Source organism: Leptosomus discolor, chromosome 16, assembly GCF_034619465.1.
Source record: "Leptosomus discolor isolate bLepDis1 chromosome 16, bLepDis1.hap2, whole genome shotgun sequence".
NCBI classification, from domain to species: domain Eukaryota; kingdom Metazoa; phylum Chordata; class Aves; order Leptosomiformes; family Leptosomidae; genus Leptosomus; species Leptosomus discolor.
In genome coordinates this window covers 8,008,013-8,141,609 of record NC_141406.1, presented here as the reverse complement: position 1 = coordinate 8,141,609, position 133,597 = coordinate 8,008,013, and the positions used below count along the sequence as shown (strand labels likewise).

The 133,597-nt window shown below is 40.7% G+C and overlaps 1 protein-coding gene across 3 annotated transcripts; it reads right to left on the bottom strand.

Annotated features, from left to right (window-relative positions):
* Nucleotides 1-19,492: 19,492 nt before the first annotated feature.
* ZDHHC8 (zDHHC palmitoyltransferase 8) lies at nucleotides 19,493-132,892 on the bottom strand. 3 transcript variants are annotated; one of them, XM_086474256.1, is made up of 11 exons: nucleotides 132,789-132,892; nucleotides 42,880-43,001; nucleotides 38,390-38,553; nucleotides 35,039-35,211; nucleotides 34,247-34,349; nucleotides 30,785-30,876; nucleotides 28,351-28,483; nucleotides 27,328-27,445; nucleotides 26,519-26,628; nucleotides 22,515-23,551; nucleotides 19,493-19,664 (listed from the first exon to the last, which is right to left on the bottom strand). In XM_086474256.1, exons 1-11 carry the CDS (start codon nucleotides 132,890-132,892, stop codon nucleotides 19,493-19,495), a joined length of 2,328 nt encoding a protein of 775 aa, XP_086330382.1. The 3 variants fall into 3 exon arrangements, with proteins under 3 accessions (XP_086330382.1, XP_086330383.1, XP_009957441.2); XM_086474257.1 differs by having other exon boundaries at nucleotides 22,515-23,523; nucleotides 26,497-26,628; nucleotides 38,396-38,553; XM_009959139.2 differs by having other exon boundaries at nucleotides 38,396-38,553.
* Nucleotides 132,893-133,597: the final 705 nt, after the last annotated feature.

The window sequence follows — 133,597 nt, the reverse complement described above, 5'->3', positions numbered from 1 at the left end:
CGGCCGGTTCACTGGGACCCCGGGCAGGGAAATCACCTCCGGCCCTGCCTGGTGTGAACGACCTAATGCAGGTGCCAGTGTGAGCGCTCCCGGCATGAATGGGAGGTTGCAATGGGTAAAGGGTGCGTCATATTTAGTTACAAGCTGTGAGCTGACTTATGTAGGAACCAGTCTCTTATAATAAGTCGGCACTGGGTTCCTGGCATTGGAAACCGGGAACCTGGGTTTTGGGAATACCAGTGGTCACCAGGCAGCTGGTCTCAGCAGAGCTGAGTTGGCTACGCCAGGGCTGGGCATTCCCATTCCCTACTCGGTACAAAGGAGCAGCGTTGGTTGTGCCCTTTCTTGCCTGGACGCTGCTCCTCGCTTCACAAAGAGGCTGCTTTCGGAAGCAAGACCTCAGTTTGGCTCCACCAGCATTGCGCTGTGTAGAAGAAACTACGTGGTCAAACTGGAACATTCGTTATCTATAGATCAGCAATGTCTTAATAACCTCACAACAGAAGCATTGGGGAAAGAGAAGCAGAGCAGAGCCCCCTTTTTTCGGAGCTGACACCCAAAATTCAGCACTGATCGCTACCCGTTAAATTCAGCAGTTTGCGGAGGTGACAGAAATGCTATTGAATGTGGATCTCAGGATGCTGGCAGATTTTAGATTCCATTACTCAGCCTTTGTGTATTTAATTATGCATTCTTCTAATTCCCGTCCACCTGCTCAAGCCTTGCCTCCTTACCACATTCCCCACACTGCAAACTGCACTATTGCACTATTCATGTTGTTCCACTCATGTGCCAGCTGGGTAGGCAGTTTCCAACAGCCAGGTCTCAATCAGCGTGAGTGACTCCAGAACAACCGAATATAGAGTCTGTTCCCTCCTCCAAGCACACAGAGATCTCTTCTGCTTAGTTGTGGTGCCAACAGGCTCCCTCGTCAGAACTACAAGGACGCTGTGCCTGCCCGAAAGAAAATGGTCTTTCTGCTAAAGGAATTAAACCTCTTCCCAGCTTTCCTAGCTGAGTGTCTTTCCCCTGTCCACCACTTTGTGTCTCTGTCTCACACACAGATAGTGCAGACACAGAAACAGATCTGACTGTAGCACAGGTCCTTTGGCTCTTGGACATCGTACAGATCAACAGTGGCCCCCAGGGCTCAGACAAACATCAGAGACCCTGATGAAAATTTGCTACAGACTAGATGGTTTTTCCGCTCCTTTATCCTTCTTGCCTGCCTCATTCTCTATATTTAAGGTACTCAGCTTTCTATTTCTTCTCCTATAGCTTTAACATTTTAATTTGATTCTTTTTCTTTAGTTTATCTTGGAAGTATTAGCCCTTATCATAGAGGCAGGCTTCTGAATTTATACTGTATATGTTCTTTCTTATCAAGGGCCCAGATAGAAAAAAAATAGTTTTAAAACCTCACAGATAGCACAGTTCTTTTTCCCATTCTCAGTCTCCTAGCTTCCTGCAAATGACTTCTTTTCCCCCCTGTAATGGCTTTTCTCTTTTATCCCTCATACCGTTCGTTCTCCATTAATTGAACCACTTGTATCCTATCTCTTCCCCTGCAGCCTGCCCTCTAACCTGAATCGCAGGTGCTATATTTGACCTCCAACAACTCACAAAAGAAAGAAAAAACTGCACCAGGTACCATCATCCATTTGGGGACAGGGACAGGCTGAAGCTGGATGAGACAAATAGTGCAATTCCTGATAAATCTCTCAACTGCTTGAAATGAATTCTAAAATCATATGGTTCAGTTTGAAACTGCAGTGCTATTAAAGGCGCATCGATTGCACAAATATCCAACGCTTGAGGTCAAAATCCCAGTGCAGACAGAGGCAAGCACCAAGTGCTCGACAGTGGCACCAACTTACAGCAGGGCTGAACTCAGTCCACCACCAGAAACGTTTGAACTGCTGTTAAGCAGTAATAAAAATTGTTTCCTCAGCAAAAATGTATTGCTGAACATCTGGGCAACCTCATTGTGCTAGAAAATGGAAATGGGCAATATTGATTGTTTGCCTCAGCGCTGCATTTTGGATGCATTCTTCTGTGATAACACTTCACAATCAGAAATCTCCTGTGCATATGCTCACATTCTGCAGTTTATTTTTGTTTGCTGTAGGTACCAAAGTACTTACACACTTTATGTGCAAAAGTCCTTTGAGATTTGTCTTAGATTTTGCCCAGTAAGTACCAAATGTTATTTTTAATTATGTTTACCATTTTGTAAAACTTGCAATTCAATTAGGTTAAAAAAACCCTCTAAAAATAATTTGTTGAAGTGTTACCACTAGCTTGAATATACAACCCTGCATTACATTAATAACGACTTCATTTCTTGCTGTTTGGTTTTTTTACATATATTGCTACTATTCTAATTCAGTTTTATTGTATTGTATTTAATCTGTGAGCAGAAAATCCTTCTAAAAGGATAACAACCTACTGATGGTGCCCACTAATGGAATTACTCTGTTAGCTAAAACAGTGAATGCCTGTGCTATGATGCCACAGGTCCAACACTCGGCGATGATTCCCGGGGCATTATCCCATTTCTATGCCTAGATGCAGAGATACCTTCAAGCAAGGAGCCCAAGGTTAGGGTGGCCTCTTAACTATGCTGTGACCAGAAGAAAGGAAAACAGAAGTCAGAGGGCCAGGACGGTTGGCAGAAAAGTCAGTACAGCTGTGGCCTGACAAAAGGTGCTCTCCTCTGGCACACAGAAAAACCTTGTGGCAACAGCAGGAGCAACGGCAGCCCTCGGGGTTAACTTCACTACCCGAGGAATACGAAGGTTTTCTTTATGGGACCTGGATCACTACAGGGATGCGTCAGCGTTTGGATGTTTTACCATTAGTTACAGGGAGAGCAAGGGCAGATCTCTAGCCTACAGTTGGCAAGCAAAATTTATGAACTTTCAGACTTTTTTTTTTTTAAACAAAACAATTAAAGTAATAAAAGGACATTTTAAATTAGGAAAATGTGGTTTTGAAAGGCCTTTTCCAGGACCCCAAACACATTTACTCACCATGTACCATCCTCCCAATGTAAAAAAATTTCAAAATTTATTCTCGAAAGAGAGAGAGAAAAAGGAAACATTATGTCATTTGATCCAAATGTATTCAGACATATACTGTGGATTTACTGCTGGCCTTCTTAAAGGAAATATTGATGTCATCCTGGCCTGCTTCAGACCCAGCAAAATGTAAATGATAACACTAGTTTAAACTTTTGGGTTATAAAGTGATGCTGCTTAAGCTCACTTAATACATTTTTTATAGAGCAAGAGAGAATACTGCTTTTAAGCAACTTTGGTTTGTATGACTTGACCACTTAAAAAAATGTTGAAGCAGTTACTGGCTTCCTGACCATGTCTTGACCACATCACTGAGGGGTAAGCACAACCACGCAAGTACTGTGTTGGTTAAATACAACACAAAATCTAGCGAGGTTTTGGCATAAAAGAAAGTCTATAATATATATGTTAGCAGTGATTCAGATCTTGAGTTTAATCTAGGTGCTGTGAATCACCTGCTAAAGGATCCTTCTGATCTTTGACCAGAAAAAAAACGAGAGAGAAGCTCATTTAGGATGAAAGACTTGTCCTCTTCCCAGACATACTCTCTATAAGCTTATTTAAAACTCGGCTTCGCCTTATCTAAAGCATGGAAAGTCTTTATATCATGAAAGATTATTCCATTTCTTAATTTTACACTCACAGTCACCAACTTTCTAACTGAAGTAGATTGACAGAAATTTCTTTAGTAACACTGGATATCACTGGTAAACTGAAGTATCTCAAGGAAGTATCTCTAACGAACTGCTCTTCTTTCCTGTGACTGAATCTCTTTCCTTACTCCTTCAGTAAGGAATAAGCCTCTTTAGTACACTGTAACTAAAGTCTCATTAACACTGAGAATTGAAAAAAAAATCTCCTCACAAGGTGTTGTAGTTCTTAAATTGTCTCCAAGTGGTTGAGACTGCAATGAGAGGACAGCTCTAGTCTGCCTCCTGCGTACTGGTGTTAGGAAGCCTTGCCTCTGACGGAAAGCATGAGAAAAGAGTTGCCACAGAGGGCAAGAATAAAAACTTTTAGAAAACTCCTTTGGGGTGGGGGGGGCGTTACCTGCCAGATCTTCAGTTGCTCTAGAATCACATGGGTGTGTGCCTTGAATGCTACAGGGCATTGCAGATTTATGAAAATGGATGTCACCCCATCATGTATAGGGTATTGTTTTCACCTTTAGGTGTTTATTATCAACAAGTCCTCAGTATCTTAGCTTTCAGTCATTTACAATGAGAAGGTTTCACTCCACCAAGCACAAACATTCAGTTACAAATCAAAAGATACACTAAAAAAATATATTTTTATATATATTTAGATTTGTATTTATTATGTATCCTTTTTTATATGAAAGGAAAGACCTAAAAAAAAAAATCATTTCTGGACTGGTAAGCTTGTTTTATTAACACAGTCTCAGGCCCTTTCATTAAGTAAACACATCCAGTTCTGCCCCTGAAGTCATACTCATGAAACTGAGGGTTTATAACAAAAATACTAACACTACATTATCTAATGTAACGCTCTAATAAATAATGATGTATCACACCAGAAGGGTTTAATTTGAAACAGATGGTCTAAGGAATGGAAACATAAGCAAAGTATTTTACTGTAATCACAATCCAGGAAACAAAAGGGGATTTCAGATTATTGCCTCAAGGACTGCGCGCCCCCCCCTTTTTGTCTCAGGTAAGAGTAAACTTTTATTTGGATAACGAAGCGCAGGTGCTGCTGATAGCTCACAACAATGAAACAGAACTCAGGCATTTTTCCTAATCCTGGTTAGCAAGTGATAATTTGCTTTTGCAACAGCATTTGTTGCTTTTGCAAAGTTCAGCTGATCTCTATGCTGTTTACACTTAAGGACTTGACAGCATTGGCTTCTTTTGCATTTGATAGTAACAGTCACTACTAGGCACTTAACATTTAGGCACCGCAGTCTATGCCCTAAACCCAGCTCTGCTTTTAGGTGCCCTGGCAAACGATTAAAAGACCTGATCTGCAAAATTCACTTAGCAGGAAAAAGAGCACTCTGCTTGCAAAATCATAATTACACAGTTTAGGTGATTTCTAGTTTTAACGTTCCATTTAACGCTTGACAAGAAATATAAAGGCAAAATTCTAGTTCCCCCCAAATGGATATCCTTTCCTATCACTCTGCCAGGAGCTGTTTCAGATATTCCCTGCTTTATTTCAGAAAAATCACCCTAGGGATGAGCTTAGCACAGCCTGTCTCAAACCCGCTGTTCCTTTTTTTGGAAACAAGCATTTATATGCAGTGTTTTCACATACAAGCTGCATTGAGGCTTGTATGCGTGTAGGCAAAACCTGGGATGAAACAGTTTTTGGGGAAGTGATGCTAACTGTAGGTCTGAAGAACCTGCAAGATAGTCAGCCACGTACATGACATTCTCTGCTGGGGACATGGCAGAAATAGCAGCTGCAGCTCCAGTTTAGCTGGACGGGCTTTCCAAACAGCACCCCAGTTTCAGAGAGACTGAGGCCCAGACCAAGCAGAACACTTGCTTAGACTGCACCCACCTTAAAATACATGAATAATCTTTCTGAAGTCAGTAGACCTTGTCAGTATTGTGCCAGTGTTTAAGAATCTCACATTTTTCAGGAGAAATAATGAGCTTGGCACTTACTTTTCTGAGGTTTGGGGGGTTTGGAGAGGTAGCATTTTTGTATTTCAAGCTTTTCTCTGCAATGCTGAAGTAATTTTTTTCCCCCCACCTCTACTGAAAAACTCAAAAACCCCCATAAGCAAGTGTTTACTTGAGACTGTAGGAGCTTGGGACCTTAAAAATCTCAAGCATTGTGAGATCAGTCCAAATGTCTTGAGAAGTAAGAAAAGTTAATGGGATATTCAACTGTTTAAACACAGATGTGTGCTTAAGTTCTCATTATACATTTAGTCACACTATCTAGTAAGCTTGGTATAAAGCCAGGAGCTAAGAATTCTTTAATATTAATTGCTATTCTCTTGACTTACTGTGTAACAAACACTTCAGTAAGAAATGGCCGGTGAGCATTGTCCTGGGTGCTCTAGAGTGACTGTGTGAGCACAGGCTCCTTTCAGACCCTGTGTGGATGAATGTCACGCTGCGTTTATACCTCTAGGGAGAATACCAGTGAAAAGATGAATTTGTCCCAGAGACAGTATTTCTCAAGAAAAAAGGGATGTAACGTACATCTACATGACTGATGAGACAGAAATAACCTTGCCTCTGCTGACGATGATGATAAGCAGAGCATCAGGCTGAGCAGTGTCGTCGAGAGCCATTGCTTCCAAATAAGAGGAGTTACTACAGTTCCTATGTCTGTTCAGAGTTTATTTTTTGCCTGAACACAAAATGCAAAGTTCAGGTCTGAGGAAACAGAGTCTAACATCGGTTATAACAATCAGCACCTGGATCCTGTGGAAGTGTTCCAGACTTCCATTAGTGTAACTGAGACCTGTCGTACAGCATCACACACACACTCCCACAGTCTGAATCTCCTAGCTGGGAGCAGCACATAATGATGTTATTTCACCGGAGACTTTTTTTTTTTTAATTTCAATCAACAAGTAGAAAATCATGGAGAGCATCTTCTCATATTACAATACTCATTACTACACATGTAGTTTTTCTGTCTGATTCCCAACACTAATAAGCACAGGACCTAATTATACCCATTTATAAATAACTTTCTTCATCCCATCTCTGTCCAACAACGTTTTGGCAGGCATCCTCAGCAGAAGATTTTAAATTATGTCCCTGCCAAAAACTATTGCTGCTGATGAATCACAGCACACACAATTGAAAGGCTGTGGTTGCTTTTATAAATACCTGCGCACATATATATGTAAATAGATGTATATATATATATGCATGTGTGTGTGTGTGTATATATGCATGTGTGTGTGTGTAGCAACTTGGAAATTGCTATATATATAGATCAGGCAAAATGGCACGGTGGCTTTTTCTCTCTTCCAAGTGATGTGACTGAGCTCGTTCAATCAAACTTCTGCTAATGTATTAATGCATTTCCTAGGGAAATTTTAAGGACCCTCAGGTGAAAATCAGCCCTCTGCATTGAGCTAGTCAGACCACCACACTAGTTTAAGTTATCAAAATCACCAGTTGTAGGACTCAAGTGATGAATTTATTCTGGAGCATGAAATTAGGCAGTCATGGAGCATCCAAGGAACTAGGCTTCAAAAATTGACTAATGTCAACCTGGACTAAAGAGAGCATTGCTGTCACATCCCCATGCAGGGGATTGCTAGTAACAGTAGCAGAGCTAATGCTGCGCCAAAGGACACCTTTGTTGCTTTTCTCTTAGTCCAGTGATATGGCTTTCACAACATCCTGTGGCAATTTAATCTGCTTTCTTGAAAAAGTTCTGCCTTGTGTTTTCATTCTGCTTTTTGGTAATTTCATTTAGTGCTCACTGTTTCTTGTACCGTGGGAAGCAGAGATACTCACTACTTGTTTGCTTTCTCCATGGCATTAATTATGTCATTTATCAGCTTTAAACCAACTGGGTTCAAAAGAGAGTTCTTGATGGGAGTTGCTCCAAAGAGAAACTCTTTGAATTGTTTTTTTACCCTAACTGATTTGCCACTAGCACTTTATTGTTATAATCTGGTGTGATTTACCAGTGACTTGGCTTCAAAAAGAAAGAATGTATGAATATTACTTAGCTGAAATGAACTACAGGTTCATTAGCTAAAGTAATTGTTGCTTTTAGTAGGAATTGATGCAGAATTCTTTTTAAAATATTAGCAAAATCCACATTCAGCAGTTATTGCTGTAGCTAAAATACATAGTATACATTTTATGCAAGTTTTTGGAATCTGTGTTTCAGATCTTCTGTAACAGTTTATATCTGCAAAATGAAGAGTGATAAGCAATTTATTGTTGCTCCAGATTGAATTTATGTTTGGTAATTAATGTAATATGTCATATAAAACATAACTTGGAACTGTAAACTGGCCTGGAAAAAAATTACAAATGTTTTCTTCTTACTGACTTCAACCGTTTGTGGAGGGGAGTTACTTTTACAATGCTTCACTCTGCCTTTTTACAGTGCATTTGACAGACACATGGCATTGAAAGACTGGTTGCTGCTTAAAATTAAAAAATACATTTTATACTAAAAGTGTCCCTCCAGGATATGTGCAGAGGACTGTGGAATTGCCAAAAACTAACGGCTACCCTGTGAGGACAGAGATCCATTTGAACTTTTCACTGCCAGTCTGCTTTCTGTTCTCAGCCAAACCTGTGATAAGGCTCTGAAGATTTATGTTATTACTCTGCCTTATACCCCAGCCCTCAACAAGGCCCTGCCTACATTATAACCTTCTGTTGTTCGGCAAAATAACGATGGAAATCCATCTGGAGCAGGAAGAAGAGATCTAGGTACTTAATGGTGTGCTGCCTGACCCAGCCAGTCAATCCTTCATGCTGATGGAAACCTGAGGAAATTTATCTTGCCAGCAATAAACCCAACTGCCCTTTGGTCTCTTTTGACACTGCCTATTCCTTTTAATGTCAGTTGAAGATACTTCTTTTCCCTTTTTCATTACCTCTGTTTTCTCTCTGACCTGAGCTAGGGACTGTAAGAATGCCCTCTGAAGACCCACACTTTTCCACAAGGCATAGTGTCCATATGGTCACCATATAGCCTCTACCAAGCAATGCCCGGTTGCCAACAGACTTCACTCAGATCTGGCCACATGACCCAACACTGCAAGTCACTTGGCAATTTAAATCCAGAGGATCTCACCTTCTGTGTCATACTGGAATAACAGCTGCCAAGTGTGACATGGCTTTCCCAGGATCAAAGAGTAAGTCAGTGACACAGCTGCCAACACAACCCGTGTCATCGTTCCCAGGCCTGTGCCTCACCCGCACTGGGTGGCAGGCAGCACGTCCTGATCGCCAAAGAAAAAGAGCACAGAAGAGCTCACTGCCTAAAACTGCCCAGTGTTCGAGCTAGGAGGGAGCACAGACACACTGTACCTGCAAAGACATTTCACAGGTCCCTGCTTCAGACAGGCAAAGCACTTCTGGATGCAGGGGTGCTGTAATGATTCCATCCAACAGCAGGATGCTTAGACTCCTTCTGGCGATCAGGCTCTGTGGGTATATATATAAACACACCAAAACCAAGGATAGCACATCCCAAGTCTCTTGTACCCAAGAAGGACTGTCTCCATCATTTGTGACACTGTGCTAAAATGCATTTCTGCAGCATCCTGGGCTTTAGATATACATGAAGAGAGTCTCTACAGATATCTCTAGAATTTGTTTAAATAATATAAAAAAAAGTTATTTTCAAAATTAAATTAAAATACTCATAAAGAATATTATAAATTCTGTAAAAATGAGGGATACATACAGTAAATTACTATGGTATATTTTCTTATGAAGGTTTTACAGGTCTTGAAAAATGTAGATATCCTGTGCTTCAATAGAAGTGGAAATAAATATACTTATTTTGCCTTCACAGTTAAACTCATGCAGCTTCTGTTTACACAGGCACACACCTAATCTTCCTATCCCTTAAAGCAGGATGTGCTTTCCTGTGTTAAACGTCACAGTGATTAATAATTTCTAGCGCTTTCCTGGCCCTTTATTAGAAAGGCAGTATTGAATAAAAGACTATACTAGCAAAGGAACTATTTTGTGCACTAAAACATTATTCCTTCTTTGATAATATTCATATGTTATGAATATGGTATTGTAGATAAATACATATGTATTTCTGCACAACATTAAGACAGCCACAAAAAAGAAAGGAATTAGTAACAGTTTTCTCATGGCAACACAGCAGCTTGGTCCTTGCTCTCAAGAAAAAAATGCAAAAGGCTGTATTTCCTCAGCAGCCCACAGCACGTCAATGGCAGCAACAGCACACTGCAGCGTCCCCCCTTTTTGAGGTCACTCCCAACCTACAGCTATTTCTTTTACTGTGTTTCTGCTCAGTAATTTTAGTTATTATTACATATATGTACAACTATTCCAATAAGCAGGCAGGGAAGAAGGGAACTGCTTAAGGCAATAAAGCATATGGTCTCTTGGAATGAGGATAGTGCTGTGTGGGTATTATGCAGAGGGTTTGGATTGTACGGAAATATGCAGGAGGTCAAGGGAAGGATCAAGGCAGAAATGCCTTTCATATATTTACTAAAACATCTTTCCAAAGTCAGTGTGAAAGACCAAGACTACCGTCAGCGCCACCCATCACACAAACACCCAAAACTTCCTCCCCAAGAACATGACCTGGAGTGATGCTTTCATTTGAGTTAAATACACCCCAAATTTGCTCTATTGCTCCTGGATGCCTATGGGATGTGTCTGCTTGGCTCCAGCTACACAGCTGCAGAATGATAGGGTTTGAGCCTCTCACAAACACATTACATTTGTGAGGTCAGGAAGTCGCATCTGACATGGAGCGAAGAGGCAAAGACAGACGTACGAGTCAGCAGTAATTTGTAGTGGAGCCAGGAACTGGTGCCAGAATGCCTGAAGCCCATTCCTATGCCTTAAGTGCCGTCCATGTTTCCAGCTGAACCTCTAACTGGTACATCTCTTACTGCGAGTCATGGCTTAACACTGGGAAACTGCCACAAGACAGCAGCGCAAAGCATGTGCATTTTGATATAGAAGATTGTGGCCAACAACACAGCAGTTTGTCTCCATTATGTCTTAGTGTGTCTGAAAAATTAGTCATAACCAAGTACTGCCTATTTATAACTACTTACTTCCCTGTTTTTAAGTCTGTTATTTTAGATATCTGTCGATGAGACAATAAGGGCTGATCCCAAGGCCAGATGGATTCATAATATTCAGGCTGCAAAAACAGAATCATGCTGTTACTCACAGAATTTACTCAGACACTGCAGTTTCTACAAGGTGAGCTTTTCTTACGAAAAAAGTAGCATTGGTTTGTATTTATAAAAAAGAAACAACAACAAAAACCCTTTCACCATCTGTTCAAATGACTGTACAAGAGAAAAAGCTGTCAGTAAATCTGTATTCTGCTAAACCACCTGGGCCCAGGACTAGAACCAGATTATAATGCATCTTTTTGAGCTTCCACAGTCATCTTTGATCCAAAGATCCCCAGGTGCTCTGCACCTACATAACTGAAAGAGGCTTTGCCACTGGCGCACACAGGAGCCATCCACCTCATATCCATTAAGCCAGTGAATGCAGGAAGAAACCACCATCCAGGAGCCACTTACCTGCATGCTGCATGAAAGGACAAGCCCGAAAGCAGAAAAGCACCACGTTGCTGCTTCACTAGTAAACCCAAACACCCCCTTGCTGACTGGCACTCAAAAATGCCTATATGAAGACTATTTATCTAAGTTCCCTGTAGTAGGGACAGAAGCTCTATTAAAAGTAGAGTTGGCCCAAAAATGGGATGTGTTTATGAAATTCCACTTTCCCCTTTGTCCTGTTGTGGGGAAAAAAGATGACAAGTATTTGATTTGCTCCAAGTTAGAGGCTTGAAGAAGTCTCAATGTCAATGAACTATAGCAGTGAGCTAGTTCCTATGGGTGCCACTCCCAATGGCATGTTGAGTACATTGAGGCTCCATTAATATTAAAGGATAAACTACCATTGATTGCAGGGGAGCTAAGATTTCAATGTGAGCTAGGCATGGCATTCATGAGCTTAATGTGTTATTGTGCCACTCTGAAAACAGGAATTCTCATTTTAGGTGTTCATCTTGAGTATTCAAGGCTTGTGATTTTGGTGTTGAAAGCCCTACATTGAGTCCTCATTGCTGACTGTGTGTAACAACATGATTTATTGAACCTAAACTCACGGGCATGCTTGGTTCCAAAACAACAGTGCTAACTGAGCAATGGTTCTTCATTAGAAGGCTACTTTTTCCCTTAAAGTGCTGCAGGCATTGCCCTTTCTCCAGCTAATCAGACATATCCTCCCCATCATTTCTTTCAGTTTGAGTTCAATGGGAGGGTTTCACACACAGAAACAATGCTCAAATACATCCTTGAAAATCCTGTTCTTACCTCATATTGAAGAAACAGATGGATGTACAAGCCCCACATGGAGGCTTAGAGTCTAAAAGTGTGAAATAAACTTTAGGAGGCAGTATATGGCCCTCATGGTTTTTACATGGCAGATATTTCAAAAAGCCTGCTGAAAGAAAGGTTTTTGAATTACTTATATTTGTAATATTGTTTTATTTCAGAAAGAGCATATTTTTTAAAATACAAGACTTAGTTGTGGTACACCTATTATTCTAAAATGCAACTAAACTCCTAGAAAAGCTCATGAACTGGCAGAATCTGCTGCATAAGTTCTGTTGCACACTTCTGCCCTATAGTCTGATCAAACTGGTCAATGCCTATGAATGCAGAAATTACTTTGATTAATGAGGAGTGAATAGACAGAATATCTTACGACAGCCCAGAAATATTGGTAAACGTCAACATTGCCCACAGTGCTCTCATAGTCTCGTATGCTGTCTATCTCAGGCCAGATATATTCTAGATCTAATGCCATATGGATAGGCTATGTCTGTGCTTTATATTCCTTGCAAATAAATGACAAAATTACTGTCTGAAAAATCCACACAAGGGATGCATGTGTAAAAGGTGAATAGGATGGCAACAGAGCATGAAATAATTTGTAAGGGAAAGAAAACATGAATAATCTTTCCTTACATTCAGGAGATGAGAGTCTCTTCCACAGAAGCCACTTTCCTCTCTCTAGATAAGATCCAGTCTGAAGCTTTGCGAAAATCCCTGTTCCATATCTAGCCAGAGCCAAGAATACTGTATCCCTGTTGGCAGAAAAAAAAGCCACTTGGGGTGAAAGAATCAGTTTGCCCGTTTGAAAGAATTGATGAAATATCGTCAATGCCAGTGGGGCTGAAGGTTTCTTGTTGTCACGGACAACAGCGAGTTTTCCCAAGGCCACTTGTTTGAGGAGATTTCTGATGGTTTGTCTAAGGCCTCAGCTTCCCCTGAAAGACAGCCCGTCCCCTCCTCCTGCACCTCTCCTTTACAGGTCTGAGCACTGGGGTGCTCTCAGGCATCCCTCATGCTCTTATATATTCTCCGCTTTCTCCAAGCTTCCACTACTGCCTTCCCTTCTCTCTGAACATCCCTTAAAACAGTGGGTCTACGAACCAGTCTTCCATGGCCTGGAACATAACCACTGGTAGAAACACCGTTTCCAGTCTATTTTATTTGCTTACGTTTTAGTAAGTATTTTTGGTTTCGTATTTTGCTGCTGATACAACCTTTTTTTTTCTGTCAACACATATCAGTTACATTTAAAATACATCAGTTAGGGACACCTGTAACTAGTTTTACTCGAATATATGTACAGAGTTATGTATACATTATATACATATAGGCATTATATATATACATATATATATATACACATATATATAAGGCACTGTAAAATGTACCATCACTTCTCTAGGACTGTTCTTAATCTGTAAAAGTAGATCGTATATCTTTATATAATTTGAAATGTCTAACCAAGACATTTTTTAAGTGGTTCAGGGTTACAGAGATATCAGCTGTGAAATAAGCCTTACTTTAAAATTCAAGTTATTTGACAAGATGAACAAACCCTATTTTGACAGTAATTCTAATCTATTTATTATATAACTGCTCCTCTCTTAAAAGATACATTCACCTGTATAAACAGATTCCTTTATCTCTCCTTATTACGTTCCAAAACGTGAACTGAAACTTGTCCTGTAGAATAAAAAATAACAATAATGGAGAAATGAATACAAACTTGGATAATTTATCCATTAAAACCAAGAGTGCTGTAAGCCAAGATGTCATTAAATAAGATGTACTAAAACAGATCATGAGCTTATATAATTCTGTTCGATGTAGCCAATATTGACGGAGCCTGGTGATTACATTTTTGGCCATTTTATATATAAAGTAATCTCTGCCATGTGATGACAAGACAGCACACAAATATGACTGGCATTTATAATGAACATGCTTGAATGGATCCTTGCTTAATGTAATTAGCCTATATATGCAAATTATGGCATCAGAAATCCTGGAGCAGCTGCTGTAAGGAGGGCTTGGCAACTGTGTGTGTTACAAGCCAGTCTTACAGATCAAACGGACATAATTTCAAAGACTAGAAACAGACAGACAGATGAAGATAGATTAAAAATGGTAATCTTTGGGATGTATAAATCCAGGTATCCTGGATGGAACATTTCAACAAATACCAACATAACATTTTTTCCGCAGTTACTCTGTAGCAGTGATTCACAATCGTGCTGGACCACAGGACCCTTAAGAACCCCACAACTTTAATAAAAAACAGTACAGAAAACATCATTTAGTGTTGTTTCATGGACCACTTACTGTGGCCTCATTAGCATGATCCATTGGTCACAACTAGGAGACAATCATTTAAAGACTAAGCATATTTCCTACTCTATCGTAAGCACCTTGAAAATAAGACTTAAACTGCAATCACTTGTTTTGCATATTTTGCACGGGAAATTGCCTTTCCAGTTCTACTGTTTCAGTTCATGTTTTGCACAAGTGGAAGTGAAAAAGGGCAGTACACCATGAACCACCTCGGCAAACAAGTGCATCTCAGGAGTAACTCGTCAGGGTAAACCGGACACTTAAAAATACTGAAGTGACTCAAAGGTTTAAAAAATATATATGTATTACGAGAGCCACAAAAAAGGTTACAGACAGAGCTCCACAAAGCCTGCACAGATACATTCCAACAATTCAAGGTGGCAGAACAGGTGAAATACAGACCATAAAAACGGTTCAACATTAACTTTCCAGACTGTCGGAGACAGCAACCTTGACCCCATCTTTCCCACACACAAAAAAAATATTGAATATATATATCTATATATCTATATATCTATATCTCTAGTCTGGACCACAGATATAGTCCAAAGAAAACCACATTGCAATTTCCACATTAGGCTTACAGGAGAATAGGCATCATCTGAGGAACGTCCATTATAACGCCCACGAGGTGATTATCTTAGGCCAAGTTGACATAACATTATGCTTGGTTAGCAATTTTAGACAGCAACACAACACAGTTCATTTGCTGCACATGGCTACTAACACATAGCTCTGTGCAACCCTTAGAGCCAACTTCAACCAAACTAAGTCATTACATTTGTTTTGTTTTGTTTAATTTAAAAAGAAAATGCAAATGTAAGATATTAGGGCAGTTCCTGCTATCACCTTTCTTAAAAATTCAAGACTTGAAGACTTCTTTAATGTACTTGCCTACAGACACATTTTGAGACTGTATTAATGATCTTCAGGAAAATATGCCACCCTGAGGCTTTTTCCTTTGTTCACTTCGGGTTATGTCTGCATCCAGTTTTGACATAGGCGGCCAAATGCTGGTTGTATATCAGTGCAGTATTTGGCCCAGAGTTTCAAAGTCTTTGCTATTCAGACTTTCCTATGAGGTCAACAAACAAAGTAGTAAAAAAAGAAAATATTAAGGCTTCAAGTAAAAATATTTCCTCTCTCTCCCACCCATGTAGTAAGGTACATTTAATTTCATAACACTTAATATATTATACAATTAAAGAGACAGAGATCCAACTTTTCAAGGCAGATTGTACTACAATGAAAACCTGGAGGCTAAATGGGAGTGTATGAACAGGGAAAAAATGGCTAATAAAATGCAATATGCAATGAAAATTGATGCATAAACTAAACAAAAACTATTGCTGTTTTTTAAATAAGTAATACAATCCACAGCTAAAAATAAAAACATGTTGAAAAGATTTAAGACTTCTGAAACATGAAATAAACAAGACAAAAATAAAGAAGCTACTTTACAAGATGTGTTAACTTGTGCTGGATTTTCATGGCTGATCCCCACCTACTGTAAATTAGCATCACGTAAATGAGCTTTGATGGAGCCACACCAATTTACACCAGCTGAAGATTTCGCCTGCAGTGTCTGTAAAAACTGAGACTATCTGGGCAGAAGAACCTTACTGCTAATCTGTAAACTGCTTGAAGAACTACACTTTAACATGGCTGGATTCTGCTCCAAAATTAGACCTAATAAATAGGTCCTCAGTCCCAAAACAGGAGCTATGGAAACAGACACTTACATTTATGAGAAAATAGCTGCAGGTTCAGTGCCTTGGATGGAAATGAGGCTGGATTTGCTGCATGCAATCTCCTGTTAACAGTTCTGCTCGGATTATTCTTGCAGAAGATTTGAATAATTTACTCCAGGCTATGTGCACTGAGTTATATGCAAACCGCAAAAGGAAAAAAACCCAACTACTTTGGTACCATTGTAAATCTATTAACAAGTCGAATGTCTCTCCAATTGTGGGCAAAACTACTCACAAAATATATAATCCTTACATCTGAACCTGTAATGACACAGTGCATTCATTCTTTCCTCCCTTACCCCTTGTGAACTATGTCAAAACAACCCTGGATATTAGTGCCTTATACACACAATACTGTGTTTAGTCTTACTGAGAAATTCTCACGTGAACTAATGTAGTTAACTTCAAAGGCTCTTTGGCCCTTCAAGTTCCTCAGTAGCTTTTTAGTTTATAAATGCCGGAGAAAGAACGATCAAAGTGGAGCATCACTGGGATGCAAATCTCAAATATTACACTGGTGCAAATTTTCAGCCTTGCTTGCATGAATTTCATGTACGTATTCAAAGATACATGATAAAATGTGCCCTTGTACAGCTCCCTAGCCCAAATTCAGTGTGCCGCATAACCCCTCTTTTTCAGGGCTTACATATGGCATACATGATACTTTAAAAACAAGTAAGTCTTGTGGTATTCTATGCACCAGAGTGAATTCCAGTCCTTGCGGAAGTACTGCATCTTCCTGAGGAGTTAACATCAGGGTAGAGTAGCAGATTAGTAACAGTTAAACATGGAAGAAATCTGTAAGGCCATCTGGTCTAGCCCCTTGCCCCTGCAGGCTCACCTCTTGCTGAATTTTTTTTAATGATTTGTCCAAATATACTTTGACTGTTTTAAATAAGTCTCCAATACTCTGCCTGGGAAGACTATTCCACTGCCTCTTCCCCTCCATCTTTTCTGCCCCCTTCCAAATGTAGACCATCGGTTACCAGTGACAACCCTTTGATTTACCTTTGGTTTTACATCTTCTAACTTATGTGTTTATAAAATTATAATACTCAATTTCCACTTCATTGCTTAGCCAGTGACATGGGTTTAGCCCTTTAAATTTTCTCATCAGCCAGCCCATCCAGTCTTTCAATATATATTGTGCCATCTCTACCCGATCCAGTTTGCCAGCACCTTTCTGGTACTGTGGTGCCTCCAACTAAAGACAATATTCTATATGCCAATGAACAAATCTGCATAGAAAGACTATTGCTTCTCTGCTCTGCAATGTCCCTACAGTAGGCATTTAAAATATCGACAAGGCAATAAAACACACACTGATTTCTAGTTCACTCTCTCATAACTTTGACCTATTGCAGCTGCATTGCTTTCCAGGTTTCTCCCTTCAGGCAAAATAGAGCATTACACAGAGAGACGATTAACTTTCTTATGTTGTCTTCAACCTTCCTCTCCAAAAAATGATGTGATATACCAGGGACATAATAAACATGTATTGCAGCAGATGTCAAGATTTATCAAATCAAAAGATAAATTTTAACCAGATAAAATGGAGGTCAATATTTGCCTTCTGGAATAATTAATCTCAACATACATGAAAACAAGATGCTATCAACACATTCTGAATTGCTACCAAACATCTGAAGAGCTCTCCATTATAGTCAAGGACGAAAAGGGATTCAACCCCTTGAAACAAATACCCTGAAAAACGATGAATTTAGCTCTCTAGTCAAAACTATTCACCAGGAGAATCAGGTGGTAAGTTGAGGTTTTGTATGCTGACTGGCTCAGTGATAAATAATAATTTTTAGTGACTTTGGCAACAGTTGCTCAGGATATTCTTAATTGCACACATGATCTGGTTAGTTGGCATTGGTCCAGATCTCAGTACTTTTGATGTCTGAGGTGGTAACTGAATGGGAAGGAAAAGGAGATAAGGAATGGAGAAAAGAAAAAAAGTTCCATTTGTCCCAAAATTAGCTTTGCCAGAGTCCTCATATTTGTGACAAAACTAACACACCCCTTTCTTGTTTTTTATAGTTGTATTTAAATACAACAAAATAAATGTAGTTTTATGGAGACGGGAAAATGAAACCTCAGAGTGTTAAATAGATTTGATTGATATTTTCTTAAAAAGGTGTTCCTTAGGGGTAAAGAACCCCACATGGAAAAATCCTTTGTCTAACAGTATTGAAGACCAAAGGGAATGTGCTAGTAATTAGGCAGACAGAAAATTTATATCCTTTAGATGTATGCTTGGCTCAGGTACACACACTGTAAATTCAACAGATCATGATAACCTTGCTGCAGGATTACACCGACGGCACCAGGGCAAGGCAGTAAACCATGTTATTGCCTAAATCCAACAGGTAATAAGGAGGGTGCAGGGAAAGCAGCTGACGGCTGTTTAAAATATGTTCCCATCCAAACATTTCCATTCTTATCTGCTTGGTTTTGTTTCTGAGTCAGAGAAGCCTTTAAAAACCAGACGGAGCAAGAGGTCAGAGTGGAAGATCCTCACTGGTGTTGCGGTCCTTTTCCACGAGAGACGAACACGCGCGCGCGCGCACACACACACACACACAATTTCACACACAAGGAGGCAAATGGCAGACAGTGAGAAGCTGTTGCTATCCTTTCTCCTGCTCCCATCCAGGACCAGGGAGCAGGGAGGCTTTTATAGACGATATGGCGTTCGTGGCCCAAGTGCCCTTGCTTTGCTCCTTCCCAGGAGGAGGAACCCAACCTGCCATGCCTGGGGAACACAGAGCAGTTCTCACACACGCAGACTGCCCAGCACAGGAAGCCTGCTTTCCATGTCGGCAGGAAAACAGCAGTCGGGCATCTGACTCCTGCTGGACACATTGCTGGCCAGAAGAACTGCGAAGGGACATGGGAAAAACTGGATGATCCTGGACTGACCGTACTTTTTCACAGCACAACTGATACACAACAGGTTTGTTGGACAGACACACGCACAATGGCTTTAGCACTCTCTTGCATGAAAGAAATCCGCTGTGGCTGTGGTGTTAGGTCATAGCCAGTTCCCGCCTGTCGGTTCACGAAGAGTCTGATGGACTGTACAATTTTATTCCCTCAGGAATAAAGCTGCAGCTGGTTTTTGGCCAAAAGAGAAAGATGAAAACAGAACAAACTCAAAACAAGAAAAGGAGAGTGGCCGGCTGCTGCTGCTCCTTCTTTGTTGTTATTTGAGTCTTCACAGTGCTCCTAGCTTCATGGCTGGCTGAGTGGATGGCTCTTTATTTTTAATTAATTTTATTTTACACTGAAATTTCGTAAGTTGTTCCACCAACTCCAGACACCTTCTTAACATTTGAGTGTCTAGCAGGGCTGACAGGCGTCCCCTGGGAACTTGATGTTGAACCCAGCCTGGATATTCCTTTTGGCTGTCCATTTATTTTACTGTGAGGTGTCTTCAACTGCATGTCATCCCTGCATCAAAAGAAATATTGAAAGATGAAATGTTAGTGACCAAAGTGTGAGAACAAAATGGCTTCACTCAGGATAAAAAATTATCCCTGTTACCCTGAGTCCCAGTGTTGCAAAATATTCAAGCATGGGAGCAATCTGGTTGAAGCCAATATGCTTGATGAAAAGCCATTGAAACGAGAGAATTCATCTGGTCATTAGGTTCATGGATCAGACCCCAGTAATATTTGTTCATTTAATTACCTGCTTAAATGCTTTGCTGAACCAAACTAATTGCATAAGCACTTGTAGGATGCAGAGGTGTTCAACTGTCACCACCGCTGACCTTAAGCCAAACTGTGTCTTACAAAAATACTCAGAAAAAAACACTTCCCAGTTAAACAGTCAGTTAAACAAAATTATGTTGCTCATCTCTGAAAGACGTAAGAGAGGTGAAGCATAAGACTTCTTTATAACAGAAGACACAAACTGAATCAAGTCAGGGAGCACTCTAGAAAGGCTGTAATTAAAGACCACATTCCGGATGGACTCTTTAAAATAACTTTCTTTTTTATGACCTACTTCCAGGGAGCACGGACAACAAGATTTCCTCAAAAGATCTTTTAAATCTAGGCCACTAGACACTAAAGCTTAATGTCTCATTCCCAAGACTCACGAAGTGATTAGGTAAAAGCCTACCAAAGAACTTGTGTATGTTCTGGAAGTGCCAGCATAACTGGAGCCTGCTGTATTCTTACATCTTATTTCTCCACAGTGGACGTCTGCTTGGGTTTGCGTCAGTCTGAAGTTTAAGACTGGCTCCTGCCAGCAGCACTGACTGGGAGCTGAAATATCTTCCAGAAGGGAACACTTTCTGTCTCCCTGCAAACCGAGGCAGCCTGAGCTATTTCTGACCACCCTGACTTTTTCTGGAGGCCAGAGGGTTTGATGGATTAACTGTATTCAAAAGGCTATTTCTTTCTTTACGTGAAAGAGTAGCATGGTCTGTCAGCTCACACCAGCCCAGCTGCTCCTATGTGTTTAAGCTGTGCTTGTACTAGAGAATGGAGTTGTGGGTATCTGAACCAGCAAAACACACACACACATAAATATAAAAAAAAAATTTGTGTGGTTTCATAAAATGCTGCTGTATCCCCAAACAGCCAAAATATGCAGGGAACTAATTCTACATTTGTCTCACCGAAGTATTATAAAAGCCCTAATTCAGCGCTGAAATTCTCCTGAAGAACACAGTCTGTCTCCTGAAACCAGGCAGAAAGGAGCTGGGGAGCGTTAGGGGAAAGGAGAGAAGGGAAAGTAATTTGTATTGTTACTGACAGAGAAAACACGGTAGGTTTACAAAGCACAGAGTGCCTGTGGGAACTTTATTTCACTAGGTAAAATACTTGAAGTTTATTAAGCTATTTATTTATTAATCTAGGAATTTGACTTGACTTTAGGAACCTCAGTAAAAAAGATCCTCTGCAATGGTATCATGTGTCTGCAACTTTCTTTAACATCTGATGGGATCTGTAGCTATTTTAATAGCTAGACCACTTTTGCCAAACACTGTATTTTTCATTACTTCGAAGAGCTGAACTGAAGTGAATTTACAGGCTCTACATTTTAAAGAAGCACAATGTAAAAGCAGTGGGACCAACAGGCTGACAGCATAACCAAGAATCAGAGATCTAAGAAAAGGCAAACAGCTTTTCATTAGAATCTTTGCTACAGCAGCAGCTGACACATCCAGGTCTCAAAGAGAGGGCAGAGAGGCAAAAGAAAGTCCATAGGTCTTCTTTCACTGAAACAGACTAATTTCTTTAATACATACGAAGAGGAAAAAATGGCTGCCTACCTCCTCGAAGTTAGATCTTCCATCAGTAGACAAATCATCTTAACAACTACAATTTATCTGAAAACCTTGAGAAAAACTTGCTGGCACTAAACTTCATTAGACCTACAACAATGGTTCTCCCACATTGCAATAACTTTCCCCAAAATGTTGGATAATATTGGAGCGAGAAACCTGGGATCTTAACCAGAGGACAGCATAGTGCAGTAAGTGCCAGATGCAAAGAAAACCTAGATATTTCTGATTAGCACTCCAGACCCCGCCTTGGCTGAAATACTGCATCCTCAGTGGGACCATATAGCTCTTTCCAGACCTTCCAGGCCTTATAGTCTCCAGAAGGAAGAGAAAGAAAGATAAGCACAAGCAGATGCTGCAGCTGAGGATCTTGCTCAGATACCACTTACTCAAGCTCTCAGCACAGCAAATCCTCTCTCTCCCCATGCTTTCTCACAGAAAGGAAGGAGGCAGTGAGGCCCTAAGGTAATGGCAAGATGGTCTGTGCTTTTATCACCAGTTCTGTACTACTGGGCACTCAACACAGCTAAATACACAGCTCTTTATGCCACGCACAATTTCCAGGACTGGTCTCAGCCCCTGTTTCCCTTAGTGCAGGGTATGCTTGCACACACTGTAATCCCAGCTTTGCCTCTGAGTCCAAACAACGGCTGGGTCCAGCCTCCCATTAGGCTGCAAGCTAAAACAGCTCCACCACCTTGTGCCTAATGGGAGGGATAAGCTGCCTCGTATCTTGCAAATTACCTGATTCAGGTAAGACACTGAATCGCAATGACTTTTACAACTTAATTGACCGCCTGCAGTTCAAGTTACAGCAAACCTGCAAACATTTTGTCATGATGAGTTTGCTATGAGGGTGTTGGAGAATTGACGAGCACCCACAAACCTCCCACCCTCGCTAGCCTGCAGCAAACAGGTAATCTGGGTCATGCCTCCAGCAGAGCCCTCCGCACTTGCTTGCAAACAGATTCGCATTGCTAAGCGGCACCTACAGCAGTACATACCTTTGTGCTCCCACTGATTGCACCTCTGTAATTTCCACAGTGTTTACAAATGAGACAGCCTTCGGGCCTCCGTAAGAGGGTGACCTAGGCATCCCTGTGGGGGACGACGGGACCTGGTGGCCTGGGGATTTGTAGGAGCCATTGCTCACCCTGCCCTGTAGTGCTTGGTGGGACTGGACATTATTATTGGCTAAATCAGCTTGCAGAGAGGTTGTGGAAGTCCTTGGTGCTCTTGTCATTGCACTTGAGAGTGAAGATACTGAGGACTGCAGTATAGGGTTCCTTGTGCTAAAACTGGTAGCAGCCATCAGATTGTCTCTAGATCCATATCTCACTGCCATGCTGCGTGGGTCTTCAGAGAGCGTGCTGACTTGCTGAAGGCTGTAAGAGCTAGGGGTGTCATAGACACCTGAGTCTGCAAACACTGAATCAGGGTGTGAGTGGAGAAGCTTCTCCCTCTCTTCCATCTCCTTCCTCTCCTGGATGGATGCCATGATGGTTTTGGAAAGGTTATCATAGCGGACTGGGGAGGGGTCTCGCTGATGTGGAGCTGGATCCCCCAGCACTGGGCTGAAGCTCTGCGGTGGCTGGCGTTGCAGCTCGCTCCCCCGTAGATGGCACATTTTGGCTGATAAATACGGGGAGTGGTACCCAACGGAGCTGACTGCAGAATGGGCAATGCACTTCCTCCCCGAGGGCGACATGGGGTTTAGCAAACTGTCATACGAAAGACTCCCATTTCTGTTTGACAGGGAATTGGGAGAGAAGATGCTTTTGTAAGGGGTGGAAGCTGCCCCTTCAGACTTCATTGGATGAAGGGGCACTTTGTCTGTCCCTCTCCTGCCAGCAGATTTCAGGCTCAGGGATCGTGAATTGATGGCAAAGGAATCTATCTGGAGTGGGGAAGACTGATAGGTCTTGTGGAGGGAGCTCTTCCGGTAGCTGGGGATGTCCAAGCTGGGTTCGGACTGGTAATCAAGGCTCCTGCCATCCTCTTCTATCAGAGCCCCTTGACTGTGTCCTTCCTGCATGGTGATCTAAAACAGAGGTGAATATGAGAATCAGAAGTAAACGATATGTAAATAGAGGTTTCCTCTCCATGGTGAGTGCATGGGAAGAAAAGAGCTGGAGGTCTTCTCTCAGACTCTCAGCCCAGCTATGACACAGGTTCATTACAAGGAATCTCCTAACTTCTGTTCAGCATATGGATAAGCACTTTAGAAGCAAGAAGGAGTTATTCATAGTAAGTGATAAATAATATTGACACTAATAGACATGTCAATACATGGACACTGAAAACACAGAATGAGAGACCTTCTAAACTGAGACTCATGTCTCAGTCAAGGTATATCAGGTTGTAATCTGATAATACTGCCCTTGGAAAAAGCACTTCAAGTTTTCTACAAATAGCTCTCGAGTTGAGGGATGTCTGGTTTTGCGTGCTGAGTCAGAAATACTTTAGGCTTTATTTCAACACATTAGGGACCAGCAAACTCTTATCCGCTTTACTCAGAGCTACGAATATTCAGTAATTCCGAATTTCTGGTCATAGGTCTTCAAAATTAAGCACCTAAGCTTAATTAAAGCAGAGAGGCTCCTTCCCACCATTTAAACAAAAAAATGAAGCAATTTTCTCTTTTTTATTGCCTGAGTAGGAGAGAATGGCCACATCAGAGAAGGAAACATAGGTCATAATTTATTTATGTGCATTGAAAACAGATAGGACTTCACTTTGGTTTACTCTATGAAAGATTAGTTACAGATCTGTGCACTTAAAATGCCATTCTGTGCTAAGCAAATTATTTTGCTGTTATTTTTAAGGAAGAGTTTGCCATGTGCACAATAAACTGGCTACATTGTCTCTGCAAACAAAGAATTATTATCAGTCACATATTTAATCAGAAATGCAGTCAACGCAGTTGGTTCTTTATCTAATTTCTTTTAAAGGAAAATTATCCAAAAAAGCCTAACTGGCAAAAACGTGTTTTATTTTGAGTTCTTCTTCAAGTTTTTTTCTTTGAGCTAGAAGGTAGAGAAATATGCAAACCAGCTCACTATCTTCTAGAGCATGGTGCTAAATTGGCCTTCTCTGGAAAAAGGAGACCAAGTGACAGCCTGTAAAGGACGAAAAGAGAGCAATGATGTAGCTTGCATTTGTGCTACTTATCCTTGTGCCCCAATCCCTCTTTCCTAACAGCTTTCACTGCTCAAAAGCAGAATTACATTGGCAGGCTGAAGAACTGATACAGAAGAGACAATATGATATTCCTCACACCAGCTAGTCTCTTTCCCTCTGTACCTTATACTTAGATATGGCTTGGCAAACAAATACATGCTATCCTATCAGCTTGCCAAGTGAACTAATTTTTATAATATTCCCACTCAACTACTAGAAAGCTGAGACTAATATAAAGTCGAACAAGTCCACAAAGCTGATTGTATGCACACCAGTCAGCCTATAGAAACAACATCTTTTAGGTTAGGATTGAAACAGGAAGCCTCAGAGTAAAGGTGCTGTACCCTGTTATCATTTCATAGCACTGCCCAGTCTCCTGGCCTAATCAGAACCCATGCCTTATCTATATTGCATCTATGAATATGTACTGAACGAATAGAATCAGCTTGCCTTCCATGGCGCTCTGACTTTTGGCGTCATGACCCAAAATACTGTTGCTTACACAGCTCAAAATTGCTAGCTAATGCCTGTAAATAGAATATTTTGAATTGGATGTCAAGCCATTTTTCATGTAATAAAGCGAAGATGATAGGATATTAAACTTTTTGGATTCAGTGAGCACACTGTTGTTCTTATGTTCCCTTTCCTAAGCCAATCTTTTCTTCACTAAGTGGACAAATCCAGAGAATAAGATTTACAATTATTGCACTAAGGCTAAACCCCAAACTTGGTGGCAGCTGGAATTCCACCATCTATCACCATCTTTCTTTTTGAAATGAGAAGGATACTAGAAAAGTTTTCTTCACCATTTAAGGAACATTCTGCCTTATTCCAGTGTTGCTGCAGTCAATTATATATCTCTACCATATTTTCCTTTCCTCACTTATATTACCCCCTTCTTGTTATTGCAGGGGTGACACTGGAGGACCTGATGAAATCAATTGTAAGAAAACTGCATTGTGTGTGGTATGTGTGTTTGAAGGGTATCTCCACTGGTGTGTGAAGACTTGCAAACATACTGCAAATACACAAGTCAGACCAGTGACTTTGAAACTGCTGTTCTCAGGTCCTGGGAGACCAAAGAATATTTGCAACAAATCCGTGACAAGTGAGAAAAACAAGCCTGTTGGCACCAGGGTTAGTTTTGCACTCTGCTTCCAAAGGAAACAGTGTAAACTTTTTCAAAACTCGTAAGCAAAAGAGAAAACAGTCAAAATTCCAGAGCAAGTCTCTCTAATTATTTGGACCTCAGTTTTCTTGATAGGAGGAAATGGTGCCAAGTGTTAGGAAGGGGTTTTTTCCATATAACTCAAATGCACTGAGAAGGTGCTAAGGAAGGTCAAATATGAGGAATCTTCCATTAATTTTAACTAAAATATCTCTTGGGGTGCTTTAAAAGTTTTTTCTGTTTTGCAAGCTGACATCTTAAGGAATCACTGAGCATGTTGTCTGTTGGCCAAAGGGTCTGATCCAGAAAAGCACTAAGTGTGCCCAGCTCTCTCTGAAATGAATGTGAGCTGGCACCTATGTCAGGAGAAGCCAATGGGAGGTGACACTTCTCAGCACCTCAGGATCAGGCCAAGACACTGGTAAAGCAGCAGTGCATGCCTGTCAGCAGGACAGATGTGTCAAACTCAACAGGGGAAAACTGCAAAAGCAGACATGTTTTCATAAGGAGCATAGTGAAAATATCCACTATTGCACAACAACACCAAGTGTTGTTATTTACTTTTACACTCTTGACGTTCACTAGAGCCCTGTGGTGAATTTATCGTCAGCTCCATGTTGCCCAGTGTAGCTGAGAGCAGATTCTCCCCGGCTCGCTCACCTGCTCAGCTGTAGCATGGTAGTGGACTTTGGGATTGTTGCTGAAAGCTGGTCGATACTTGTACATGGCAGGTGTAGGAGGGCTGATAAGTTTGGGTGAAAGGCCATCTTCTGTAAAAGAAAAAAAAAAAACACTTTCTATTAAAATCTGTAAATAAAAAGCTATCATCCCTAATTCCTTGCTATCCATGGTCCTCTGCAATGTGTTCTGGAAAGAATAAAACTTGGTACTTTTGTGCAGAATTCCACCAAAATCAATGGGGCCCCTGTGGAAACAACAGTATATTGCTGCCAGATCAGCAGTCTAAAGAGAAGAAACAAAGTAGAATTTATTAAGTGATGTGACATATTTTGCCATAATTTGAAATACTAGATGGGTTGAATTCAGCTACTAGTTTTGTCTGAAAAAAAGAGCTTTTTTCATAGTATCAAAGATTTCATTTAACATTTTCATAAATGAAATAATTCAGTTTGTAATGCCTAAGCATTTCATGCTAATATTTCTGATTCCTTAGTTCAAAATGACAGTTTTCATTTCAAAACTGATCAAAAATTTAAGAGGGGGTTTAAAAGGGTTTTAAAACTCTGCGGAACTGATATGAAATACACAACTTACGCTTGAGTGAACCACTTCAATCTGACTTTTCTCTCCCTTTCCTGCTCTTTATTCCCCTAGCTCAGAACTCCTATAAATAGAAAAAAACCCTTCACCCAGATCCCTTACTGTTTTGAAAGAATACCAGAAGCCTTTTAAAGAGGCTGAAATATTTTCTTTTTAAGAAAAATAAAACACTGAACATGCAACGATACCTTCACTGGTTCCCAATTGCCCTTTTAGCTCAGAGTACTTGCTTGGATCTCCTTTAGGTGGGAGAGGTGGTTGCACATCGATACTTTTATCCTCCAGACCTTCCAGGCTAATTTTAGACTGAAAATGAACAAAGAATCAATCGTTACCCACAACTTGGTTAAGAAACAGCACGCGTCAGAGTGCTGGAGGTACCACAGAACAAGAACTACCTATACCTATAATGGCAAACATGATTTAGCATCCACAGCAGACAAGGACAGTCAGGTGTAAAATTAGCATTGTCGTAACAAGCCAGTATAATTTTAAATGCAGTATACTAGTCTACTTGGCATGCTAAATAACATTATCAACACGCTAGTTAATATGTGGTAGAAGACAACGGTGTTTTCTAGCATTTTTCAGCAACTTTTGAGGCAGTTCTCAGCAAGTAACTATGCTGAGTGTAACAAGTAACTATCCACAAAAATCCTGCAAGGTGGCTTCTTGTGAATCCATTGCTTTTTATATCACTAAACAAACCCTTCTGTCTATTTCAAGCCAGGAGAAATTGAAAAAAGTAGAGAAGAGAACTCAGTTTCTGAGACAATATTCCTTTCACTGGACCACAAGCCTTCCTGCAGTCTGGAAGCTCAAAACCTCTGAAGTAGAACAGCTGACTTGGTGGTATAAGAGTTCCCGCACACTGCGGGTTCATTAAAATTAATTTGAACACCACAAGGTGGCAACTCTTGGGACAGAAAGTAACTACTACAAAGAACAGTCACCTCTTCCAAAAGATGCCCAGAGGCATTCTATTATAGAGCTGCAGAAAGGGCTGTAGGGCTGTTACTGAATCAAGAGCTGCTGTTACTGAACCTGGGTTACTTTCAGAGGATGAATTATGTTACAAGGACTTGACCTCTATAATTTTCTCCAAAAAATTAATCATCTCAATGAGATTTTCAATGACAAACTCATTCCCAGGCTCGATAAAGCTCAATCCATGCTCTTCAAAAGCAGCACTTGAAGGCTGCCTTCCTTACCTTGCTCCGGTTGAGGTTGGCTTGGATCCCGTTGTCACTGATCTTCACTGTGATCTGTCGCTCAGATAAATCAGGTCTGAGGAAAGGAGGCTTCACACTCACAGCTTGCTTTTTCTTGGGCTCAACTATGTACCTGATTAATTGTTCAACAGCCATCATTAAAATAAACAATAACCTAAGAACAAGGCATAGAGACAAGAAAATCTTCCTCCATTTACAGAATCACAGAATGTTAGGCGTTGGAAGGGACCTCAAAAGATCATCTAGTCCAACCCCCCTGCCAGAGTAGGACCACCTAGAGTAGATCACACAGGAATGCATCCAGATGGGTTTTGAATGTCTCCAGGGAAGGAGACTCCACCACCTCTCTGGGCAGCCTGTTCCAGTGCTCTGTCATCCTCTCAGTGAAAAATTTTTTCCTTACGTTAATGTGGAACCTCCTATGCTCCAGTTTGCACGTGTTGCCCCTTGTCCTGTCATTGGCCATCACCGAGAAGAGCCCGGCTCCATCCTCCTGACACTCGCCCTTTATGTATTTATAAACATTAATGGGGTCATCTTTCAGTCTCCTCTTCTCCAAGCTCAAGAGACCCAGCTCCCTCAGCCTTTCATCAGAAGGGAGATGTTCCACCCCCTTCATCATCTCTGGGGCTCTGCGCTGGGCTCTTTCCAGCAGCTCCCCGTCCTTCTTGAACTGAGGGGCCCAGAACTGGACACACTATTCCAGGTGCGGTCTCACCAGGGCAGAGGAGAGGGGGAGGAGAACCTCTCTCGACCTACTGACCACACCCCTTCTAATCCACCCCAGGATGCCATTGGCCTTCTTGGCCACGAGGGCACATTGCTGGCTCATGGTCATCCTGCTGTTCACCAGGACCCCCAGGTCCCTTTCCCTTACGCTACTCTCTAACAGATCATTTATTTAAATGGATGTAATAATTAAAAAGCAGTAAAAAAGACCAATGGGGTTTTTTTAGTGAGCAAAAAGGAGAGGATACATTAAAAAACCCAAGCAATTTTTGAAGCACTGATGGACAACAACACAGTTCACATGAGGAGAGCAAGAGAGGCCTACCACCAATGGAAGTGATCTACTAGCTCTTACCTAGCTGATATGAAAGAGCTTCCCTGCAGTGGAAGATGGTGACTGGGGGAATAAGACCCAGCACATGGGGAATTAACATGGAGAAGATGATGTGCAGTCAGTTCTAGCTTACCATACGGTGACTTGTTTCTGTACCATGTTTAGAGTGATCAGATAAATGGAGGTAAAAGAAACAGACAGGTCCATAGGAAGCAACAAGTTTAAAAGGAAAGGGCTGACTTTAGATATCTAATTTTTTCCAGTGGACTAGGATTCTGTAAGCACAACTATGCAGTGGCTGTACAATGCATAAATATCAATAAACACACAACCTTTCTCGGTTTTATCTAGCAAATATGGCATTCTAGTAGTGATGGCTCAGTGACTTCCAATATACAGGACAACTTGAACAGGTCTTCACAAAACACAAACATTCTGCTTGCTGAAAGTCTGAGAATAGCCATGATGATAGTATTCACACCCTTCTCTTAACAGGAGTGTCTCCCAGCTTCTTGTATCCTGCTCTCTTAAAGAATCTTGACCTGTCACGTTTTGGTAATTTTGAGAAGCAGCTGTTCCAGTGTCTTCACTTTAACACATGTAACAGTCTTTTAGGACTTATTTGTTGCATAGTGAAGAGGAAAAAAAAAAGGCAGATAATAGTGTCAGGGTCTGGAATTGCTCAACGCCCTGAAAAGGCTCAAATAAGTCATCTTGTAGTATGATTATTAACATGTTTGTAGGCTGGACAGCTCAGCACTCCATCTGATCTATTGCATTAAAATCCTGATTTCAAAATGTGAAACGATAAATCCATTTCCCCAAAAATAGAAAGCCATAAATAAAATCCCAAGTTCCATGATGTAGACTTCATTGAAAATCTGTTTTATGATAATGAAAGTGCCAGTGAGATTGAAAACCATAGAAGCCTTAAATTAGCTTTAAGTCTTAAGGAGAAAGGCTGATTTTAGATTCCTTCCTTTTCTCCAGCAGACTAGAACACCTGGACATTGACTGTACAGTGCAAAAAGCTGTGTTGGGAATATGATAACATATGGAAACTTAACTTGTTACTGAAATCCACTGGATAAACAAGTTGGTGAAGTCAAGGGTATCAGCTCTTGATATAATTTGACACGCTCATTCCAAATAAAGGTTTCTGGGATGAGGGTTATGAACCATGGAACAGTGAAGCAGCTATCACAGAGCTCTGTCTTCAGGAGTGTTTTGCTTTACTTCCCTGTTATTTCATCAGTGGTCTTCACTTGTGAGCCCAACCAAGTACATTTTCTTCCTCTGTCCCAACAACTACTCCACCTCCCTCATTCTCAGTTAAGTGCATTTCTTTACCTGGGAGCCAAGGGGCTGCAAAGCACATGTTCCACGTTTCCGCAGCATCCTCGGGTAAAAGGATTCACTCCCCCACGGAATTTACCTGTCACCTGGAAACATATTCAGGACAGTCCTCAAACCTCTGGTTATATAAAAGTCATTATCCAACCCTCAGAAAGCCAAGAGTAAGTATGCCTTGCTCTGACCCTACTGTCCTTCCCAAACAGATCATTGTTCTTTGAATGCTGTACTTCCTCTTTCCTGCTCTAATGCACCACCCCCATCAGCTACTTCTAGCCAGGAGGCACATCAGCTAAATACCCTTTCCCAAAAGGGCAGTGAGCTCAATGTGACTGGGTTTCAAAGCGGCCAGGTTCACCTCTGCATGCTGCACCTGCATTAGATTTGTGCCTGCTGTCAGCCAGACAACCTGTTTTGGTCCTTTGATTCCCCTGTCACTTCCACTCCTCTGCCTTGGCAGGTCCCCTCCAAACAAACAGGAATGTCAATTCAACATTCGTAATGTTGGATGAGAGCAAAGTTTCCTTTCTGTCAGCATCCCATCCCTGGCGGCAACCAGTACGAACCACTGCCTTATGCAGGAGGGTGCCAGGAACTCCCTGGTGATTACAATGTTTGCTTGGAAATGAGCTAGTTTAATAAAAGCCAAGCCTCATTAGACTGGTGGGATCCATTCAAAGCTTCATAAGCATTATAAAGGGTTTGTACTCTACAGGCAGATACTTGAAAGTAACCATATGGGGATAAATACCAACAAAGCCAGAGAGATTAATAGTGGTTGCCATTAAAAGCATTTCTGTTGCTGTTTGCAAGTAACGCAGTTTAATCAACTCACAGTTCTGATCTAGCAACAAGTTTATGGAGTATCAGAAATACTTTAATTACTTGCACATAAAATAACAACGATTAAATGATTTTGCAATATATTATGCTGGCCTCTTTGATATAACATAAAACTCTTTAAAAGGCCAAGAGAGAAATGTTGGAAGTTCTGAGTGTTGGAAGAGTAACCTGATGACTAAAACATGGGCCTGGGACATTTGGCACATCTGCATTCAATCCTGGGCTTAAGCTGACTTGTGCCAGATGCTGGCAAAGCACTTCATATCTCTGTGCCCATTTTCTCAAACACAATACGAAATAAAATTTCTCTAACTCACAGATTACATTACTAATTATATCAATTTGGTTTCTAAAGCAGTTTGAAATCCACTGATACATAGTCTCAGAAGGAAGGATATTTATTTACTCTATTCAGAAACTAAAAATACCAGGATATGAGCAGATGTTGAGCTATGGGTTATTTTGATTCCATAAAAGACTTTCAGAGGCATTCAGAAAGCTCACAAACATCTAAACTCAGCCACTATGCACTCCTAAATCACAGTCTGCCTACTATGAATGCTCAAACCCAATGAATTCTGGAATGAACAAATACCAAAAATATACAGTAAAACACCAAAAATGTCTGTACCACTGGCCTATAAAACGTACTGGGAAAAGAGGACAAGTGTAGCTGAGCATATTGTAACTAGAAAGCTGACAGCAGATAACTAACAATGTAACAAAAGAGAATCAATACTGAGACTGCAGGAGGAAATTGAATGTTTTAAAACAGTGACAGAGCTAGAAGCAGATCTCATATCCATCACTCCTGGTCTGGTGCTCTAATTACTTAGATATGCTTCCTTTGAAAGGGACCTGAAGGCTGGGAACATCCATCCTCCAGTTAAAGACAGGCAGTACATATGACTAAACAGAAATTAAGACCAGCTTATACTTAATTTTCAGAAAATGGCATGGGAAGATAAATTAATCTCAAAATTAATCTCAAGTGGTTTGGTAGCTCAGGAAACCAAACCAAGCTAGGATGCATTTTCCAATAATTTCAATTAAGTTAAATGCAAAATTCTCAGCCTTTCTAAATGTTAGCATAGCCACAAACACCAGAAGTTAAATTTTACTCTTTTTTTAATTTAAATTTTTCCTTCCTCCTCAGCCTAAAATATTCATGCACAGTTTTCATCACTGCACAAAGACAAGCCTAAAGCAGACCATGATTTGGGCTATGAGACTGAAATGCCCTGGGTTTCATGCTACCATCGTTAGCACCATCAAACCAAATACTTGGCCAAAATCAATTTTAAAATGAAAAGCAGCTGATTCCAAGCAGGACAGAGAAAAGTATTTAAAGATCTACAGTTATGGTAAGACTGCTTTGTTCAAAGGCCGTGTTAGGCAACAATTCAGGATGACTTCAGATTCTTTGCTTATGTAAACCTCCCATGCCATTCTGGATAAAAGTTTTTATTGTCTCTTGTGGGATAGGAGACTCATCCCAGTTTACGAAAGCCTGGCTTCAGACAGACGTCTTCAACTCTTACAGTCTGAACAGCAGCCATACAAGCTACATAAATACGAAGCCATCAGCCTGCAGGACAGCCAGAACAGTACACTGCTCAGCAGGAGCTAGAAAGCGCCCATAGACGCAAGAGTAGTAAAAATGCATTTGGAAAAAAAAAAAAAAAGAAAAAGAAGTATGACGTGGAAAAAGAAGCAAAACAACCCCCGGATGTGTTAGGGGCGCTTTGGAGCTGGAACTGTGAAAGGGTAAAACACTGGAATGCACACAATTAATTAGCCTTGGGCAGAAAGCTGAAAACGCTGTGTGCAGCAGACTGGCACACTGAGTAACCCAGTGTCAAGCTTTCTAACTGAGCTACCCCTTACGAATGGCAGGGGCATGCTGTCAATCCCATGACTAGATCTCTATCACCCGTACCATGCTGTTGATGTGCACATGCATATAGGTCTGGATCGCCCACACAGGCACTGTGGATTATATACATTTGAGTAACTGCAGGGGAACCAAAGATTTACAGGCTTTTTGGCACAAGATGTCACGTTGGCACTTGGTTTGGAGAAGTAAAACAAGTTAGGTCCAATAGCCTCTCTGCGTGCGTGTGCACATACGCAGGAGAACAATAGAGAGATAGAGAGAGACAAAAAGCTAGCTCAGACCTTATTATGTGCAGTGTGGTTTAGCTGGGGGAGTTCAAAATATCAAGAGAAAGGGCAAAAGCATGATTTAATCTTTTCCTTTCTTTCTTTCATTCAATCTCATGGTTTGTTCAGTCTGAGTCATAAAGTTTGAACTTCTAGGGTTGACGGTACTCACCACATAAAATCTATTTCAAGGCCAGGAGTAGATTTTAAATGGTAAGTAAGCCTGGGATGATCCTTTGTGGTTAGAAGGGGAAAATCTTTGCTTGTAATGCATTCAAGAAAAAAATCTGAAAATAAAAAACTAGGCTATCTTCCTAGATCTTCACAAAAGCTCCGGTAAGAGTGTTACTGCTAAGATTTGGATCATTTTTTTGCTTTATCCAAGCTGACTTGCTGACTTTCCTTCCCAACTCAACATCTTAGCCGCAAACACAGAGAAGGATTGCTTCTTACCTGTTCATTCGTTGTGCGCCCTCGGGCCACTAGAACAATATGGAAGCCAGTGAGACCAATGACAGGAATAAAAAATAACCCAGCCACACACATGACAGCCATTCTGTATCCAGGAGTTAAAGAAACTGGGATGAGTGAATGGAAAAAGAGGCTGTGAAGGAGAGGGAGAGAAAAAGAAGAAAAAAAAAACCTTGGAAATAGGGAAGGTGTCCTTCACCTTTAATTAAGTCTAACTAAATTTTATTTCAAATACTTTGAAAGAAGGTCCACCTTCTCCTAGCCTGGATCCTTATCCTCAAGATGGTTAAAAAATAATGTGAACTCATTGATTCTGGCTCTAACCACCTTGTAAAGACTGTTCTGTGCTAATCTATCAACAAGGGTAGCACCCCTTACAGCCAGCAGTCCGTGTGTTATGCTAGCATGCAAGGAGATTGCTTCCAGGGCAAACTCTGCTTTAAAATACAGTAACAGAGTTTTAAAAACAACGAATAGTACCCAGCAGTTTAGTCACGCCCAATTGGAATTCAGGGAGGCAGCATACCCTTCTTCTGGGTTGTCATGGCAAAAACTGAGATAGACAACAGGCCAGCTATGGTTTTGGGTGTAATCGATGGTTACACAGGTCAGATGGGTACAGAGGAAAACCTGCACTAAGCATTTCCAGGGGAAGAGCAATGGGGGATCACGAGAGGAGTAGATCTCCACCAGTTCCAGGAAGACAAATCTTCAGATTCATTCACATTTTCCTCAAGGCCACCTTTAGTCTTGAAAGACCAAAAAGAAGGATACGTAATGGTAGTATGAGCTGCTCCCAGCTTTTCCATATGGTTTAGTACAAAGATGAGTCCAAAGGTGAATACTCCAACCATGTGCGTACTTAAGGACAGCAAGAAGAGAAAAAAATAGCGGTAGTTCCTCCGTCCTATGCAATTGTTGACCCATGGGCAGTGATGGTCAAAATCCTTGTAAAGAAAGGGAGAGATAGGGAACAATATCCAAACGGTGAAAGCAAACACACTGTCTTAGAGATAAAACTGAACCACTGTCATGGAAAATTACATCAGGCTAGTTCTGCAGCTTTACAATGTGCTAGACTCTCTTTATAAGGCTCTTCTTAGGATCAAGTGGTTTCTGTATCTATGGATGGAGAGGTACTTGAGTGTTTACAGGGTTTGGAGAGAGGATATAAAAAAATAAAAGACAGCGATTTATCTGCTAGCAGCAGAAGCACTAATTTTTTATCATCCTTAGCATGAGTTAATTACAATGAAGTACTTATAACCTTGAATGTTTTGAAGATGCAATACTGCTGCAGAATTCTCTGCCCCATGTTTCTGTGTTCATACGTAGCTGAATGAACCCACTTTAAACAATGGACATCACAAAAGATTCTTTTTTACCAAGCAGGTCCCCAAAGAAAAGCAACAGCTGGGTAAGACACAGGCAAAGTTCTGCACAAGTTCATTAATAGTTATGAACCCAAGCCTAACTGTTTGTCTCAGTCAAAAGCTCAAAGTCCCTCATAAAGTCAGATCCCTTTTAACAGGAGATTTAATAATGAGGGCAAGCCACAAACAGCTTTCAAGTGCCTTTACACAGTTTTATAAGCATGTAAATCCACTGTCTTCAATGTGATTATTCTTGACGTGAAGACAAGATCAGGTGCAAGAAATAAACCTTTCTTATTTCTGAGTTCTTCAGAACAGATATTACACACTCACTGCATGAAGAAAGGAATTGTTTATTCTTTGTTTTGTGACAATGCTATTTTTAAATATTCCTCAATGATGACAAAAGAGGTTTTGTATTTTTAAGTTTGGCACAATGTATTTTCTAAAAATTTACAAAATACAAGAAAATGGATTAGAGCTTTCTCAAAGCACATTAGAAAATGACAGGGGCAACTTAATAAAGATTGGCTACATCTGAAATGCTGACAGAGCATATGTCTGTTATGCAAATCTGGTTGTATGCAGCCCAAAATATCTACGGATTATTAAACTATATAAGTACCCACTGCAAACACTTCAGTAAAGAAAACAAAAATCTGACTACTTTTGTTACAGATTCATTTTTAGGTCCATCTGCTCACAGCAGGCTTTAGGTTTTAACTGATTTTATTTCTGCAAGTGTTGTTGGCTTTTGTTGTTTGTTCTTTTTTATCAAATTAGCTCAAAAGTTTGGGAAAATAATTTTTATTGCACATTCTAGACTGAAAGTGAAAAGATGTGAATTATGACCCTGAATGGGTTCCAACGGAAAAGCCAGTAGAGTCGCTCCTATCACTGTTTCCAAGCTCTTCTACAATACACAGGTGAGTGGGAAATAAGCATCACAAGAATCAATAAAGCATGCTGTTTAAGACCATGATTTATTGATTCAGAAGTCATTAATGCTTTTTGCCTACATTCCTCCACAGCAGTCATAATTTAATTATACAAGTAGAGCTTCTTACTTGCCCACCAGAATAGGAAGGAACATTCAACTGATCTGACCATCAATAAAACTTCTATGTAGAGTCACCTTGCATTCTGCTATTTTATTTAGCTTTCTTTTGGATTCTCTCCCATTTTCATTTCTGCTGCAGAACTGACTCCCTTGGAGGCCTTATGGCAGCATGAAATCACAAGTGTTTATACTAGTGAGTTTTGAGCAATCTTTTTTCTGAGAAAACTTCATTTGTTGAAAATGAATTTTCATGTTGAGCCACTGGGGAGAGCAGAAGAAAGAAATTCCATAGGACAACTGAGAATTTACCATCATCTAAACAATATTCAGGGTCTAGAATTAGTGAAAACATTTATGGTTTAAAACTAGGAATATATGACTCAGGTTTTCTATTAAAAAATCTAGCTCTATTCAACAATTCACAACAGTCTAAAGAAATTGTGTGACACAACTTATGAATAGCTGTGGCTATTCCCCTCTATCCAGGGACGTTGGCAGCTCCTTTCTCTCCATCTTCTCAAATCCCACATCCTTCTAAGGCCTTCCACAACAGGACAGCCTTGTTCTATTTGTTGATGGTTACTAGGCACAGCACTGCTTCCAGATTAACTATAACTTAGATATATATTGCCCTGAAGGAGGAAATGACTGACACAAGATAAACCCAAGCAGTCTGTCCCTCACACGTAACTGTGATGCTTTCTTTGGGACTATTCCCCTGCTTATGGCAAAGAGGATTAGGACAAAGATGGTGTATACAGCATTCCAGCTGACTCTGGTATTTTTTCCTTTTCTGATTAGTAATTCCTTTCATTCTAATGGCACAGCTGAATATATTGTAGATATAGTAAAGATTTCATCTTTCTATTGGAAAAAAAAAAAGACCTTGCAGCAGAAGTGATCCTTAAGAAGTGGAATTTTTAGCTCAGCAATAAAAAATCCCCCCTGGCAATTTAACTGCTGTGGATACAGCACTCTGTACTCACAAGTTTGGGAGATGTTTATAGCCCAAAAGCACATCTTACTGTTTGGGGGTTATTTTTTTAAAAATCCTGTGTGCTTCACCAAGACTCTAGGTCAATCAAGAAACATGAAAGTCCCATAATTCAGAGCAACCAACATTAGAAACATCAATGAGTTCATGCTCCCGAGTTGGGGTGTTGAAACAAACATGGGGTCCTTCCACTGACTGAAGAACCACTCGCTGAATTCTGAGTTCGGTTTTCCTAAAGCTCACACACAATTTCTGCTTCTCTGCTTGTCCACTAATGTAGGCACCAGTTTATTCCAAATTAAATGATGAGCCCTAAGCTTACACATGACAAGCTACAATGGTTCACCCTGAATTTCCTGCTCTGCTGCACTTTTACTCTGCATCAACTTTTCCATTCATGCCTTTTTTACATTCATAATTCCTTAACTACTTCAAGGAAGACATAGCCAGCACTATAAACTTTTATTCTAATTATCACTGGCAACAAAGCTGACATCAAAATTACTGTATATGCAACACACATCATAACTAACAGCCGTGTTTCAAATGGTAATAATTAGGAGGAATCCAACAGCAAGGCTACAGCTGGGAACTTGCAAGAACTGAAACACTGGGGGAAGGACCCAACTGCATGTTTCTAGTAGTATGTGCAACCCCATCACTGAGGCAAAAACAACAGATCACGTAATCAACAAAACTTTTACCTCAACACAGTTGTCACAGACGCTGCAGTGAGAGCAGCGTGGAGGACGGTAGAAGTGGCAGGTGGCACACCATTTCATCCGTACTTGGATTCCTTTAATCTCCACATTCTTGTAGAGTGGAGCTCGGAAGTCGTCGTCTTTATCTTCATCTTCATCTGCTGCTCAATGCAAAACTAAAAGTTAGTGAAAATAACAGAGGGTAAAAATATAAGAGCTAATCCAGTCAGTGCCTTGGATACAGGTGCACTGCACATGCTCTTGGGCTTGTCAGAGAAATAACAGAGTGGTGGAAGTGATGGGCTGTCAGAACAGGTTGTTCGGGCTGCAGAACACTTCAGTGATCAGGACTCATTTTAGCACCTCCCATAGGAGTGCTGTGCAGCCTTACTCACCAGCCCCTGGACAAAGAGAGGTGTTTGAGTCTTAGCCAGCATTTACAACCCGAATGAATGAGATGAGCTGCAGACTAGAGTCAGAGGGGATGGAAATCACCCAAGCCCTCGTCGTGAGAAGTTCTGCTGCATGCACTTGGGATTAATTGAATGCTAGCCTACCAGCACATAAAGTGAAAGAGATTACATCGACAAATATTAGAAGAAGGTTGTGCTAACTCAAACCCCAAAAATCAACCCAGATGACCCTAAGTGATGACAACTTGTTCAGCACTCTAGCGTCAGCCCACAATCATTCCAAAGACCTGTTGCTCCAGGGATTCGGATGCCACAGTGAGATATACCATTCTGAAGCAATTTGTGTGCCCGTGAAAAGTCCTTGCATCAGTGCTTACTTCTCTATAGCATACCCCGTGCTCACCTCTTCATAGCATACCCAGAATGCTCTTGTTTTAGTAACGGTACATAACTGGGAAGATCTCACCTCTCTCAAAGGCAGCATGGTCTACTGATCTGAGCACAGGACTGTGAGTCAGGAAGTCCTGTATTCTAATTTTCTCACTCTGTGGCCTTGAGCTAGTCATTTAGCCTCTCTTTGCCATTAGTAAGATGAGGATGACAGTATCGCAGTCATCTTATTAGGGACAACGTGGAGGGCAGATGGTTTATCATCTCAGCTAAGCGCTGCCCTGTTTAAGAAAAGATGCCATTTAAAAATAAATGCACAAAATGAAAGCCAGTCTATAATAGACAAATATGTATTTGGAAGAAAAGGGAAAAAATTGGAATGATGTTCATGAAAGTTCATCTTTTTTTCTGGATTCCTGTGATCTTTATTTGTTTCCTTTTGACAGAGAAAATCTAAGAAGTTCATATCTATTTTACAGCTGATTAAACATTATAGTGCAGTTGGCATTGGTTGACTGGCTACAAATTAGGTGGAATTTGATTATATTGTCCCAGTGGGGCATCAATCACTGTCATTTAGTTCTATATTAAATCCTCTCTAGATGTGTTACCATGATCCAGTTTCCATTGACTTCAGAGGGAGTTTCTCCCTTCACTTAGATGAGCTTGTGATCTGGCTCAGCTACAGTATTTATCTTGCAAGAGTATTCTCTGCATTAACATTTGTGTGTGGAAGCAGAGTTCTCTACTGGCACCATTCTCTGTAATTTTCCTTCATAACTAGTCAGTGGGACTCTTGGCGAGTGCTAGACTCTAAATCTAAATCCCTTAGGCACTTCTATAAATACAATCTGTAGGTTCTTCAATACTATTATAAACTAGCCCATTTGTATAATACATGTGGCCATATGAAAACAAGATGCTAGAACAGTCAAACCTTTCAAGCTCTTGTAAAAAAAATGACTATGCAGACAAAAAGTCTGGACATAGTATATACCTACATGCATATAAACACATTAGTCTTGCAGAACTGACACACACTTGAAGAGTTTGTATAAAATAGATTCACATCAAAAATACCAGAAGCCAGTTTGCAGTTGGTATCTATAATTAGTCAGCAACGAACATTGCCAGTCTCAACCCAGACTGTAAATCAGATTTGTCAGGGTAGCCCCAATTTCAGTGACTTAATACTTCCTTTCCTTCTCATTCATTTTGGTGTATTACTGGCAACTCACTGACACAGAGCCAATCCCGATTCATACCAGAAATATTCAGAGAGCCAAGAAATTAAAAATGGACTCAAAAATGAGTAATGGCTCTGGGAGTTTGATTCAGGCCCTCTTCAACAATACAAGAGTGAGCTGGGTTTACTTCCCCCCATAGCCCAAGTTTTATCTCCAGAGAACCTGTAAGCTCATACAATATAGGTAGAAATGTGTTTATTTCCAGATTTCAGTGATCTGAAAATACATTGGCAGGGGAATGTATCTTACTACACAGATTCTCATACTCTGATCCATAGACACAGGGCAGCCAAGTCTCTTGGTTTTATATATATAAATACATATATATATATATATTTATAACATCTTACGATCTATAGTGGCTTCCTTACAGGAATCACGTGATTTCATTAGAATCTCAGCTTTTGTATTGCTTATTTGTTGTTTTAGATTGAAGTAAATTTGTAATTATCAGAAATGTGCTAAGAAGCTTGAAAAACAAGAAGATTAAACCTTATTTCAATAACAGAAAGCAAACAGATCTATTGTATATTCATTTTAAATCACTCCTACAAATTTTGAACTCCTTGCGCTGGCAGCTCTGCGGGTGGCGTGGGGTGGTGATAGCTTTTTTTCACTTGCTAACTTGTGATCTGAAATAACATCTGCTCCTTTTTCCTCCCAGCACTGGTATTTATAGTCTTTTCCATCTTTTCTTTTCCTTATTAGTATGCTTCCTTCACACATATAAACTCCTACTCCATCACTTTATTCCAGGATGACTTCCACCCCTTTTCTCGTCCTTTCCCTCCTCCCCTTGCTGCCAGCCTCTTCCAGACCAAGCACACACACAGCACAGAGATATAAGGCCAAGCCCACAAATTAAGAGACAGAAGAATGGCGAGCTGTAAGAACTCCTCCTCTTCCTACTTTGTTCATGATTCCCTTGTGTCAAGGGAGATGGAAAAGGAGGTAAGGTGAGAAGAAAGCGTCAAAGTTTCTATTTGATCACCCTGTGTGTTTCTCCTTCAAATGCAAAGTCCAAAATAAAGAACTTGTTTGCAAAAGGAAGTTAGAGAAGTGCAAAGGAAGGTATGAATTTACAATACACTCAGTACTGATCACTCACAGGGCATGGTGAGCACCCAGCTGCAGGCTCTGGTCTGAGGGAACTACATTGCACAAAGATATCAGATTCCCAGACAGGGCTTTTCAAAACTGAACAACTTTATTCCAGTTCTCCTCCTACCACAGGCAGAGCATGGATGCTTTCAATAACCTCACACCCAAAGCATGTTTAACCACTGTTATCTCTGCTGAGATGAACTAAAAAGTCCAGGAAATTCATTAAAGGCTGTAAGTACTTATGCTCTTTTGAAAACCTCACTAGCACCTATTTGTAACTTTAAGCACCTAAACACTACATCACTTAATCTTGCGCAAATGACTGAATCTTGCCTTTGCCTTAGTTTGCCATTACACACAATTATTTCCTTAACTGCAGCACTGCAACACTTAATCAGGGGTTCAAAAGCTTCAGCTGAAAGGAATGGCAGACAGATGCTCATCACTAGACCCTGCTGCCTGGAAAAACCTGGCAGTTGCTATTCAGAAAAGCCAGCAGGACAGGCACCTTCTTCTTGTCTGGTAGCAATTCAAAATAGATATTGAATTCAGTGAATAGAGGTGAGAAAGCACAGCTTGCAGAGAGCACAGATCCATTGGTTTAGCAAGACTGCCTTGAGCAGTCTCTGCTGCAAACTGCATGTGAATAATTATTTGAATATAGACAAAATGAGGTAATAATTCTCTCATTAAGATGTGTTAAAAGTGATAGCTACACTGTGGTTCCCGTTAGGAAAGCTGAAGGATCTTTATTCTATTTAATCAGTGGTGAATCAGTACAATTTAAGCAGGCATATCTTTCTAAATGTATACATTTTTAGACACTCTAAGGCAAGCCTTAATCATTATCTTTTTTAGCATTCAGTGCTTTTGCATTTGTTTTAAGGCTTTCTGGAAGGTCTTCTTTGATGAGGCTGTTTCAGAAAGTTTAGCCTCTCCCCTCCACCATGCTCTGCTACCTATTGTGAAGACAGTGACTTAAATCCAATGTGCCAGCATGACACAGGGGATGGCAATCGCAATCACATCAGTCAGAAGAGCTACTCAAGGAGAATCATTCTACGCAACCCTGTGCCCTCGACTGCCAGTCTGAGCAAGTGCAAAGACAACTGACACCTCCAAGCTCAGAAGAGAGATGGAGGGTATCCAACATTTCACTATCATCCTGCCCCTACTCCTAGATGAGTATAATAAATAAGTAAATAAATAAACTCTACAAGAAAGAATACCAGAAAAAAGGAGATTAGTCAGCAAACAGTGTATTTGGATATCTGACACCTCCTTTGGCTTGGGTTCCCCCCCCCCCGCCCCCAACAGTCCCACTCTCTGTTACCTCGTGGGAAAACTCCAGGATCCATGAAAGTTGCCATGCTGAAGTTTGCCAGTACAAACAAGAACACGAGCCCATTGTACACTGGGATGGCTGGGGAGATGGCTTTTGTCAACCAGGGGCACCTGTGGAGAAGAAAAGATCTAGGTAAGGGTTCTTTTGGCTGTAACACGTCGTTTCTTCCCATTTACCATCATCACATAGAGAAGCAGTCTTGTCCCCCCCCCGCCAGCCATGCAGCAAGGCTGAATTTGCAATTTAACAACAGAAATTTCCATAGAGCCAGTTTCAGTGTTCTAAAGCACACTGCAGTCACCCTCTGTAAAGCTGCATTGTTTCATAGCACAGAAAGCACCAATTGTTCACATGGCTCATAGAGCTTTGCCACCCTATTGCCTTATTTGCAACCTGGCATTTCGCTTCTCTGGGTAAAAGCTTCGTCCCATTGTCACATTTCTGTTTACCTTCTATACAGCCTTGTTGCAGTTGGTGTTACTTCCTATTTTCACTGGTATAAAGCAGAACAGAATTCTTAAACCTCTGATCTCCACAGCATGTACAAAGAGAAGCACACCTACTTGTGTGCTTCAATCAGCCTGGCCTGGAGTGAGTAAAAAATGGACAAATCCTACCCAGGGTGAATGAACTGTAAAGCCAAGAGTAAGATACATCTGTGGCCAGGGCTAAATCTTCAGGTTGACTAGGGGAGAAGAAAAAAAATAATTCTCACTTGAGTAAGGATGCTTTGCTGTAGCCCACAGAAGGGGAGCAGAAGCATGGGGTTTCTCCTGGTACTGGTCTTAGCAGGGAAAGGCCCAGGAAATTAACACCTATTAGAAGACCAGGAAAGAGCTGAATTTCTCTGTGTTTCTCTTGCATCTGGGATCTCATCCAGGTGGTCACGGAGCTTGGGTAAAGAAGCAGGTCTTGTAGAAGAGAAAGCTGATGGAGATGAACTAGCTCAGATAGACACAGATGAAGACAGCTTGACTCCGTGAGGTACCCTAAGACCCTTCTGTTTGCCAGGAGGTGGAATTTCAACATGCAGCAAGGTCATACTGACTTGCTGCCATGCTCAGTTTTCTTCAAAGCAGCTGCTGATGACTGAAAACTAAGGCAAGGCAGAAGTTTCTCACCTGACATGAAATGTGCTGCAGTGACCTTGCCAAGCAAGCTGCAGGCCTGTCACTAGTAACTGTTTTTGCCAGATCTTTTGGAGTAAAGCAAAAGAAATCCTGAAATAAGTTGTTATAGTATGAATTCTACCAAGGGAAGGGTTCTTCCCGCTAAATTATAGTAAAATTAGATCCAGTAATGGGCATGACTGACTTAATTTCTTCCCATGAAGAAATTGCCTACACAGAGAAAGATTATGAAGTTACCCATTGCTTGTCAAGCATGGAGGAGAGAATTCCTTGGCAGTAAAGTCAAGTGAGTTGGCAAATCAAGGGACAGGAAACCCTTTCTTACAGATAACTAGCTACTCAGAACAAGATTATAATGAGAAAGGCTGTCTCAAATGATTAATGTAAGCATTTGTTAACATTTTCATTTGTGATTTACTTTGTCATGTTCTCAACAAATACATCAAAACACTAGGAAAAACTTTAGCCATAAGCTAAACTGAACAGCTCATTTAATGGGTAAATAGTGTATCTGCAAACACTTCACGGAAGTTGAAATAAAGGATAGAGTGAGTCATTGTACATACTAGCCAGAAGGTCTGTTCATAATCCTTCCGTTTTTTCTTCCCAGAATCTTTATTCAGCATCACAGATTACATAAAATTAGATGGGACAAAAGGGGCCTTATTTGTAATCTAAACTGACCGATAAAAACAGATGTGGAGATCAAGTCCTGGCTCTTAACTGTAAGAAAGTCTGAAAAAGAAAATAAAACTGCTACTAGGACTCCCAAAAAATGACGCATCCTCCCTATCCCTTTCCCCTAATGCACACATAATTTCAGGCAAAGTAACAGAAATTCTAGTCCAAGTCTGGCAGGTTGTTTTATCACTAATCCATCATGCAAGACTGGCTTCTGACTCTGCCTTGAGAAGGAAGCTGCAGAAATGTTTGAGCAGGACCTGTAGTGAGTTTCTTTTTACTTTATGCATATCCTTTCTCCAGGAGATCTGCCTCCAGTGGCAATAACGCCCATCTATGAGACAAACCTAGCTAAACTTTTCAGTTGTTTTTTCTAACATAAGTTGTTACGAATCTAGATAAACAACACATGGATTCAAAGCTTTCTTTGGCTGGTGAACCCAAAATTTCAAGAGGCTAGAGTCTTGTGTCTTCAACCCACCTCACAGTGGAATTATATAGCATGAAGGATACCACAAATTTTATAGAGCCATATAAATTAAGTAGAGCCAAGAGCAGTGTATGGTCCCCTAATGGAGAACCACACCAGATTTTTCTGAGAGAAAAACTAAATCCCAGTATTTCTGATGTGCACTGACATCTGAGAGCAAAACCACCAAGTCCTAAACCAGAGCTTTTCTATTACAGCTTAATTATTGCAAAAGAAAGCTGTACCCTTTGTTTGCTGAGCACCTGCAGAATCACAGTCATTGCAGAGATCAAAGGCAACATCCTTGGACCACTGAAAAGTTGAGTGATCGAACACAGCATCTGATGTGCTATGACTTGCTTTTTGCATAAGCAGCTAGACACGCCTCACCTGGCATATCTACAGCTAAGAAGATTCTCTGTTCCCCATGGCCATTATTCCTCACTGCACATTCAACCTTTAAGTTCAAGGTAGATGAGAAAATGAATGTACAATGGGTGCTGTATTCCAGGTCAGTTTGGATCCCTCACTTGAACCAGGAGACCTGAAGGGATGATATTGCTACTGTCGAGGGTACCAGCCATGCTACATCAAGAACTGCTCAGGACAGAAACCTTCAATGGTTTTGTTTACTGCAGAAATTAAGAGCCAGCACACGCCACCGTGGCATACTAGAGATAATTACGGATCTCAAATTCTTCTGAATGAAGCACACAATTACACAGGCAGCATTTTCCTCATAATTATACTTCTCCGACATAGAATGATTCTGCTTATAACTCAGAGGAGAGTAATTCAGGGTGACAGATTTAATCTTATTTATTCTATTTGCTCTTGAAACCCTATTCTAATAAAATGGAAAGTTAAAAAGATTAACAAATAGGATTGCACGACTTGCTAGGTGTCAGATAGACTTACGTATCATCAGCTGCCTTCCTCCGCTAAATTAAACAACAAATAATCCTTTCTGCTTTTTTGCTTGGTGCTTCATAGCAAGACATGTTTGTGTCTTATAGTTCACCTATAATTAAGTAATTGAATAAGACATTTTTCTTGAATCCTGCTCTAAATTAAGATTTGCTGTTTTTCTTTAAAACCTTACTGCCTTAGAAAGGCAGTAGGCCATAAAGGATGGAGCCTGGGATTTCAGGAACCAGGTTTTAGTCTTGGCTCTGACATCATCTTGCAGAGTGACTGAAAGCCATCTGCTTCCCCCCCTCTGCCCCAATTAGGCCTTTTGCAAATGAGACAGGAACTACTGACAGACCATCTTCCCCATGCAGGACAGAGAAGGGATCACCTTTGATTTTGCAAATCTCAAAGCGTCTCTGTTAGGGCCAGGCTGGTGGCCCTGGTGTTCGCTCCAGGCACCCATCACCCTCTCCTTAACTGGGCAAGGTGAGGCACACCACTCCTGCTGATGGGCTGCTGTGTGAGGCGCGTTACCTAGTAAACAAGGCCAGTGGTTTGTTTTACACTCTGCTTGGAGCAAAAAAAGCATGTGTGCGCACAGGCTCCCTCGGGGTTCTGGGTGCCTGGAGGCCAGACATGAGGAGCAGAAATGGAGCAGGAGGCTACAACCCTTCTAACAGAAAGACAGTGAAATCCTCTTGTATATTGCACAGAGAAAATGTGGGAACCTCACAAGTACAGCCAGGCACCCAAACTTTGGATACTTACCACACCTAATAAGAAGACCCCGAGGAATGTCTATTTGGCTGCTTAGCTGCACCTAATATTTTATCTGAGATTACCACACATCCTTCCCCTCAGTCTCAAACAGATGGTTGATACGCAACAAAACAATTTATTTCCACACAAATCACAAGGCATGGGTTTATAACACAGAAAAGAAAGCACCCCTTCACTTGAATCAACTTCTTCCACCATTAGAGTGGTGAAACAGTAATATGAAATAGCTGATTCAGTGCATCAAGTAGAAGCAGCTCAGTGAAGTAGGGATTAATTAGATAAGAGGGGTCAACAAGCAAACATAATTTGGCTACGCACTGGTACTAATTTCACTGAAAACTTTCTAACTATGTCCTTAAATCTGTAGCAGACTGTCCTGGTCTGATTCCTCTTCGAGAGTTTCTAGCCAAACCCTGACTGTTAAGAACATGTACCGATGTGTGTACTATAAAATCCACATAAAAAATTTCTAATCATCACCAGATCCGATCAAAGATTTAATATTTCTTACATTACCCCGATATACAGTAATGCTGGGAGCTGGACACAGCATCCTGGGCTGCCTGAAAGCTGTCCTACCCTGAAAGGCACAACAGTCTGGATGGCTGAGGTGAGACAGGTACACAGAGGTGAAAGTCCTCCTAATCCAGCACTGTACCAGCTGGACCATAAATGAAAGGGCTATCAACTGACTGATTCTGAACACCCACATTTTAGAAGAATTTGGAATTAGATGTAAACATTATACCTTAAAGTCCATTCCACCAGTGTGTATGTAGGACAGAGAAAGTGCAAGACAGCACCCTGAAAGCTGTCCATCGCCCAGTCTGAACTACAGAGCAGAGAAGGGCAGAGCTCTCTTAGTCTTTAGCAGTGAAAATCTAACACATTTCTCACATATACCAGCCTGGGTGAGATTTTTCCATTTATATCCTCTTTCCTACCCTGAAATCACAGGAAAGTACCTTTCTGGAATAGTAACAGAAGAAAAAAAAAAAATCATTTTCCATTTTTTGTCACTACCAAAGATAGCTTGGAGATTATTGTACATCTAAAAATATTTCCCAAGGTGCTAAGACATCTGTAGGTTTAACAAGGCATCACTGGAGACTGTCAGGAGAGAGTGCGTCTGAGCTCAAACCAGGACACCAACATGAAACAGAATGGCAGGTCTTGTGAATATAGCAGGAGGTTCAGGACAGCTGGGTCCTTTGCTCAGCTCTGCCACATCAGATTTTGATAAATGAACTAATTTCTGCACCATATCTTACTCATTGGCAAGACTGTAGATAATATATAATTGCCATAGCACTACCTCCTCTCTGTGAGTACAACAGTTGTACTGACAGAAAGTGATCTAAAGTAAAGGATAACAAATCAGAATGTTACATAAAAAAGTGAAAAGGAGAAGTAAATACTGGAGAATTTACTAGTGAGAAACAGAAATGGATGAGAGCTGAGTGCCACATGGAACACCTCATGCTGGTGGCGGGTGGGAGATACCAAAACATCTACCCTAGTTTTCTAGGTGCAGTTAACCATCACAAGAGGCAAAAAATCTCCCCAAATCCCACCACCAAAACCCTCAGGAATTTCATCAGCCCCTTCCTAATTGAAATATAGCTGAACACTAGAGACAGAGGTTCAAATCCATCACCTGCTTAACCATGTTTAATTATTCACAAGAAATGTGCTGCACTGAAATTCATTCAGGTTTAATTCAGAGCTGATGGGGTTTCAGTGAACTTTCCATTACACCCTGGACTCCATCCAAAGGCTAGTGGTTCATGTCTGGCAATGTACAGATCAGAGGAGCTAAATCAATTTAAAAGTCAACTTGAGATATAATGGTCCTTGGTGAAAAGTCTTATCTGGGCTATACATCACCCCCAAAGTAAAATACACTCTACCCTTTTCACAAAGCTGCTTGAAAGCTCAGGAGCATGTTCCTTTCCTCCCTTTTAAAATAGTCTCCAGATATCTGAGAAAAGACTATTGTTGTGTGAATTGATGTGGGAGAAATACAGAGAAGGAACAATACCAGTAACCAACTCTGAGTGAGACAACCACATCGGTAAACATATCCATCATCATCCTTAAGTTCAGAAGCCATCCAGCCATCCCAGACCTATTGCACAGGCACAGATTGGCCCTGCAGCCAGTGGGCAGGACATACTCTTACGAGCTACACACACAATGTGATTTCACCTCGTGTACATGGTGAGCAGACAGGACTGGATTGTGCTCGACTCAATGCACATGCTTTGCAGAGATGCTCTCTGCAAATTCAGTAGCTGCTGGGAGCCCAGAAACCTGGTAGAACACCCATAAAAGTAGCAAAGAGATCAGTTACTGCTGGGAGCTGCATTTATTTGTTCGCAGCAGCAGGCGGGGGCTGGGCTCATTTGCAAATACAGATCAGATGAGCAAAATCCTTCTCTACACAGTGCTTTGACTTTTGTGTTGTCCTGCAGTGGATTAAGTACCTACACAGAGCCAGTTAGCACTTACTGACATCTATGAAAGCCCAGGACAGTTTTTGTTTTGATATACTTGTAAAGGAATATGCTGTAATAGTGTAGCATCACTTGAAATGCCCAGCTTTTTATTTGCACCTCAAATTGAAGTCATTCATTGCACATTGATTCTAGGGTATATATAGGCTGTATTTCAGAGAACACAATAACATTTTTATATTAGGAGAAGGGTAAAGCTCACATAAAAGTGAGACAGTAGGTCTTCATGGCACTTCAAGCACCTAATGGGCTGCAAGCAGAGTCACCCTGAGTAGCAGTAAACCCTCTGGTGCCTCATGGAAAGGAGCCGATTGCTAGTGCATGGGCAAATCGGAGCAGACTCTTGAGTGCAGGTTACAGAGTGAGCACACTGATCCCAGGGACAAACACCCTTATGTAAAGCTACTGGGTTTGCTTTCTCAGCCCTGGACTTTGCAAAGCTGAAAATGCCATGCAAGCTGGAAGAGGCAACGAGAAGTGTAATCCAGGGCTTCTCAAACATGCGTCAACCTTTTATCAGTACCATGCTGAGCAGCTGGAAACAAGTTCCACTTTTTCCAGCAGCTAATAACATACCTGAGTGTATGGGTGGTCTTTGGGTCGTGACAGAAGAGGAGGACAGTAAGGAGTCATGGCAAAATAACCACAGAAGGGGAGACACTAGTTGCCCTGTCACACTGAAAGTTTTAAATCCATTTGGTCAGAAAAAGAAGGAACTGCTGCCCAGTAACATTCCTTTGCAGTTCTGTCTGCATATGGCTGGCCACCAGCATCTCTGTGCTGCAACAGCTGAATGACTTCCAGCCTGTTCCAAAATTCACATAAGGGAATTATCAAGCTGCAGAAACCTTGTTAAATGGGAAATCAGAGCATTATCTCGAAAAGATGCTGTATGAACCAGTAACTCATAACACAGCCAAGCTCTCAGTGCATGTGGCTGCATTGCCCTCAATCTATGCTCCTGTTTGCACCACTTTCAGCCATAATCACGGTCCAGTTGCCCAGCACGGTGTCCAGGGAGGTTGAAAGATAATCCACAGTGTCTGAAAGGGAGACACTCACTACGCGAGCTGAGTTTTTCTGAGCATTTTCGAAGACGCCATGTGGAATGCGAACTTGTGATTCTAATTTGTAAACATCAGAACTATTAAATCAATGCCACATCTACTACAGCACTGCTAAAAAGAGACAGCCCCTCATCTTGAGTCCACCAGAGTACCATTTCCTTCCGTGATGAAGAACACAGTTTATTTGCATTTTACACCACTAGTGACCCTCATGATCTTCCAGACCTCTCAGCAATCTGTAACCCAAGTTTTTGTTGGATAGATGGAATTGCACTTGCCAGATCCCACACACACCTCTCTGATGGAAGAAAGGCACAGGATAGCTCCTCCTTGACTGAAGGCTGTTCTCCAGTGGTTTCCCTATTGTCCTCTTCCTTGTCAATAGACACATGAACCCACTAGCCATGCAGAAAGGTGAGGTGGTCTGCTCCTACAGAGTTGCTTTTAAAATAAGTTCAAATTGTTAGCAGCCTAATTCAGACACACTTGAGGTGATCCCAGCTAGTGGCACAGAAGGATTTTTACAGACTTTGCTCACTGTATTCCCCAGCTACATACTGGCAGAAGACATCTAGTACACATTCTACACATTCAGTGTTTGAACTCCCAAGATAGTGGTGTAGTGGAAGCAAGGTAGCTCATTATAAGTATGCTACGATGAGACAGAGAAACAAGTAAAGAAATATTATGAGATTAAGGGCAGGGGTGGTGACATCAGTGAAAAGATACAGTCTATATTACCCTTGTTGAAAAGTTAATTTGACTTTCGAGATATAATTTTCCACATGAGCTGAGTAGAAAGAAATTAAATTTCACAAGACACCATCCCTTTACAGCTACTGGAGAAATTACTTAACTAAAAGACATCTATTAGATTAAAGTATGTGCCACTTAAATTAACAATGAGCCAATATGCATAAGAAATATTCAATAGGAGCTCTGAACTCTGTGATCAAGTCTCTGTGGATTAGCAGAGAATGGGGTAGCATAATGTGCTTTCCAAGATGCAGGGAACAAGAAGAAAAGCAGAGGACACCAGCAGACAGTGCAGGTGTCTGAGCTTAATCCTGGACAGCCTGGGTGTCAGGGTGCCCGTCACGGGTCTGCATCAGAGAGCAAGATGCCTTGTTCAAACTCTGCATTGAAAGAGCTGCAGGGGCTGCTTGGGGTAATGGATACTAACTAGTAAGGAATATCTTACTGGAGGACCTTATCTCTCTACCATGCATGCCACTGGCTTCATGAACTGGCAGTGAGACGCCAGCTGGCCCTGTCAGGGGTGGCCTGAGCTGAAAGGACATGAAGGACCACCCAGCTGCAGGAGAGGTCTGACATTGCCACCACAATTCAGGTGTTTAGGGAGGAGGGCACAAACCCCAATATCCAGCCGGCTCTGACAAATCTGCCAGCTGCTCTTTGCAGTGCTGGGACAGCTAGAGAGACCTGTACAAAGGAGGGGAAGGAAAATCCTGTGAGGGTGGTAATAGCAGTTAAATTTCTTCCATGACTTGTGAGAGCTGTTCAGGAAATTTACAACTAATTAAGATGAGAGGCTCTTGCAGATTTGTCTGGATCATGTATTGCCTTTGAAATTGTGGAAACAATACCTGTCCATGGCCTGAATAACATGCTTCAGAGCTGCTATGCAAGTTCTTTTATCAAGAAGCCAGTCCTAATCTGAACTCTCTTGTTTGAAGATTTCTAGACACATATGCAGCAAAATTACTGCAGTTATTGCAAGGTTTCCCTGCATGAACCAGAAAGATTAGGGACTTCATATTTTACAGATGAGATAAACGAAACAAAGAGATAGAGGTACCTTTATTGCAAATAGATAAAGAAGATAGGGTAGAAAGTGTAAACATTCTCATACATCAAGTACTGGAGCAAATATACAATAATAAAACAAAAGCCTCTCTTAGAATCTCATCTTTAATTTCCCTCTGGAATATCCTCCCAAAGGGGTTTTATGGAAACCTGAACTGGCAACATGACATTTCTATGCTTTATTCTCACTACACTGAAAAAGAACACTTGCATGGCTGGTATAAGGGGGCCCTAATATATTAAAGATTTTAAGTGGGGGGGGGGGAAATATCAAAATTGCTTTAGCTGAGATCTAAGAAAAGAAAAATACAAGAGTCCTTCATGTTTCAACCTATAAAACAAACTTTGCATTTGGGAAGAACATGGCCCTGTGGCCACCAGCTTTGGGACGTTATACCCCTTCTCAAGCCAGCAGCTGGTACCAGCCACCTCTCAAGACAGGCCATCAGAGGAGAATCATCAGTGATTCAGTCTGTTTTGGCAACACCTTTAATGATAAACCGGAACAGACCTAACAACTATGACCAAGGTAACAGAACAAACTAGGACAGTCATCCAGTTCAGCACCCTGCAATCACAGACCCTATGTGCACCACCTCACCCGGCCATGCACCGTTCTGAAACCAAGCAACACTTTATAGACCAGGTCTTTCCTCTGTAGGATGGATGCCAGCAACAGCAGGGTAGAATTGAGGTCCTCCCAAGCCAGTTCACAGCCTGTTTCTGCTGGAAGACTGTGACTGCTTTGGGGCACAAGGACACAGCTGAAAAATCCTCATTTCTTCCAGCAGAGGGTAGTGGGACACACAAGCCAGCAAGCAAACGTGCAGGATTATGTTGCAAGCAAGAGATGTATGCAGTTCAAAACAAAAGTAAGGGTGCAATAATAACAAAACAACACTGCTTAGTCCAGTGGAAATGTTACAAAACTAAATGCATTCCTCTATTTGCATTCATCAAATTAAGAAACACATCAAACTTCAGCTCGTTTTCATTATCACCATCCTTCCTCAGTAACACCACCATCTTCATTCCCCTTTCTAGTTGTGGGAAGGCACACCCCCAGGCAGCAGCAGGGTCAGAACAGCCTTTTTCTGAACATCTCTACTAGAAGTCTGCCTTCTCTTTCCCTCTGTGGAGCCATTCCCCTTTCCTTGAGTCTCCCAGAGAAATCACTGAATAACTTTCAGGCTCTGTTTCCATTTTTCTCCCTCCCATTGCCCTGTTGCTAAATTAAACGACAGAGCAGCAACATACATGTCCTCATGCAGCAGAGGAACATGGTGCTATTGCTGCTTTAATTTGGGTGTGTGGCAATGCAAAGGCATTCTCAGGTGCCTCCACAGGTCTCACATCCCATGGGCAGATCTGCAAATAGATGTCCCTGGCTCAGAGGCAAAGGTGACACACGCAGGAGATTCATGGCTGTTGCCATGCACCCTCTCAACAGATACCAAAAAGAGCCACTGAGGTAGAAGCACAGCCACTGTCTTCTCAAACTGTTAAATAACTGTGACCCCCTGTCTTAGATTAAGCATCCAATTTTAACAGCACAAACCAAACCCAAGTCCCAAGCCTCCCCTGTCTGCACATCGACGACTGCAACATCTCTGCTCGCCATCTAACAGGATTAGGTCTGGCTTCTGGAGGCAGATTCTACTGCAGGTAAAATCTTATTACCTGTCAAAAACAAAAATGCTTTCGGGGAGCAATAAAAACCTAAAACAATCCACAGTGACTGTCACATTAACAGTTGTGGGGTTTTTTATTATTTAAATGATGAGGCACAGCATCACCATCTTAAGTCTAAATGTTTCTGTCAGCTTGGACAAAATATAAAGGGAGTCTTCCAATATTTGTTTTTGTGCACAGGTATTCAATTCAGGTTGACAGAAAACAAAATTACTTCGCTTAGAAAGCATCCTAAGAGACGATAGCATCTTAATTACAGAGACAGGGAAACGGGATTCAGCCTCGTATATGCAGTCGTTTCTCACCAATTCCACTCTAAAGTGGAACAAGATGGGGATCTCACCAGCAGCCACAATGGCAGGGGGAAGTGTCATTGCTTTACTCGTGTATTATTTGCTCTACCCCAAACCCCATCGTTTTTAAACACAGAAGAGTAGCTTGCTCACGTACTGCAGTGGACATAAAGTAGCTGTTTTCCCTACTAATACCTCAGTATTCACTAAAAGCCTATAGGTTTTGTGATTTTGGGGGGTGTTTTGTTGGAAGAACCACAAAGTTACCAGAAAAGGTACAATTGTGCCCTGGGCCTGATGAACTGAAAAGTGTTCCAACTCTGTTGCCGTAATTCAGGAACACAAGCTAGGATTACAATTATCCGAGATGCATTAACAAAGCTTAATACACTCCCGAGTCAAAATGTGACAATTAGCATCTCCTATACCAAAATAGAAGACTATGGATATGGCATATGTGTGACCATCTGCTAACAATATGCAATAGGCAAACCAATCCAGGAAAAAAAAAAAAGAAAAATAAAAAAGAAACAGTTTCTTGATGAAACTTGTTCCCGTTTCCAAGAATCAAAGTGAATATTCAGCTTAAGCATTACACTTTCCAGATTCCCAGCTGGGACCAGAATGAGACGCATCAAGCATCTTATGATTTAACTGTTGAGAAATTTCCAGGCCAAACTTTCAAGCAAGAGGTTTGGACAGAGATCTGAACTGTGGCATGTTTTGTCTGTGGAGTTCTACCACTGCTTCCAATAGCAACAGTTATGCGTACTTTTTAAATACCCAGTTACTCCTGAACTTTGCTGAAGTTCATAATTCATGCTTTTTTTCCCCTTGATTCAATTTAAAGAGTAGGTACCATCATCCTGCTTTGCAGAAAAATATGAACATTTACTTCTTGCTGAACAGCTGTAATGAAAATAATTTACTGTTCTGTTTTTCTGAATGAACGCCTTATCCCTCCTGCCCTTCCCCCTTGAATATTTGCTGAAAATGATATGCCACAAGCAAACTAGCTTTGGCTTATACTAGAAAATGTCTTAAACTCCGGGATACCTTACTTTCCTTTACATTCCTCTTCAACATCTGACAGTCTACCACAACGGTTATGGGAACTGTGGAGCTGCACATCACAGACCAGCCACAGAGACATAAGCAAAGCTTGCAAAGTTAGAACTGTGCTTTCACCTCCTTTGATCTGAGGGGGGAAAAATAAAATTAAAAATTAAAAAAACCCACAAACCCAGAATATCCCTGTCCTTTTCTGAAGCTGTTTTATAAATTTGTTACATAACAGAAACTGCTCCAATACGTCACTGTCAAAATTTTTGGTATAGATTTTTTTTTTTTTTTTACATGACTACTGGAAAATCCAAGCACAGAGCTACGATTCGTATTCTGAAGAAAACTTCAAAGGAAACTCATAACTTCTCAAAATGTAGTACACTCTACCTGACTCCAAAGGGCAATAACATGGTAAAAATGAACCATGTTCTCGGAAGTTAAATCCCTGAAGTACCCTTTGGTGAATATAAAAAGCAATTTCTTTTTCAGAGCCAAAAAAGTCCCTTTTTCATGTCTTAATTCCAGGATGCACATTTGAATCCTAAAAAAATTATTTTTTTCATTCACCTGCTGGACCAAAAAAAGGCTCTTTTTTATTTACCTGAATAAGTATAGTCAAGTAGTTATAGTAAGTGACCTGGTTGAGGGTTATTTTTTTCACCAGTTTGCCTACATATTCCTCATTCCAACAAATTTTTTACTCTGGGAACACCTCATCTTTAACTGCCCTTCCTCAGCAATGTTGGGAAGTTTTCCTTTTAAAAGAATACACAGATACGTCAATAAAATTTAACTGAAAAGCCAGTCTCAAGAGAAGTTCACCAACTAGGAATAGACACAGATTTACTGAAAGAATGGCTGAAATCAGTGGTTATCAGCAACAGACTAATAAGTCCTTAAAACAAGAGATTTACACTGCTGCAAGGCAGGCATGGAGATGCAGATGTGGAACGGGGCCCATCTTCTTCCTCATCTTCTATGAAGGCAGCCCTCCCAAAGCTTCTCACTTGAGATGTTTATACCTAATTTTCTGATGTGCTTATAGACCTGTTTCCATACACTACAGTTGGGAAAAGAGCCTTTTACATCGTTTGTTCCTCAGGCATGAGTCGCATGCTCGTTTTATCAGCTCTTCATCATTTTCTGTTCAATATTAAACACAGTTATCAGCAGGGTTGTTTGGGTTTTTTTTTACAATATCAGATCAATCAAGTAATTGACAAGTTAACAAATCTGTTCGCTTTTCATGGTGCTTTGCTTTGATTTTTTGTAATTAAACAAAAGACAGCTTGGATCCTGCCTTTTCCCTCAAAATGGAGTGCTGCCCATACAGGCACTTTAACTCTGCATTTACTTTCTAAACCATTGTATTCTCTCTTCTCCCTCCCCATGACAGCTCAAGGCAAACCACAGTCCCTGGGACATCTGGAGGTTGTGGTCTGAATGAATCTTTTCCAGACACGAACAAAAGCAATCATCATTGCTGAATTAAATACTTAAGACTTGTTAGTATTTCTGAATTGCAAAACTCCATGCTTGCAAAGGCTATACAGAAAATAGTCCTCCTTCAAAAGATTACTGAAAAGAAAAGCAAAAGCTCCAAGTTAGTTGTCTTAACTGCACAAGATGAGAAAACGCGTCTGCCTTGTGTTTTTAATTGATAGACAGCAGCGCCTCTAGTATTTCTTGCTTCTCTTGAATTCACATAACCACAGCTTTGGTTTCCCAGGGACTTTCTGTGAATGTTAGGGGGAAAAAAAGGCTAAGAGAGAATCATGATATGGTTATGCTAAAGATACAGTGAACACAGCCAGCACAAAAACGCAAGTATCCTCATTCTGAGTAATAACAGATGCCAAGGCAGCAGAACCCAGCCTTAAACCGGAAATGTTTTAAATTATTCACAATTTGTGCCAACAAGACAAGGAAGGGGTTAAAGTGAATCCAGAAAATCCTTAATAGATCTAGAAAAAGCAAAGAGTCTGTCCAGAGAATGTGCGCCCACCAGAGCCTCTGTACCACCCCTTCCTACGAGGTGCGGGACAGCACGGCACCTGTGTAGTTAAACCATTTCAACAAAGCTGTGCCCTTCTTAAAAGTCAATCTGGGTGTGCACTTCTGGCAGAAAGGCCGCTTGGGCAGCAGAGGGGAGGAGCAGGCAAGGAGAAACAGATTCACTTTCTACCAGGATTTTGTTTCCTACATGTTCAACTTGACTCCAAGTGCTTGCCTTCACAAACACCAGGCGTTGAATTGTTCAAATTACATACAATCTTGTGTTGCTCATTTGTGACAGCACAACCAGCGACAAAGAAAAGAACTTAAAGTGCTCAGCTGCCTTCAAACAGGAAGAAAACCCGTGGTGACAGGATAGAGAACGCGTGACTTGTTTTTCCACCACCCCATGATGCACACATACCACACTGAGTTCAGGAAACTCCAGCAAACTCTGCACAAGGCTCTGAGCAGTTGTCTGCAACGGAGTTAAACCTCCAGCTCCCCCTTCCTGAGTTAGGAGTACAAATCATGAAAAGCAGAATCTCTCTGGAACATCTCTCTTGCAAATTGTTGTAATTTCCCATCCATCTTCAGCTTGGATGACTTCGCTGGGTCCACAGGGGATGATTTACAGCATTCGTTTTGGATTAAGGGTTCCTAAACTGTGACTCAGGAGACAGAGTAAATGATCTGCAGCTGCCTCACAGAGCCACGTTAAATGGTGAAAGTGCCAAACCCATGTGGCTGTGCTAGTGGGTCCTAAACGAGTTTTGAGTCCAGTAGTTACCACCTGATCTAAAATTTTAGGAATCAATGACTGTGTCAAGTTGATTTGCAGACTGACAAAAATGTGAAAGATTTATTGGACAACCTTTATTGAAAAGGACATGGTTTGTTCAGGCTTTTTTTTTTTTTCCTTTTTTAACCATTAAAGTCATTGACTGAACAAAGCAACGCACCATTTTTTCGATTAGTGAAATCTATTGTTTGTCACTTGCTTTTGTGTTGAAAGCTACTTCTAACAACACACCTTGCTTTGTGTGCAAACAGTATTACAAACAGTTGTGTTTGGCTTGACATCTACTCTAAATGCAGCGTGACTCCACAGAAGTTAGCAAAGGCAAACAGGCAAAAATAAGAACTGCATCGTCTGGATCAAAAAAGGTTTCCAGAAAGGACACATTCATTTGCTCGCTATTTCTCTGGCAACTTCTGAATTTTGGAAATGTCCGGATTTTTCAGTAGGCACAAAGGCCCCTTTTTCCAGTAAATAGGAAAGGCCTGTTTTACACTTGTCTTTTATGGTGGCCTTTTCTGTAAACTCAGTGAAAAGCAACCCACACAGCACCACAACATGTTACTTTACATTCTCCTCAATTTTCAGTTTCCATACTGTCACATTTTAGTCAATCAGTTGTTGCTAAGTTGTCTCTAGTGCTGTACAAGCTTTCCTGTATCATACCGCTCATGTGTGGAGGCTAAACTGTGAGAGTCACCTTCAAATATTTTGCTCCTTAAGCATCCCCTTTCTGCACAGTGGATACAACCTTACAGGTGATTCCTGCCCGCTAGTATTGGGTAATTAACCATGGTCCAGTAGAAAAATTGTATTAGCATAGGCAAGCCCAACATCGGTCTACTTAGATCAGTACAACTCTGCAATGCAGATGCTTATTGAGCCAGTTCAGTTAAGTATTTTAAGTTCAATTCTACTAGTTAGCTGCTCAGCACCTTCACACTGTGGAAGATTCTTCATAATCTACTGTAGTCCTTAGTCATGGGTGGTCTGCATGTTGAAACACTGTTGTTTGAAACAATGAAAGCGGTTGTGACTGCAGTGTTCGCAGACTGCAGAGATACAACACAGGAACTAAATAAGCATAAAGAAACACAGCACTGTCAGTATTACAATCATTTAGTGCGACCTCATCTCCTACTACCACAGCTGTGTGTGAAGAAAAAGGCTGAAGTGAAGATATGTGCTCAGCTTCCAGACACTCCCAGTTATGTTCTGTCTTAATGTGGCTGCAAACTCCAGCCCTTCAAAGCTGTTGCAACCAATAGCTGCAACTCCACTGTGTCAGGCTCCAGATCCATTCTATATTTACATTTAAGCCAAATCACAACATTTACAATGTGGACTTCGAAATTCATTGATAATATAAAAGAGACTAATAGACCAACACTTCTACTTGAGCAACAAGAAGACAGTTTTTCCTGGATATTAGTGCATTTGTTCCTTCCGAGCAAAGATCTGATGTAAATAGGATTGTAGTACCAAGTGCAGGGAATCAAAAATCTACCTGCCAGCACAGCTGGAGTTGAGCACCAGCTGGAGTCAGCCTTGACCCTAGGTCAAAAGGGAAGACAGCAGCCTCAAATCTTTGCCCTCCAGAAATGGCCAGCAACACTGCCACCATCTTGCTGTACCAGATGGCCCCTTCTACAAAGCAGCACATGGAAAGGAAAATGGGACTTCTCCAGCTTTTCCTACAGCATGCAACTGCATCAAGGACCGAACTAGTTAAATCACTGCTCCTTGTCAGCTGATAAATTCTGTTCAGAAACCAAGTAAGCATTTTAAAAAAGGTTTGATTAGAGCTGCCTGGGGGCCTGGCAAGATGCAGGAAACTTATGTGACCCACTTATATTGCTGATCAGAAGCCTTTTCCCAGCAGATGGTGGGACAGTGCATGAGATCAGCCAGGGAAATTTTAGGGGAAAGCTCTCCACAGAAATATTCTGTAATTCATCGTCTCGAACTTTCATTACCATCACCATGGAGCATCACAATTTTTTGGACTCTTGTATAGAATACTAAAGCTTCCTCATGCAATTCCTTTAACTTTTGCTTTGAACTTGTTTCTGTCAATGGAGCTTTTTTGTAATTCTTTGCATACTATTAATGTGCCAGGAACACTCCCTGTGCATAAGGAATTTGCACACTATGCAGCAGGAATCTTTTAAAACTGTTCACTTTCGACCAGAAAGAAAGCTCAGAAAGAAGCCCCTGATGGAGAGTAAGTGGCAGTGATGGTAAAGTAGGAGTAAAGTGCTGCAGCCATGAAAGAGAAAAAAAATTTAGTTGGGTCATGAAGTAGATGATTGGAACACATGTCAAGGCCAGATCAAAACAGCCAATTGTTGCTCTTATCTACTTAATCTTCTGTTGTGTGGAAAAGGGAGTTAGGAAATTCTTTTCAGCCAACGCGACTGTCTAAGTCAATGCCCAAGGCAAATAATGCTCTAAACAATAAGGGATTTTGTTTAACTCTGCAATAAATACTGAATTTGCAAAGACAGCTGTTTGGTTGCAATCTCTTCCTGCAACTTCCAGTCAACACTCCATATTTACATAAATGCACAACCATACCTAATCCCCCCCACCCTCAAGTCTCAGCTCCTTGAAAAGGCAGGCATGACGTTGGAAATGGGGGCTTAAAAGTTTAATCCCTGAAACAAAAAATTTCAAGGCCATTTCCTTGAGAGCTGCCCCATGGTGTCTGTTTGAAAAAGTGACATTCAATAGGGGCGCCATAGTACACAAGATCCATTTGTGGATTTTTACTTTTGAGTTACTGAAATCTTTTAACAAGATTACCAATCATAGAACAGTTTATGCAGAAGGATCTCCAGCAGAAGAAAGAATTGACAGAAGCAGCTCCTGTAAAATGGGCATTAAGAACAACTGCAAGTCAAGGCAGCAACCTAAAACCTCTGCTTTCAAGGGAACCCAGCCTTGACAAACCAGCACCAGCACCTGACTGTACCATGCAATCGTCCTTGATCTTGTAGCACCTATATTATTCGTACAGTAAAGTAACTGATTATTGTTTGCCCTACCCATTGATTATTAAACCTAATAAAATGCAACTTTTGGCTTGCAAACGGTACATGAAAATCTGTGCCTTTTTGCTGAAGATATAAGTAAAATGAGTCAACTCAACAAACAGAAATCTTAATTTAAAGAGACATTACCCTGAAGGTACACTTATCTTCTTGTGTATACAGTAAAGTTCTATCATCTGTCTTTGGCAGCACAGATCATTAGGAGTATAATATTCATAGGTTACAACACAGACCGTAGAAAGATGGGAATATATTCATATAAGTTTAAAAATATTTAATAACCCTCAAAATGGTGGGTTCTGGAAGCTGACATATCCTACTTTGCCTTGCACTCACACCAAACTCTGCTAAACTTTCCATTCCAAGACCACAGAAGTCCCTTGAATGAAGATGAATAAACATTGGTTGTTTGCAGGTGCAGACAGGCTAAGCCTGCCTTTTTCTCCACCACAAACACTCCTACCTGTGACCAGATTTCTGCATGATGGCACAGCACACTAGGGATGCTCACTCAGTCACTGCTGAAGACTCTGAGGTTAAAAAAGTTTTGAATTTAGTACCATCCCTCTGAAAAAAAAAGTTGTTTTTTCCAACCTGATTCAATGCAAGGCATAACCTCTTGCAGTCAGTAGGATGAGTACAAATCTTTAATTTGATCTGGATCTACTGCCACCTCCTTTTAGAAGCTAACTTGCATATGGCCAGTCTAAGGCTAAAATAAATACATCCTAATGTAACCACAGACCATTAATGGATTTGCTCTATAGCTTGAAAACTCAGGCATTTGACATGCTATTGAAACTGTAGATGCTTGAAATGTGTAAGAAAAAAAAGAATGTGAGCCCTAGTCTATCTCTTATACCCAGGTGCATCTTGTTTCCTCTTCCCTAATTCTTCACCAGCCACATGGCCCATTCATAGACAAGTGTATTTTCCCAGTTTGGTTTCCTGGGAGTCTCTGTTGGCTGCACATCAAGCCAAATGTTCATTTTGCTATCAACAGAGCCAAGGGGCTTAGAGATGCTAGCCAACCCTTGTTCAACTAGTGTTACTGTTTTACAACATGTCATGCTTGGTGATATTGAAAGGAAAAGCCAATAAAAGGAAAAATTAATCTTGTGATTAAACACAACACTTTGGATTGCTGGCTGCTGACACTGGCACTGTGCCACCCTCTCCGAGGACAGAATAGAACCTGTCTGCTGTCTTCACCAACAAAAGGATTTTTACAAAATAAGGGTCTCTTGCTATGAAGGATCAAAATGAGCATCTTGGCAAAGAGACCTGACTAGTCATCAATTACAGCTTTGTTCTATCCCAGTTTAGAGCTGATATTGTCCAGTTCCAGACTGAGATTATCAAAGTTCTGCTCTTACAGAATTTCTGCATGCCATCTAAGTTACAGCTAAATCCACAATATATAGAAGTTATAGCAAATTTATGTTATAAGAGAACAAGAGTTTGAAAATTTGTTTTTAAGATATTTGCATGTATCAATGCAGAGTAGATTGTTTTGAAATCTGAATCCTCAGGGCTTGCTAGGCACCTGCTCCCTCAAAAGCAGGCTTATGTGCCAGTGAAAGATTCGTGCTGGTCCTTTGGAAAGGGATTAATTCCTTTTCAACTATGAATATTTGCATAGGATACTGTGTTAGTTATGCCAAAGTCCTCTTTGATACTTGCACACAAACATAAATGGTAGTTTTTGTGATCGGTTATACAATGTTCACTTTTATTCTGGCAAATGTTAAGATTTAATTTAAACTCTGCTTAGAAGGTCTCCCTTAGGGAAATTCAGATAATGCAAGTGTACCTAGGGAAAACAAGAAAGCTCATAAGCATGGTCAAATCAGAACACACTTCTGAATTACTTCTCACCATCACTGTGTTAGAGGAATATGACAGAAACTCCATACTATAAACAGCAGGGCCTGGCCTCTATGTTATTTGCAAATGGAATCCCCCCTCTTCCAATGCTGCTCTCCCTCCTTCCATACATTCTTTAGTCAACCACAAAATCTCATCACTTTATACATGAAGCATTTTCTTAAAGTTTAACAGCATAAGCACTGGACAGTCCTTCCTGGTCCAAAAAGCTAGCATCTATGGCAAATCATGTGAATGACCAATGCAACTACCATCACCACCAAAACCATCAACAAGACTTTCACACAAAAACATTTTAAATATGAAGAAACCCAAACCCAATAGACTCTAATGCCCCTAATTTCTTATTTCATTATGGTTGCTGACGATATAGTATACCCATTAGTTTTCTCAGCATCAAGGCCTTTCAGTGGATCACTGTGATGAACAAGGCTTCTTATAAAATAGCCTTCTAAAAATCAGTTCCACCCAGCAGCTGTATACGGCTGTCTCCCAACAAGTATGATGATATAGCTGCTTCCCAGTAATAAATGGCAAAGATATCACTGCTTCCCAAAACAAATGCTACCTTTATGAAAACCTCTCCATTTGTATGTTTATTACTTTCAGCCATTCCTGAACTACATCAAAGTGGACACTGGAAAGTCTTACTAAGCGGGCTGTGAAGACACAACTATTTTGATAAGAAGAAACCTTCAACCAAACCTTTGATGATGAATAGCAAAATAACAGTTTCTGCAATCAATGTCTCAAGCCTCAAGTGGTTGTGGCAGACAAAAATGGTTCTCAGACATAAATCACATATAATCTGAAATAGAGTATGACCTGCTTGTTTGTGTGCTTCCCCTGCTGAAGTAACCGTAAGAAGCCGTTCGTCAGCTCAGCAGGCAGGAAAAGCCATGTGTTGACAGAAAAGTTGTGTTACCTAATGCTATGAACCTATAAAAGTGACGAATAGCCCTAATGTTAATGCAGCCGGTGAGAAGATGCTGTCAGATCATTAAGCATAGCCAGGCGATTTGTCAGTGTTCAAAGACATTGAATTTTCTGTCTCCCACTTCCTCCCCTCAGGCTCCTTGCACATGCATACATCCTCCAAAGCCATCTTTCATCACAGCCTGAAAATCATATTTTTCCTACTCTTCTTCTCCCTATTCACCTTAAAATTCCTCCAGGTTTCCAGAGATGATTTTCAGCTCAACCTCTCCTTTCTCAGAGAGGCTGGCTTTGTGCACAAACATTTATTAGCAAGTTCAGGCAAACCACTGGACTGTGATTATCATGTTCAGTGTTCTTAGGAAATTTTTGCTGCTGCAGTAGCTGAATGCAGCCATCCTACATGTGGGCTTATTTTTCCCCCCTCTTGTGGCTACAGAAATAAATACTGCTTATGTATGCTTTTTACAGAGCACCAGGTTGGTGTTAGATTAATTCTAAAACCTATTTTATCAGATTAGTCTGATTAGCTTGGATTTCAGATCTGTTCTGCAAGACATATTAGAACTCTCTCTCCAGTTTAAGTTCTGGGAGAAAAAGCAGTGAATTCGCAAATGTATCATAACAGAGAAACAAAGCTCCTACTGCAAACAAACCCAGAAGTGAGAGGCACCAGAGCCATGACAAATGGAAATAGTAAAAGCACAAAGAAGCATCAGGAAAGCTCCTCCAGTAAAACTACCATGACCAATGTGCCTATGACTTTGTTAAGTAGCATTGCGAGATCACAATGAGGTTTTTTACTTATGTAAGCAATTCTGCTTGGGCCAGAATGACTGTGCATGAGCAACCTGCCAGGGATGTTTTCAGCTAAAGAGTTCATGGACTAATCCTGCAGATACAGGTAAGAATGTAATTGGAACATTCTTCATGTTGTTCACAGGGTGAATGCTCTTCTGATTTAATCATAATGCTTGAACTGAAACCTCACAGAAGACAAGAGGAATAGACACAAAGATTAGAGTGTGAGAAAAGGATCTTCAAAAACACAATACAGAGAAAGCATTTTTTGCACTTGTGCAACTCGGGTAATTTTGACTGTAAAAATACACTCCTGCTGTAGGCTAATACTTTACATACACTGAACATAACCCTGAACAAGGAATTCTCAACTATGATACACAGAAAAGCAGATACCTTTAAGTTCTCAATGAAAGCTACCTTTTGACCTGCCAGGGGAGGGGTGGAGACACAGCAACGTCATTTTTCTCTCAAATGACTGCTCTCCTGCAATTTAGCAGCAGCTCTGCGCTGCATTAATCTTACTTTGCAATTGCTCCAGAACATGGGATGGGCTTCAGGGACAGTTGAAAAAACTCAAGCAGAAACTGCCTATGTTCGCTCGACACCTCATTTTCAGGCCACTAGTCATCCTGCTATTAGCAATGCAATGGCAGTTCTACTGTGAAACAAATTCCTTATAAATACGGATTTACAAAACTGAAATGCCTAGGTAATAAAGACAGCTGAGAAACACAAACCCACAAGTAGGATCATATTTAAGACTGGTTGCAAAATGTGACCAGACTGACAGCATACAACTCTTCTTAACAGCTTTATAAATCTCAAATATAAGGAATACACATTTAAACAATACAGCAAAGGACAAAAGTAGCATTAGAAGACTCAAATGCCAGCTGCAGAATGCAAATACAGTATTTTATTTATTGCACTACATTTTCAGGCTGCATAAATAATTGTACATATATTCTGTGGCTGTACTAAGCCACTGTGACAACAATGACTTTATCGTGGCAACAAAACGCCAAGACATCCCTTGAGATTTTGCAATATTTTCTGACACCACAATCCTGCAGCTATCTCCACAAGCAATTAAATGAAAATGCTGCACTGCCTCCTGCTAGATTCCGGAGAGCTATACCAGGTGATTCAGCCTGCCTAAGAAAAACACTGAAGATGTATAAACAGTGACTGACAACTGCCAACCAGCTCTAACATAGTCACTGCAACTTCTTGAAGCGGTTCAGATAGGCTTGCAAGAGAAATACTGTATTCCCCTGAAGTATTTCCCTGAACCGTATTCCCCTGAAGATGTGAACATCTTCCAAACAGGTTAATCTTCCTGAAAATGAAACCTACTCTATGATTTATGGGGAAAAAAACTGTAATTGTGAAAGATGCCAGATTGCTTTGCACTTTCTATGCCGACCCTTCCTGCCACCCCCACCACATACAGAGAAACTGGGCCATGCTGCAACGAGCATGGCAGCAGCCACCAAGAATATCTCAAAAGGGAGATACACATCTGAGTCCAGTCAGGCACCCTGTCTGTTGCTATCAACTACTTGCTTGGCTAGAGGAGCAGGGAGGCTTGCAGCTGGCTAAGACATGCCAGTGCTGGCATACAAAAAACCCCAGCTTTTGGGAAGGGAACAGAAAGGATGTAGATGTTTCCTAGGGAGTAGAGGCAAAAAAACCCAGTTAGAACTGACTGCCTTGGATTAAGTGTGGAAAGGAACAGCAAGTGAAAACAGAGGGAGACCCTGAATGTAGAAGAGAGAGCACCGAGGAAAAAGTACAGAGGACAGAAGGGAAAACAAGAGTAAAGGAGGTGGCAGAAAGTGTTGCAAGAAAACAGTAAGTCTGTTTTCCATGGTGCTGCAGTATTGACAGACTGAAGGCAGTAGGGGTATTTTTTGTTCTTCCATTTTCATTCTCTCTAGTGTGATTCTCGCTCAATCAGTCCGTAGTAAAAATCCCTGCCTCAGAAGGACTACTGACAACCAACTAAGCTTGTCCTTAGAATAAAGCAGGGTGCTGAACATGGAGAGGCTTGGCATCACACAAGACTGGTCACCAAAAGCTGCTAGAAGAAATCTAGTACACCCTCAAGCTCAAAGCTACCAAGGGCACTTCCACAGTAAACTTACCAGCATTTCAGTGGTCAAGGTCAGAACCACAGATGAGTCTCCAAATCCTCAACATAGTCTTTATCTCTTATAGGTTGTTCATACAAAAAACAATGACAAGTAGTTGCAAATTTTGACTTTTGGGGGGGGGGGGGTGTGGGGTGTTTTCTTGCTTGGTTTTGGCTCTTTGTCCACTAAGAGCTAGGCTAAGCTTAAGGACTTGATAGCTATGCTTTGTCATTCCTGAGCTGGAACACACATAGATGCAGCCTGTATGCAGCATCTGTGTGACAGCTTCTTCCTCAGGTTGTTCAGACAACTACTGTGTCCACTAAAGGACATGCTATGCAGGAATCCGACACACAGGAATTGATTTTAACACATTATTCAGGATTTTGCCTATTTTCATTGTGCTTTCCTATTATAAGCAAAATAACTTTCTGAAACTATTAAAGGACCTGGCATCAAACAAAGCAGAGCCTCAAATTCCTGCCCGGAGGGTCTATGCCACAGCGTTTGTAGACTCAATCAAAAGGCAAAGTTTGCTGATATACAGCCAGACTTTTAAACTTCATTTGCTTGCGCTGTACCGGAAGCGTCCAGCACTAATACAATTCTAGCAAACATACCAATCATTTGTTCTGCTTGACAAAAGTCACCAGACATCACCTTGAATCTCCCACTGAAGTCTGTTTACTAAATTCTGCTTTCAGTGGCAGAACCAAAAAAGACTTACTTCACAATCAGCTGGGCCTCATTTTTTATAATGAGCAGTCAGGAACATTATGCCTTTCTTATACTCTGCAATTTTAAATTTACAGGGTATAATCCTGAAAACCAGGATTCAATTTAATATGCTTTGAATTCATATGATCTCATTACAGGATGAGATGATTCTAGACATGACTAGGCACAACTGTATGCTAAATGTACTCAGAGGGCCAGTATGTGACAACTATGCACATAACTTAGCAATTCTGCCTCCAAAAGGAGGGTTTGTATAATTTTACCCAAAGAACCATTTGATTTTAGTCTTACTCAAAATCCAAACCAAGTGGCAAATTCCGAACACTGAAGTAGCCTGCCACTTAATTGTGCAGATACACAGATGCTGCATAACTTAAAACTATTACATTTTGATCTGGGGCACAAAAAAGGCACACAGTTTTAAAGAACCTTAAGCTGATCTCTTACTACAGCAAGGTATCAACTTGCTTTTACCATGCAGTAGTATTTGCAAGGTAACAGCAAGTTGCCACAAGTGCAGAGGTACGTGGCTTGTGTGTCTAATTTATACATGAACATTTCCCACTTTCAAAGAGGAAAATGTGATTTAAGTACAAGATCATCTGCCAAATTCCTCAAACAATTACAGATGTTTCTTACATGTCTGACCTAAGAGGGCTGACTGCTGAAACCTAGACTTATCCAAACCACTACAATTTCCTCTACAAGCCATTTGTCTCAAGTAAAAGGACAAGAGGGGATCTAGATTTATGGATCATGACACAAACTTATAAATCTTTGCTCTTAGTTTACGATTTAAAAAACATTTAAGTATGGAGTTTGTCAGCCGAAATAGCTTTTGGTCCTTTAATCATGTGTTCCAGTTTAATAGAGGAGAAACAGCACTTGTGATTCCCTGCTTTAATGTACTCTTACTGGTTTTTTTCAACGCCAGTATCTGCAGCAAGAAAGCATGTAACCAAACTTGCAGAATATTGCAAATGCAGCTGCCAACTCCACAGTGGGGAACAGCCCAGATGAGGTATCTTTTCCTCCCAGACTTAACACTTTTCAAGCCTGTAGGGTTCCCTGCACACCAGAAGGCATTGCTGCTGGCACACCAACTGTCACTTCTCCAACCTCATAAAGAAATTGCCTGGCATGGCAGGAACAGAGTGGCTATTACAACCCACCTGTCCAACACACAGGGTTTGTAGCATGTATCGCTGTCACTCAGAATGGAAGATAGGTTCTGGTTTTTCAAAGAGCTTGTCTTGATAGGTGTGAAGCAACCCGAAGCAACCCCAGAACCGCTCTAATGTTCAGTTTCTCATTCTGGATCAAGTTGCCCCCAAATTACTGTTGCTTGACAATTCCAAGATAAAGAACCTGTCCTCAGTTTCATAGAATTTACCAAATTAACAATTTTGGGTAACTACTCTGAACATACAATTTTCAATCTCTGTCAAATGAATTTTTTTTAAACAAGCAAAAAGGAAAACACTTCTTGCCCAATTAAATTCTGGTAACTTAATCTTTGTGATATTAATGGTGATGATGTTTTGGGCCTAAAATTTGGCAGGGTGTTGCCACTGACATTTCTTCAAACCAAAACTTTTAATCATATATTATCCCAATTTTTAAAATAGCTTTAGCTGGTTCAAAACATCATTTTTTCAGTGAATGAGCTATTCAAAAGTCCTAATCAGGGACCCATTTTACTAGAAGCTGTATAAACACAGCTGCTAGGAAGGGTCTGGTACAGATTGTAACACAATGGTTTGAATTCTGTTTGGAGAAGAACCTCACAGTGGCAACTTGAACATGCCAAACACGCTTCTGTGACCCTCCCACAAAAATGTGATGTGGTTTGATTAAAAATAAAGTAAAATTTCATAGTCAAATACAAAGAGCAGAAGGGTAACCAGAGCAACCATGGTTTAAGTTACATGTATCTGCACAGAAGAGCAACACCACATGAGTAAGAGAGGAAGAAGAGTAGCTGAGGAGGAAAGAGAGCTCTGAGGAAAAAGGAATGAAAACTACCTGAGGCAAAAACAGAGCCGAGGAGGCCACCTGAGACCTGCTCTGCCTACCAGACTGCTGCTAGCCCCGGCTATCGAAGCAACTAAGGAACCATTAATCCTGAAAGGAGGCTTCCAGGATTTAGCAATAACATGCGGAGGGCTCTTCAAACTGTATTCTGCTTCAGTCGTGTCATTTTCCTTCAAAACTATTCACCACTTTCAGGGTCCAGGAGAAATCCAGTGTGGAGCCAGAAACAGATGGGAAAATGTTTAACAACAGGCAGAGTGACTCAGTGCCAGGAGAAAGCCCAAATGAAGTGATTTGGAGATAAGGCACATGAGGCTACAGGTGGAAAGTACTGAGAGGACTGTTTCAGGTGGTTGCTTCCGCAGGCTCCTCTGGATGCTGCAGAAAAATATCAAATACTGGTTATACACACTTTCCAGTGGTTTTAGTGATGGGGGTGGGGAACGGGAAGGTTGGTTGGTTTATTTGCTCAATGCTGAAATAGCTCTCAGTTCCAGCTAGACAGTTATTATAATCCTAGCAATCATTTTATTGCAGAAACATGTATTTGATAGTTTGGCTTCAATTTATTCAATATATATAACCATGGCAAGGAGTTTTCGAAAAGGGTTTGCAGTTGGATTGATAGACATGTAATAATTTTGGAAGGCAAGATGAATCACTCAAACTAGTGGGGTAAAGCAAAAATACACACTGAATTTTCCTTAGCCAAGGAAACAAAAGAATAAATTATCACATTCTACATGTACTTTAAGGTATTACATAAAAAAATTGATCAGAACATTTTGCAAGAGAACTGACTTCAAAGAATATTTGTATTTCAGATTGAAAGGATTTCTAGGAAAAGTCTTTTTGGAATGGATGTGGAATTCATTATAACTAACTACGTAGCTTACCTTCTTGCTGGATCTTGAATTCTCATTCCTAGGAGAAAAGAGGAACATATCAGTGTTGTATCGTCAGGCTGAACCTGGGGGGTGCTGTCAAGAGAATTTGCAAGAATATCTACTTACCTAACTCTGTGCTTCTCAGGTGAGGAAGGTCCCTATAATTTTGATTCTTTTGATCATCTTCAAAAAAAAAAAAAAAAAAAAAGAAAAGAAAAAAAGAAAAAAGGGGATTGCATCTCAGATCGCAAATGCTGGTGTCACCCAACTTGAGCAGCCAGTGTTGGCTGCTGCAGTTGAAATTGGCTATGGCAAAGCAAATTACGTTGCATAGCAGATGACTTAAATCTAGTGCCAGTCCCACCTATACTATACGAACAGAGGGCAACATTCATGCAATAACCAGGTTAGGTTGCTTGAGTCTTTCTTTGGGTATTTCTGTTCATTTCTTAAACTACCAGTTTTGTAGACTGGACAATTTTGTACAGAATAAATAGTTCCTTTCAAAAATCCCGTTATAGACTATGGATTTTCCCCCCAAAAAATCTACTTCCACTAAAATTTGCAGTCTTGGACTTTCCCAGCTGGCAAGGCAACACATCATTGCCTATTCTTTGGATCATTCTTTCTTCCTTGTTCATAAGAAGCAGTCTGGCCTTCCTAATAGATTGCACCTGCGAGAGATTTGCCCAAGCAGTAAAATCACTTCCAGGCAAATAGTTTTTAACCACAGTCCTTAATAATGATCTCTGGGATGTACTGCCTGGACTGTGGATTTTAGCTTGTTGCTGACTGACAAAATCTTTCCATGAAATGGAGCCTTTAGTCTCATTATGAAGATCCTTCTTGCTTGGATTGATTTTGATGTTTGTTTTCTTTATGCAGAGATTGCTAATTTGGAGAGGGAAATCAGAATAGCCAAGGAGAACACCAGGGGTCAAATGAAGGACAGGAGACAGGCCACTTGGTAGGGTAACTATAGATCCCTGTATTTTGCTGCAGTGTATGATTTGTACATCATGTATTGCATTAAGAAATAAGGCACAAAAGCCACAAACTGTATATCGTGTTCAATTCTGGCAACCTAAGTGGGCTACAAAGTCCAAGGCCATTAGGAGGAAGCCTATACCGTATATTTGACGCATGTTTGTTCTTACACGGCCTCTCCTTGTAATTTTACCCATACACTCTAGTGACTGCGTGGCTCACTTTCGGAATTGAAGGTACTCACAATCCTGACAGAGGAGATCTTATTTGTATCAAAACAGTTATTCAACAGTTATTATTCTATCAAAACAGTTATTCTCTGACAGGACACAGGACAAGTTCATTCGAGGCATAAGCTGACTACAGGGAAGTTCGAAGAGTTTATTTTCCAGCTTTTCTGAGAAACTATTGATGGATTTCTGATGCCTTATCGCATCTCTTCCACTGCCATGTGGCTGACATTACATTGGACCTTTAAGCAAAAAAAGTTTCAACAGCATTAATAAGTATGAACCAAGAAATTACTTTTAGTGACCTCAGAGGATTGCTAACATGTCAACTAAATGTCTGTAATTACCAATAAATTCTTATCAGAAGTTGAACTTAATTAAGATTTCTGTTGATTAACCAAAGCCTCGGAGACTTCTTAACTTTGCACAATGTGTTTATTACAGCTACTGACATATACCAGTTTTCTTGAGCCTATAAGGAAATCCTTCTAGGACAGGTGTTGAGTTGGTCAGAAGTGTTTGCTTCACAGTTCGGGAAACTGAGGACTTCTGCCTTCCCCAGTGCAGTAAAGTACAGATCTAAGTTCAAGTTTCTATACTTGCTGTGACAATGGACGTCTGTCCTTTCTCTCTAATTTTTCTCACTAGAAAAGTCTTTGCATGCATTCTCTTATCTCTGCTGAGATGAAGCTGTTAAAAGACAACAACTGGAGGAAAATTCAAGCCAGTAGCTTAGATATGATGAGACTGCTTTGCTAACAGGATTTTTCAGGAGGATAATGATGTTTGTTTCAGTCTCCACCAGTTAAAAGTATGTTAAAAGCTTGGAAGCTTCTCTGACTCTCAGCCACTGACAGCACACCCAAAAGTATTTGGGCTTTATGGGCCTTTACAATAGGATACCGTAAGTGAAAAGGTAAGACCATGTGGCCAAAGTCAAGTGCCTTTCCATTTTCATAAACTGGACAGAATCTAGTTTGACTGATTCTTTAAAGAATTGACCTAAGGAATTAGCTAAAAGACTAACTTATACTATCTTCTGAAGCACAGGAATGAAATTACAGTTGTGACACAGACTGTGTCAAGTGTTGATTTTTCCTTCATTTAAATTCTCTTGCCAAATTTTAATTAAAACATAATTTAGGTTGTACTAATATTTTTTTCATACTAACAGAATACAAAAATAAATGTAAATCACCTCATAGTTCTTAAAATTATGTTAAGCTGGATCTTAACAACTTCTTTGTACCGTACACCTTGTGGCTGATCTTGTATTTTGACTATTAACAGTTATTTTTCGAGAAGTAAATGTTCATTTCCACATTAAGAAAAAGGTTGTTATCAAACAAGCTGCTCTTCTCAGTAATCAAATTTTCCCCATCCAAACTAAAGAACAACTCTCAAATGAATGACCTTTTACATCGAGACTCCAGCAATAAAAAGAGATAAATGGACCATTGTCACAAAGCAGAAAGTGGCAAGTCTCAAGACTTGTCAGATCTGTTTTGTAAAGTGCTTCTGCTGCCCCGTTTCCCATGAACAATTTATTTACCACCTTGTTTCACAAACAGTGAAGGGGTGCACTAAGGATTCACTATGAAAATACTTATCAAGTATGAGGGTAATAGGAATAAATCTACCTTAAAGTGGTTGCAGGCTAGCACCCACAACTGGGATTTATGCTTTTATGCTGAAAGACCTTGGTTCAAACTCACAAACTCTTTTGGGCTCACTGCATAAGTGCTTTAAGTTTTTCAAAGAGAAAGATAAGTAAAAGATTAAGTTCAATGGTCTGTTCTCCTTAATAAATAACAATAATAAAAATCTATGAATCATTCTCCCCTTCCTGAGTCAAAGCTTCCCTGAATCATTCCAAATTTCCCTCCCTCCAGCCTTATTCTAATAGAAATCCCTGGTAAAGTAAAATGAGGAAATTCAGTGTTTGTAAGAAGTACTCCCTCCCACACAGCAAGTGTTTTTCCAAGGGTGGAAAAACACTTTGCTCCCCTAAATTGGGCACTGCATTAAATAGATATCCCTCTATCTGAATAGGCAGAGGCATGAACTCCTCTTGTTTCTGGGGAGGAGGGCAGCCTCCTAGCATGATAACAGAGCCTGACACAGTAGGTGGAGAACGTCATCTATTCACAACTAATGATTACCCCAGGTATTTAGTGACAGAAGTGCTGGAACTGTGCAGCACTCTGCAAAGTAATTGTGCAGGTCAATTTCCTGCTAAGTCTGTTCCATGCAAGTACACACAGTCGATCTCCTGGGAAACCTTTTCCTGCTTCGGTTCTGATAGCATCTGAAACTCCTAATGGTGTATTTGACTCATCCTTAATATAATGAGATAAATCAGGTGAAAACTAAGAAAATAGCTACTAAGAAATTATTAATTTCAGCCTTTTAATAGAATAGTTCGGGTTAGAAGGGACCTTAAATATCATCTTGTTCCACACCCCCTACCATGGGCAGGGACACCTTCCACCAGACCAGGTTGCTCCCAGCCCCATCCAACCTGGCCTTGAACACTTCCAGGGAGGGGGCAGCCACAGCTTCCCTGGGCAACCTGTTCCAGTGTCTCACCACCTTCACATTGAAGAACTTCTTCCTAATATCTAATCTGAATCTCCCCTCTTTCACTTTGAAACCATTACCCCTCATCCTATCACTACACTCCCTGATCGAAGTCCCTCCCCACCTTTCCCGTAGCCTCCCTTTAAGCACTGGAAGGCCGCTATAAGGTCTCCCTGGAGCTTCTCTTCTCCAGGCTGAACAACCCCAACTCTCTCAGCCTGTGCTCACAGGGGAGGTGCTCCAGCCCCCTGAACATCTTCATGACCCTCCTCTGGACTCACTCCAACAGGTCTATGTCTTTCTTGTGCTGGAGGCCCCAGAGCTGGACACAGCACTGCAGGTGGGGTCTCACCACAGCTGAGTAGAGGGCAGAACACTTCTCTTGATGCAGCTCAGGATGCGATTATCTTCCTGGGCTACAAAGGCACAATGCTGGCTCATATTCACTTTTTCTTTTTTCATTTTTTTTTTCTCTGGCAGAAGACTAAGCAGAAACAAAAATAAGTTTTAATAAGACTGAAGATGTCAGAGAAAAACATCCCCAAAGGATGAGAGAGTAACTGGAGTCATAAAGGCAAACACATGGTACAGAATCAGAAAATCCTCCGTTGGGTTCCAACTCCTAAATTAACAGTATATTCTGACGCACGCTGGGGAGAGACAGCATTGAGACAATCTGGTTGTTCCCTTTATGAAATGGAAACAATCTCTTACCCTTGCTCAACCTTTTACAATAATCACATGAGGAATCACTCCAGTTCATCACACAAGGAGTTAGGACACCCACCCAGCTAGGTTGCACATAGCAGGTTTTCCCCACCACTATTCTCCCTCTTCTCTGCCCACAAGGGTCAGTCCATAACATTACAGCTCACTACTGAGCTCTTCTAGGGACTGTAGTGGATTTATAAGGCACATACTGCTGTACTTCCAAAACCACCTGCAGGACTCTGTGACTTGTGGGAAGTGGAGGGGAGAAGGTTCTCTTTCGACAGCAGAAAAGAAATACAAACTTTAATTGCCATATAGCTAGTGCCTAGCAGATGTGAGGAATAAAGATAAGGAAAATACCTATAGCATTTCAAATTGGGTTTTAAAGAGAAAGGGCTTAATCCATTTCTCATTAAGTCACCAGAAGTAGAAATAGTGAACTGACACTCTGCGTAAATGCACGTATGCAAAAACAGCTAAGAAGAGAAGCAGGGTAACTCATTCAGCACAAATCATATTACTTCTGCAATCTATAACTAATCTTCGGTCAACACTAACAGTGCCAAAACTCCACGTGGCCACTTTGAACAGGAAAAGAAGCCAAAAACAGAGGACAGCCATCCAAAGGGAACACAAAAGCTGATTCCAGCAGCTTTGCTTACAGGCTCTATTCACACTGCTTAACTGTACACAATGCAGCCTGGCAGCGCTTGCCTGACCAAATTAACAGCGTGTCCCTAATGAGCCTGCCTGACAGTTCAGTATGTTGCCATTAACTGAGCAGTCGATGAGACTTCACAGTCCTCTCCCCACTGCCTCCCCAGATGCAGACTTGCCCCTCTTACTCACTGCCATTTCCTTAAGGACAGATTAGTGATCTATCATGGAGGCTTGTGATTTTCTTTTTTGTAAATGGCATTTTCAGTTTTCAGATGAACTACAGCCTTAAGCCAAGGGGCAGGGAAGGGGAAAGTTCCCAAATCCTCCTAAAATTGCTAAAATTACTTCTGTCCAAAGAATTGTGCTTAATAAAAAGATACAGAAGGGGAATACCACAGCATGGATCTTGACTCATGACACTGCTCATCTAGCAGCTGTACAGGACTCTGTGACAGCTATATACCATTGCGTCCTGATTCAAGGGTGGAACAACACTGTTGCTTGGTCTGGTATTTTTTGCAAAGACCTCCATTCCTCTATGCACTCCAGTTCCCATTCCCAATGTCAGATACTAAAAATAAGAGCCGTCTTACAAGCATTCCCAACAGAAAAGAAAGTGACTGGTAGCTTTGGGCCCTCTTGACCTTGAATTTTTGGTGGACTTATGATTCAAGATGGGCTTGAACCACAACATTGAACTTCAAATTTGAACTGTGAAGAGGCTTGGATAGAGTTGTCAGTATATTTATTTACAAAGTTAATCTCTTGATATACGGTATAATGTGGATTCAGAATTCTGTGATCCACTTCTGTTCACCTCTTTACTCATTAGTGTGTGTTCAAGGGCTCTCACAGGCAAAATTTTCATTAAAACAGATCAGCCTAAATGACACTTCAAGATCAACTCTTCCAAATCTCCCTAAACGTGTACAGTGCAAATGCAGCATGGGTAGCTTTCTTCCATAAATTAGAATTCAGCTGGCTTGACCTCTAAAGCAGTTCAGTTACAGAGTGCAACCCTGAGGTTTTAGTAGTCTTCATCCTAAAGTTGGCTCTTCCACGGAAAGATGAAGTGTTATGCAAATTCAAAGGCAGGATACAGTGTATAAGATAGGCATTCAAAGTGCCTGCAAGAATCAAACATAAAAGATACTGAGCACATTGCTGCTTTCAGAGATATGAAAGATGATGATGATATTTGTTCTATGTTAGATTAAAATCTTCCAATATTGGCTCAGCAACCACAAGACTTGTGAATACTGTAATGACACTGCGCTCAGCCTCTACACTTGGGTAGGCAATTGCCAGAGTATGGAGACCCTCAGCTATCCCAGACCGCAGCCTTTTTAATCTGGATTAGTTTAGCTGCTATCCAGCCTGTGGTTCTTTCACGATTTTTCAAACACAGACAGGAGAAAGGTGCACACTTTCAAGCAGGATAGAAATCGAAATATCTCACTGAAATGCACAGTGATCCTTGATCATCAAAATCCTTCAAAATAGGACCTGCACATCTGCCTGAATCATAGGCTTCAATACCTCACAAGTTACCAGCTCTGTGGTCTTAGTTTTCCAAGAAACAAAGTTCACTAATAACAACTGCTCTTCCAAACCACAACTGTCTTTCATTTTCAAATCCTTGCTTCATCTCACTAACAAAGCAAACGTTAGTTAAAGAGCCTAGAGGATGTCATGCACAGACAGTTAAGTAGTCTTATGGAGCTATTTTACATTTTAAAAGGCAGTTATATTCTTACACATCTAAATGTTATGACTTCCATGAAAAAAAATATGTCACTCAACATTTTTACCTGTTAATGTTATAAAAAAAATTAATTTTCTCATTGCATATATTTCATTAATTTCCTTTCAGCAGCAATTTTCAAAATTAATTTGCAGTGCAGCTCTGGGTGGATAAAATTCTGAACAGAAGACACTTCCCAATTTGCCCCAACACTGACAAAACTGACATCAGCAAATCATGCTACTTGCGCTTTGTCCAAACAATACTTCTTTTCAGCTTTTTTGCACACTTATTTAAGATGCCATGAGGAAACCTGTGTTTTTCCTAATACATAAATCCTAAGCAATACCAGAAACAAGAAAATATTCTTTCAAGGTAGAGCTCTTGAAAAAAATCCCTAACAAACCCTTTTGAGTTTCATTCATACAGGAGCTTTCTAAAAAAGAAATATTACTAAAGAATCTTATCCATTATAAATTCATCTGCAAATAAAGCAGAAGAACAACAAAAAAAACACACAATAAAAAAAAGCCCTCTAAAACACTTTTGTGACCCTCTTGGACTGCTGGTTCTCCACAGGAGTGTGGAACTCAGGAAGTCCATGAAGGCAGCAGTATGCATTGGTTTTAACTGGTTTTGAAGTCATAACTGCTCTTCTACCAAACAAAAAAGCACTCATTTTTGCTTAAACCAACCAAACAAAACTTTCACACAAGCTCGGCTAGTTTACAATAATGTTAATTTGAGTTCTATTTTTAAAAGTTAATTTCTCATCCCTATTGTTTGGGGAAAAAAAGGGGCGGGAGGGGGTAAAAGAAACCTCCAAAACATAGATAATATTAGTAATAAAGATATTTGGATTCAGATTTCTCTGAGATTGGCAAAAGTGTACGTGAGGCAGTAACCTAATCTCATTGTTGCTGGTTTAACTACATTGCTCAGCCTTGTTTTCTTCATCTTGCAGAGTCGTCTGCTACTGTAGACTTTAGACCAGAAAGAATTTCTAGGGGGGAGAGAGAGACAAGATATACCCCATATAACACGATCCAACACAACACAAAATAAAATCTTACTTAAGTGGGAAATTCAGATAGAAAGAAGACTTGTGTAGCTTATCTGGTTTGCGTTCAGAGCACATCTTGCTTTAATTCCTGTCCATTTTAGTAATTATTACAAAGTGTATATCTGTGCTCAATGTTGCTAATCAGAGTGTGAAAAAACCAATACCCTCTCCACAGTTAGAGCCAAATTTAGAGGTCTGCTGTCCAGTTCATAAACTTCAGTGTGTCTATGAATAAGCACAATTAAGCCCTGGAGAATATCCAGCTTCAGGACATAATTCCCACACAGAGCCTTTGAAGCAAGTCTTTCAGCATCTTTTCTCCAAGAGACAAACAAATTCGAGGGAGATGGCATCGTATTTTTTTTCCCTTTAACCTGAGACAGCTTAAAATGGAACATTGTTACCGAGCAGGAACCAGCTCTTCCTCTAGGTATTTTGTGTATTATGTCCTGGAATTTATCCAGATCCAACATAAGAAAGCACCCAGAAATAAAACTAGGAAAAGAGAATATGAGCAACCCCAGGCAAAAAATGAATAGCACCTTATCCTTGTTTTTAAAATCCATCCCATGCACTGCCTGGGCTGGAAAAACCTCTTCCTTTCCAAGCCCAAACTTCTCCCTGTCTCATCACAGGTTCCCATTCAAGGCCAGTGACTCAACACCTCAACAAGGAAAACAGTTCAGGCTGAAATTTATACCCAACAGGATGGGAGAATGTTAAGCTCATTGCAAGGAGGAAGGAAGGAAAACCCATGAGTAGCCAGAAAGGAAGCACATTTCAATAAGGCTCTTTTGTCTTTAAAAAAAGGGAAAGCAAGCAGAGAAACACATTCTCCCCACTACACAGTTGGGCTTACATAGGCTTCTTGCTTGGAAAATCTTTAATTTCTGCAAAAACTATGCAAAAGAAGAAAACTAAAAAACTAAACTACACTGCTTAAGAAAAGAAATCTCCTAAATAACACAGATCTGTTTCTGGAAGAGATCTAAATATTTGTACCTTTCAAATAAACAGGAGGAATCAAGGACTGCAGGTCCCAGATAAACAACATGCACCGACCAATTTTTAAAGTGTAGCACTTGAGTAATGATTGAACATCACAATGGCACTGCATGAGTGGTTGGGCAGAGAGCTGGGACAATGCTTGGCTGCTGGACCCTCTTTTCTTTTCTGTCTCAAGAAGACCATAAGAAACACCACCCTAGGGCATCCCAGAGATTTCTCTGGCTGCTTCTGAGACCCCACCAAGTTACAAGACCTCTTCATCATGCAACTGTCCAGTCTGAAATGAAGAATTCAGCAGTGAGACAGAGCAATGAGGTGCTTCTGGAAAGGATATAAGGGTAAGATCACCAGGTCAGGGCCCACAGCATGCTTCAGAAATGTAAGACTTAGGAACATCTTTGATGCAGTCTTTGATGCATTTTTCTTTTTCTACAGTGAGCAGATCCTGTAGGCAAGCGTACATCACTGGGAGCTGGGAGTAACGCCAGGCAGGTTCCTCTCCGAAATGGCATCTCCATGAGCAGCGTGGGCTGTAAGACCATCCATCCGCTGGCACCAAGCAGCGGCCCCGTGCAGAACAGCAGCGCTGTGCTGATGTCCCTGCTTGCAGCACGTGCCTGGGTAGCTTTTCCAGAGAAGTCGCAGCACCTTCTGCAGCTGTGCCCATCCATCTGTTTCCTGCTTTTGATGAAAATTCAGCAGCTTGGATAGACTGTATTTGAGCCTTAACAGGGATTTTTTTTTTCCCTCCAGCCCTCTCCATTGGAAATTAGATGCTTAAGCACAGGTACCTCTCAAGATCACAGAAGACAAAGTATTATGGGTTATCACATTAGCTCCCTTCCATCTGACAACTCCAAGAAGAGGAGCATTATGTACCTATCATTGCCTGTCCCAACTGAACAAAAGCCACAGTACTTTTATCCTTTCATTCTCAAGTTTAAGCCAAGAAGAACAAGTCCAAAGCACCCCTGACTCAGGCAGTCCTACACCACCCAACGGTGGGTGGCACCAGCTGAAGACCAGAGCACCTTTGTGTGCACCGCAGATACGGTCTGGCTACCATTCATGCCACCGCATATAATGTGCTCTTCAGAAAAGGGCCAAACAATAGAAGATTTGTGAGTTAATGTAGTGGAGTAGAGCTGAATACTTAACATTTTGAAAAATGCAAGGGCCTGACGAGCCAAGCAGAGGCACACACTGAACAAAACCTTTTCAGAGGCAGACTGAAGCCTGCCCACACGTTACCAGCTACCAGCCTCCACAACAAGTGTGAACTGAGGCTTGATTGTGTAACACAGATCTGAGGCTTTCACCAGAAGTCTGACAAACTGAAAAGCTCTCTAAGTTTCCAGCAGTGGCGCTGTTCAGGGGTAGCACAGTTCATATGACCCCCCACACCCTCCTCAGGAACAATGACCTTCAGGAAGAAAAGCAACAGCCTAAAAAAGCAATGAAGAGTGGGGATCAGCACTCCCATGCTAGCAAAACAGCACCTAATAACAGCTGGTGGCCCTTTACTTTCTGGAGAAGGCTTCTCCTCTGCATATTTCAACTCTCTACTTTAGCTGAATACTTTTTGGCTACAGAAGGTGTTGTTAATTTATTTAGCCTTATTACAATAATTACTTACATTAGAGTCCATTCTCCTTCAATTATGGCCAACATTTATTATTGCATGAGCTCAGAGGAGCAAATTCTATTCCCAGACCTGCTCCGAGTAGCTGGCTCTGGTATGGGACCTGCTGATGACAAAGGAGCCTCATGCTCGTCTGAGTAGACTACCCCTCCCAACCTGGTAACCAGTACAGCTTCGCCATGGAGACATCTGGGGCTGGATCCTGGCTTCTCCACACAGGAGGCCAAACACCGGCAGACCCAGTCCCGGCACCAGCCATACTGCTGGGGCACTCTCTGCAACATGCTCCATGATCCTTGCTTGATACTGTGCAGAAAAAGACACCACTGCTGATTTAAGAGCACTCTGGACTGCAGTTGTAGGAAGCAGGGAGAATATTTTGGCCAAGCATCTTAACTGGATTGTTCCAATACTCCTCTTCAGGCAACTGCTACTGGCTACAGTCAATTACTTAATTAATTGATTAAGTCAAATTAATCTGTGTTGATTTGTACTTCCTCTCACAGTGCTTGTCTTGCAACTATTACTTCAGCTGTACTGGGTCCATCTAGCCCTATATCCTGTCTATGGACCCAGTACAGCTGAATAGTTACAAGACAAGCACTGTGAGAGGAAGTACAAATCAACACAGATTAATTTTTTTAGGTGTCATACTGGGAATAATTTGGCCTGCAGAACTTTGGCAACAAGGGCAGAGGCTGAGCATGCTGTGACTTTCAGATCTGCATGCCTGACAGAGCTGCTCAGTTGAAAAGCAATTCTCATCAAGAGCCTCATGAGGCTACAAGTTTCTCTCCGGTCAATCAGTATGAAATATTCTGTTCAGAAGTAAAACTATTTTCAAGTTAAAGCAGGGGGTTTTAATTGAAAATTATTTTTAAACCCAATGCTTTTGACTTGAAGCCGTAAGTAGACCAAGTTCCATTTATATTTATAGATCAGATTACCTCCTCACCATTCACACATCCATCTGTTTAAAATGTGCACTTTTCATTTATACGTTCTTATGAAAAACAAACCAAAACAAACCCCAAACTTTTTAATTTCTCCAAAGCCTTTCAATAACTATAACTGAAATTAACAGCACCCACTTGCATATGACTTCATTTCATTGCGACTTGGCATATAAACCTCCATTCTGTGATCAGATTAATACAGATGACAGCAAGAAGTAAGGAATTAAAGAGAAACCTGAAGAAATATGACTAAACCTGGGGTGGGTTTGGGCCATCTGATTCTGAATGGATCAGAAACTGAGCCCACGTCTGCAGCCACCACATGATTCCCATGCTCCCATAGCTCCCCTTCTGCCATGGGTTATCACAACATCACAAGTTGTAAAGCCCAAACTGTGAAACAAGGAACAGGCCAACACACTCCTAACAAGCATTAGCTTGGATGCAGCTACACAGGTGAGTTTTGTCGATTTTGGGTTTTTTGCTTGGCTTTTTTTTTTTTAAAGTAAAAGCTCGTCATCTGGATACAACAGTCTCAGAGACAGACATGTAACACAAAAAATGCTTGGATCGTTCTCTCTTCAGGTGTACTCACAAAGAAGAATAGGCTATCAGTATCTCTTCACACAATCCTTCCGCTTTGCAGTTGAATCTGGAGAAATTAAAACCTCAATATCTGCTGCTATAATAAGTAAGAGGGCACCATATCTGAAACAGAAATGTTGATTTTGAAAACCATTCATGCTTGGCCCAGATTTTGGAAGTGGCAGCATAAGTCCCAGCCCAAACGTCCCCCTGCTGCCCTCATTTCAGCCCTGGAGTGTAAGCCCTGGTACACCTGCACAGAGCGGAATGGCTGTGTGACGAATACCCAAGAGAAAGTTCTCCACTAAAGATCCTCATAGAGCTACTGTTATTCTCCTTTACCCAGTCAGATTAAAAAATAACAACACTGATATGAAGAAAAATGTTTACTTAATGCTGTAATTTTCTCAACAATGATTGTTCTGGAAAGACAAGTAGCGACAATGCATTGATAACTGCAAGCAAATGACTGTTTCCAAAGCCAGCCTTGGAAACCACACCTGCAGCTTTCAGCACACCTGCCAGCGGGTTGCAGATGCTTAGTCACCTCCTCAACAGAGCAAACAAACCAGCGGCCACGTCTAAGCCTGCAAGTGATTCCATTTGCAAAGTTACAGATGTGCCTACTCAAAAGCATGCTATAAAGGCAGCTCCTCAGAACATTAAGCCCCTTTACACCTTCTAAATCATTCCAGCTGCCTGTACAGCAGGGATGTTATTTGTTATCCCATCCTTAGGGATTACAGTCGAATTACTTTGCTGTATATTATCCTCCACCCAAATATTCAAAAATCACACTGACTGCTTGTCTGAGCAGGAAGAGTTTCAGCTGTATGAAAGGGGAGGAAAAATCCAAGCTGTGTCTACAGTGAACCTCCTCTAACATCCCTCCCCCCACACCGTGCTGTGTGATTTCAATGTCAGCACTATTACAGTTCAGCCAGACTGCCAAAGCCTACTTAAAAACTGAGCAACGGAGATTAGAGATGGAGTGGCTCAAAAAGGAAGTTAAGCAAAACCTTTATGCATTTATCATAAAAGGATAGGCTTCATAGTCCATAAGGATATTACTTGAAAACAATCTGCAACTATGATGAATTTCCTTAAGCTTCTGCAAGCACAGGTCTGTACAAAATGGGATTAATTCAAAACCTTATCAGCAAAAATTCATATGGTCCAATTCATGGATCCTGCTTTACAGGGTTAAAATTTAAGCTATCTGGTGTACCACGGAAGAAAAAAATTGTTTTTATAACCACACTTATGATTCTCAGAGCACAATTCTGCCCTTGAGCAAGTTTCCTATTTCATTGTTAATAATGAAACCCTACAGGAAAACCTCAAAGGAACTAAAAGGAAGAAAAAGAAATCTTGAACTCTTTTTGTATTTATCTGTTCTGCTGACATTCCCATTTACCCAAAATAAATATTTATTACACTCCTTAAGCAAAAGGAGATTCAATCCATGGTTCAATTTTGAGGTAATATTAAGAATATTATGGATTTTAGTTCCATCCTCCTTTTCTAGCAGTACAAACGTAGACAAAAACACCCTGAACAACTGTTTCTTTTGTTACTGGTGTAGAAAATAAAAGCTTGGGCATCCTGGGGGAATTTTTTCAACTGCGGTGGGTCACACACTTATCTCTACAGTGATACGGCAGCAACTGCCTCTCCCATCATTCACAGAGGCAGATACATGAAGCAGCCGCATGTTCACAGACCATCAATTGGATTAATCCTGCTGTGAGCAGATGGCTGTTCCTCACCCTTATAGCACGGCTACTTTGATAAAGACATCAGTAATGGATAATTCAAGTTATCAGATGCATGTAAAGGGTGTTGACTGCATACCAGCTACCTTCAGAAAGTGATTTTTGACATGAGTTTGCGTATTTTGATTTCAGAACAGCCTTTTCCAATTCTGCTGAAGGCTAGCAAGATTAGTAAAGACAGATTAAGATTAGTAAGGATGGATTTATGCAAAACTAAAATAGATCTAATTTTAAACTCCATGCAGATCTTCCCTCAGTGTAACAGATTCTTCTTTTGAGATTACAATTTAGTGATAGAAATTTGCAAAGAGGCAAGCCCTTCAATATTCTGGAGCCTCTTCAGTATTATATTTCAAGCAGAAGATGCCATCTCATCTATTCAAACCTTCTTCTCCTCCCAAACCCTCAAACTGTGTGATGTTAACAGCGAGGTCCCCTTCCCAACATACTGGTCCTGGGAAGCTGCTGCAACAGCTGCTAAACTTGAGAATCTAAAGCAAGAGATCAAGATGAAACCTGCAGTAGCCCCAGTTTAATTTTTGACTAGGAGGCCAGGCCAGTTTCTCCACTTGTCAAGGAGCTCGAAGATTTAAGAAATGCATGCTAACTTTAGCTAAGTTGTGATGAGCATTCATATCTGCAAAACGTTTATTAACATCTCTTTCCACTGAAGAAAACACAAAAAGAAACTAGACTTGTGAATCAAAGCATAAACAATGACATCAAGTACAAACACTGTCTTTACAGAGATGCTGACCTCTGACCAGCACTTGGAAGACAGAAGTGCATTACAAGAGTCACCCATGTCTTGATGGAAGCCAGCAGTTTGTGATCTATTTGAAACACTTTCCTCACACAACACATATTGTATCATCTCCATATTTTCCAGTCTGTTTACAGTTTTTAACAGCATCAACAGATACTCAGCCTGTAACGAGTTCATTTTTAAATGTAAATCTCACAGTGCAGGATGAACTGGATGCAATTCTCCATGGTACCCAGAAGAAATTACTACTAACTTCATGCTAACACTTAAAGCAGAACAGCCTTGGCAACTGTAGCCTTGTTTGTCCAAGATCAATGCTGGACTGAAACTGAAAAATTTGCATAGGTTTCTATTAAAGGACAGGAATGCAACTGATGGCAATCTCAAGGGGATTATGATACTGATATTCAAACAAACCTTATTTCAGAATTTGAAATCACTGCTAGTGGTAGAGTTAGCTGAGTAGTTAAGATTTTCAAGGCATATGACTTATACCACATGATATTCTGACTACAAATTTGGCTCATGTGTCAATAAAGCACATGTTAAATGAATTAAGCGTTGGCCAACTGACAGATCTCAAAGTAGTTGACAGCATAAACTCACTGGGGAATGGAATTACTTCAGTTTGGTTTTGCATTAATCGGAGCTAGCCAGATGCTCATCCAGATCCATAAAAATGCTGAAATCTAGATATAATAAATTAACTGAAAAAAATGTTCTGCTAACACATAGATCAGCAGAATGATAAAAAAAGTAAAAAGACAAAGAAGACCATAAAAGTGCATACATTCAGCCAACATCAGTTAAAGCAGGTGAAGCCAGAGGCAGAGCTACACCTCTGATAACACAGAGCACAGGCAATAGCTACACAATAGTGGACAAGTCTTGAAGAATTTCAGCATCCTGGCAGGTAAATGACTCAAGAGTAGCTTGCTACAAGTTACAGACAGTGAAACAAGATGGTTACTGGTTCCTTCTAGTGAATTTTTGCATCTGAGCCTGATACTACAAATACTTTCAGGTGTACTTATGGGTATGCAGGCCTCTGTCATTCCACTAAGGGTATGGAGATGATTCAAATACTAAGCTGAGTTACTTTAATACTTTAAAGTTGAGAGTGGAGAAAAAAAAAGAAGTCAATCAAGGCTAAGATAACAAGATGGACAGAAGAAACATTAAGTAATTAAATTAATACAGACATCTTCTAGCCAAAATTAGCACTTGGGAATCACTGATCAATATTATAATCTTCCCTGAATATTACAGGAAAAAAAGGGATAAAAGCTAGTTTGGTACTATGTACATACTTACAGGATCTTGTAGTCTTTCCCTTAAACCCTTATCACACTGAACATTCGAACATAAAGTTAAATAGCTACATGTTTTCCAAATTTTACATGCATTTGGAAAGCTTCCTGTACCATAGCCTCTGAAGTATGATTTTGCTCTATTCATTGTATGCCTACAATTAGGTACTAAAACAAGCAAGAATGAAACAGGAAGGGAAGCAAAAGCCACACAGAAGAAAAACAGCAGAACTACCTGCACTTATTCAAAAAAACCCAACAAGGCAACTTTAATGTTTAGACTACTTGGCCTCACATTTCCATTATGAAGTTTCAATTCATAATTCAGGAGCCAATGCAAGTAGTCAGGTTTTGTTTGTAGCTGAGCTAATTCCTAGCCTTTTCTTGGATTAGATTCAAACTCTAAAAAGGGCAAAAAGGCCATCTCTAAGAAGGGCAAAAAGACATTTATTCTATTCAGGAGCTTTCAAGACCTGTCAATATCAGAGTTCATCGTATGTTCCTTGTGCAAGGTCCAGGCAATATGATCTGTTAAGGAGTAATGGAAAAGTTTAGAGGTCAAGCCTACTAAATAGGAACATTTACAAAGAAAAAAAAATAAGTTTACTTGAGAGATTATTCCACTCATATATGCCTGAATATTCAGATGCAAAACACTGCTTCCCTCCATTCTATGATGATTCTATGATTTCTTTATTAAATCAGAAGTGGACTCATCATCCAGTTAAAAACAGATGCACTAAGATTATTTCGGGTTTTTTACTGCTCATGAAGCTTTAGTGTCAAGAGTTGAAGTGACCCTTTATGTGTGTCTGTGCAAGTGTTTGTAGGATCAAGTTTTTTAAATTCATAGATGTTAAAGTCAGGAAACTAGAAATTCAAATTAATCAAGGAGGGAGGAGGCGCAGTGAACCAATAAAACAGCAAACTCAGACACTATTTACTGGCGAAACTATTACTTTCCATAGCACCAAGCTTAACTTCTTTACTTGCAATTTCAGATAATCAAAATGGTCACATTTACACAAGTGAAATCTAGAGACCCCTTTAGAAACTAGATAGATTGTAGATTCAATAATTTACAGTACTAAACTTTGTATACATAAGTCCTGATCCAGCCTTTCTCACATCCAGTCCTGCCTTTCATATAAAAACCAGAATCTCTGGCTAAAGACACAGATTATTTTGGAAAGTTAGAAATAAGAACAAACATTCTGTTTCAAAGGTGGTGTGTTACAAACCTCCAATCCATTTCTCTGCAGTTTCCAGTTCTCATTCAAAATACAAGTGTGATTGATTAGCCTCTTGTTTCCACAGATATTCTTTGATATGTGAGTGTGACAGAGGAAGAAAACATTTGCCAAAGCTGCTTGCGTGAACAAGTACAAGGGTAAGTGGTGTGTGCCAGACAAGAACGACATGCAACCTTTGGTAAAGTGAGGCAACATGAATGCTTTGCTTAGAAATGTCACTCCTCCTCCTTGGTCCATGTAGGACGCACTACAGCATTCCAGTCATGCAGGACCCCTCTTCTTCCTCTCCTCTGCTTCAAAGGGAGAGGATTTTCAAAATTCTTAAGGAAAGTAACATTTGTATCGTATCAGAGCACAAGTTCAGCAGGCTCAGCCTCCTGTCTCTGACAGCGGCCAACAGCAGATGCTTAGGGAAAAAACCCGTAAGAAGTACTCATTCATCACATCTTATCTATTCTAGCATTCTTGCGTCACTGATGGCAAAGCTCAGGGCAGACAGAGCTAGCAAGATCATAATTTAGCACCAACAATAAAATCTTCCATCCACATTCAAAGCAAGACTTCTAAACTATCAGAAATCTGAAGCAGTTCAAGACACAAGATGAAGGGCAGGTACATCTATCAACTACGCTTTTGGTTGAATGCGCTTTTTTCATAGAGCTGGATTTGATGACCCATGAAGTTCCTCCCTGCAATAATATCAAATCACACAGCACTTCGTTTTCTTTGACTTCAAGCAGTCAGATGAGCCCCAAAGAAAGACCACCCAAGGATCACAGCCGTATTTCAGAGGAAATTTGTTTCAGGTTTGAGGTAGTCTCTTCTCTCTGTCATTTAGTCCCATTTGACATTCTCAGGTATTTCTTGCAGCTCTTATCATACATTGTTTTAGAAATAAATGTGTATATAGTTCATATATAAAGAGAAAATATAATTAAGGCCAAGCATTAAAGGGAAAAGATACTGTATGTCCTATAGTGTGCTAAGGCTGTCTGAGCTAGAAAAAGATACTGCTAATGAACAAATAATCAATCATGCTTCTAGAGATTAGTCTATTCATGGGTGGACAAAAGCAAGTTTCCTAAAAGCTGGTGTTGAAAGAAGTGTGAAACAACTTCTGACTCCAAAATTATGTGGATGAAAAAAAATGAAGACTCCACATGCATGAGAAGGGAAAATAAGTGAGTTCTGTTAGCAACCTCACTTCATAATCATGTGCTATAAGATCACACGGAACAAAACTGAATTATTTACTCAGGTAATAGGGAAAACAAAATAAAACCCACAAATTACTTCACAGGCACAGAAGTGAAGAAGCTTAATTTCCTATTTGCATCCTTTATCCTCTCGCTAATTCACCCCTTCCTTCCAATAACCCCCACACATCTCTACAGTAATTCCAGCAGGCAGAAGATAGTATGTGCCACAAGCAGTCAGAAGCTCCACAGATGCAGACTGACCTCCAGTCCATGCTGGCCGATTCACTGGTCAGCTGCTGTCAAATGATGTGCAACAGCTGAATGCTGCCTGCATGCTGCTTTCTCCTGAGCAGAAACATTAATTTGTGTCATCCTTCTACTTCAGAGAGAGCAAGGCTTTTCCAGGCTTCTAGCTCTCTTTTCAAATGTGGTTAAAGCTGACCAATGAATTCAGAAGTTATTCAGCTGACAGGGCAATCGCAGAAGCCTGGCATTTCCTTAGGAGGAAGTCTAAAAAGAGTAAATAGCCTTATATAGTATTCACATTCAGTCTGGGCATCTTTGGTTTGAATACTGAAAATAGTAAAGACAGATAAGAAGTTGCCCAATATAAATGTCTTTTAAAAAGCAACAACTAGGAGTTTAACATTTGCAGATATCTGGGAAGTTGGGAAATACTAACATCTGAATCATTCAAGCAACATCCAAGCTCTAACCACAACACTTAGTGTTTTTCGCTGTTAGACCTCTGGCAGGCTAGTCCTTATCATCAAATGGTATCTAACTGGACACAGCTTGCCCTAACTTAGTAAGCTATTTCATACCCAGTCTAATATAATACCAGTTTCAGTTTTCTTTTAAGGTGAACTTTGGTTCAATCTCTTCTGCAGAGCCAGTTGATTAGAACTTGCTCAAGAAACATTTTTCAGATTTCTTAGGCTTACTGACATTATACATAAAGCACATAAAAAAATATAAACTAAAACTAGGCTTTCTGAAATAACATCACACAGCACGTCCAGGTATTCGCATCTCTAGTTTTCACTTCTTGGGTAATTATATAGTCTGCTTTGTATGTTACTAATAAGACAAGTTTATCATTCTATTGTGTTTTATGTAAGGGCCATTTATATAAGGTCTAATCTCACTAAGCATCAGAACTAAAAGCTCATTACTCTCAGGCAGGAAGGCAATAAAAAGATCATGGCAGACAAGGCAAAGCCCTCCAGTGTCGACTGCTAGAGGCCACTAACCAAGCACCTCTGCTGCTCTCCACACACCTGAAACAATGCACAGAATTCTCTGGAAATGGCACTCCTCTTGAAGGAAACTCTGCAAGGAGTTCACAAACTGATGGCTGCTGCAGGACCTCGGGGTATCACATAAGCAGATGCTATTGCTATTCTTTTTACTGAGATGAAAGCAATTGGTGGAGTCACTGATTAAGCCTAGAAACATTTTGTACTGCACAGTTACTATCACAGGTTGTCGTTCTAAGATTTATGGCACATAAGCAATAATACAGATACATTGACAAACTACATCAAAGAAACAAAAATCATTCTTAGTGAAGCACACCAATCACTTGTCTAGGAATGCCATTTAAAAAAATAAAGCTTGGGTTTTGCCATGAATTAGGATATTGTTTAACAATAACCAAATATTTCCACCTTTTCATTTCACAAAGATGCATGCTCAGAGAGAAGTAACATAGGAAGGTATCAGGCACGCAGATTCTACTTTAGCTCACAGCTCAGCAAGTTGGCTATAGGTATGGAGGGAAGTTTGAACCCAGATGTTAGACAACAAATTTTGGCATTCTACACTTTGGCATTCTTAAAGAATTCTCATGGGTCTCAAACACCCACAGACACTGAGCACTCAATCTTGCCTTTCACTGCCTTCCTGCCAACAGACACGACATACCAGATGTGACCTCCAGAGCTGCTGTTTATCATACAGTTTTGCATAGTGGAATTGAGAAGCAGCTGTAAATAGTTCCATATTTCGACACCCATTATCAAAAGTTGAGGCACACCCTCCAGCCCCTTTGAGCATCCATCCCTGCTGACAAACAATGGCCTTGGAGGACAATGTAATTTTGTAGAGTGAACTTGGAAATAAAATGATCACCATGTGATGAAACTTTGCATTAAGAATCTTTCCCACCTCCAAATCTACATCTCAAGCACCAACACCAAACATATTTCAGAACACACGTCGGCTCTTGTACAGAGAATTCTGGCTCAGTCGCCTAGCAGCATCACTATTAATAGAATCTGTTTAGAATAATCTTCAGTTTCAACCTCACCGAACTCTATGGACTGAACTTCAAAAGCCAGTATTACATAGCTATCCATAACAGATTTGTCCTTAGTGTTCTGTGATTGGTATATGTAATGTCAGAATTAGCCCAAAGAACAAAATCCTCATGAAGTAGCTGATCAGTCCAAAAGACAGGAATAAGAATATTTTACCTTGATTACAAATTAAGTGGCCAAAAGGGGCTTGTGTTTTTGCCAATGTGCTTGTGCTACGGTAGAGATGTTCAGGGATTGTCTAGTTCTACAGAGCTGCTGCTAGAATTAAAGCAGCTCTAACGCTAGCGTGATGCCTTTGAAATTAAAAATATACACATGCTGACATGTTTTCAAACTTGTCAGTTCCCATCTGGAGCAGCATTCACTCATCTTTGCCTTCAGCTTTAAAAAGAGTGCTGTTCCTGGAATCGCAAATGGAGAAAAGCACTGTGCGCACAACCTTGGGTCACACAGCCCAGGGATGGGATCCTTTTGAAAAGTGCAGCAGAGGCAGCAATTGCATCTGTATCCGAGAGGGACTAACAGAAGTCCAACCTCCTTCTCTTCCAGATGCCTTCTGATGCTCCCAACTCCCAGAAGGACATGTTTTAGGTGTTTGGGAAGCAGAGTACAATTAAGTGGTACTACTACTTACAAACATCCAGTTTCTACTTAAGCAATTACAACAGATAAACACAGCTGCTCCTCCCCCCCTAGGTTTTAAAGCACTCAAGTCACTGCAAAATCTTCGTTCCTTACAGCCTCTCTAAGTGTCCTTCCCACAGTCTTAACCATCTACGTATTGCTCAAAATCGTCTGTAACATCCCTTCATTTAAACTCCTTCCCCTTCAGTTCTACCACACTTGAAGACAATTTATGGCAGCTAAAACTATACAAAGATCTTACTGTTCCCTGAAACAATCTCAGAGCTGCCTTTTACCTGCAGTCAAGCACGCAGGAGACGACGAATCCTGTTTTGGCAGCTGTTCTGCTTATTAAGCTACTTTTACTCTTCCTACAAAGAATGGGTTTCTTTCTTCCATTCCTCTTGAATCCTGAACCTTGAAATACTAGTAGCCTCTGTGTCAGTGTCACCACTACTCTGGAGCCTCTAAACTAGCATTTTCAGGGAGAGGCAGATTCTGACCATTAGTACATTACGGTGCAAACTGCTTTCATTGCATTGTTTCTTATGCAGATGGATTTTTCATGATACCTACAGTGCTTTGAACATCTTCAAAACCCATCTACTCCACATATTATATCAATAATGATATTCTCATGGCTCTCTCTGGTGCTTTACATCCATTGAGCATTGCACAATTCTTCAGGGCAAGGACTATGTATTGCTTAGCATATTTTACCTCTTGTAAAGCACAGGATAAATAATGCTTATATTTAAAAAGAGGTATTGTCAAATTCAAACCCCCAAAAGTTTAGTCCATTTTTAAATTTTCATGGGCTACTGATATTTCTTTTGCATTCTTTCACTGTATTACCCACTCAATACCCAACTGCACCAAGTATACACTCACACATTAAAGATTCGCTTCTGTAAACCATCCACTATGATCTCTCATTCCTGTGATGCAGCAAGTCAAGCTCTATGAAAATCTTTTGTTCTATTAGCTGACCACCGGATCACAAATCTAGAAATCTGTTTATTAGTTATTTTATAGTCATTCTTTAATATAAAAGACAAGCCTTTCTGTAAGTCAATATTTATGTGAGACATTAACCAAGCTCCTTAAAGACTTTGGACAGATCCTTTTAGCTTTTTTAGTCAACTTATATAGCCAATATATGACAAATAGAAGTAATTAATTAAAATATAAGCCAATATACATAGCACCTGCATTTTAGGGGGAAAACCACTTAGTTTTATGAGACTGAAACTGTAACTTGACGCTAAAATAAAGGTGTTTCTGATCACCCTCTAGCTAAAAGGCTTGACACTCAGAACTTCAGTTTAAGTGGGGACACAAATCACTGGGAAGTTTAAGCACTATTTACTTGGCTGCCCTATGCCCTATGGAATCTAGGAAGTTACATGCTATGAACCACTCATATGCCTGGTTGCACTGCACAGCATAAAGGAAAGATTAGACAGCAGAAAAACACCCCATTATGATCAATTCACCATGCACTTCCTATCCATTTAAATTTGCAGGGCACCACTTTGCTCTAAAGAGGAAGTAAAATAAATCACCAGCCACCTATACAGAATCCTTCTGCTTCTGAGTTCAGTTTGAAGGCCAGGAAATCCAGAGGAGAAGAACAGTAGTATGTGAGCTGAAGAGTGAATCTCACCCTAGATAAAGCTAATTCACCCTGGCAGGTCTGACTTTTATCCATAGTTGAAAAGATACTTTGAAGAGAGAATGTTTTGTATTTCAAATGCATCTGTTTTGTATTTCAAATGCATCTCCATTCTTATGAAAGACCATGCAAGGCAGGATGTCTCCCAAACCTCTCCACAAGAGACTGCTTTTCTTTACAAATCTAAACAAGGACTGAACTGAACCCTGGGATCTAGGCAAATCTTTTGTCCAGACAGTTTTGGGTTTTTTTTTTTTTGCTCATGAGTAAATCACCTCCTGGAAAACTAGGGTAATAGTGCTTCCTATTTGCTATACCTTCACCAATAAGTGGTTGGGTTTTTTTCCTGTAGTGGAGGGAAGAAGGGAAGAAAAAAACCCTAAAAAAAAGCAGGTGGCAAATAGTAAGAAGTGTTCTTACTACTTATCTGTGCTTAGTAGGACAATTTGCACCTACTAAATCATCTGAAGAGCTTTCAGGTGTTCGCCTCTTATGTTTGCTTCAATTTACAGTATCCTGTAAATTCTGTCCACCGGACTGAACACTGCCTCCTTTTCCAGACTTTTCAGTCCTGTGCTTTAACAGTGATAAAAACAGAAGAATGTTTCAGAACATCAACAGTGAATTACCAGAAGCATTTCCTTCAAAAGTGGCATGCCTGTTAGCAGCCAATTTTTTGTTGAGAATAACAAACTTTAGCTTTCAGCTAGTAAGCAAAATAATTATTTTAAGAATCTTGGTTTCTAAAGACTCACTAAATTTCCAATTTTTACCTTTACATTTGGACATTGCTGTTAGGGCAGGAGACCTGGTACAGATCACCTAAAGCTGAAAGCTTTGTACTTTGCAGGGAAACTTCTTGGGAATGAGGAACTAGGTCCACTATTGTCCTCACCATGCTGTCCCTGAAATGAAACAGCTGGGGTAAGCAGAAGCTAGGCAGACTGCATCCGATCACAGCTTGAAGTGGATGTTCTGTAAAAAACCAAATTATTGCCTTATTTTGTGATTAGGGAAATAAGGCCTGCAGCTTCAAAATGTAGGCCAAGATTTCAATACTTGAATGCTAAATTAAGGCACTCTGTTCTATATCGGTCCAGGTATAAACTCTAAAAGTAGAATATTCAATTATGTATATGATCGATATTTAGCGTTAAAGAAAGCCCATCGGATATTTTGTGCGGTTTAGAAACACATTCACAGTCTTTTAGGAATGAAGCACAGAGATACAGATCCTATCTGCAGAAACTGATGAATGCTCAGAGTACTCCGCAAGACTGAAGCACAGAATTTGGGACTACATTTCAGAGTATCTGAGATGTTAAAGAGGATTTATTTAGCCCTTTTCCAGCTTTCAAGTCCAGCAGGGAGTAGGGAGAGAGGAGGAGAAACTAAGAAAACATAAGTTTTTCATTTGTCATCTGCACTCAAATGCACACACAATATTCTGTAGAATCTTGCCCAGCCATCCTCGTAAGTAACACCGGAAAATGGCCTAAAAATTCACTCTGTTTGCTTTCAAAGTTTAAGTCTCTTTATTTACATATACAGCTTGCTAAATAAGTGCTAATTTTGGAGCTATGAATCCAAATTTATCACCCATTCAGCTCTGCAACACCTGGAATCTATTACCCTATGGTCTATGCCTCTGCAGTCAAACAGCAAAGTCAGAACCTTTGGTCTGAACACATTGGCTGTGGCTGATAGCAATTTACTGTCTGAGACCTAAATTTACTGTCCCAGACCTAAAATGATAATTGCCATTCAAGGAATAGGTTTAAATCTGTACTGTTTGAGATGGTTTACAAAAAGACAAAGTAATAGCTGAGCTCTCAAGGAAGCTGAATTACTACAGAGACTCAGAAGCCTATGCAAGATCTCATTCTGTTCAACTGCATTGTAAATCCACCCATCATCCCACAAAAATAGCAGATTGCACTATTCTGTTTCTTGGATGAGATTTTCAAATGCTTTCTAGTTGGCCAAAACATGCTCCAAGACGTCTACTAGCAGCTTTAACAGCAGAAAAACTGACATGCCACTGGTAGCATTGAGACCAGTCCCATTATACAGACCAGATGTATAATAAAGCACTCGGCTTTTCAGCCATCCAGGCAGTTAAAACTAAACATTGCCAAATATCCATCTTGAATGTGTTAACTAAAAAAAACCTGGCCAGCAAGTAATCTACATGGATGTTAGCACGAAGCTTGCAGATTTAAAAAGTATCTACAGGTATGTTTCAGTACTAAATTTCACTAAAAGCCCTTAAGTACAGCACTCCCTGTAGATAAAACCTTCCATTCCTCTATTACAAGGTATATTATAAAAAGAATATACAACTTCTATTGTGCTAAATAATAAAGTGTACATTTGATTTCCTGAGCACTAGGGTCTGAAATAGCGGAAAGCTAGTCAGCAGGCCTAAAGCAAACCCTTCCCACTAATACATCTTCCTGTGCCCTTCTGCAGAACTTTGTAACCAGAATGAAGACACACTTTCAAAACAGCTCCTTTTTAAACGTATCATCTGGAGTGCTAGTCCCCAGGACAGAGTCGTCTGAAAATACAGGACGTCCCATCTCTCCCTTGAGCTAGTCCTTCAGTACTATGCATCATTAACGGCAAACTTCTACAGAAACCCATTGAAGAAATAACATTGCTTGGTACCTAATCAGAACATGTATTTACAGCTATTAAGTCAGATAATTCTTGTGTTTCTCCTGATCAAAAGGCAGCAGCTGGTTATGATGATCTATTGACTGAGATTTGTTTCAAGCTTTGCACGCTGCAGCCTCTACAGCCTAACACCTTCCTCTGTTTCATTCCACAATCGTAAGATTAATAAAGCATGTAGGGTCTCTGCTAGGTTAGGAAACTAGAGTAATTACCAGTCATTTACTGCTAATGCCTATACAAACTGTCTGGGTACTTTGCACACTGTCAGAAAATGTATTAATTCAACTCCTGCTTTTTTGCTAACCAAAGGCCAGCAAGCCTGCCCTGTTACAGTGAAAAGCCTGCTTAAATCACACTAATGGGTCTAATGCACGCCAAAGAGTTAAGCAAACTGAAGCCAGAGTTTACTAGAAGCACAAGTATTGCAGAGACTTTCCTTTAACACAGTTTTTTCTCAGGATGTCATCAGCCTTCCAGGGCAATCTGAAAAGCTGACTACAGAACAAGACCTCTAGAACAACTCCCACCTCTAGAAATCAAGATTTTAGCTCAAGGCCTTGACTTGGGGATATACAGGAAACAATACATGGAGTTTTTGAGCTATTTCCCACTCTATCTGCCTTTTCTCCCAACAGATCCTAAGAAGTTCAAATTTGCTCAATACTGTTTCAGATACTGCTTGAATAAAAACACTCTTGCCAAAGCAGAAAAGATAAATCAATCTTGCAGAAGATTTTTCTCCAGCTGTAACTTTGCCTGTTACGACCATTTCCATTGCAATCCCACCTAAGATTACCACTTGTGAAGCAATACCCTTTTGAGAAAGGCACTGTACAAGCATGTACAGTCTTGAAGTGTTTTAGGACTCATTGCAAACAATTTGAATCATAGCCAAGGGTGATTCTTTTAAAAATTCCGTACTTGCGTTGTAGCATCTCGCATGCATGGACTTTCCTCACAACCATCATGGGAATTTTATCACCAACAGAATATTGAATGTACGCACAAAGCTAACTACAGCCTGTGAAATAGCCTGAAAGCAAGAGCAAACTATCCACTGGAAAGCGTTAAAGCTAGTTAGCCAGAGAAAGGGAAGAAGAAACTGAAGCTTTTTTGTACTGCATACAAAATGCAGTTCATCTGGGTCTACTTTGCTGCCAAGATTTTATCATGGCTGAGTTTGGGTTTTGTTTTTCTCTTCAAAAGATTAGTGTCCGAGCATATGAATACATGGTATTTGTTTTGCTGTCAAAACATAAATACCATGTGTTTCATCCAGCAACACAGTACACTTCAAAGATTCATCAGAAATGGAAGACATACCATAGGCTAAGCCATTTGTCAAGCAGGCAGCAGTCTGGGGCAAAATTTCTGACTTCCAGCTCAGTCTCGAAAGACCAGAGATTTTATACTCAGCAAGAAAGTACTGATACATTCTTTGCTCTTCTGTTTGAGATCCTCTCAAAGTCTCCCAATCCATGTGTTTTCTTTAAAATTTCATCCCCATCCCTAACTACTTTCTCAAAAGGAAATGTCAATGTGAAGAGGCCCTTATATTTGCTCGATTTATAGCCTTTTATTAGCTCCCCGTGCATGTGATGCCAAAGCCTGTTTTTTCGCCAAGTCTCTTCAGTCCCTGCTTAAAGCAGAAGCAGATGCCGTACATTGTCAGCACAGAAATACATGTTCTGATTTAAGCGACCCTATCCCATTATTTATAGGTAATTTCAATTCTTGCAGCAGCTTAAATATCACTTTCTCATGCCTAAGGCAAGAATTTCTTAGGAGTTTAAATTGTCTTGTTCCCACACCCCCATCTCACTATGACATATTCCCTCTACACCTACTAGCAGCCCAAACACAAGCCTGACCATTTCAGAGTAGAGCTGTGCAAATTCTTCATCGCAGCAGGAGAGACTTCCCCTAGCAGCACAGCCCACTGCCTCTTCCTATGCTTCTGCTGAATGTTTGGCTGAAGCCTTGTCTTTTCACCAAGTACTCCACAACTAAATCATAAGGCCATTGCCCATAGTGATAGATTAGAGAGTACTAAGGGTTATCTGACAAAGAATATGACTAAGATGTGTTCCAGGTGCACATTTTCCTCTACTCTTTCTTTCACATATCCTACACTTACACTACATGTTCACGTCTGCTAAAATTTCTTTCTCCTCCTTCAGAAGTGATTTCTCAGTCTGTGCAGCACAGCCATGATAAACAGCATGTGTCACTCCTCAAGGACACAAGAAGAGCAAGTCCCATTCTTTTCCAAATGCTTCAAAATCCTGTTACCAAGTAAAGCTTGCAGCTTCAGAGCCAGCAGCATGCAGCTCCTGGATTAGCAGTTAACCAGCTCCCAGCCACTGGTAGACAGCTTTGTGCACATACATCCCTTGATCCTTTCCTCAGCCAGATAGCAAGTTCACAGCACATGCCAACTTGTGTATTGCTAATTATTCCTCCTTCCTCCCTATATCCTTCTCATTCTATGATCCAATTAGCTTAGCTCTTAAAGAATGAGTAATTTGCAGCACGATCCAAAATAAAAATATTAAAAACAATTACTGGCTATGTCTAGTAACATCATGACCCTGCTAGAGATTTCTTTAGTTGAGTTTCCCATCCTGAATATTGTTCAGACATCCACATCTTCTTGTACTCCTTTGGACCAAAATCAAACATTACAGTACAAAGCATGAGTCCCTGAACACACCTGTAACACTCCAGCATGGCCTCACTTAAAGATTTTCCATAGGATCAAACACAGTAGTTCTAGTTGCCTTAGCATAAACCTCAGGTACACATGCTTGATGCTTAAATTCAGAAAAATAGACCTCAGCCATCAAAATTCACCCTAGAGATCTTATTACTAAGAAAAAAAAAATACAGTTTCCTTCTCCAAATCAAACAAAATTCTAGAGTAGTTCCAATACTCTAGTCAAACATCTGAAAAGTTCAAAACATGATCTCCTGTTTGGACATGGCTTTCACTCACACATCCCTCATATGCAAATTATTTAAAAGACCATTTAGGTGCAGCAGAAGGTGGGAACAATAAGCTGTGCTGGGTCAACTACAGTAATGGAGAAACAGAAAGAAAGTAGAGAGAAACGCAGGTCCCTGCTTGATGGGTTTATAACTGCACATGAGATGAGGAAAACATAAAACTGTCGACTCTTCTGAACAAAGCAGAATTGTCTTACTTCTGTTATGGGCTTCTCTATACACACACACATACACATATATATGTTTGTGGGGTGTGTGTGTATATATATATATATACACACACACACACACACACACACGTATGTTGGTGCTGCATAAATCATTGAAAATACGATACAGAGAAGTTGATTTTCCTGCTTCCCTAGCCAGACACCTTAAACGTTTACTGAAGTGTCTTATAAGCCCCAGGAAACCAAAATGACATTCCAGAAATGTTAACGCAAGAAACTGGGTCCTACTCACAGCCCATTTAAACCTCAACCAATGGATCCAGCAATCTTTTTAAGTGAAGAGTGCCACAATGAGAGACATGATCACTTGTAATTTCTTATTTCTTAGTAATATTGAGGCTGCCTGGAATTGAGCTCTGCAGCAATGCACTTCAACTGATGTTTTATTGGCACAGCATGCTATTTAAAGGTTTTGACAGTTATGAAATTTGCAGTAATTTTTCCCTGCAGTATTTTCTGATATTTTCTGCATTCCTTCCCCTTCCTTCCCACCTGCCTCCTCCGAACATCCCAGCAGCTGAACAGCAAGTGTATCATAAAGCCACATTAATCTTAAACTCACCTAATAGAGTCTCATGCAACTTACTAAGAACAATGAGTGGCTCAAAAGCAATAACCTTCAGCAAAGTAAAGGAGTGGTGTTTATGCAACAGTTTCCCCCTCTAAGAGCATTACATAAACACAGCATTCACAAGCCCTCTGCATTCAGTGCCTGTCAGAGGAGTGAGGCATCAGCAGCTCTTGACTCCCCAATCCAACACATCTATAAGCTAATTTTACACCCGGGACTGTTTAAATCAAGAGTTATGACACGTGTGACAACACACACTAGTGCTCCAGCACCACCTCTGATACAACTCAAACCTTATGAAATTCTAATTTTCAGATGCACATTGAAGACATGCACCAATTCAGACCCAAATGTACTTGACTGCAAAGAAACTATTAGGAATATGAAACTGACCTGGTTAATCAGGCCTACGCAGATAAAACATTTTCCTAAATCATGTGCCCTAAAAACAAACTCCCATTTACAACATACTTGCAAAACAATCTGATATGAAGGAAAACGATAAATCATTCCCTTAACGTCCTAACTGGGCAGACTGTTTCATAGTTTTCTTTCCATCAAGGGAGTAAATTGCCAGTTTCGTAGCTACATCTGTGGTGTTCTTTGTTAGAAACACTCCTCCAGTATCTCAGAAAAACAGCAAGTATGTGAGAGACACAGGAGGCAGATGTTGGCAAAAACAAATTTAAGGAAAACAAAGAAATCCAAAACATGCAAAGTCTGGCAGATCTTACGTTTTATACACCGGTATTTTGTCAGGCGTACTTAATCGTGGTTGTTCAAGAAGAGGGGAAGGATGGGAGCATGAAAAACAATAGAAGCCTGGCCCACAAAGAGTGGGACTGATGTCTAAAATAAAGGAGAAGCAAGCTACAAGAGAATCCAGATGTGGCCTTGCTAAAAAGAACTGACAGATGCTTAACTAGCACCCTGCACCATTTCTTTGCTAAAAACATGGGCCAGATCCAGAACTCTTAAAATGACTGGAATCACTCCAATTAAATTCAATAGGCTTTGGATCAGATCTTTAATTGGGCCAAAACCAAACTCACCACTTGTTGATCAAAACCAAAGCTCAACAAGAGTTTTCAAAATATGTACTTTTCTTGGTAAGGACAGACAATTCCTAAATCTCTTTAAGTGTTCCTACTGAAAAAGCAACAACCAAAGCACGTTGTTGGCTGATTCACTGGTGTCCCCTAACTATAGCTTGAGAACACACAAAAAAGATCTTTGTGTATCTTTTGAGGGTATTTATTGCACCATCGTCATTAAATTGAACAAATAAATAAGTACTTATTAATATAAATAAAATTTCTGAAAACCTAAAATTGTAAAATCCTTTTTAATTAGTAACATATTTGGATTATCCCAATGAAACATTTCTCCAAGTAGTAACTTGGACAAAAGGCTCCACTTACATATAGTGGTTTTCTTTTTATTTGTTTAGAAAGCTTTACAACTATGGTCTGTTAGAGATCTTGAAAAAACAGCCTCCTCATAATGCACCTATTCACTCAATTTACAGTCTTACTAAAGCAGGACCTTTTTCTGCAAACACATTCTTTGTGCTCCCATATCTAAATAATAGGGTATTACAGTAAATCATGCGTGCCCTAGGAAGAAACTTACATTTCCAACACAAAGTGAAGTGCCAAAGACTAGACAAAATATCCCCCGAAAAAGAAAATACTGTTTAGCTTCCATAAGAACACACAATGAAATTTCTACAGTGGACTGGCTGGCACAGAGGTGTATGGTCTCAGTGATACTAGCACAACATCTTCAGTATGAAAGTGAAGCTGTTTCTTCCATTGGATATTAAACAGCAAAATACTGCACCACCTCTAGTGCTTCCCCTAGAGGAAGATATATAAATGTTGATGTGAAGTTTCCCTCCAGACAATGTTTTTTTAAAGTATACTTTTTAAAAAAATGTGCTGTTAAGCTGCCTTATTTCTACAGCTCTTGCTATGGAGCTGTTGTTCCCATGGACAAAATATTCAGACTCAGCCACAAAAAGAGGGAGAGGTTCTTAGGTGCACAATTTGTGCAGCTGTTAAAACCAGTTCAAAGCTCTCCCTTAGACGGACGCAAGGTGAAACAGACTGCCAACTTGATTGGACATCTATATGAAGCATGTCCAGTAGCAGAAATATCCTCAAAAGGATCCTCAAGCCCAAATGGGAGATTGTGCCAGCCTACTTTTGCCAACTTTTGAGGGGGATCATTTCACTAAAACCAGAATCAAACCCTTTCCACATTCATGCTGTTGAACAGCAATGCAAAATAAGACAGATCGTTCCTTGGCCTTTGATCAAGCCCTTTATTAGGGATACACTGGAAAGAAGTAAAGAAAACAGCATGACATTCCTTTTATTTTTCTGACTAAGGAATTCTTTTCTTGTTTCTCTAGACAAAAGGGTTACAAAAAAGGGTCCAAAGTTAGTCATGCACTTGTATAAAATTGTTCAACTGCCTCCTAATAAGGCAAATTCACAAGTGGAAAGACAAGATGAGCTCTCTTTGGTCCACAATGCTTTCAGTAACTTAAGGGGAAAAAATGTTGCATCAGTTAACCTACAGAGCAGAAACAAGCTAGAGAAGGGGCAGGGGACTGTAGGGTCTGTAAAGCATAACCCTGCCAAGTTTAGTTAGCTTTTTCTCAGTTCCAAAATATTCCAGAACTCCAGGGTTTTCACTAGAATAACTCATTGCAAATGAAGAACAGCATTCTAGCATTTTTATGGTCACACCTGCACACACATTTAGGAGGTCCATTTCCTGCCTTACTGTATACAAGCACAGTGAGGCTCCTGATTTTTTTATTGCTCTCCAGACAATATTTTTACACTGATGGAGAAATAAGATGTACAAAATGATTAAAGAAAAAGAAAAAAGAGAACTGAAAGTTATAAATTATCCTAAATGCCAGTAGTTCAGGAAATGTCTATGATTTACAGTTAGGTAGCACAAACACTTAATGTGAAGCGAGCCATCTTTGCCAAGAGTTAATCAAACTGCCTGAAGCTCAGGCACTACACGACCTGCAGCATTAAAAAAGTGGAAGTCATCCAAAATACTACACAGCACCCAACAGATCTTATCTTCCAGATGTACGCAAGCATATTTTGCTTAATTCCTCCAGCCACTCAAGATTCCTGAAAAGAAAACTGGCCAGGGGGAACGCTGGTCAGGATCCTCTGCTGCACTCCACCACAGACTCTGCCTGACAGACTCACACGTGGAGAAAGAGACTTCCTTCTTCTGGAAGTGCAACAGAGGAGCTGGACATGGCCTTATGGCTGGAAAAAAGGGGAGGAGATCTTGGCTTCTTTTACATTCTCTTCATGGGAAAAGGGATTTCCCATGGATAGGGATGCATGAAACAGCTTGGCAGCTGGGAACAACTGACAGCAAGGAAAAGGGAGATTTTATCGTGGCAAAGACCACTCTGTTGATCATGTGATATACTTTAAACGCAGAGAAATCAACACCATATAAATGCTACCACTTAGCCTCAAAGCAGTTCCACTGTTGCTGCCTCTCTACATTTTCAACCATGATTTCTTAATGCTCCTCCACTCACAACAAAAGTAGCCTTTTAAATATGCCAAAGGTGCACGGCAAACAAATTTGACTTCTATATTTCATTTCATAAGCAAAAAATGATGAAATGGGTCTGATCTGCAACAAACAGCAAGGCAGTCCACATTAGCATGCTCTCCCTCCTGTGTAAATTTTTTCGGGAAAGGACTCTATAGATACAAGGACTTGGGAAAGGATATTCAGCATAGTGTCAAGAGAAGCAGATCTGTGACAACAGCAATAAATAAAATTAAAGATCTCCCCATCAGCAAAGCTGCCAGCCCCTTCTGAAAAAGGAAATTATTACAAAGATACAAAAAATTTCACAGGAAGACCAGCATCACAGCCCAGCTTTGTGAGACAGTACCATTCTCTTCTCATTCATCTTCTACAAACACAGGAATATCAAGCTGATTGAATTCTATTAGATGTGCCTCCATCCCCAACTACCTGACTATCAGGCTTTAAACTCCGTTAAGGTAGAGATCTAGTAAGTTTTCTTTAGGGAGATTCAGCCTCTTGCTGCACAGCTACCCTGCACTCTTCTGGAATCTCAGCACTGGCTTATCTGCAAGACGGGATGAAGCCCAGAGTAAAAGATACCGGAAAATGTCATTTGTGGGTGGCCGCACGATTGACATGACCATCACTTCTTGAAATTCTGCGATTTGTCTTGTTTTACTCAAGTTCACAAGCCAGCTTTAAACTGAATTTTATGTCCTTTCCTACTTACACAGGAAATACACACCTCCAGCTGGTCAGTATTAATCAATTTCCCTAGTTATAACCAAGGCAAATCATTTCAGTAGTGTAGCTGCGTTCACAATAAGAAACTAGCACTTCTTAATATAGCTCATCCCTTATACTACTCTAAAAAGGTCTTTCCTCCTAACTTAATTACTTGGAAGTGACTGTAAGTCCAGATCCCTCCAGCAAGCCCAAATTTAAAAATACCTCAGTCTGGTCATTCATCAGCTGCATTTCTGGTGCTCTGCAAGGCACAAGAGCTCTTTTTATCATTTCTGATTAAATTTGAGGCTTCTTCTAACAGCAGGCAAAAAAGTTTTGTAAATTGAACTGATGTTCAAGACCAAATTAACATCAATATGCAGCAGAAATACACATGAACTCTACTTATTCTTACCCTCCAACGTTGCTCTGTGCCATGAACAACCTCCCAGCCAAAAAGTAAAACATTTCCACTTCCAAAGCTCGGCAGTTTGCCTTCTGGATTGCCCACAAAAAAGTTCACACAATAAAATGAGCCTTTCTGAATGCCAGAGGAAGACGAAAAACGTGAGCCCTCCCTCCAGCCATTCTACCCAAGATTTGATGAAAATTCAGAACCATACAAACCAAGATAATTGTTTTAAAATATTGAGGTACACTGTTACTCAATGGAAAAAGCCATTCGATTCTTTGTATATTTGGTACGAGCTCAATGATTATTCCAGGTCGTGAAATTTTTACGCTACGCATTCCTGGAATGAGTTCTTTTAGAAGTAGAAAGTTACCAGTTTTTCCTCTAGAAAAGTGGTGTTTCCTGTAGCTGAACCACTTTATGATTGCAATAAAACACTCCAGGGTGCGGTGACAAACTGTCTTAATAATCACCACACCTACAAATGAATGAAGTCAGTGTGTCCCAGCACAGATTAGGTGTGGCCAGATTGGACAACATCATCATATCCTGTTGTGAATTATTACTTAAAAAAAAAAAAAAAAAAGGCATTAAAGGGGGTGGGGAGGGTTAAGCAGTGCTGAACTTTAAAACAACTCTACATGTACAGTACACAACACGGAAAGACAAGGAAGCAGACAGAAGGATCCATCTGCATGCTTGCATTTGCTAGGGAATGTAAAAAGTTTCTCAAAAAATTCTTTTCTAAGTGAGGAATGTGCAATTTTTTTCTTCCCTTTTCCTCTTCTTCCCGTCAAAAGAGAGTAGAATAACTTTTCTTTGATGACATGATTCAACACGTATTGGGCTTTTACATTTCAACAAATAAATTACATTAGAATGCGAAGAGCAAGCAATAAACATGAGAAACTATTCTAAATCCTCCTGAAGTCAAGGCAATGCTTAGTTCAGTTCAGTTTGGTATCAGAGATCATCATGACATTGACCAAATCTAGTTCTGCTTTTTTTTCACTGAAGCAAAAACAGGTTTTAAGTTTGTATGAAATTCATATTAAGACCAAGCTCCAGACATGCAGGAGTCTAATTGAAAAATCCCACAACTATTGAAAGTGTGGCTTGGCGTCTTACAGAACATTGTGCTTCATTCTGAAAGTTTTCTTTCCAAGAAAACAAAAGCAAATTCTGAAATTTTCAAAGTTGTCCCATGGTAGAAATATTCTTCCCTGACTGTTCATCTAGTAGAGTTCAAACAATCAAAATTTGAACTCTTTACCCATATTTATACAGAGAAAAAACCAGGACACCTACAAGAGCAAGCATGATTTAAAACTCATGACTGTTTTACAACAGACATTATTAGTCTAAATGTTCTTTTTCAATATCATAACATTTTCCATATGTTTCAGACTTGAATCAATGCAATAGTGTCAATTTTAAGTGTCAACTTGAAGGGGTTGCTTAGAGCAATAATTAACTTTCAAATAAATGGTCCAAACATTCCCTTCCGTCCTTTGGGGAATTAACAAGCTTTAAGTACATGGTTTGTTGCTCATGCAACTAGGAGACATAGAGGCGACAGCCGTTAATACAGACAGAAACCCACAATTCTCATAATGCAAACCAATAAACGTTAGGACATAGAAGTCTAAATATCAAACAATTTAATTTCTTGTCTTCCCAAGCTCTTTCTTGCAATAGAATAAAGAAATTTTGATTATACTATTTCAGACTGGAACAGTAACCACTTTCCCATCAGCATGTCCTCCCATTCTACTCCTGTCCACCCTTCCCACTGCTGCCATCAACCCCCATTTGATCCCTGCAGGAAGAAAATACCTTTCTTAGTAATTTTTAAAAATCAGAATTTCATCAAAAGCAACATTTTATCAAATTCTTAACCCATTTAGCCTTCTTACACACGCTATATTTTTATTCTAAAAACCTTTCTGAAGTTCTTTATAAAATGTAAGGAATTACATTTAGGCAAGAAAGTATTTATCCTTATCTCACAGCCTGAGAGACATACAGTTTGCCCTTTTTTTTTTTTTTCTGCTAATCCTTAGTTAAAAATACTAGAGGAAAAAAATAAAAGATACCTTAAATCTGTGCAGTAGGACTTTTAGGACACAATATCCTCCTTGTTTAATTGTGTCACAAAAGCATGGTGACTACTCCTGCCCCCCTTCCCCTTCCATCAGGGACTGATTTAGTTGATGAATAGCTTTGCATGCAAGAATTTGAAATCCCAGTTATTTCTGTCTCAAATAGTTGCTATGCTTGTAATTATTTCAAAGAATAATAATTACTTTCACCCAATCTATTTGAAGTTGTATAAAAAAATATCAATTTTTGAACTCAAATCCATAAAACTTACAAAGTCATAAAAGACTACAGAAGAGTCAAACTTGTGAAATATTAAACACTCATGGAGAATGCAAGGAGGACTAAGATTTTGTTCTTAAAACATAAGACTTAAATTTATGATACTGCTTACTGCTTAACACATCCTATAACTCCCCTTATTTAGAAGTGAGAGATGGAACCATCCAAGTTAGTCTTGCAGAAATGTGACCATAACAAACTGAAACCCATAATTCTAATTGTAAAAATAGGCTGTGTGCTAAGATTAATAGACTTTACTGTAATTCCTGGGGAAGCAAGCAGCTTTCCTAATATTTATGCATGCAGTAACATTTCTTAATCGCTCTGAGATCATCTGTGTTGATTTCAACAATAAAGAGGAAAAATGCACCAAAACAACCCAGATCAACCCAAGGCAACCCAAATTGCTTAATAACCTTTACATTTTTCCACTTTATACATAGAATATTGGAGTTCCTACCTTCCTCAAACTAAGAGACTGAGAAAAAACCAGCCCCAAGCCCAGCTCTTGTTTTTACAACTTGACGAATATGAATTTTCAGTGTCATCATATTTTTTAAATATATTAAAGTGACAATCCTGGCATAAAGGCAAGTGCTCAGAAAATTGGACTGCTGGAATAAAACTGTCCATGAATCTTTAAAGCCACTTACACGTAACAAGAGGGACAAATTTAATCTCTTTATTGCCTGTATTCCCTAAAGGGCTGCTGCTACTTTAAGCATGCTCGCTGAGCAGGTAGCCGTTAAGTATTCCTTTTCATTGTACCCAGTCAATGTGTGGCCTCAGGCCATATTTGCTGCATGTTATGCACATTCTGTACTCAATATAGAATTTTCTCCTTCTGGGACGTTCTGTTATAATTAACTTCATATGAACGCTTTTCCAACATTAACATTTATCATTGTAACACCCTAGGAGTCCATCTCAGTTTGATTTCGCTGAAGGGAACCAAAAATGTTTTGCGTTACCTAGAACCTGACTTTTCAGGGACCTTGGCATTTTGTAGTCAGTGAAAGATGAAGCTGAGAGCACTCAGAGTTAAAAGTCACAAGTATATTACATTGCTCTTCAAAAACCCAAGACTGCAATCACTATAAGTTGATCCGAAAACAGGTTACCCAGCTACTTTCAGGCTCTTCGCCCCCACCCCCACCTTGCTCCCTGATTGCCCACCACAGAAGCAGTGAGAAAACACATGAGGAAATGATTCTGCTCTCATTTCTGACAGTAGCAAGATCCAAAGCCTGGGTAAAAAGCCACATATGAGAAGTGCCCTATGTCTCCTCCACAGTGTGCAGAGCTGCCTTCTTGGGACAGGGCAGTCCTGGTGCAGGTAGCAGAGCTCCCCAGGCAGCAGACCATGCTCCATGAGGGTGTAGCATTAAGAGACTGTCGTGGTCAGCCACTGAACACAAACCCCACTGCTCTTTGTAGAGATTTAAAAACTTGACCAAGTTTATGAAGATCTTCATGAGGACAGAAAAAAAGCCTAGCACAAAAGCCAACCTGTTGTCCTATTTCAAGTCCCTAACATTTACTTTTCCTGAACCTGAAGTTTCTGATAGGCAAAACATTTTTTCCTTAACATCATTCTGGTTTAGCCTACGCACACACAAAATCCCTCAGTGTGAAGCGTTTTTCTTGACCCAAATGGCTAGTTTCACAGAAATTAAAAATTAAGGTCTTATAATGGAAGTGTTGGGGATAATTACGATTACGGTAGCTTGTCACTGCAACCTGTAATTTAAACGAGAAAACAGTGATTTCATGCCCAAGGGACGCTCAGGGCATAGTTTCACAAAAAATTCTATGGCAACACCAGTGGCAACTGCAGAGAGCACAGTCCAACCCTCTTTGCTACTGCTTACATAGCAAACCGAATTGGGGAAACACATCTCGATGAAAACCAGCACCACTCTGCCACAGGGAGACTACTGCTGGCCACACAAAGGGAGTAAAGGGCCACAAGCAGGGAGAAGGTATGGTACCTTCTGCAGAAACAGCACAGGGTAAGCCAGCTTCTGACAATCATTAAACAACATCCGACTGTTAAGATCTTCAGCGATTTCAGTCCTTGCTTCTGTCCTCAACACACTCAGGTTAGTATTCATTTTACTGCTTGAAGTCTTGCTTTGCCATGTTTTTCCTCCTATTCACATAATATCCACAGTTGGGCAGGAAAAATTAGAAGCTTTTCACACAGAAGCAGGTAAAGCAAGTTTAAGAGACAGGAAAGACTGACCAAGGGCTTGAGAAGCATCTGAAAGTACTTGCTTTTAACAGGACTACATTACAACTATTTTCTTATTCTAGCAGTCCAAAGCTGGGCAGCTTTCTACTTCTAATGCAAGCCTTAGTGTCAACACAGAAAGCTCAAATTTGGACAGGTGATCTGCTCTACTTTGACAGAGCAAAATAAATAGAAAAGCTAAAAACAGTAAAAAGAGACGTTAAATCATACCCTGGAGCTCCTGTCTCCCAGAATTCTCATGAGTTGTGAATGTCAGAGGGAATGGTTCCCTCTCTGAACGTATCTATTTAAAAAGTAGTATGTAGTACAAATAGTGGCTTCCTACAGCTTTAGTCAGCTGATTTCCAGACAAGCTTGCTACTCAAATGGAGGAACGAAGAGCAGAAAATTAAAGTGTCACTTCACGCCATTGTTGTTCTCTGAGCCCCAGCTAGAGTTCTGCATTCTGCTCCTCTGTGCCTGTGTCGCAGTTTGAGGCCTTGCCAAACGAAGCTGCTTTGTAGGGCACGCCAGCAATTGGTGAAGTCCTACCCAAACCAGTAAGTGGGGAGCCAAGGGTTTACAAAAATTGCACACTCTTTACTTTAATTTAAAACATGCAGATCAATAGTCACTTTTCTAGATACACATGGCATTGGCTTAATTAAATCAGTTGGTTCTTTTCTTTCCACAGCAATCAATGAAAACCATTTTCATTGATTAACCCAACAGCATCCTGGCTCTTAAGATTTTAGTGTAACACTGAAGCACCGAGCAAACAAGGCAGTATAGATGGTAGAAGAAAAACCACATGTTTTCCATCCATGGAGAGCAATTATTTAATTTGAAGTCCTATTTCCTTTCCAAACAAGGCCCTGCTGAAAATAACTATGGACCATAATATTTTGTTTTGTTTTCAAAAGAACACTTGGCACAAGAGCTTATCAAGGCCAAGCACTTACTCCCTTTCACCACAAAGCAGATACAAGAACAGACAACCTTCCCGCCAGATAGGTTTCCATTAAACACGTAACTTTCTGAGGATGTGTATTTTCAAATGTCGTAACTAGAATATAAAAGTCACACAGTACACACTAGTGACTGAAGAAGCTGCAAATTACAACATAGAAATCCCCAGTCCTGGTCTCCATCCGTACTAGCACCCACTTAAGCAGGTTAGTTGTTCACACAGCCAGGAGTGAGACTGGTAATACTGTAGTGCAGTTTACCACTTCAGTTTTCTTTGTTGTACTACAGAGGCAAGAAAATGGTCCAACTATGACAAAAAATTTCGTTTGTTCTGTACACATTTGCTGCCCAGTGACGGGCCAGGTATGCAAAAAACCTATGTTGTAACTAGATCTCTTCTTTGCATGAAATATCATGACCACTTCAGTCCTCTGCATTATTTGCTTATTCAAGACTTCATAATTCTTTCAGGATGACACAAAGAAACACATCAGTTCCACTAAAATCCCAAATACTCCTTTGCTTTGCCTTAAATCAATGAAATTGCTTGTATAGAGAAAGAACTGAGGTCAGCAACAGAGGCATCAGAGTCACTTAATTTTTCCCATGTGTTTTAAAATAGCTAATACAGAACAGGCTTTTTATATAGCTTAGCACATGTGTAAAAATGTCTAAGCCTTAGGATCTGCATTTTTATTAGCCTCTTCTTTTGGACCTCTGACACAGTCCACCTGTCCCTGGTCACTCTAGATCATATTTCTCCCCAGAAACAAAACACGATGCAACAGGATAGGCTCTCTCTCTTGCTGCCCAAGGACTTCAAAGAAAGGTCTCTCAGGCATCATCCTCAGGGAGCAAAATCTCCCTGCCAGCCCTCTGAGCACCCTTCTGAAATTGCTAATGCCAAATAAAGACCCAGAACAGTGACCAAAGTGCTCAGATTCACATTACCTCTCGCTCCTCTGCAGGTTTGGACTATAAGCCAGCAAAAACAACTGGTGTGAGGAATAGCACTGCTTGTTAGCTCATTAAAAGCACACAGATTAAATACCCACCGGTTCCCAGCCACTTTTGCCAAAAAAAGTGTTCATTTGGGCCTCACCTACTTAAACAAAAACCACTTAGTCCCGTGCACCCCAGAATGAGATGGCAGCCTTGTCCATTGCCAGGTGCCCAGAAAGAGCTAGGAGCCTAAAGTGGAACTTGGTATACAAGGGTCACGTTTGGCTGCTTCAGGAAGCTGCAATTTCTGCTTACACTAGAGTGAGTTTAAGGTGCTACAAGTCATCTGTATGCAATGCCGCCCTGCCTTTCAGCAGGTGATGCAGAGTGCCCAGCCATCTGGCTGTGCCTCAGAGAAGCTGCTGCTCCCTAAGTAATTTCAGCACGTAAAAAGGGACATAAGGAACACAGCAAGGAAGACGAGCCCTTTGCACCACACAGCTAATCATTGTAAAGCCCAAACCAGACAGTGGTCTATTAAAGGCAGCCAGCATGCACACACAAGGACATTCCCTCCCAAAAAAAATCAAAACTGCTTAAACAATCTTCAACCTGTTAATAAAGAACAGGAATGTTCTTCGAAAGCAAGGATGAGTTTGCTCCAGTAGAATTTTTATGCTTTGCTAACAAGTTATTGAATGAGCCAACTAGACTCACTACATCCAATTTGGGCTTCAAATATTCGATATATTCCTGGCAACAACTCTCCTACGTACCAAAAGAGCTACTACTCCAGCAGATATTAGTTACAGTTGTAATTCAAAAAAGTAGTTCATTAAAATGCTGTCATGGTATGATAACAGTGTTTTCAAAAACCTGTAAATCATTTAAGATGCCTATATTCTGTCGAAATTCAGAAGGATTTAACTACTACTCATATTAAGCAGGGCTGGCCAAAACTCTGACAGAAAAGTTATTCTATACCTCAAATTAATTATCTTCTCCAGCCAGCCTTAAGAGTTCATTATTAATATTAGCTTTTAGACTGCATGAGATTTAAAAGTGTACATAAGATAGGCGCTTTTCAGAGGCACACTGGAAAACATTCCTGTTCGGTTCCTTCCAACATGCAGTGAAGCAAAATTCTCCATACTCTATTTATGCTAGCTGCACCAATAGCAAACTATCAATTACAGTAAAGCTTCTGCAGTGAGCTTTTAGATTTGGGAGAGCAAGGGAAGAGAATGCCCACTTTTCCGTACAATCCGATTTCAGGGAGAAAGAGCTGACAAGTCCAATGGCCTGAGCCTGGAGAAAAAAGGGAGAGTGAGCACCAACCCCTCGTAAGCCATGAATAACTGGGGCAATTCACGGGCAGGGAAAGCAGATGCAGCAAACTGGCTTTTTAAACCATTTGGGAACCAGCTGTGACTTCAAGCAGCAAGTTTCACCCAAACAACTCCAATCTTGCACTATCAAGATTATCCATTCAACATTTAGCATAGTTTTTGTGTTGGAAAACAAACTTCTGTTTTATTTTAGGCTTCAATAACTTTCTCCCTGCTGTGGAAGCCATTTCTATCAAAAAGTGCAGTTTCCAAAACTATCTTCCAGTTAATGATGTCATTATGCATCAGGCAAAATGCACTTCCTTTCGGAAAAGAAGTGTGAAGAACAAGAGATTAAAACTACTGCACTGAAGTGGGTAGAAAGCCTGCCAGCATGCTAAAGAGCAGCTTCTACCTCACTTAAATTTGCTTCAGGCACTCACAGCAGTTAAAACTCCAGTCCAATGTAAATAAACTATTTTCATATACTTGGGTTTCTCGCATCTAAAACATTAACCAGATTTCAAAGTCAACTTGGAATTAGTGCTTCACAGGTAGACAGCAAATTAAAATGGTTTCCCACAAAGTCATCAAGCTTAAATACAGATGGCCTAATATAATGGGCGAAGTTCACAACACAGACGAGGTGTTGATAAATCTGACTACTGCATAAGTAAACGAACGCTGCAGTAACTAGGACCTCTCTTCAGCATATGCTGAGGAACAATTGCTACTCAAGCTTAGTTTAGGTGGCATTAAATAGGCAGTTTCTCATGGCATTAACTGTTAGTGCTAGCCAGAGTCTGACATAAATACATATTTAGAAAGCATCAGCTTTTTCTATCCAGCCATGAGGCACTGGAATCTTACAGAGGAGCCTCAGCTTATTAGGCTGTGCTATAAACATATTTCCAGCAGTCTGGATACTGTACCAAAATAAACAGAGGCATTAAAAGCAGTTCTGTTGTATTTTTAAAGGGGCCCAGGAAGGACAGTCAACTGGGTTTACACCCAGCATGTTTTTTCTAATTATACAAGGAGGTGATCTGAGAGCTCCTCTATATTAAGATGAAACAACAGATTTCATGACCAGATGAACAAATGCCTCCCATGGATATGCATCCTGCATCCTTGTGTAACATCAACCCCCCGCTAGCAATCGCTGCTCACACTCATGACTTTTTCCTTTGTATATTGCCTCTGTATACGCATATATCAAAGTCTCCTCTATATCCTCTTTCAGAATATTATCTTATAACCCTGAAGAAACACTTCTTCCAGTTTCCCTTCATGTTCCCCTAGCAGGCAAACAGGGGAAATCATACCCAAGACCTGGCTGAACAGTTTTCCAACGAGGAAACTTGGAGATCTGTCCAGATGTAACTGTTGAGTTCACATGAAAGCTATTCCCTCAATAGGGTACTAATTCATGGTTTCTTTCCTATACTCAGGTACTAAATTTCTTTTACCATCTTAAAGGTTTCAGTACCCTTATTGAACTTCATAGAAACGGGTAATGGTTTTAAAAGTTCAGAATGGAAGGAATGGACAGACAAACAAACAAAATAAAGTCATTTCTTCAGGAAAACAGGCTAAAAACACTAAAAGTGTTCCAAAAAATCCAGAATGCCATAACTGACTTCCTCTGCTTTCCTGAATGATACAGTGTTTTCAAAAAAGTAGGTATTTTCAGCAGGTAATTATGCTCACAAGGTGAATCTGGCTGTAGGCACTAGTCAGGTTTAAAAACATACTAGTCAGTAGATGGTAAACCCTGAGGGGCTTAGGTAATATCTACTTACCTCTCTATACCTTTGGCACTGAAAAACTGTTGAGTAATTATCACTAAACAGATGTTCAGAACAAGCCTTGCATTTCTCTGTCCAGTGCTTGGTCTTTCTTGTTACCACAGTGAGCTAGCTCACCACCAGCAAGGCTCAGCTGTTCACAGTGAACGTTCAGCCTGTGCCTACATGCAATCCATAGGTTTTACAGCCAAGTTTCTCTACTGATACCTAACCCTGCCCAGGGCATTCAGATCAAATGGCTCCAGGCAGTCCCACCAGATCTCTTGGTATGAGGCAAAAGCAGTGCCAAGAAGACATGCTCATACATCTGTACAAGGAACACAGAAATAATTTACAATTACTTTACCGGGAAGATTAGCCAAAGCGGAAACTGTTAAAAAATTACTGTTTGGCATTATCTTTAGATTGCGGGGGGTGGCGGAGCTAGCAGACTAGGGCAAATACCAGGAGATGGACACATGCCACCTCCCTCCTGGCAGGGCAAAACACATTGCTGTGACACTTACCAAGTTCAGTGCTTAACAGTGTCATCTGTTGACAGGTATAGTATGAGCAAAGGCAATTATGACTGAGTGCTTCAGGGTAGGAAAAGAAAACTGTGAACTAGGCTGAAGCTTTAGTATTTCTGCTCTGGAACCTCTGTTTTTGACAGAGCTTTTGACCTAGTCACTTTTACTGACATTGACAGAAGACTATTATTCCTGCTTGTCCCTTCCTGCATACTCTCCTCTCCAATAATAGGGTACACTGCCAAAGTTACCCAAACATATCCCTGTGATAAATGTTTCATAATTTATCCCTCTACTACATGGATGATAGTGTATGCGTTCTCCACATCTTTAAATCTTTTCTTGCCCCTAGAGAAAAGGCAGATATTCTCTGGAAAGTTTGTTCTAAAAATCTCAGCCCTGTAACTGGAAACCAGCATCCAACAGGTGTTAAAACCAAAAGAAAACATCAAGTTTTCAATGAGATTAGCAAGAGTGACAAGGCTTTTAAAGAGCCAGTCAAAATTAACACAGCTGACTTTTGAAGTTAAGTAGTAATACCTGAAGCCAGCCCTCATGGGGGGGACAGTTTAGAGCCAGTGCAGCATTAGCCCTTCCACATTGTCAGCAGCTTGCAGGCACCCAAGAACTGATGTACGTTTGTCTCGTGGTTGAATGAAACTCCCAGCTCGGACTCCCACAACCCTCAGACTATGACACAGAAGCTATTAAGGAAGACATGCAAATGGCAGATACTTGAGTCACATCTGAAGAAGCCACATTAACATGACTCACAGAATCTGAGGAATTTCATAAATCAGCGTGAGCCATCACTGCACTCTCACATTAGATAATTTTCCTGAAGTGTTTGTTCAGAGCTACTAAAACCCAAGTAGTTCATATGCAGAAGAAATTGACAAAATCCATTTTCTCCCAACTTGTTGGACTGACCTGGGTGGTGCAGCTGGGCATCATGAAGGTCAAAAGGGCCTTTGTTCTTGTTATCACCATCATTGCTTTGTCACAGCCTCCTTCTCCTACGTGTAAAGGTTCACACAGATGTAGGTCTACTGAAACATCTACGTAGAATTTTTATTTTTGAGCAGTTTATGTTCACATGCCCAGGGGCTGGCAGCCGGGGGGCTGCAGGGCCCCTCTGAAGAGAGCCGAGAGGCTGCCCCGCCATGGCAGGGCCTGGCTGCGCCCCTCAGCGAGGCTGGTGGCGCCTCTGGGGAAGCACAGGTAAGAAAGGGCCAAACGCCGCACGGAGCGAGGAAAAAGGTGTGAGAAACGGCCCTGCGAGCCCCGGGTGGGAGCAGGGGGAGGAGGAGGTGCGGCAGGGCCGGGGCAGAGAGTCCCCTGCCGCCGTGAGGGAGAGGCCGCGGGGAGCAGACACCCGCCTGCGGGCTGTGGAGGGGGCTGTGCCGGAGCAGCCAGCCGCGCTGCAGCCCGTGGAGGACCCCATGCTGGAGCAGGTGGGTATTTCCTGAAGGAACTGCGGCCAGTGGAGAGCCCACACCGGAGCGAACATGTGAGGAGGAAGGAGCGACAGAGAGGGAATGCTGTGGACTAACAACCACCTCCATTCCACATCCCCTCTGCACTGCTCAGGGGGGCAGGAAGAGGTAGAGGAGTTGGGAATAAAGGAATGAAGCTGAGCTTGCAAAAAAAGGGGGGTATGGGCAGGGGGGGAAGATGCTTAGTTTTTCTGTTTGGTTCTCACCATCCAAATCTCTTTTAATTGGCAATAAATTAATTTAATTTTCCCCAAGTTGAGTCTGTTTTATCCATGGTGGTAATTGGTAAGTGATCTCTCAGTCTTTTATCTCAACCCCCAAGCTTTTGCATCTTATTTTGTCCCCCGTCCTGTTGAGGGGGAAGAGTGCGAGAGCGGCTGGGTGGGCATTTGGCAGTGGACCAAGGTCAGCCCAGTAGGGTAGGGTAAAGGGAGAGTCTTGAATGGGAATTCGCCCACCCTGCTCTATGCAGGGCTGTAAACAGTATGAGGCCCTAACACAGCAAGCCGGCTTTATACTGATGGCTCCAGCACCTGGCACAATCCACCTGCACAGAATATTTCCAAAATCTGAAGCCATAAACTGGCAACTCTCTAGGAAACATTACAACATGAACCATAAGCAAGGATGCATTTAAAGCTGCTGTCACCACTGCTCTGATCTTTCAAGCGTTCATCCTGGCATTCACTACCCTTGCAACGCAATACTGAAGGAATGGATGGAGTAGTGACAAGTCTCACACAAAGCACTGAGGAAGCAGCAGTTCAAAAAAAAAAAAAAAGAAAAAAAAATTATGCTTAAAAAAAAAAGGAGAAAGATGATTTCATCAAAAGTCAGCCAGCCAGATTTTATTAATCCTGACTTTATTCGCAGGATCTACAAAGGACTACGGACTATTGTACTTCCTTACGTAATTGTTGCCAACCACCTCTTTAAGCCAGAGACACCGCACAGAAAGCAGTCTTGCAGAATTAATATTTTTTAAAAAGGGAAAATAAATTCAACTTTTTGGCTTTAAATTCATTAAGATACTGGACTCTAAGAGAATTCAGGGAAAAGGATTTAAGGAGAAAAAAAAAAAAGAGGGGGGGGCAAACCCCCAGAATTTGTTTTGAAGACTATTTAGAGTATTTCAAATTGCTATTGACCATAAAATGAACAAAAGTAACAGACAAAAATATTGCCATATCCAAGTGCCATGTTCCCATGATAATATGGAACAGCATCATATGCTGCAATAAAATGTTTTAGCTGATCATTTCTTGTCTTTTTGGCACTCTGCTGACACACTTTTTAAAGTGTTAATTAAAAAAAGAATCAAATCAGCACTACAAATTGGATAGACTTGTGCCCTACAGTCTCTTCTGACCACTAATTTGTGGAGCTGGGGCTCAGCCAACTTCCAATGAATCTGTGGAGAGTTTCCAGCAAACTGTCATCGCAGCAGGATGCAGTTCTTGATAGGGTGATCATACATGGCAACTGAAGTGATGCTGAACTGTCACTAAACAAGTCTGTTCTATTATGCCTGAATCTTCCTTTAAGGCTCATCCAAAAATGGAGTTTGGCAGTTTATTTCCAGGTACACATTTATAATACAATACACCTAAAACCTTGTAGTATCTGCATGGAAGCATGCTTGATGGATTATTGTCACTTTGTGGGAGAATGACAAAGAACATTGGACCAGCCATAGCTCTAGAACACAAATATAAAAAATATGCAGTAATTTCCCCTTAGGGATTCTGATATTTTTTTTCTTTCTATTTTCTTTAGTTTGAAATAAAGAATTTTAGATTTCAAATACATGACTGCATTTTAAGTGTGCCTAGTGCAGCACCTATCCTGTGTTCATTTATTGATTATATTTTTAGGAGGCCATTATTAAATAAGCACAAAAAAGAAAGCTAACCTGCATGTAGAATACTAATAATCATTTGGAAATTCAATGTGGATCTATTGACTTTTGACAAGTTTCTACTTTCTGAACACGGACCCAGACAACACTACCACAGCACAGAGTAAAAGTCAGCAGTGATTAGTCTAGGCCTCCCTTGATGAACCTTCCTTCCAACAGCCTTCAGCATATCACAGGTAAAGTCAGGGAAGTGATAGTCAAGTGGTTTTATATTCCTGGAGAAAACATAAAATCCCTTTTGTGTTACTGCCATGGGAAATCAGAACCCTTACCACTCTGCAACTTCTTCCTTTGATACAGTTCCTTTGTGTAAACATTAAGATGGGGGGAAAACTAAGAAATCCTTCCTATTGCAAGACTAATTCACAATAGCAGTATCTTGCACTTTCCTGTCTTTCTATCCAGTCCCCTACCAATTGAAGGCAGACTGGTAAATTTGTCTGAAGTGTCTTCAGGAGGAGATAATTTAATTTGAAGCACTGTTTTCTGAACTCAAAAAACAAAGAGCAAACAAGATCTTTCGAAGACTGTCACCCTATGGAAGAAGCTGATTTAAGAGGACTGACTTTCAGAGGGTAGGCTCAGTACTTCTTGAAAATTAGAAAGTCTAACTTGAAAACTGAGTGAAGAGAAGCATCTAAAGACTGACAGCCACTGGAAAAGTTGATGGGAGTGTGTTCAGATATCTGTGGATGGCACTGAAAGTGCACAGGTATAGAGCAATGTTGCATGGTATTTTCCATCCTAAATCACTTTGCCAAATTAACTGTTAGACAGCAGTCTTTCTACTAGCTCTCCCCTTCAAGCAAAATATTTGTTCCACTTTAAGGCTTTAACCAAAATGATTCAGTCATTTCCAAGAGGAAGCTGAAGAATGTTATTCTTTTTTCTGTTGAAAAGCTCATCACTTCTGAGTTATGGAACAGGATCTTGTCCTTGGGCAGCACACAGCCCTCTTTCAGAAGGATATGGACCAGGACATGCAGGATGACAGAGACAGCTGAAGTAACACAATGAGCTAGGAGGACCAACAGCCCTCCGAGGCATTTAAACTGAGCATGCAGTCACTTGAATACCTAGGAATAATCGTTTTGCAGTGAGATTTTAATTGGCATGTCAGGAGATGAGAATCAGGTTCTAGCCTTAGATGGGCTTCATCCCATCTGTGTAATTCTTATCCAACTTCATCAAGTTATTTAAGCAGGCATGGTAAGAAAGGGTGAGAAGAGAATTAAGGGGAGAAGTCTGAATTAGATGCACACTGTTTAATTAACTAACTCAATGTAAGTGTAAACTCTTTTTTATTTAAAAAAATATATAACGCAGTATATCATTCCTTGCTCTGAAGACATGTCTTCCAAAAGAAGAGGCCAAACTGGGACTAAAAGACAGAATGTATATTAAAACCTTAAGTTTTCTAACTGAAGAATTGGCAGGACTTGCACGCCCAGGGGAATCAATCCCTCATCAGACATGCAGGCATCCACCCATCGTGCATGCATAGTATGCTGTTTTGGAGACCTATCACAACATACACAATGGCAGAAGCAGCTCAACAGAAAAGTATTTCTAGGGGAACCAAGAAGAAAACTGGCAAGAAGAGACAGGGGTTTTAATGCCAAGTGGATATTACACTCAAAATAGCTTTTCCTCATTTCCAAAGCAGCTGAAGCAACAAAAATAAATAACGCCACTCTGAAAGATGCAAACAAAAGCATAAAGCATATTCATCACAAAAACGCAGAATCCAACACATCTCTCAACTAAACAGGGCTCTGTTGTATCCAGAAGAGGACAACGTAACTGGCAAGTTGTTAGACATCTCTCCCTGTTGAGCAGACCAAACTCTGTCTACTTTTCTAGATCAAGTAAATTCACAGACTAAAAATACAGAACTTCTAAGTGGGGAAGATAGAAATGTTGGTCAGCCTCTTTGGAGAAGATACCAAATGTGCATGAGTCACAATAAAGACAGTGACCCACTGAGAGTACTTCCATACAGAAAAACTGTTGCATCAACCCGTAAAAGCCACTCCAGCTCAACAGATGGGATTAGATTTTTTTAATTGCACCTCAGACCCCTGAATCCCTTTCCTCTGGCATTTCAGAGAAAGGTAAACAAGCAGTGGATCACCCTATATGTGTGTATTGGGCAAAACGCCTTATCCACCCAGACTGGTCTGGAGGTCACCTGTCAAGAGAAAGGCTGAGAACAGCAAAAAACCACAGCATAAGAGCCAGACCAGAGGGAGCCAGATAGCCCAGGAAGACCCAGAGTGGTCTTTACAGCCCACTCAGAAGTTACATAGAAAGTGAGGGGGTGTTGTGTAAAGGGGTTAGTGCTTAGTCCAGACCTGTGTCTCTCCTTAAGATGGAGAGTGGCTGTAAGTAGTTGCTTACGATGCTTCAAAACCCCTGTACTTCTGCATTTCCTTCTATTGTCAAGTGCCTCTGAAAGGGTAAACCACACACTCGGGTTATGCTGGAAGTCAAGGGTCATGGCAGTGGTCTGCTACAGCAGCTATGCGTTTCGGGGTCAGTGCAACTCCTGGGGCCACACAGTACAAAGGATGAAGAGTCTGAAGGAGATTACAGGTGAAGAAAGTGAGGGTCTGGCAACCACCTTCTTCAGGAACAATCTAGGGCCCAAAATTCACATACCCCCAACATCCACCAAGGGAAGAATTTAAAAACCCCACCTAGATAGTAAATGGAGAGATGATACCTGGCTCAGAAGTGCATTTCTATTTTATCATGTATGAATTATAAATCAAACAGCACGCTAGAGAAGGAATCATTAATTTTTCAGTTCTTGAACCACAGATACTGTGTTTAGCTCTATCCCACTAGCCTTTGTAATACAATGCAAGAAAAATTATTTGGCAAAAGTAATTGGCCATTGTGGAATGACATACAAATGAAAGTTTAAAGACTACAATGTTACCATTAAACCTTTAAAGACAGACAATGAAGCTTTAGTGTATGTATCTCCATATTCATACATTCATGCAGATTTAAGCATTAAGCAAAACGGTCTTGCTGCATGACTTTCCTTTGCATTTGAGGATGGCCCAAACTGACATTAGATGGAGAAGAAACTCTAGAATAAATCATATCTTCAGAAGCCCTCTCTGAAAGAATAATCTCCGCTGAGTCTTGGACTCACAGGACATTAGCCTGGAGTTGGCACATATATGCAAAACTTCCTAAACACCAATACTCCAGTTGTACTGTGCCTCTCTGCCTCACTTTCCCTCTTTGAGGAATGGGGATGATAGCACCAATAACTTAATTGACAAGTTGTGTTGCTGGAGACCAGAAGGGACAGAGAATTTAACATAGGGAGTGGCACAGTTTTGCCCCAGCTAACTACCAGTATAAGAAATAACCACAGGTAAAATCTTGCGCTTAATGCAGAAGAAGGATTAAGCGACTTGCCAGAAAGAGTACAGAAAGCTTTTTGCAAGATTACAATCTGAGCCCGGGCATTAGGTGGCCCTAATAACAGTCGTAACCACAAAATCATTTAAAAATACATATACATACGTATACACACCAGAGCATTTTCCCAGGTCTGCATCTTTTCCAGCACCGTCCTCTGACTGAGTAATGGTGTCTCTGGACAAGTCCCAAATGGGAATGACACATGGTCCTACGTAAGTCAGGAAGGCTCCCGGGAAGGCTTATGACCATACTCAAAGCTTCCTACCAGAAAGGGCTCAAATGTGAAACGTAAGATCACTATACTATGTTCTATCCAGTCGTCTTCAGCTCAAGCATTAGAGAAGGAAAGCAGATCTTTCCCAACCTGTTGAAAACAGCTTATTATCATCAGCAGGACCAAATTCAATGTCATGTGTAAGACCTTACATCTTACTGCCCTTGCAACCTGTCAAATGCCATTTTCTGAAAATACACAAAGATGACACAATCAGAATCATCCCCACTTCAAGGAATCAACTCTCTCAGTATTATAAATAAGTATTACGTAAGATGAGGGTACATTCTCAGCAGAGCTCTGCCGAGTGGAGCTCAGGTGGTCCTTGCAGTTTATTTTCTGGTACAGTTCTGTGTCTGGACATGTACTAGAAGTTTTGTTCCACAATTTAAAAAAAAAATAATAAAAAATTAAAAATCACATTGATTTAATGGCCATTCCCTGAAGTCCTGTTACTTTAATCTTGCATTGTCTTTGCACTTTGAAATTTCTATGGCAAATATTAATCCCCTTTGCTGCTGCAGATGCTACAACTTACATACATGAATCAGAAGTTACCTCATCAGATTCAGTGGGTTTATATCTCCTTCTGTTTGACTCAGTATGTATCAGGAAGCAGCCATTTTATATACTTCTCATACAGAGTTATCAAAACTTGAAAAAAAATTCCAGTGCTTGTTGATGCTTTTATTGTTTTTGTCACAAAGACTTGTCAGCCATTTACACAATGTGGTACGTACAAAGCCAGCGTACTTGTGCACTGACCAAGTTAAAAACCATAGAGAGAGGCTGTTACTTTGTACAATGTTATTTTAAAATGCACATAGTATGAAATCTCTCTTTAAAGCTGCATTACTACACAAGCTGGTACTTGGTTCTTTGCAGAGTAATTAGCATGTAGCGTAAACAGAGTTAAAGAATATGATGAGAACTAATGACCCTGTGAATTAGGATACTAAATTGTAACGCTATTATATAACTGATATATAGCTATATTATAACAGGGTTACTGTGCATGTTCTGTTTGCTGTTATGGCTCTACCTGTAGCAGTTTTTGCTAGCTTCTGCACAGCTGCTCTTGAACGGTTTTAAGCATTTAACCTGGTTCAAGACCAGCTGCAGAAGTTACAACTGAAGGCAGGCAAGAAACACAATTGTTTTGGAGGTAGGGACCAGAATAACATTTCTGATCCAATAAATTTGTGAGAATGGGAAATTCCAGTTGTCACCTAGATAGCAGTTAAGAAAGGAGACAACGTTCTTTAATCAGAAATGCACATATACAGTAAAGAGTTCATGCCTTTGGGGTCTTGCTAATAATTTTTAACCAAGGCAACATCAGGGCTACGTGCCACATAATACCCAAAGAAAATGAGTCCTGCCAGGCCAAATCCCAACTTCATCCTAGCAACCTTTGTGAGCCACAGATGTAAAGCACAAGGACAGTGCTAATGTCTGTACAACCCCTAAAAATGAACCTAGATTGCCAACTCGACCCACAAACCTCAGTCTACATTCAAGGAGTGACCTGCTAGAAAAGTAATTTGCTTCCATGCGGCCAAGTGATGAGGCAAGGGTTGCAGAAGGATCTTCAAACAGAAAAGATACACGTAAGACACACACTGTGCAAGGGAGACATGAGAAAATAAGATTAAAAAAAAAACAAACAAACAAACAAACAGAGAGGAGAACCTAGAGTTACTGGGCAAAGTCACAGGTTTGACCACAAGAAGATGATCATAGTGACATCCCCAAGTCCCTGTTCCACCACTGTGCCTTGGTATGTTGGAGAAGCAGCCAAGTTAACAGTGTGGTTCCAGGGGGAAGTCTCTGGGCCACAGTTTCCAAACCCAATGCGAGACACAAACCTCATGGAGAGAGAGCGCACCCACCTACACAACTAATGGCTCCTGCTGCTTGGAGCCAATAAAATACATAATCAAATGCTGGGAGGTGGTTCAGCAAGCTGCTGACAGCAGACAAGGGTTAACCACTGGTGCTCAGCGTTATTAGATCATAACACATCTGGAGAGTCTTACTGCTAGGGCAAACATTAATCTTCAGAGAAAGCTAAATATGCAAAATGAGATCGCACTCATGAGAAAAAAACTGAAAGGGAGGTTATACACAATGAAAATAATCCCAAATAACTTTTGAAACTGAACTGGCTGGAAAGGGGGAGAGGAAGTGTTTTTCCGTAAGAAAATACCTGCCTCTCCCAGCCGACTGGGATCAGAGTAGGCAGAAAAGTTTAAAGCTGAACCTTTCCATTTTGAAGCATTTCTGTGCTGACACAAGTTTAAATTAAAATGATGCTTGTTTATAGAAGTGTCCAAGCTTTCCTTATTCCCAGCACTGTACTTAAACTGTATTGATACAGATATTACTTTGGATTATTTCCCTGAAGATACGAAAGAGAGCTAATGTAAATACCAATTTAGTTTTAGGAATCCTGGGAGAATAAGGCTTTGTCTGACTTTATTTATGAAAACCCTTATATATTTAAGCAGTTTCAAGTTTGCTTTGTTAGGCACCAACTTAAAAAAGTAATTTGTTAATTTAAGAATATTCTGCGATTAGTTTAGTCTGGGTGGTTTTCTGGAGAGCGGTCACTTCAAAGTGGCACATACAAACCTTATTTCCATGGGAATTACTGAGCAGTCAGCCTCTATGAACGCCTTCCTTCATCAAAAAATGACGACATCATTTTATATGTGCTCGACAACAATCTCTATTTCATGTATTCCCATCTCCATATTGCCTTCCTTGCTCCATAGAGCTTGTTGTCCTCTTGCACAACGGGCAGCATTTCCTAATTATGTGACTTCCCACAACATTAAAGTAGATAACAAAATGCTGCATATGTACGCTGGGAACAGCTGCTTTGGTGTTTAGATCTGAAATTCAAGAGGTCTTTTTTCTGCACCTGGCTCCACCGTCCTTTGTAACTAACTGGATGATCTTGACATAGCAGCAGATATTTCATATGGATTACACATTTGAAGTCCTCAAAATCTGCATTTGCACTTTCACGAACAGAAAACCATGGTAACCAGAGCAATATCTAAGTATGGGTTACTGTACAGTTTATTCCATAACATCTATCCTCAGAAAAACAGAGTCAAGTACCCACTAATGTCTGCATAATAGGTTTAGAGCTCAGAATTTTAGATACTTTGGACAGCTTTGAAGCAAGTCTAGCTAAATTGCATTAGTAATTGCAGAAGAACAATCAGGGACTAATTAAATCCTCTTTCTGGATACAGATTACTGGCTGAAGATTTATGTCTATACACTATGCTATGGTGTACTCATTTGAATTAATTATTGCAATCACCAAGCAAGGATCCCCAAAACCGCCTGTCCCACGGTAAAATAAGATCTAGGCTGACTATGTTTTTCCAGTCTATGGTATTCTTTGCTAAAGAATAATACAGTTTCCATTAAAAACTGCAGCGTTACTGTTTCAACCCCCATGCCTCTTCCTTTCAGTTTCACTAGCAGCTCCCACTGACAAATGATCAACTAATAGTAGCTCTGTAACAGCGTCCCCAAATTACTTTTGGATTAGGGAGAAAGAAGTCCCGTACCTGCTGGCGTAAATCAGTGTTCCACTTTTGCACTAGTTACAGAAGTGTAGCACTGATTCAGCTTTTAAGATATTTCTCCCCCCTCTGGTATAAATTTCGTGTTATAAATTGGCTTATACCACCTTATTGCTGTATTCCAGACATCCTTCAACGCAAACTAAACAAAACTCATGGTTTCCATTTATAGGCCTTGAAAAGTTTCCTTGTAGCAGGAAGTGAAGAGCAGGTCCCATATGGTTCCCCACACTGCAGGGTCCTACAGCTGATTTCAGCTAAGAAACACCTAGTAACAGAATAAGTTGTTTACACAAAAATATTAAGTATATAATCAACAACTGTCCTAGGTAATGAACCTCAAAAATCAGACCTCCAAGGTCACCACATGTACCTGTCTCTCAATTTAAGTTTTATTTGTGTTTTGAACAGTAACATCCCTTGGTCTACATCACTAACAAACCAAGTGAGATGTTTGAACAATTTTGTAGAAATTGCTTCTGTGTGTGACATACTTGGACAAACATGGGCAGGATTTAAATTAGCATCTTGAAAAGGACTTTAAACAAAAATAGAAAAATTGCTTGTATATTCATGTACAAAGGCTGAGAGGTCCACCCTGATCTAATCAAGACATTCTCTCATTCCTGTTTCCACACATCCTTAATCTCTGCTCATTAGGAAAAATAGAAAGGAGGTTGCTACTGGCATAAATCACACACTGACTACAGCTGTGGATGCCTCATGTACAGGAATAACTTCCATTGCATTAGCTCTTCTGCCTTTGAAACTAGATCTACAGTGAGCATTGAAATGCCACTGTGATGGCTGCAGATAGCTGTGCTTCACACCACGGGAGATGTCTAGCTATTTACTACTGTCAACCACCATGATTCTCCTTTTCCCTCTCCCAAAATATAGGAAGAACAAATATTCCTGTTGATAATAAACATCGGGTTTTTTTCTAAAGGAATGAATTTTAATAACTTTCAGAAGTGTCCTGTCTTGCCAACTTTGCTGGTCCCCTTGGAAGCAATGATAGAACCAACTAGTTAAAAGCAGTAAAACTGAGCTTTGTCCCAGCATGAGAAAAAAAAAAAAAACAACAACAACTTTTTTCACACTTCAGTAAAATGGATTTTCCTGTTGAAGATTGCCTGTCTTTTTATCTTGCATGACAAGTTTGTCTAGATTCTCTTTACAAAAATATATACCAAGGTGAAATTGCCACAGCTTAAAAGGACATTTCTTTGTCATAACAAGAATAAATATTTTTTCAGAAGCTGACAAACATGACAACTGAGATACTCAGGTCAACCTGGCAACCCTTACCTTTTCTGGATCACAAGTAGAATGGACAGGGAAAACCTGCCATTAAAGATGCATTTAAGATGGAAAATGTTAAGATATCTCAGTAGGCTAAACTGCACTACTTGAAATCAGTGTTTGTTTTTCAAGTCAGTTTTTAAATTCACCTGATTAAACTGATGCACCCTTATTTGTGCACCCTTTTTCCTCTATATAGCATCATCTGCACGGCTGTCAGTGAATGTAGACTTTGTGAAGCTGGTCCCTACCAGTTCCAGCAGTTTCTTGATTTGGCACATGGGAGAAAAAAAAAAAAAAAAAAAAAAAAAATCTGAAAGATGTTAATACTCCAAATAGAGAAGTACGGTTTGGAAAGAAAGTCTAAGAAGGGGGAATTGGTTCTTGTCAATTAGCACTACCAATATCAAATGAAGCCCTAGAATAGCTAGAAACAGACCAGGAAGTTGAGTTTTGTGTTGCAGAGTTTCAGAATTACAAGGATATCTGGTATGACCATTCAGTTAGTACAAGGGGAAAGTGGATGAGCAAAGTAGCCATGTTTCCGCGTGCTTTTACACACACCACAGTAAATCTTGAACTTCTGGCATCATAAGTCGCAAGCAACTACCACCAGAGCTAGACCCAAATCCACAAGCAGCCTTCAGCCAGCTATTAGGCAGAGGCCAAACTATAACAGGGATGTAAAAGATCACACTCCAAGGCAGAACTTGAGCTGTCCAGCAGCATATCAAGATCAAACACTCTGAGCTACAATTTTATATTTATTTCTCTTTTTTTGTGCATCTATTTATCACCATCCAGTTCTGTTTCCTCTATGCTGGTACAAAATGCACCTGCTTTACAGATGAAGCTCCCTAACATCTGTAAGTACATGAGAACAAATGATAAAATGTGATTTCGAACTGAAATCAGAACACTGAACTGGCAGAAGTGAACATCTGAACATCTGGAACTGGAGTACACTGAAGTCCTTAAAATATTTTAGGTAATAATCTTTGGCTACAAATCAAATTCACTAAAGCAAAGATGATCTTCTATTAGCTTGACCTTTGCTAGTCACTAAACAAACCCAAGTCAAAAAAGCAGACGGTGCTTTCCCCTTTTTTGATCTATGAACATATACAAGTCATGGGAGGATGAGACCAAATAGATAGTTCAAGAATTTTAGGTACACATATAATTATATTTACATTAACTACCATCCAGAATGGTTACTATAGTTTTGAACTTTAAAATGCTATTAGATACTTATTTAAGAGTTATTTCAGTGCACGATCAGGTAACTGGGGGGGAGGGAAGTGCTTATGATTTAAGAAGTGCATTTATCATAAGGGTATCCGAATTCATAAACAGCTAAGCTGTATGTTTAAGCCATTGCAGAAATGCTGAGTCTTTCTACTTCATGAAATACAGTAACACAATATACAAATGTGGGGGGGAATACCGACCATTTTTTTTAAACATTCATGAATGAAGCCAAGCTTTCCTTCTCGCTAAGGTAAACCCACCAGCCCTGCTACTGAGTCTGCCTCTACTGAGTACAGTCTACCAGCCATTCTTCCTCCTTCTACCATCTGAATAGCAAGGGTATAGGCTATTTCTCTATTTTCTTTCCATCCCTACTGTGACTTCAACTTCAGTTGCTTTTCTACACCAATTTATCACTCCTCAGTTGTTTCCTGAAGGTTACCGATATTAAATTCCCCTGTCACAGACTACACTAGTGCCAATTGCATGTCTGTGCCATACACCTATGATTACCTCCCATTATGACTTCTAAGAACAAAGTTGAAGTCTTATTTTCAGTATTGACTGAATGAGTTTTCACCTTACTTGTGCTTTCGTTTCACCCAGAAAATTACCCATTTTATTTTCCTATTTAAGGGAATAATATACAGCAGTGTTACTACCATTATATCAAAGAAGTTGTGGCACCTGGACCTTTGTTATGAATTACATGTTTCTGTCATACTTCAAAGGCGCTCAAGTGACTGCATGCTACAGAAAACACAGTCTGAAAATGGGTATTTTATCAGAAATTTCTAGTCTACAATATTCAGTGAGAGAATGAAGAGCTTTTTTTCTCCTTACTAAACGGAGACACAGTTTTTCCTTAAAACTTTATGCTTTTAGCTTGCTGTGTAATCTATAGATACAGGCATTGCAGCTGCTAAACTAACTCAGAGGTTCTCAGCATTAAAAACTACAGTAAGTAGCACAATTTAAACATGTGAAAAGAACTATTAGCTCCAGAAGAATCACAGAATCATTTAGGTTGGAAAAGACCTTTAAATCATCAAGTATAACTGTAATAGTTCGTTGGGTGATGTTATGCTCTACAGCATTATGCTTACTGACAATTAAGCTGCATTCTCTAATACTGAAGTAATAGCGATTGCGTGCAACCTAAAATAAGGTGGGAAGTTCTCAAAACTCAGGTTCTTTGAATGAACACACTAAGGTTTACATCATAGCAGCCAGCAGTCCAAGGCATAAGAGCCCAGACTTCACGGAAATAGGTTAAACTGTTATCTCTAACAAAAAGCCTTATGAGAAATATGAAGAAAAAAGGTTTTGGCAGAAATAAGTTCAGGTCTGCTACAACTGAATTACTCTGGATTCTTGCAATGTGAAGAAGAATTGGGTCTTCCTCCATTATGCCATTTGATTTGTTCATGTAAGCGAATTAACCTAATCATTATATATAACATTATTGATATGTTCCTTCATAATGCTTAGAGTTAATGCTTGTTTACTCTCCTACTGTGACAAATTAGACCACCTACACACACGCTTGTATTTATTATTAAAGGAGCACACATGGAGAGGTAAAAGCCTGCAATAATACAACTGCAGTATTTAGCTGCCTTTCCAGGCAATAGTCTTGATAGCTAAATAGTTTATTTCCCCCTTGTAAAACCAGAAAGAATACAGCAGTGATATAGTGAATCCTAAATAGTTAGCTGGGAAAAAAGAATAAAGGAGAATCTATAATGGAGTTTTCCCAAAATAAAATATAAATGAGTATGACTGATCAACACCACCATGAACTAATAGGGGATACTGTGTATTTCAAACACTCTTTATGTGCTGCTGTTAGGGAAGGTGATTTGATAAAAGCTACAAATAAAGACTATACTGCACAAAAGCTAACCCTGGCCTTCAAGTTCAAAGAGCCTTTCATCTGGCAGACACTCAAACATGTGGCTTGAGCCCACAAACACATCTAGGGAGAAAGCAGAGTCAGAGCCTCTGTTTTTCACACGTGTTACTCAGAAATGTTTGTAATGCCTTAAAAGGATTATTTCTTCTATTCAGTAAGGGTTTAAATGACACGAATAAGGAATTAATAAGCACACACACACGTAAATCTTCATCTGATAAAGTTCTTACGCTGTGACAAGCAAGCATGGATTGTATCAATAACACTGAGGCCAGTGCCTCGACTGTGGCATATCAGGAGATCTACCTAATATCGAAAGAGTTGTGCAAATCAACACCCCTGAAAATGCAGGTTTATCTCAGCCTTGAGTAACATATCACAACAAAAACCATCTTCAGGACACAAAACACTGCCCGCGGAAAAAAAAAAGACAAAAATGGAGATGCTCAGAAAAGGGGAAAAAACCCACCACCACACAGGACGCTAATCCCATACGTACTACTTGCTTTGATTCCAAGACAAAGATAGATTTTACTAAAACTGTTCAGGATAAAAAACAACAGCAATCCCATACAAATTTATCTGAGTATTTTTGAATGGACAGCACTTCAGATACTGCCTGACAACAGTTGCTCAATTATGTGTTACTTTGATTACACACAAGACTTGGCAGCAGCAGAGAACGTATGTCTGGGACAATCCTCAAAAAATTTACTAACACTTCAAGATGCACAGGCCAAGCTACAATATGGAGAGATCCTAAAAATACTTCATTTTGTATGTAATTATTCACTGATAACAGAGGGAGCAGAGTGAAGTTTGAGTTTCAGTAATAGACTAAAGCCAATTGCTTCTTCCATCCAGCAACAAATTCTAGAACCAACATCCCAGTTGATGTCCTGCTGCAGAAAGGATGTTTCTACAACAATGGTGTTACCAGGAAAGTCTTACATCACAAAGCAATTTGTAGCTCTGCATTGCAAGTATCATGTGAAAACAAACATAGAGCTTCCAATAACACCTTCACATACATCCGCTTCACTAGATGCAGGAAAAACAAGTGCCAGCATTAAAACCCCTTTTTTTTGACTGTGAAACCATTAAAATATATATATATATATATATAGTCACAACACCAGTGTCAACCAAGTCCATCACAGAAGCCAACTTCTGTCTCGTTTGCCCACAAGCATCAAACTATAATTGGATGCCCAAATGATGAATGACAGGCTTACACTTGTACCAGTTCTTGAAACAGTATAATATCCTGAAAGAATTTACCAGTACTTCATATCAAAGGCATTAAAACCAAGGAATGAGAAATCAAGTCACGTTAAGTCAAGAGCATAACTCTGTGTCAAAACCTGTTTCAATTTAAGAAACTGTTAGACAAAACAACATTTGTGTTTTATTCTGAAATCCTACATTACGATCACCGTATCAGTAATGAGCATTTTGAAACACTGACAATCATATCACAGCCAAACCAAGGATAACGGCATAGACACATACTCCCACTGTTACATAGCCTTCTGCTTCTGACAGCTTCACCGAGCTCAGTGAAAAATTAGCAATGGCGAAACAAGGAGAACAGTTTCAAAATAAGCAAAACAATGTCTCAATATCCAATACCAATCTTTTCACCTTCTCAAAAAGCAGCTTAGGCAAATCACATTTCGTAGCACAGTTTTGTAGCATCTCTCTCGAAATACCAGCAACGCCTCTGCAGGGAAGCTGCCGTTCTCCCAGCACAGGGAGGGTTAGCCATCGACAGAACTCAAGTTTATGTAAAGGGAGAGGAAACAGAAAGCTGAAGCACTACACCACTCACATATTAATATAACTACAGGAGATCTGCAAGCCGACCGCCAGCGCTCAATTTTGCATTTAAGGGAGAAGGGAATGAGAGAAGAGAAAACAGGGAGGGAAAAAAAAGTTTCCTCCTCCCTCCTTCAAGCAAATCTAAATTTGTTCATTAGATCCTCTGGCTTTTAGGGCCAGTTACATAAAAATATGTAGACTCCGTAATGCTCAGAATAGGATTCCTTCCACTTCAAAAGGGTCTGCCGGAACACGGGAGAGATTCTCGGCCAGCTCTGCCTCCTGAAGCAGAAGAGACTTTGGCCAGATCAAACCCAGGCTGGGCTCACGCCTGTCGGCACCAGGGCGGCTGTGCCGGGGGCTGCATTCCTCCCCCCTGCACCAGCCCTGCTGGCACAGCCGGCGGAGAGGGGGGCTGCGGTTAACTGGCACCTTTGATGTGCACAGCCGGCAGCTGCGGGAGCCCGACAGGCTTTACGTGCCATGAAATGGTGGATCTGACTGTCAGACACGTTTTATGGTACGGAGCGGTAAGAAGCCTCCGCGAACCGAAGCCGGGAAGCGGCAGCAGGAGGCAGGCGGGGAGCGGGACCAGCAGCGGCAGGGCCTGGAGGAGCTGTCAAGCCCGGCCGCCTCCCCCCGCCGGGCCGGGCGGCCCCAGCCCGGGCCCCCCTCCGCCAGAGCGGTACTTACGTGAAAACAAAAAATAAAGTAGTCGAACCCACTAATAAGGCAGCTGCTGTGGAGACAGGGATGTATTTAGTAGGTTTAAACCTCTTTCCAGTGCTGCTGGGCATCCTGTAGCTCACACATCACTCTGTAAATCCGACCCGAGAGGAGGGAGCCGGGAGGATGCGGGGACCCTCCGGCGCGGGGAGAGCGGGACCCGGGCGGCAGGGAGGGACGGGCGAGGGACGGGAGCAGCTGACCTCCAGCACAGGAAATCCCACCCACACCGCCCGGCCCACTCGGCTGATGTCAACCAGCCCCTTAAGGTAGCGCTGCGCCGAGGCAGGGGCGCGCAGCCGGCGCGGCCCCGCGGAACGGCACGGCGCGGCACGGCGCGGCCCCGCGGAACGGCCGCTCGGGGCGCGGCGGGGACGGTCCCTCCCGCAGCAGAGGGGCGGATCTCCTTCTCTCTCTTACAAGGGGGAGGGGAGGAGAGGGGGAAAAGAAAAAAAAAAGGCAATTTCTGGAGCTCCGCAGGGCTCGCGGTGGGACACCGCGCTAGTGCGGCCGCTCGCTCCGCAGCCGCAGCGCCCCAGAGCGTCGGGCGAAGCGCCCGGGCGGCGCCCGCTGCTGCAGCGCCCCGCTGGAGCCGGCGGGGCTGGGCGCGACGGAGAGGGTCCCTTCGGGGGCGGCGGGTTGCAGGACCAGGGCCTGCAGTAAGTTCAGAGCGAGTCCAGGGGGACACAAATCGTGCGTTGCTAGCTCGGTGAATAAACCCTACGTTTTGTTCAACTAAACCCAGATTCGCAGTATTAAGAGAACTGCTGCACTCT

Excerpts from the sequence above, each read along its gene's own strand:
- ZDHHC8 (XM_086474256.1), bottom strand. The coding sequence starts at position 132,892 with ATGCCCAGCAGCACTGGAAAGAGGTTTAAACCTACTAAATACATCCCT. Across the intron at positions 34,350-35,038 it reads GCAGCTCATACTACCATTAC|AATGGCTGTCATGTGTGTGG; the intron begins GTATCCTTCTTT and ends TCCTGGATACAG. Across the intron at positions 27,446-28,350 it reads CCAACCTCAACCGGAGCAAG|TCTAAAATTAGCCTGGAAGG; the intron begins GTAAGGAAGGCA and ends GTTCATTTTCAG.